General features: G+C 45.2%; 1 pseudogene; it reads left to right on the forward strand.

The window, feature by feature from the left end:
* The first annotated feature begins 34,824 nt into the window (after positions 1-34,824).
* LOC123050696 (protein YIF1B-like) lies at positions 34,825-36,548 on the forward strand (annotated as a pseudogene).
* The last annotated feature ends 107,631 nt before the right edge of the window (positions 36,549-144,179 follow it).

Genomic DNA, 144,179 nt, shown 5'->3' on the forward strand with positions numbered 1-144,179 from the left:
GAATATTGGGGTATTTATAGAGCAAAGAGGCGGTTTGGGGGGCACCCGAGGTGGGCACAACCCACCAGGGTGCTTCTCTAGCCCATTGGGTGTCTTCTGGTCCATAAAAATTCCACAAAAACTTTCGCTGCATTTGGACTCCGTTTGGTATTGATATTCTGCGATGTAAAAAACAGGCAAAAAACAGCAACTGGCACTTGGCACTATGTCAATAGGCTAGTAGCAAAAAATGATATAGAATGACTATAAAATGATTATAAAACATCCAAGAATGATAATATAATCGCATGGAACAATAAAAAATTATACATACGTTGGAGACGTAGCAGACGCGGATGGACCGCTGGGTCCTACTTGGCGACATGGCAGTCACGGGGTGGCTCCCCGAGCCTTGGATGTTGCCGCTGTAAAATAGTAGGAAAATGCTTATACACAGGAGCTTAGTAGTAGCGCTGTAAAATAGTAAACGCTACTACTAATTAGCAGTAGCGCTTTTCCTGGCAGGCGCTACTAGTAACTCTATAGTAGTAGCGCTGGAAAACAAAAACACGCTACTACTATGTGGGACTAGACGAGGCCACCGACGGTAGCTGGAGATGTAGCGCTGCACAGAATCCAGCACTACTACTAACTGTTTAGTAGTAGCGCTTTATTTTACTGCGCCGCTACTGCTAATGGGCCCCACTTAGTAGTAGCACTTTTCCTGGAAAGCGCTACTACTAAGTACCGTAGTAGCAGCGCGTTTTGGTAAGCAACACTATTGCTGCTTGCGGCTGGTGTGCCACCTTTTCACCCCCTCCCCCTCCTCTCCCCCACTTTGCCCTCTGTCCCCCTCCTTTCGCCTCTCCACTCTCCACCATTGTTGCTCTTCTTCTCTCTTCCTCCTACCTCTCTTCTCTCCTCATTAATGTCCCCCCCCACCATAACTCTCCTCCATAAATGGCCTCTCTCACATCTCTCTCTTTCTCCTACCTCTCTTCTCTCCCCATTAATGCCCCCTCCACCATAATTTCCTCTCCATTAGTTAGCTAGCTAGATTCACCTCTCCTCCCCAAAAACTAGATCTAGCTAGCTATTTAGCCATCCACGTGCTCTCTCGATCGCGGTCTCTCATCATCCAATTAACCACGTGCTCTCTCGATTAGTCTGTCTCGGGAGATGGAGAGATTTGTGCGAGTGACATGCCCTCGAGTTGCTTATGTTTTACCAAAATGTCGGTTTATTTCTGTTTCGGTGAATTTCGAGCAAACTCAATATGTCCTATTTTTAGGCAAGGTCATGCCAAAATTTTATATGACTTTGAAGCATGCATGCATTATTTATTTTATAACCCTTTTGCTTGTTATACCATGCAGTCGGTCATGAAGGTGAGTGGATGGAACGTGGAGCGGTACATGCAATCCACGGTGATGGACATGTATGCAAATAATCGGACTAGGATTAGATGTCCGTGTGCAAGATGCAAAGAAGAAGTCCTTTTGGACCCTTTTGATCGTGGCACTTTGAAGGCGCACCTGCTGATGAATGGTTTTATGGATGGCTATACTCGGTGGATAAGTGAAGAAGATGATGATGAGGAGGGCGTCCACATGGCAGGGAATAACGACATGGCGACGGGGCTAGACGAAGAGATGACCGATCGACACGAAGACGATGGCGCCGGACATGGCGGCGGGAAGAGTCCGAAAATGACGGCGGCGGAGAAGACTCCGTAGATGGCGAAGAAGAGTCCGGACATGGTGGACAAGAGGCGGCGGTCATGCCGCAGTCTTTGGTGCTACTAAGTGCAGTCGTGCAGGACCCTCATGTTCGAGACCTCGTTCGCAAGAGTACGACTAGAGAGAGAGCTGCTTCTAGAGAGGAGGCCAAGCTGGCGCAACTTAAAGTAGACTCGAAGACTCCATTGTATGACGGTTGCGATCCTGAGGTGACTCGATTGAGTTTCACGCTCGAACTTCTAAAGACGAAGGCCAAAAACAAATGGATAGACAAAAGCCTCGATGAGCATTTGAAGTATCTACATAATAAAGTTCTTCCCGCGGGGAACCTGTGTCCTACTAGTGTCGAGGAGGCCAAGAAAATCGTTTGCCCTTTTGATTTGCCGCACATTAGGTACCACACATGCATTAACGATTGCATCATTTATCGGGGGGAGCACGCGGAAAAAACCAGCTGTCCAGTGTGCAATGCATCTCGATACAAGAAGGTAGGAAAGAAAGCTCCTCAGAAAGTTGTATGGTACTTTCCGATCACTCCCCGTCTGTAGCGGTATTTTGTAGATCCTAAGGAAGCAAAGCTCATGCGCTGGCACGCGGAGAGGAAGAAGCCCGATGATGGAGATGATCCGAAGCTGAGACACCTCGTAGATGGTAGCCAGTGGAGAGCATTCAACACTGTACATGGATTTGCTGCAGAAGATCCAAGGAACATCGTGCTTGGTGCGAGTACCGATGGCATGAATCCGTTTGGAAACCAGAACACCAACCACAACACATGGCCCGTGTTTGTATGGATGTACAACCTCCCCCCATGGAAGTGCATGAAGACAAAGTACATACACATGAGCATGCTGATTCAAGGGCCAAAACAACCGGGAAATAGTATTAACCAGTATATGGGGCTTCTGCAAGAGGATCTAGACACGTTATGGAAAACACCGGCATGGACATGGGATGCCAGCAAAGGAGAGTATTTCCATATGAGAGCCGCGCTGATGACGATGGTGCACGACTATCTTGGTTACGGGTACACCTCAGGCGGGTGTGCCACGAATACTGCGGATGCACGAGGTGCATGGATGATACAACGTCTCAGCAGCTTACGTCAACGAAAGATGGCGGGTCCGGGAAAATCGTGTACATGGGGCATCATAGATGGCTCGAGAAGGATGACCCGTGGAGAAAGCATGGAGATCTGTTCAATGGGTTGGCTGAGCTTCGAGGACCTCCGCGTAAGAGGAGTGGCGCCAAAATCGACAAGCTGTTGAGAAACTGGGAACAATGCCCCGCGCCGGGAAAGATCAAAAAGGCATCAGAGCCGCTGCTGAAGGTATTGAAAATGAGGTCTGTTTTCTGGGACTTGGAGTACTGGCCCAATCACGACACACCTCATTGCCTTGATAAAATGCATATCACGAAGAATGTCCTCAAGAGCTTGCTTGGCACACTGATGAACATGCCGGACAAGACCAAGGATGGGCCGAAGGCAAGTAAAGACTTGGAAGATTTGAAGATCAGGAAAGATCTCCACCATAAGTGCGAAGGAGATCGATCATTTCATCAAGTTCCTTATGGGAATCAAAGTCAGTTCCAGTTACTGAGGGAAGATAAGCATATTTCTAGACCCCAAGAAGAAAAGGTTCAGCGGGATGAAGTCTCATGACTGTCACGTGATGATGACGTAGATACTCCTGGTTGCCATTAGAGGGATAATGGAGAAGCACGTCCGTGACACGCTTACTGGTCTCTGCAACTTCTTCGACGTTATCTCTCGAAAGTCCATAAGTGTGAAGCAGCTCCGAAGGCTATAGGAAGAGATCGTTGTCATACTATGTGAGCTTGAGATGTACTTCCCACCCGCGTTCTTTGACGTCATGGTGCATCTGTGTGTCCACATCATGGACGACATCATCGACCTCGGCCCGACATTCCTTCACAGCATGATGCCGTTCGAGAGGATGAATGGGGTCATCAAAGGATTCGTTCGTAACATGTCCCGTCCTGAAGGGAACATCGTCCAGGGGTATCTGACGCATGAGTGCGTCTCCTTTTGCGAGAATCATATAGGCATCAGAGACCCTGTTGTTGGTTTGCCCGTCAAGAAGCACGATGGGAAGCTCGATGGAGATGGTCACAACAACGGCCGAAGGGAATTGCACGTGGACTACTCGGATTGACGGAACGACTTTGACAAGGCTAACTTAGTAGTGCTACAACATCTCTATGTGGTAGATGATTATGTGGCACAGCACAAAGAAAGCATTGCAAAGAAGTACCGTGATAAAGGGATGCTCAAGACGGACGACGAAGTTACTATAGAGCACAACGCCACTTTCTTGCGTTAGTTCAAAGAGCAAGTTCTTGAAAATCCCCCAGAAGAGGGCAGTGCGGACGGATTGCTCATACACGCCTTAGCACATGGCCCCACACCCAAGCTCGCAACCCATCACTCCTACGATATCAATGGGTACACGTTCTACATGGAGGCCAAATACATGGACAGTGATTACCAGAACTCCGGGGTGACAATTGAATGCGTGACCGACGCCAACGGCACAACTGAAAGATTCTACGGAAGGGTCGAAGAGATCTGAGAGCTTGACTATGCTGGAATGAACGATGCGACGATGTTTCGTGTCAGATGGGCCAAGGACATCGTAAGAGAAAACAAGTATTTCACCACAATGTCTATACCCGACGCGAAGAGCACTCCCGTGAATGTTAACGTCATCGCCAAAAATGAGCCATGGGTACACGCTAAGCACGTAACACAATGCTTCTTCATAACCGACCCGGCCAATCCCAGCCTTGTTGTCGTGAGGAGATCCAAAAGGTGCATCGTCGGAATGGATGGAGTCGCCAACGAGGAAGACTACGACCAATACGGCAACCCGATGAGGGAAGATGACGACGACGATGAAGCATACGTGAAAAGAAGAATCAATCTACATTACCTAAGAAAGATCGTACTCCATGGTTTCTGAAAAGTCACAAGGAGGGGCTCAATTATTCGGCAACGAACAAGAAAGGGAAGAAGCTCAATGTGAAACGTCATCGACGTAGCTGATCAGAAGCCATCATTTATATATAAGTACCTATTTTGTGTACACACTTAAGTAATCGTTATCGGTCAACTGACATGTTACCACCACATGCATGGTTCCAGTGATATTCGCGCAGTGTGGGAGAGGGAGACGCCGTCGTCGGGAGAAAAACAAAAAAACAAAAACAAAAGGGAGCAATACAAAAGAAAAAGAAAAGTAAACTAAAAAGAAAAGGAAAATAATAAAAAAATAAAACTAAAAACTAGAAAAGGAAAATAATAAAAGAAAAGAAAACTAAAAACTAGAAAAGGAAAATAAAAAAAAGAAAAGAAAAATAGTAGTAGCGCTTGTCTGTGGACCAGCGCTATAGCTAAGTATTTTAGAATTAAAAAAATAATAATTGGAAAAGATAGCAATAGCGCTGCTTTGTAAACAAGCGCTATAGCTAAGTTAGCTATAGCGCTTGTTTCCAAACCAGTGCTACCGCTATTTTGAGTTAACCCCCGCGCGGGCTCAAAATTTCACCAAGTCTCATTCCCCCCCATCTCACTCGCCCCTACGCCCGCCGTCGACGCCCTCGACCTCGCCGCCGCCAGCCGTCGCCCTGCACCCGCCCTCGACCTCGCCAGCCGTCGCCCCTGTGGCCACCCTTGACCTCGCCGGCCGTCGCCCCTGCGCCCGCCCTCGACCTCGCCGACCATCGCCCCTGCGCCCGCCGTCGACCTAGCTGCCTCCGCCCTCGACCTCGACGCCGCCGCCCCTCTCCACCGCCCCGTAAGCCTCTCCCTCTCCTCTCCCCTGCCCTCCTCTCTCTCTCTCTCTCTCTCTCTTTCTCTCTCTCTCTGCTCTCTCTCTCTCTAATTTGAATTTAGCCTACCTAAGTGTTGGATGTATGAACCCTAGCTAGGAGATGTAGCAGAGAGAGAGGGAGAGAGCAATTTGGTTTAGGACAATTTAGCAAATTTAGTTTAGGGCGATTTTGTTTAGGGCAATTTATTTTAGGGCAATTTAGTTTCGGGCAATTTAGTTTAGGGTATATAAAATAGCTATAAATAAAAAACAGTAGCACATTGGTTTTTGTAGGTATAAAACACAGTAGCTACAATTTATAAAAAACAGTAGCTAATTAGTTTTTGTAGCTATTTAAATTAGCTATAAAAAATAGTAGCAAAAATTTATAAAAAACAGTAGCTAATTAGGGCAGTAGCAAATATATCTAGGGCAAATTTGTTTAGGGCAGTAGCTAATGTAATAGCTAATTAATTAGGGTCAGTAGCAGAGAGAGAGAGAGGGAGAGAGAGAGATCATTTAGGAAAAAATAGTAGCAAATAAAAACTAAAAAACAGTAGAAAATAAAAACTAGTAGCTAATAAAACCCTAGATGATGTTTTAGAAGCATATAGCCTATACAATGTTGCTGTTTTTAACACTTGGTTAATTTGCTAAGTCCTGGAAATCTGACATATGATTTTGCCATGTTCTCTTGAGATAGCATCAAATCTGTTATATGAACTTGTGCCAATTGTCTGAAAATATCCAAGTGGCCTATGTTTTGCCGGAATGTTGATTCATTTCCGTTCCGGCAAATTCAGGCGCTCCATATGTCCACTTTTTAGCAAAGGTCATGCCGAAAATTTCTGTGATTTTCGGCATGACTTGTGCTAGAAACTAGGACATATGGAGTACCCGGGATTTGCCGGAAGGGGAATCAATCAACATTTCAACCAAATATAGGCCCCTTTTTTCTCTTCATTATATCTTTTATTTACAATTGTTGAATAGGAAACATGTCTACCGACGCCGAAGTCGTGGGTTCTGCTCGCCTCGCAGACCCCATGGAGGTAGCAAATCACTATTTCGATTACCTGGACGAACACCAGATGGGGTTGCATGGTGGCGGCAGTGGCACCAACCCCGACATCGGCACCAGCACTGGCACCGGGACCGACACCACCCCCGAGACCGGCAACGATGCTGTCGTAGCCGGTAAAGCACCGAAGAAGAAGAGGACACGAAGACCAAACGAGCTTGGCATGAGATAAATTGTAGTCACGGAGATGCACCCCAAGAAGTTAGAGCGAACGGCGCCGGAGGAAGCGTGCTCTTGCTGGGGCAGTCAACTTGGATGCATCCTTAGGAAAACTGCCAACATTAACGATGAGAGGTTGAAGCAGATACCACATATGGAGCGCATGCTCCTAAAGAAGTTGCACAATAGGTTCTTGTTCCCCGGCCGAGATGAAGGCAAACATAAAGAGCCGTGGGACGACGTCGCCATGACAAAGATAAATGACAAGGTGATGGTGACATTCACCAACGACTTGTCCTCCTGGAAAGTTCGTGTGAAAAAAGCGATTGCGAAGAATGAACCGTGGTCCAAGATTCATGCTGATAATCCGTCAATAACGGAAGAGGACTTTGCAAAATTCAAGGACAATTGCGGTAAAGAAGAAGTCAAGGCAAGGTCGGAGAAAATGAAGGCGCTCCAGGCCAGGAACACACCTCCCCACCGCCTCGGAAGCCGTGGTTATGAGGGGAAGAGGCATGTATGGGCCATGGAGGACGCCGAACGTGAAACTCACGGAATCCCAGACCCCTTGGCGGAGTTCACCGACCCGCTGGAGCATGACTGGATCAGGGGCCGGTACAAGTGGGACAAAGTCAAAAAGATCTTTTACACGGACCCGAACACAACGGAGTTCATGAGACTTCTGTTAATTGTTATATTAACACATTATCATATTAGCTTCCAATCAATTCGACTTCAAGTTTTTTCACATTAGTAAACCATCGACATTCCTTTTGCAGAAAGAGCAGCACCAAAAGGCAGCCAAAAGCGACGAGTCGTCATGGTCGTTGGCGAGGCCCAAGTGGGACACCCCATTCAACCGGGCCCTAAACATACTGAAAAAGGTCCTGGTGGACAAGCCGCCATCCTATGGACGTGTGCACGGCGTCGCAGATGGCGCCTCATGGAAGATGTGCTACCGCGAGGAGCCAGAGGAAAGAAGGAAGAGATGGTCGGTCGTCACTCAGCAGACCATCGACGAGAAGGTCGCGATTGCGGTCAATAAGACCAAAGCCGAGACCAAAGAAGAGTTGGTCAGGCTTGTCAATGTAGCGGTTACTGACGCGGTACAATACTTGATTCTGGCAATTTTCGATTGGTCGAAGAACAATCCAAATGCACGGCCGGAGGACTGTCCCCTTCCCAGCTTTGTCGGGAGCAATTCGACGAACACCACAGCACCGGCACGTGCTCAAGCAACCGCAAAAGGTCCCGTTTCTATCCATAGCAGCCCGACCTCTGTCTCTTGCATGCTCGGCGGGCCTTCATCGCTCGCTGAGCTCGACGCCCTCACGGTAATTACGCGTCATACCATTTTCACCAGCATGTCTATAGTCTTCCGTTTCAGTTGCCTTTCGGATGTTTGACTTCGCAGACATGTCTCCTTCGTAGGCCGACGACACCCCGTGCACCCTACTCTGCGGCATCAAGGGCCAGAAGGTGGCCGTGGGAAAGGCAATGATCGTGAAGCCGAAGGACCGCATGTTCCACAACCGAGAGATGCCCGATGGCGTCTTCAAGGTTAACATGGCCAGTGTCTTAGCGGGCTTCGAGGATTTGCCTCCTCCGGTACCAGTCGATGACGATGAGACCCCTAAGATGATTGGCGAATGCAAGAGCTGGTTCTTGCCTTGGCCGAAGTCTCTTCTTCATCTCGAGGCGCCCAGTATCACGTCAATGCCACCTTCTCAAGAAGGTGTGAACACCACCCCACCTACCAAATTACCTGCACCTGTCGTGGCGGGTGATAGCGGACGACGTGAGGGAGAGCCTCCATTAGTGCCAGATCATGTCGCCCCCGCTGTCGAAGAAGCAAATGTTGATGATGACATGGAGGATGATGATGATGACCCAGACAAGTATTTCAATACCGCCTATGATGATGGAGGATTGATGGCTCAGGACAAAGAAGACTCAGGCTATGAGCGTGGAGATGATGACTTGATGCTGCCTGATTTGCCGGAGCCGGAACGTCCTAAGGTGGAATGCAAAAAGTCTCTCTTCAAGCGATCCTCGCAGGAGACGCCTCCAGATGCCGCCTGTACCTAGAACCCCCCGAGGGCCGTCCACTGATTAGCCCAACGACACTGGGGGTGGTGGTTAGGGAAGGTATGCTGGGCTCACTACCGCCACCCGCCAAGAAGCAAAGGAGGAGACCGGACACGAAAGGCCCTAAAGGCGCCAGAGCTGCTTCAAGAAGCCAGCCACCTCTGAAGCCCCAGGTGGTAGACAGAATACCTGTCGAAGGTGCGAAGCGTTTCCATGTCGCCGGCGAACCGATCCTACATGCGAAAGAGCTAGAGCACATATTGAACAATGATCTAAAGAGACTCCATGAAGATGTGTTGGCCAAAGAGAAAATCCTTCTCATCTCGGAAAAACCAGGATACCAGCTTACGTGGCTCAGGTGCCGGGTGGGAAGTTGTACGTCGAGAGATGGCCCGCGAATAAGTTCATCCTGCGATTTGACTACATCTACGACATGTTCCACATGACCAAGCTGGATTTCCAGTTCATCCACATGTATGCGCTGTATCTCAACTACTTCATCAGGATCGAGAACATAAAATATATCTGCGTCGCGGACCCGTTCTATATGCATGAGAGCTTCTTGGCAGTTTGCAAAGAGCATCGTGACTATGCGAGCAAGTACCTCGGCGACTTCATGATCACTAATAAGGACAAGGGAGCGATTCTCTTGCCTTATCATCCCACGTAAGTCATCCGCACATATCCTTTCATAAGTGTTAATCATTACTTTGCAAGCATGGAGGCTAATTTGAGGTGCACTTAATTTGCGCCGGGGGGGGGGGGGGCGCCATCCTCATCGTTCTGTACCCGGAATACTCCCATGCTATGTACTTGGACTCATCGAAGAACCTCAGGAAAAAGGATTACAAGCACATAAGAGTGTTCTAGATAGTGCCCTGTTAACCTTCAGCCTGTTTGGTGAATATATCAAGGTGAAAAAGTACAGGAATCGCGGGTTGGCTTTCAGTCGTAAGACCGACTTCTGTTGCATCCAGCAACCACACACCAATATGGATGATGGATTCTACCTCATGCATCACCTGCTCGAGTACAGAAGGGAAAATCAACGCCTTCGCATGTCAGCTACTACCAACAATGCCGAGATTGTCAGCTGGGCCACAAGCATAGGAAAGACACCGGATCATCGAATCAGAGCTGAGTTTTATCATGTACAGTGTGAACTTGCCCAAGTGATCATGAAGCAGGTCCTCGAACCAACATGGATGTTCTACCATGGGCCAATCACGCGGGAAGATGTCCGAGCACTGCTACTCGCTTAACGTCTGTACCTGAAGCCTTTCAAGAAGCTCGGGTGCTTCCTCCCTGACTATGAAGATTGGACCGCCGACATGGAGGACTGATTGTCGATGACAATGTGTCACTACTGTCTTTCTATGGAAAAACTTTGAATTTATGCACGGCGAAACTATGTGATGTAACTAAACCGTGGTTTTGAACTAGCGTAGATCGCTCTAGTTAATTAGTTTGGGTATGAGGAACTTCGTCATTTATGTTTACTATTGGTTGCCTGTATTTTGCTAATTATGCCGCTTTGTTTTCTTAAGTACATTAGTTTCATATTATTGTTCAATTCATCAACTCACGATGCAGGTACATAGATCAGAGATGGCAAAGGACTACTATGCCGTGTACGTTGGGAGGGTTCCATGAGTCTATGACCACTGGCCAACCACTCAGGCCCAGGTGCATAGGTACCCGGGTGCTAGCCATAGAGGGTTCGACACCAGAGCGGAAGCGGAAAGTAGTTACTTGAGGTGGACACTCCAGCATGAGCAGGGGCGGGACCGCCGGTACTACATAGTCGAGCTCTTGCTCATGCTGATCGCTCTTCTCTTCTACATCATGGTTTAGATAGAGAAGATGAAACTTGTGTGTGTGCCATGACCATGCAGTTGCACTTATTCGAGACATGGCATGATCGCACTTGTGTATCGCTATTTTTGAGATGTGATGATATTTGTGTTGAATGATGATGATGATGATGGTATGACGAGACTACTGTATGTCTATGATATGTGAGAATAGTGTATGTTTAGTATGATGTGATGAAACTATTGTATAGAGCCTGTATAAATACATCACAAATACGTAGAGGGGGTGCAAATCTGTGAAAGCAGGAATATTAGTAGTAGCGCTGGAAAGCACCTACTAGAACCACTGGCTTCGCAGCAGCGCTTCATCTGAACAAGCTCTACAGATAGTTATCAGTAGCGCTGGTCCGGGAAGCGCTACTGCTAACAATACTTACCAGTAGCGCTGCCCATACTAGCGCTACTGCTACAACTTAGCTGTAGCGCGGTAGCAGTAGCGCTAGACCCAGCGCTACTGCTATGCATATTTCGAGCGCTACTGCTATGCATATTTCAAGCGCTACTACTAGGGTTTTCCCTAATAGTGAATACCTTTGCCTTACTCTCGTGCAATGACAAGTGAATAAACACTCAAAGTGAGAATAACACATCTATCATGGAAAATATAGGCCACCCCTCACTGCCTCGTGAGCGGTACGAACATACAAAAGAGAAGTTTATTTTGAAAATTAGAGATGGCACATACAAATTTGCTTAGAACGGCAAAAGAATACCACATATAGGTAGGTATAGTGGACTCATGTGGCAAAACTGGGTTTAAGGATTTTGGATGCACAAGTAGTGATCATACTTAGTGCAAAATGAAGGCTAGCAAAAGACCGAGAAGCGACCAACGAAGAAACAAAAAATCTCATAAGAGAGTATTAAGCATAATTAACATCGAATAATGCACCACAAGTAAGATATAATTTCATTGCATGACTATTGACTTTCGTGCTTGCATAGGGAATCACAAACCTTAACGCTAATATTATTACTAAAGCATAATTACTCATCAACATGACTCACATATCACATCATCATATCTCAAAACTATTACAAGGAATCAAGTTTATTTTGTCCAATGATCTTCATGAAAGTTTTTATTATATCCTTCTTGGATATCTATCACTTTGGAACTAATTTCCATGTGTTGCTTTTGATAAGCTCAAACAAATATAAGTGAATATCATGAGCATAATATTTCTTTCTCTCAAATTAATTTAAATGAAGCAAGAGAGAATTTCTTCAAAAAAATTAATAACTCTCAAACAAATCTAAGTGAAGCAAGATAACATTTCTTCAAAAATACTTAAGGACACCGTGCTCAAAAAGATATAAGTGAAGCACTAGAACGATTCCATAGCTCATAAAGATTTAAGTGAAGCATAGAGAGCAATTCTAACAAGTCATGGCATAATTTTGGCTCTCTCAAATAGGTGTGTCCAGCAAGGATTCATGACTTATAAAAAAAGCAAAACAAGCAAAGGCTCATATCATACAAGATGCTCCAAGCAAAACTCATAGTATGTGACGAATAAAAATAGAGCTTCGAGTAAAATACCGATGGTCGTTAGAAGAAAGAGGGGACGCCACTTGGGCATCCCCAAGCTTAGTTGCTTGATTCTCTTTGGATAATAGCTTGGGATGCCATGGTCATCCCCAAGCTTAGGCTCTTCTTACTCCTTATTCCTTCATCCATCGAATCATCACCCAAAACTTGAAAACTTCAATCACACAAAACTCAACAAAACCTTCGTGAGAACTTAGGACAACCTTCGTTAGTATCAGAAAGCAAATCACTACTATAAGTACTATATCAAACCAATTCATATTTTATTCTTGAATTATATATACTTTATTCAAACTTTTATATGGCAAAAACTCATCAAATAAAACCATAGAATCATCAAAACAAGCACACAACGCAAAGAAAACAGAATCTGTCGAAAACAGAACAGTCTGTAGCAATCTGAAAACTTCGAATACTTCTGTACCTCTAAAATTTCTGAAAACTTAGGACAATCTAGGAAATTTTTATATCAATCTTGTGTAAAACATTCAGAGAAAAAGCACGTTTGTGTGATTTTTGAAAATTATTTTTCTGAACGCAAAAGTTTCTAATTTTCAACAAGATCAAATCAACTATCACCCAAGAAGATCCTAAAGGCTTAGCTTGGCACAAACACTAATTAAAATTGAAAAAACACAATCATAACAGTAGCATAATTGTGTAAACACTCAACAACAGAAAGAAAAACGTAAAAATAAATTTTATTCATTGGGTTGCCTCCCAACAAGCGTTATTGTTTTACACCCTTAGCTAGGCATAAGGCAAGGATCTAAGTATTGTCATCTGTGTTTCTAGATCCATAAGATGCCCTTATGATTGATTCATATGGAGGCCTAATTCTTGTTCTAGGGAAGTGTAACATACCCTTCCTTAGTGGAAATTGAAACTTAATATTGCCTTCTTTCATATCAATCACGGCACCAATAGTACGTAAAAACGGTCTACCAAGAATAATTGGACAAGACGGATTGCAATCAATATCAAGAACAATAAAATCTATGGGCACGTAATTCGTATTTGCAAGAATAAGAACATCATTAATTCTTCCCATAGGCTTTTTAATAGTAGAATCCGCCAAGTGCAAATTCAAAGAACATTCTTCAAGATCGGTAAGACCAAGCACATCACATAAAGATTTCGGAATTGTAGAAACACTAGCACCCAAGTCACATAAAGAAAAACACTCAAATTTTTTAATCTTGACATTGATAGTAGGTTCCCACTCATCATGTAGTTTTCTAGGAATTGAAACTTCTAATTCCAACTTTTCTTCCAAAGCTTTCATCGTAGCATCAACAATATGTTTGGTAAAACCTTTATTTTGTTAATAAGCATGGGGTGAATTAATCATGGATTGCAACAAATAAATACAACCAATCAAAGAGCAACTATCATAATAAAAGTCTTTGAAATCCAAAAGAGTGGGCACATCACTAGTTAAAGTCTTGACCTCTTCAAACCCACTTTTATCAATTTTCTCAACAAGATTTTCACCCTTGGAATTATCGGGACACCTTCTAACTAAAGTTGACTCTTCTCCAGTCCCCTTTTCATCAATCTAATTTTTCCTTAACAAGGAATCAACAGAAGAAACACCAATTGTTTTAAGATCTTCATCACTTTTATGAAAATAATCACCAGAAAATGCTTTTTCTAAAAATTCTCTTCTAGCTCTAAGCATAACGGTTCTTTTCTTACTTTCATCCATAGAAACATAAAGAGCTTTAATTGATTCTTCTACCTTAGGCACAAAAACTTTCAACTTGAGATTTTCTACATCATGAGAAATTCTATCAATGCTTCTAGATATATCGTCAACCTTATTCAGCTTTTCCTCTATTGTAGCATTGAATTTTTTTGGCGTATTGATAAATTCTTTAATATTATTCTCAAGATCAGAGGTGTTACTATTATTATTATAAGAAGGATTACCATATGAATTACCATAATTATTAGAGGATTTACTAGGAAAAGGCCTAGAATTAAAATTTCCTCTATAAGCATTGTTATCGAAATGGTTTCGCGAGATAAAATTCACATCTATGGCATCACTATTTTGCTCAATCCAAGTAGACAAAGGCACATAATTAAAATCAATAGGAGCACTTTTATTGGCAACCAATTTCATAAGAGCATCAACTTTTTCACTCAAAGAAGAAATTTCTTCAACCGAATTAACTTTTTTACTAGTAGGAGCTCTTTCGGTATGCCATTGTGAATAATTTGCCATAATATTATCAAGCAATTTGGTAGCTTCACCCAAATTAATTTCCATAAAAGTACCACCCGCGGCGGAATCTAAAAGATTTCTAGAAACAAAATTCAATCCCGCATAATTTTTTTGTAAAGATTTAACCCATGAGTTGGGCAATTCCTTAGCATCAATTTCATCCTTTCCCAAGATTGTGCAACATGCTCATGTTCAAGTTGCTTGAAATTCATGATCTGGGTTCTAAGGGAAATAATTTCTGTGGGCGGAAAATACTTAGTGATAAAAGCATCTTTGCACTTATTCCAAGAATCGATACTATTGCGAGGCAATGAAGAAAACCAAAATTTTGCATGATCTCGCAAAGAAAACGGGAATAATTTCAACTTCACAATATCATTGTCCACATCTTTTTTCTTTTGCATATTGCATAATTCTACGAATGTGTTAAGATGGGAGGCGACATCCTCATTAGGAGTACCGAAAAATTGATCTTTCATAACAAGATCCAGCAAAGCGGTATTGATACCACAAGAGTCCGCACTAGAGGCGGGAGGAGCAATCAGAGTGCCAATAAAATCATTGTTGTTGGTATTTGATAAATCACACAACTTGGTGTTCACTTGAGTCATTGTGACTACGCGACAAGATTGCACTCAAAAATAGATCTGACAAAAAAACGACGAATGAAAAAGAGGCCGAATAAAACGGCAAATTTTTGTGAAGTGGGGGAGAGGAAAACGAGAGGTAAATGGCAAATAATGTAAATTGCAAGGAGATAAGGTTTGTGATTAGGGACCTGGTAGATGTTGATGATGTCTCCCCGGCGACGGCGCCAGAAATTCCTTTTGATGTTGGCTTGAACTACGTCGGTATTTCCCCAAAGAGGAAGGGATGATGCAACACAACAACGGTAGGTATTTCCCTCAGTGACGAGACCAAGGTTATCGAACCAGTAGGAGAACCATGCAACACTACGTGAACAACACCTGCACACAAATAACAAATACTCGCAACCCGACGTGTTAAAGGGGTTGTCAATCCCTTTCGGGTAACGGCGCCTAGAGATAGGCAAAGAGTTACATGGATAAAAAGATAGATCTGATCATAACCTCAAAGTTCATCGGATCCCAACAAACGCACCGCAAAAAGAGTTACATCATATGGATCTCCAAGATATCGTTGTATTGAGAATCAAACGAGAGAGAGGAAGCCATCTAGCTACTAACTACGGATCCGTATGTCTACAAAGAACTACTCACGGATCATCGGAGAAGCACCAATGGACCTCTTTCTCATTCTAGTGATGCCGACCACAAACCGGATTATCTCATAAACCTAATCGCATGGCCATGCTTATCTTGGTCGGATCACACGAGGGTCCCATAGTATATATCTCCTGATCGGAGGGGCAAATTCCATCTTGCTTAACCATGTCTCGCAGCATGGGTCTGGACAAGCCCGAAACCTACCATTGTAACTACCCAGTCACGGAGTAGCATTTGGTTTGCCCAAAGCAAGTCTGTCACCATCCCGAGTACATGCGCTAGCTCAGGTCTTAGGATATATAACGTATGTTGTACTAGAGACTCAGTGATAACATATCGCCGCGTCTCATAGTTGGGTCTGTCCGACTCGGACCTTATCTCAAGTCAGATCCGACTACGTGAAATCCGACCAGATCCTTCCGAGTCCATATTATCCGGTTAGCATCCAATGCTCCATGGCTAGTGAGACCAAGCCATCGACCGTGTCATATGCTAGTCTAGTCGGCTGCGCGTCCACACAGCCCTTTCGACTAGGGATCTTTTAGGACAGTCATCATATAATGCATAGTCCCAGAAACAAGTCACGTACTTATTGATACACATTATTGATAATGTCCAAGGACTATCTTTATTCATAAACACATAGGAAATATCATCATACATGATTGCCTCTAGGGCATATCTCTAACATTTTATGGGGGTTTTAACAATTGAGTTACCAATGTGAGTAATATCCATACCGGTTCCACTTGCCGTGTGCACTTGGTCACCTCCGCGGTACCTTTCTCGCATCGTTAACTTGTCGAGTTCCCCCGTGATGTGCTCGGTGGCTCCAGAATCTGCATACCAATTTGTATCAATCCCGTAGGAGTTGGTGATGAGGTTGGCCTTCTTCTTTTCTTCGTGATCCTCCTCATAGAGATGCCAGCAGGCCCTTGCACCGCCGGCATGGCATTTGTAGCAGATTTGGCATTCGGGATAATCTCCCTGATGTTGTTGTTGTTGCTGTTGTGGTGGTTGTCGTTGACGTTGTCGATAGCCGCCGCCACCGCCGCCGCGAGCAGGAGAGTGAGAGGGGCGATCACCACGACCGCGCCCAAGGTTCCCTTGCCCACGGCCTCCTCTGGTGTGAGTTTGCCCACACCCTATGTACATAGCGTTGGCAGAAGAGCGAAAACCAGTTGGCCCATCGCCGAACATCTCCATCCTCCGATCAAACGCGGAGATCTTGGAGAAGAGATCATCAACAGTAATTGAATTCTTGATAGCGCCGACCGCAACAATGATGGGATCATAGTCCCAATCAAGCCCTACGAGGATGTAGTCCCCCATCTCCAGGTCAGACAACGAATGACCGGCCGCAGCTAGCTCGTCACCGAGGCTCTTCATCTCGGCGATGAAGATGTTGCTTGACATGTTGCCCTTTTTGTGTTGGCGATGGCGATTCTTAGATTTGTGATCCTAGATTGTGAGTGCGAAGCGAACAACGTAGTGAGGGCAGTCGAGAGATCAAAGGTGCTTTCGTTTGTCTCAATCTAACGGCACACACATACGTAGTACTTTCTAGTACTCGGATGTATGTACTTGAAAGTACTAAAACTTGCGGGGCCGGTACTAATGACATTGTGGGGACACCTTTTAATCTAGGGGCATTTTATTCATAGGAAAAATTTGCACGCCCCTCTCGTCCAATGCAAAACCGCCGCCCCTCTCGTCCAGTGCAACCGCGGCCGCAACTTTGCCCTTCTCCCCTTCCACATCCACCCCCCTCTCCCATCCATGCAAGAACCTCGATGGAGCAGTAGATCGAACAGATCTCCGGCGGCGAGAACGCCGACTTCGTGGAGACCGCCGGGGCCAGAATGCTGACTTCGTGGACATCACCGGCGGCGACCAGGTCAAGACGGCCAGGTTGACGGAGATCCGTTCTTGGTTTCACAACACATGGCAGATGAACTGGACGGCAATGGCCACTTTCAAGGAAATGACAAGGAGGGAGAAGGCAAAGCTCCCCCCCCGCCCGCACAACCGGTGCACAAGGTCAAGATCCTCCTCTGGGCGATGGAGCAGGCTGATTCCGACAACCCGTGGGTCAGGCGGAGGTGGTGGGCGTTCAGATCCAGGGTAGAGCATCCACTGGATCAGGAACCTACGGTGCACGAGGTGCCGTTGCAGATTGTGGAGCCTCCAACCGAGTCGGAGTCTCCAAAGCGCAAGAGGAGGAGGATAGTGGTCGTGACCTCGCTTCCCCGCCGTTCTCCATGCTTCCCTCGCCGCTCTCCTCGTTTAAACGGCGGCGGTGCAGTTGTTTAGAGTAAGCTTCCACACTCCTAATCTTCCTACTGCTCGTGCTTACAGTCGTGGTGGTAGTGATGATAATAGTTCAGTGAGGGAATGCTAGATGCCATTTTATTCTCAATAAATTGTATGAAGATTTCAGTACATGCTGCCTGGGGGCTGGATTATGATGTATACGAACCCTAGGCTAAATTTGTATGGTTGTAGTGGTAGAATTTGATGTTCACCTCCACTTCTGCTCCAATCCATAGCCTCTGGATGGCAGCGTAATTAGTTGCAAAGAATAAATTATGTTTGAGTATTGCGAGTTCAGTAGACAGTGCTACACTGAGGGTACACACTGGAAAATTTCATAACTGGAAGTTTAGTAGACAGTTGAAGATTCTGAAATATTTCAGTACAAACCGGTTCACACTGAAAGATTTGAGTAGTGCAATTTCAATACACACGGGTAGACATTGAAATATTTCAATACACACGGTTAGACACTGAAATATTTCAGTACTGCAGTTTCAGTACACGCACGCAACACTGAAATATTTCAGTGCTGCAGTTTCAGTACACGCACGTAGCCACTGAAATATTTCAGTTCTGCAGTTTCAGTACAAGCACGTAGCCACTGAAATATTTCAGTGGTGCACTTTCAGTACATGCACGTACCCACCGAAATTGGTGCACTTTAAGTACACGCACGTATCAACTGAAATATTTCAGTGGGGCAGTTTCAGTACATACACACGTAGCCACTGAAATATTTCAGTAGTGCACTTTCAGTAGAGAGATGTAGACACTAAAATATTTCAGTAGTGCCCTGTTGCTGATCTTGCATTAAAATATTTAGGGCTTCCTAATGGCTAAAAAAACTAGAAATATTTACTAAAATAATTTTTGTACGGATGTTGGCTTACTCATGTTGCCGTGCTGTACAACCTTTTACTTCACTTCGTGTAAGTGCTTCTTGCATGTGCTATGGCCTACATGCTATTTACTCTCATCACAGCAGTGATTTTGCATCTTGCAAAGGTCTTATTAATTCAACATTGACTTCTATGAACTTTGTATTCAAATTGGTATCCTACAGTTGTTGTGACTGATTTCCTTGGCATCTTCAAATTACCGTACTGTCAGTTTTCCAATAACAACTGTATTCAATCTGAAATTTTTAGTTACTTATATGCTACAGGTGGAAGCATGGATAGGTAGCTGAAGATGTTGGGCCTCAAAATAAAAGTCCCTTGCTCAACCTCAACATCAGAAGTTGTTTTGCATTTCTAGTTGTCTCAGTATTTCATGTGATGTATTTGAATACCAGATGTTGTTATGCATTAGAAGTTTTCACCCAGATAATCTTAGTACCTGCAGTCTGTGATTTGTGTTGTCTGTTTTGTATTCTATTGTTTTTGCATGTGTGTGGGATCAAAATCTAATACGGTTCTGATTCCTGTTTTCATGGCCTTGATGCTAAGTTAAGTACATGTTGGTCACAGTGATCAGAGGGAAGGGTGGCGCTGGTGGGAAATATTTTAGGGTTTTATCGTCGTGAAAACCCTAGAAAATCAATAAAACGTCGAAAATCAATGGAACTAGTCATGGATGCTTCTCATGTTGGTACAAGGGTGTAGAAAGAATTTAGGTCCATTTGAAGCATGTCGATAAAAACCCGTCCTTCCAGACGGACCCTTACCTCCTACCCGAACAGCCGCCGGTGAAGGAGGTGAATTTTTGGCCATCTTAACAATGACACCAAATTTTCCAGCGAGTGAGCATGGCCACCCTAGTGGATCCACAATGTGCGCTTGTTGCGTCACCTCATAGAAGTATTTTAAGCATTTTATCTTTGCGAAAATCTTAGAAAATCCCTACAAATTCCGACAACCTTACCAAACTAGTCATGCTTCCTTCTCATGTTGATACAAAAATGTAGAATTTTTTTGGGTCCATTTACATCATGTCCGGCAAGTTTGTTTGTACGTGCTCTGCGTGTGTGTGAATGACATGTGGGATTGACATGTTAAAACCCCATAGGCAAAAAAGTGTGATTAATAAACTGCCCGAAGGAGTTTCGAACCAGGGGCATTAGTATGTGATCGGGAGGGTGTAAGCGCTGGACTGATGATGCATTTTTCAGCATGCATCATGTTTGAATTCAAATGAAATTTGAATTGGGGATGTCCAAACCCTAGCACCAATTAATTTAAACAGGATCAACCTAAAATAATTTTCAATGATTCCAAAGTGCCCTTAAAAAATGTTCATGATTTATGGTAAGTGATGGAAAGCTCCTCCATAAATATTACACATTTTTCCCTGGCACTTGTGGACTTTGAGTTAAGTCCTAACATATTTGAATTGGGGTTATAAATTCCTATAAATATATTTATAACTCCAATAATTTTTAAAAACAATGTGGGGCTTTGGATTAGTTCATATTACACCCACAAAAATTTCCAGAAGTAACTAAAATGATTTAGTGCTGGAACTAAATCAAAACAAACAGATCAAAAATAGAAAACAAAAAAAAATAAGAAGAGAGAGAGAGAGAGAAGACCCACCTGCGGCCCAGCTACTATGCAGCCCACCTGGCCTCGCACTACTGGCCCAGCCCACTAGGTGCCCACCGCCTTCAACCTCCTGCCATTGGGCGGGAGGGCGTGTGGCCGCCGTGCCCGCACACACGCGCGCCACCTCCTGCTTGGTTGTCCCCTCCCCGACCCCCTGGACGAGGACATGCACCCCCTGGCTCACTCTCGACTCTTCCCGCGCCCATCCCCCTCCTCTGTCTCTCTTCCTAGTTCTCCCCATAATGCACCCGAGAACACCGACGAGCACCACCGCGGACACCGACCTCCTGTCATCACCAGCCCCTCCCCGAGCTCGTCGAGGCCCCCATTCATCTCGCTGTGAGCTCCGCCGTGTTCCCCCTCTCTCCATTTGCTCGCCCACATGCCGTAGTGCCGTTCCCCACAATCACCGAAGCTCGCCGCCATTGCGCTTCGTCGCCACCGTGGCTAGAGCGGATGTCGCTTGAAGGCGAGCACACCACCGTGCTCAGCGCATCCTCACGTGCCCGTAGCAACCACCGCCCGTCCTGTCGCTTGCCACAACGCCGTGCCCGTGTGTGCCCGAGCTCCGGCAGCCGCCAAGCTCGACACCGCGCTCGATTCCGCCACCCAGCCGCTGACTCCGGTCCCGTTGGATGCAGAAGAGCGCCAGCTACGCGTAGAGCCTCTCTGCCGCTCGTTTGGTCACCGGACGGGAAAACCCGACGCCCTCGAGCCGCCGGTGGGTTTGACCCTGTTGACTAGAGTTTGACTCCCCTGGGTCACAGACATGTGGGGCCAGCCCCTGACTAACCCTAGGTTAGGCTTAATTAGTGTTATTTAACAATGTTAATTAGACTATATGCTGACATGTGGGGCCCGCGCTGATTACTACCGAATTAGGATTAGCATTAACCCGAAACACTCTATTAAATAGATGTGTCACTGACCAGTGGACCCCACTGGTCAGGTTTGACAAGAAACGGTTCTGTTGACTCGCTGACATCATGGTGACGCAGTGCTGACGCAAGAACTCATTTTCTGGATTTAGTTTAAATTAGAATAACCAGGAAATTCCAAAAAATGTTTTAAACTTCTAAAAATCATAGAAATTTAACTGTAACTCCAAATGAAATAGTTTGTGGCAATTCCACGCATGTTTGAGCAACTTATGGCTTTTGATCAGGTCAAATCAATTAAATGACATTTGAATAATCACATATGGAGTTTGAATTTGAATCTTGTATTCAAACCAACACCATTTAAATTGTTACTAGCTGCATTAGCCCAAATCACAGCATATTGCCATGTCATGATCATGCATCATATTGTTGCATTGCATTGATTGTGTTTCTTCTCTGTTTGCCGGTGTTGTTCCCCCTCAGTAGACGTTGTTCCGACGATGAGTTCGATGACACCGATGAAGAGCTATACTATCTTTAGAAGTTCCAGGCAAGAAAAGCCCCTTTGAGCATTCTGATACAAGCCCACTCTCTCGCTCTTGCTCTCTTTTACTGCATTAGGACAACAACGTTTCAACTGTATGAGTAGGAGTTGTTTGAGCCATGATGTGCCTACTAATTCATGCGTTGTTTGTTATGCCTGCTATGCTTAGAGTTGTGTCAGGTCTAATTCATCTAGGATGGATTGGAATGTTGATGAGCATGTCCTACTGTTGAGAGCTAAGTGTGTGAACACGGTTTGGTAAAGGTAGCGATGGGAGGCCATGTAGGAGTATATGGTGGGTTGTCTCATTGAAACCGTCCTCAGGAACTGAGTTCTGTGTTTGTGATCCAAGAACAACTACTACCCTGCATTGGGACCGAAACCCATGGACCCTCTCGGCTTATTGATCGCCTTGTCCTCTGTCCAGGAGCTGCAAGTAGTTTCTGGTGTTTGTAGTATGCTGGAGGCCGTGCGCAGCGCTGACCCAAGGGGTGGGCTGTGATGCGGTAGGCACGTGGCACGGTGTATCGAGAAGCCCGTTTGGTGCCTCGGGAATCCTGCACACATCATTCGGGGCTGTAGTGGAAACCTCGGCTGGACTCCCTGCGGATGGAACCTGAATAGGCGATAAACCTGGACTTGGGACTTGTGTGGTTAGTCAGGTCGTGACCGACACCCTCGCTGGGCTTCCGCTTGAAGGTTGCCGAGTACATGTCGTGTAAACGGCGATAAATGGTGAGAGCGTGTGTGAAGAAGTACTCCCCTACAAGGCTAACATGATCTATTCGAATAGCCACGTCCGTGGTAATGGACTACTGGGTTCCTTGTGCAGTTCATAGACAAGTGAAAGTGGATACTCTAAAATGCGCAAGATAAGCATGAGTGCTATGGATGGCCTTCTCGTAGGGAGACGGGAGCGGATACATAGTGGTGTATTGATATGGTGAATATGTGGACTTGTGTGCGCCACCTCAAAAGAGTTACCAGCAGTCGTAGTATAGGATAGCCACTAAGTCAAAGCTGGCTTGCTGCAGTTAAACTCCACCACCCCTTCGTTGATACTGATGCATATGTAGCTAATTCTTATGTAAGTCTTGCGGGGTACATTTGTACTCACGTTTGCTTAATTTATGTTTTTGTAAAGATACTTCAGTCTTACTAGTAGTTCCGCGCGAACTTCGACGTTTAGCTTGTTACCTCAGCTACGATCTTGTACCCTTTGGAGGGTCTTGCAGATAGACATGCTTACTAGCCTTCTCTCTTTTCAGATGTCTGTACTCACACATGTTTATGCTTCCGCGTGTGCTTGTTGCTTGTATGACTTGAATGCCGGGTCATCAGAACCATGTTTGTAATATCTGGCTCCTCGGAGCCTATTTAATAAATAATTTGAGTCGAAGAGTTTTGTTGTGATGCCATGTTGTATTTGCACATATCGAGCATATTGTGTGTGTTATTGAAATGCTTGGTATGTGTGGGATCCGACAATCTAGTTGTTTATTCTTGGTAGCCTCTCTTATGGGGAAATGTCTCCTAGTGCTTCCATTGAGCCATGGTAGCTTGCTACTGCTCCGGAACACATGGGATGATCGACATGTGTCCTTCTTTGCTCCTGTGTCTGTCCCTTCGGGGAAATGTCATGCGGTGTTTTACTGGAGTCCTTGTAGCTTGCTACGACTCGGTTGCACACGTTGTTGATTGACACGTGCATTGCTGGGTCATGTATGCCTGTCCCTGTAAGTTAGTGCCACATTGGGTTTACGACTAGTCATGTCGGCCCGGGTTCTCTATCATAAGGATGCTAGCGACACTATCATATACGTGAGCCAAAAGGCGCAAACGGTCCCAGGCCAGGTCAGGTGGCACCCGTGGGGATACCGTGCGTGAGGCCGCAAAGTGATATGATGTGTTACATGCTAGATCGGCGTGATTTAGGATCAGGGTCCTGACAGCAGTTTGAACGGCGGCGCGGGGAAAACCTCACAAGGTGCACAACGCCATGACCCCACGCGTCCTCACAGTGGAAGGCCCTGGTAGGTGAGACAAATCGTCCCCCTCGGCCCCTTGGTAACTCCAAGAGGCAGCAACATTGCTTTTCTTCCCCAAATCGGCTACAAAACCCTCGTCCTCTCCCACTCCAGCCATACCACCTCGTCCTCTCCCAAACCCTCCTGCCTTTCTCACCACTCCACTCCTCCCTTCGTACACCTCCCTCCTCCCTTCGTCAACCGCCGATGAAGCGCGGGCGTGAAAATGCGGCGGACGAGCCGGAGGCAACCATTGGAGCAGAGCAGTCTGCTGCCGTGGCTGCCGCCACGGTTGCAGCGGCTGAGTCCGCCGTAGCGGCGACGGCTGGCGGTGCAGCAACTGCTGTGCCTCCTCCCACTGCCATCGCAGCCGTCGAGCTACCCGTCGGCGAGCCTATGCAGGAGTAGGGGGGGAAGATCTCGACGAGGTGAAGGCAAGGCTAAAGCGCAAGCTCTGGGACAAAATCGAGGAGGAGTTCTATGCGGCGAATAAGATAGACGAGTTTGCTGTGGATCCCAGGAAGGGCAGCGACTTCGACGAGCTGTCTGAGGTACTACTCTATTTTTGTCAGATTTATTTTTCCTTTAAGTACTCTGTTTTTTCATAGCATTGGGGTTTTTCTTGTTAAGTAGATGAGCATCAATTTCATATGGGCGTGCTAGTTGTAGGGATCTAGCATAGATTTTCTTGCATCCTAGATGGTGGTTTTTGAATCTGATTCATTTTCTTCACGTATTGATGAGGTATTTCTACTCATGTACTGGCCCAGCCATAATGTTTGCGTACATGTAATCTGAGCAAATATGAGTTCCTTGTAATTTAACACACATTAGTTTTATCATTCATTCAACATAATGTACTTATGCCATTAATTTCTATCTTGCATTTTGGCCTCTGGTTTTTATTTGAGAATAAAATATATCGCTAAGTAGATGAGCATCAGTTTCATATGGGCGTGCTAGTTGTACGTATGTTGGATTGTAGGGATCTAGCATAGATTTTCTTGTTGGATGGTGGTTTTTGAATCTGATTCATTTTCTGATTCGAATAGACAGAAGAAAAAAAACCACTATTATAGCTAAAACAGAGGTTCATTATCTGATTCCATCACGGCATGCTTTATTGATTGAGTAAGCAAACTTACATCGTTCACAAGAGATACATGTATGAAAGAAGTGGGGTAATCAATCCAAATACAAGATAGATGATTCTCATAGCTATTTATCTCATGTGCGACACCATTGGCTTCCCGAGGACAGTGAGAAAATGCGACAGTTCCTATCTCCACAACTAGATCAAAATAATCAGCAATAATACGTGATCCTTTGTGCCACCATGTGTTACCTCCAGTAAAAGCTTGAACAACTTGTAAGCAATCCCATTCTGAAATAATTTGATGATAGCCTATAGATGCTACCAAAGATAGGCCTTCTTTCATTGCCACCACCTCCATCAAGCAGGCAGATGATGCATTTGGAATATAATGGCAATGTACTAAATTGACACAGAGTTGCCATATTGATCTCTTAAAACAGCACCCGTCAACCCATCTCCTTCTTAACTATGATATGATGCATCTACATTCAGTTTAAATTGGGAAGAATCTTGTTTTGACCACTTGATTATTTCTTTGACACCCCTGTTTTGCATGACGACATTTCCTTTTCTGGAAATTGGTCTGCCTTGTTGCATGAGGATAGAACCAATACCTTGACCTGATGCATCTATTTAAAAGGTAAATGGTAGGGTCTAATCAGGCAAAGCCCTAACAGGAGCAGTGACCAGACAATTCTTCAATGTTGTGAAGGCCTCAATTTGTGCATCTGACCACTGGAATGAATCTTTTTTTAGACAGTCATGAAGTGGCCTAGAATTGATCCCATAATTCTTGACAAATCTTCTTTTTCTACAGACATACCAAGAAAACTCCTCAACTGAGTGATAGTCCTAGGTGCTGGCCATTCTTTGATGGAAACTATTTTCTGGGGGTCTGTAGATAGACCCTATCCTTAGATAACATGCCCTAAATACTCCACTTGAGGGACATGAAAAATGCATTTGCTAATCTTAGCATATATTTGTAAAACTAAAATTCAATTTCTGATTCCAATAAATAGAACAAAAAACCCCTTGTTTTGAATGACAACATTTCCTTTTCTAAGTTAAGTTCCTCCAAAGTATTTTCCTCACCGGTATCATCAAAGTCACAAGATAAGGGATAAGGATAGTAGCCCATAGCTCCTTTATCAATTTCCTTCTAAAACTTATCAGGGTTTAACAATGTTGGTGAAGTAGTATTGCTGCCCTCAGAAAGAATAATTGTTTCTTGATTCCAGTAGATAGAAAAAACCCCCCTTGTGTGTAACATGGAGGAGTATAATGAAGCCATTTTTTTGATTCCAATCAGAATTACACCCGTAACAAGTATCAAGTATCATTAAAGCAAGCCACATAATGAATTGTTTCATGTTTTAATTATGTACTTCTTGTGCACTAATCTATCAATGCAACTATTCCACTGTCCATATTTATGCATGTCAATTTATTTGTCTCAATTATGTATGTGCATATACGACTTATTTCCAGCAAATAGATAGTTATCATGTTACACATATGTACTTTTCAAACATTCTAATTAAGAGCAATATAGCAGAATAGATTGGCTGAGTTCTTCTTTGTGTACTAATTCACAAGAGGATGACGAGGATGTGGGGTATGACATGGAAGGCGGGCACGCCAAGAGCCGGTACACCCTGAGGCATCTGATTGCTGGCAAATTCAAGTACCATTTCTATGGCAAGATTGGCTGCCCGTTTGTGGCAAGGCGGTCGATGGCGGCATGGATGGCTTGATCCAGCATGCGTTCGCCACTGGCAACTCCTACAGTAGGAAGCATAATGCCAGTACTCTGGCTAAACATGCGTCCTACGGACGCTTCCTCAAGATTATCAAAGTTAATGAGCCCTACTACATCCCGTCACGCCGCCACTGTACAAGGGAGAAAAGTGATGTGCTCCTAGACTGCTGCTGCTGCCCTAGGACCACCGTGTCCTTTTATATATGTTATCTATGTTCGTTGGATGACTCTAAAACTTATGGTCTACTAGTCATCAACCCGTGCACTTGCACGGCCTAGCTATTATCAGGATACACAATAATTAACAAAAGTCGATTAACATCTAAAATGTAGGAGGATAAATTACAGATATCATACACTTGTACAAATGCAAAGTTATTAAAAATGATAAAAAAACACAAAAGACATGTATTATAGGATTCATTTTTGTATAGAGTGCATCCTTTTCCCATCAATCTATTGTGGAGAAATTTCTGTATGTGGACTTTGAATTTACCTTTTTTATCATGAACATGCTTCCTATTTCTACGTTTCTTTTTTCGTACTTGAAGCAAACAGGTACATGGTTATTTGGTTCATCTCAATCTAGATAATGTGCAATTATTTTAATCATGAGAACTGAGAATGTATATATGTAGATTCAACGCAAGCGATATAGTATCCATAATACATGAAAATAGTACCTCAAAATAAAATCTTTAAAATCTAATGGATCTTGTTGGGAAATGTCCCTATTTGAAATACTCAACGTTCTACTTTTCCAACCCTACCACAAAAAGCAACGACATTCCAACTGCCACACAAAAAGCAATGCTATTCCTTTAGTTATATTTCCTGATGGGTTTAAGTTCATATTATATTTTCCGATGAGTGACTGTTATGCATATTTTCCGTCTTGTGTACAAATTAGGTTATTTCCCGTATTAAATTAATGACCTTGGCTGGGATAATATCTAGGAGCCATTAGGGAGAGATTTTATGTACTTTTGTGTCTAATTTATTTTATTTTTAGTGAATCTTCTTTTTGTACGTGGACGTTTTTTAGTCAGTCATAGATTTTCTAATGTGAGGCTCGTGGACTCTATATTTGTACGTGCCTTTTTTTATTCTTCAAGCAGACATGTACGTGCTTTTGACATTGGTCGAAGGAGGAAAGTGTGGCATCATCTTAACTGCGGCCTACCTCGTCCACGCCAGCTACATTTCATTTCGGCTACTGCATGGACTCCGATGGATTCAAGGTACAGCAAGTTTTGTGGGATCAGGGTGGTGTGAGCCTTTCAAGTCTTATACATCCTTCGGGGGGGGGGCCTACCTTGGCCACAACTACTGCTTCGACCTCGTCGAAATCTGCCCCGGCTTCGGCTACCACCGTGACTACGACCGCTTCTTCAAGCTCGTTCAAGTCCACCTCAACAATGGTTACTACTGCGACAACTACCATGGCGACCCCAACATGATTGATGATCTTCAAGCACCGTGGGATCCTGGCGAGCTCTCCAGGACAGCGGCTTGGGGGCAAGCCGCATTTCAAGGAGGGGGGGGGGGGGGATGTTAGGAGCCCTCCTAACCGGTGCACATACTTGGGCTGGCCTGTGGACAGCATATGTGCTGGGCTGGGCTGTGCACACGTTGAAGCGTTGTTGGCTGTAAGTAAGTGGAGAGGAGGCAACGAGGAGGGTATCCACTAGATCAGAACGGCGGCGGCGGCAAGAACCCTATTCCCCTTTCCTTGTTCTTCGATTCGTGTATCCCAGCTTGTAATCGCAACTCGAGTGAATTCCTGAGACAATAGATCGATCCACTTCGCTGTTCCTAACAGAATTCAAGTGGGTCCGGCCGGCCAGCAGCGAGTGGGACCCGATGATACTCACCACGTCGGCGCAAAATTAGGATCTGAACGAACCAACAGACTCTGTTCATGGCCAGGGAAAAATTAGGATCCAAGATCTCGTTAGGTTGCTTATCATCTTCACGGGGTGTGTTAAACATATTAGGGTTTGGAACAATGCTCGATACCCTTGGTGGGTACGGCTGTCATATATTTATAAGAGGGAACCGTACACCCTTCCTCAATCTTAACTATGTCATGAAACACTCAGAAGGTTAAGATTGCGTCGACATCCTTCAAAAGAAGGCAAGGGCAAAGGTTTAGTGAAGATATCAGCAAGCTGATCCTTAGAAGAAACAAACTTGATCTGAAGAAGCTTCTTAGCAACGCGTTCCCTGACAAAATGATAGTCAACTTCGATGTGCTTCGTTCGGGCATGAAATACCGGATTGGATGAAAGATATCTGGCACCGATGTTGTCACACCAAAGGACAGGCGACGGAGTGGGAGAGACCTTCAACTCTCGAAGTAATGACTGCACCCATATGATCTCAGCTGTGGCATTAGCAACTGCTTTGTACTCAGCTTCAGTACTACTCCGGGACACTGTAGCTTGCTTGCGAGCTTGCCAGCCGATCAAGTTAGGTCCAAAGAACACAACATGTCCCCCCGTGGATCGCCGATCATCAGGACAACCAGCCCAATCGGCATCAGAAAATGCCGAGATCAGTCCAGAAGACGCAGGCCGAAGATAGAGACCATACGAACCGGTGTGACGAACATAGCGCAAGATGTGCTTAACAGCAGACCAGTGAGGTCCACGGGGTGCATGAAGGTACTGGCACACACGGTTGACCGCAAAAGATATGTCTGGTCGAGTAACGAGCAAGTACTGCAGCCCACCAACAATACTGCGATACTCCGTAGCATCCTCAGGAGAGAGCAAGTCACCATCAAGAGCTGTGAGCTTGTCTGTGGCAGACATAGGAGTCATGGCAATCTTGCACTGCAACATACCAGCACGACGTAGAAGATCCTGAGAGTACTTCCTCTGAGAAAGGGTCAGACCACCATCAGAATGAAGCACCTCCAAACCCAGGAAATAATGGAGTCTCCCAAGATCCTTAACAGCAAACTCAGCACCAAGAGAGGACACAAGCCGGTCCGTAGCAACAGCAGATGAACTGACAAGAATGATATCATCAACGTAGACCAGAATGTACATAGTCACCTCAGGTCGCTGAAGAATAAACAGAGACGTATCCGCTGTAGAAGGCACAAAACCATGCGCACGAAGAGCAGCTCCAAGACGTGCATGCCACGCACGAGGGGCCTGCTTCAACCCATAGAGAGCCTTGACAAGACGACACAAATGATGTGGCTGATCAGGATCAACAAACCCTGGCGGCTGACGCATATAGACCTCTTCTTCCAGAACTCCATGGAGAAAAGCATTCTGAACGTCAAGTTGTCGAAGCGACCATCCTCGAGTAACAGCCAAGGAAAGATGAACACGAATAGTAGTTGGTTTAATAACAGGACTGAACGTGTCTTCATAATCAATGCCATACCGTTGTTTGAATCCCTTTGCAACCAGGCGTGCCTTATACCTCTCAATGGAGCCATCAGCATGTTTCTTCACCTTGAATACCCATTTAGAGTCAATGATATTGACACCAGATGGAGGTGAAACCAGACGCCAAGTGTTGTTCTGCTGAAGAGCATGGATCTCCTGCTCCATAGCAGCACGCCAGTGTGGAATGCGAAGCGCTGCCTGAAAGTGTCGTGGTTCAGTCGTAGGATCTGCCTCAGCACGCGCCACGCATGCTGCAAGCCATGCAACAGTCCCGTCAGTACGCTTCTTCGGTTGGAAGATGCCACTCTTGCTGCGAGTATGAGGGCGCAGGACGACAGGCGGAGGTGGCGATGGAGCTGTCACCACAGGAGAGTTACTGTCCAAGAGCGGCGAAGAGGACGCGCCTGCAGGTGAGTCAACAAGTGCGGCTGGCGGCACAGTCAAGGGCAGCACCTGGCCTGGAGGTGTCGACGAAGAATGGCCAGGAGTGGGTGGTGACGAGGAACCAGGCAACACGAGCGCACCGGGCGACAGGAGCGCACCAGCGAGCCCACGTGCACGGGACATGCATGTGTCCTCGATCGGCGAGGCCACCGGCCCAGGGGATCGAGCCGCGGGGTCAGCTGACCCAGGCGACTGCGGGGCCGCAAGCCCAGGCGACGAGGCCACCGGGGCAGCCAGCCCAGGCGACGCGGGCATGCCAGCGGATCCACGTGCATGGGGCATGCACGTGTGATCAACATCGGCGGAAGCCGTTGTATCAGCGGGTGCAGCCGGCGTAGCAATAACTGGAGTAGGCAGCGCACCGTCATCATCAAGCAGCTCCAGTCGGGCACCTCGTCCAGCACCTGCACCGTGGTTAGGCAACAACAGAGGAGAGTATGCAGCATCTACAAACTGATCAGGCAACACTGGAAACGAGTGCAACTCGGTGACGGGAGTGTCAGTGGGCGACGTGAGCGTGGAAAAAGGGAAGACAGTCTCATCAAACACAACATCACGAGAAATGTAAACCCGATTTGATGGAACATGGAGACACTCGTAACCTTTGTGGAGAGGACTGTATCCGAGGAACACACATTTTTTCGACCGATACTCAAGTTTATGCTTATTGTACGGGCGAAGATGTGGCCAACACGCACAACCGAACACTTTGAGGAAGGAGTAATCTGGAGTTTCATGAAGCAACACTTCTAGAGGGGACTTCATGTGAAGGAGTCGTGTGGGAATCCTGTTTATCAGAAAACAAGCAGTAACAAAGGCATCGCTCCAGAACCGAAACGGGACAGAGGCATGTGCAAGAAGTGTTAGCCCAGTTTCAACTATATGACGGTGCTTACGCTCAGCTGCACCGTTCTGCTGATGTGTATGAGGACCAGACACATGATGTGAGATACCAAGCTTCTGAAAGAAGGTGTTAAGATTACGGTATTCACCTCCCCAATCAGACTGAACATGAATAATTTTGTGCTTGAGTAACCGTTCAACATGTGCTTGGAATTGCATGAAAACATGAAACACATCAGATTTGCGCTTAAGAAGATAAAGCCAAGTAAAGCGACTGAAAGCATCTATGAAACTGACATAATAGTTGTGCCCACTAACAGAGGTTTGGGCATAGCCCCACACATCGGAAAACACAAGTTCAAGAGGAGCCTTGACAACCCGACTTGATACAGAGAAGGGCAACTGATGACTCTTGCCTTGTTGACAAGCATCACAAACTAGAAACTCCTTATTACTAGACTCAACGGGAAGACGATGACGATGAAGCACATGGCGCACAATGGGAGTGGCAGGGTGGCCAAGGCGAGAATGCCACTGCGACGACGACACCCGCACGCCACTGAACACTTGAGACACTCGTGGCACATCAAGCACTCGTGGCACATCAAGCGCATATAAGCCGTCGCGAGCTCGACCACTAAGAAGAACGTCCCTCGTGTCCCGGTCCTTAACAAAAAAATGAAAAGGGTGAAACTCAACAAACACATTGTTGTCAAGAGTTAATTTAGGAACCGAGAGTAAACTACGTGTGACTGAAGGAACGCGAAGGACATCAAGGAGACGCAAGGTTTTAGTGGTGCGGGAAAGAAGAGATGCCTGACCAATATGTGAGATGGGCATACCTGATCCATTGGCAGTGCGAACCTGATCATGACCGGTGTAGGGCTGTCGAGTGGCCAACTTGTCAAGCTGGCTCGTCAAATGGTCCGTGGCGCCTGTGTCCATGTACCAGGCAGGATCCACAGAGTATGAAGGAGTGAATCCGGGCTCCTGTGTGGCAAGAGCAGCTTGCTTCTCGTTACCCTTCCCATTGTTCCCGATGCCAAGGAAATCACGTTTAAACCGACGATGACACCGAGACGCCAAGTGCCCCTCAATACCGCAAAGCTGACACTCGACACCACCACCACACGCCTCGCAGTGAAGTCGCTTGCGACCAGCCGTTGGAGGAGCGGGAGCGGGCGGACGGGGCTGGTTGCCCGAGGGCGGCGGCGGTTTCTGCTTGGCACCACGGGCACCTCCGCGAAGAGCAGCGTTCGCAGAAGGGCCCTCCGTGTAGACTCCGACAGAGCGACGAGCAGCGAGCCGCTGTTCCGTGTTAAGGAGGCGGGCATAGAGGTCACGGGGTGGCATCGGCGTGTCACGCCCGTTGACGTTTTCAACAAGAGAGTCATAATCCTCGTCCAGTCCATTAAGAATGAATGAAGTAAACTCCTCATCACGGAGCAGCTTCCCAATGGAGGACAGTGTATCTGCCAAGCTTTTGACTTTGTTGAAGAAAGCAGTGACAGAGAGATCATTCTTCTTGACCTCACCCAGCTGGTTGCGAATAGCAAACGAACGTGCGAGCGACTGGGAGGAGAAGCTGGAGTCAAGCGTGGTCCATGCATCCCTCGACGTGGCGGCAAAGACGACCATGCCAGCCACGGATGGAGTGAGCGACGATTGAATAGCACCCAGGATGGCTTGATCTTGAGCAGTCCACCGACGATGAGCAGGGTTGGGGACCATGACAGAGCCACCATGGGACGAGGGTACCGGAACCATAGCCGGAGGGCACAGCAGGGAGCCATCAACATATCCTTCAAGGTAGTGGCTGCGCATCAGCGGCAACACTTGAGCGCGCCACAGGAGATAGTTATCAGCAGAAAGCTTCACCGTCACTAGATGGGCGAAGTGAAAAGGCCCTGGTTCGGCCATCGGCGCGGAGAGCGGCAGATCAGGCGGCGGACCAGGCGGCAGGACAGCACTATATGGGATTAGTGCATCGGCCGATGGTTGTTGATGATGGCCATAAGCTGCTGAGGAGTGCGCACCATACGGGAGCGCAGGAGGAGCGGCGTACATCTGGGCAGCGGCGTAGGACGTCGGGGTGGGAGCAGCATACGCTGCATACGACGCAGCCGACGGCGCGAGGTAGGGCGCCGGGTACGGGCCGCCGTACGGCGCCTGGATGGGAGCGCCATAGGGCCCCGAGGCCAGCGGCGCATCGTGGTACGGGGCCGGGGCTCGAGGACCACCGTAGGCCGGCTGCCCATTGGCGCCGTAGGAGGCCGGTGGTGGAGGCACGCCCCGCGACTGGATCGGGGTGGCCGCGATCGGAAGCGCAGCAGGCGACCGAGGCGGCGGCAGCATGGCGGGCGATCGCTGTGGCACGGGAGGTTGTGATCCCGACGCAGTAGATCGGGCCCAGGCAAGTGGAGGCGACGCCAGGAATGGCGACTCCATCGCCAGAGTGGAGAGAGGCGGCGCGGCGGCGGGGGCCGGCGCGATGGCAGCAGAGGAGGCGGAAGCGTGACGTGGATCGAACGCGTCGTCTGATACCATGTTAAACATATTAGGGTTTGGAACAATGCTCGATACCCTTGGTGGGTACGGCTGTCATATATTTATAAGAGGGAACCGTACAAATACAAGTTGTGTTACAATACGTATATCTAATATATACTTAGTCTAACAGGGTGTTTTTTTTTCTTCTCCCGGTTGACTGTACATGTATGGCTGATCTTGGACTATGATATGTTGGTCTGCTTATTCCTGCCGATAAAAGACGGGTCAGTGTATTGATAAAAACTTGGGAAGCTGGTTTGGATGCGCTTGTCCTCAGGTAGTCGACCAGGGCTAAATGTTTTTGCCGATAAAAAATCTTATTCCTTTTTCTGCACAGGCTCGTCGCCTGTCGTTTGATGACAGTTACTGATGGTGCGTGTAGAATTAGATATTCAGAGAATGCTTGTGTATTTAGCGGCAGAGGCATTACTACTCAAACTGACATATAAGCATCATGGTTCCGAGTTTGCATATCCTGTAAATTTTAGAAAATTACTAACTGTTTGCTATTTGTGCATCCTAGTCTCATGTACTACTCCTCTGTTGAACAGCTTGCTTCCCTACCCTAAATTACTATCCTTATTGTACTAGTGGAATTTTCCTCTCGCCATAAAGGAGGATATGCCTTTACACCATCATTAAACAAACAAGTGAACTTCGAATTCTAATAGCAGAGCACATATACCAGATGACTTTCTCTGTTATCTTCACAACTTTTATCTTGTTTAAACCACGCTGTAGAATGATTAAAATGCCAAGTTGAGCTATTTTGTACTAATGTATATGCTGTTCAAAATTTGGTCCACGAATCAGTTGTGTGGTATGCCTAGTGGTTAGTAAATGAACTTACCACCCTAGCAGTATGCAAGACAACCTCTGTTTCCATCCGTCATGTGTACCTGATAGTTTTCACCTTCTTCTATGCTAATGCTGTGTTCACAGTTTGTCTCTTTTCTGTGACCACCATGCACGTGAGTATCTTATTATCAATTGACACATCAATTATCTTTACCTCCGCTTCTTCTTTGCAGCCATGTATGATAACTACAGAAATCCTCATCCTCCTGGGATGCAGATCCCCCCACCAAATCCACAGCCTGGCCCATACGACAATCCATTGTACGGCGCAAGCTCAGGTCTGATTAAGACTGGGTTAGGAGTGTATGGGGAGAAGTTCCTCGGCTCCAGTTCAGAGTTCATGCAGAGCAATGTAAGGAGCCTCCAAAGAACCTCGACCCCCCAGGGTGTTTCGTATCTCTCACAAACTATCTCTAAATTATTTATTGGCTGTACTCTTGCAGATCAGTAGATATTTCTCCAATCCACAGTACTACTTCCATGTGAATGATCAGTATGTCAGGAACAAGTTGAAAGTCATACTGTTCCCGTTCCTTCATAGGGTATGTTTCGTTGTCTCTCCCATCTACGCTGGATATAGTTCTGGTTCTTCTATCTATCTGGTGTACTAAGGTAAAAATATTTGCATTGCCTTCTCAGGGGCACTGGACTCGGATAAGTGAACCTGTGGGTGGCCGGTTGTCGTACAAACCTCCAATGTATGATATAAATGCGCCAGATTTGTACATCCCTTTCATGGCGTTTGGTAGCTTCATTATCCTCGCGGGCTTCACATTAGGCTTCATGGGAAAGTGAGTTTTCCCTTCTTCCTTTTTAACTTTCATCCACAAAACAGTGAGACATCAAACCCAGCGTTCCTAAAGCACTAGGTATCCATGCAGGTTCACTCCAGAAGCTATCAATCTCCAGTTCACAAGAGGACTAATCGGATGGGGCCTATAGATCGTGTTCCTGAAGGGGCTCCTCTACTCAATGGGCGGGGGCGAGGTGCCGCTGCTTTACCTGGTTGCCTACAGCGGGGTATCTGTTCGCTGGGCTATCCCTGGCCATCGTCGCCCGGCTCCTATGGTCCTACTCGTACTACGTGATGATGCCGTGGATGAGCATGTGCATGGGGATCTTCCTGGTGAGGACGATGAAGCGGGTGATCTTCACAGAGATGCGGGGCAGCGAGAGGCACTCGACGCGTCAGCACTACTTCCTGCTCTTCATGGCCATCGTGCAGTTCCCCCTCTTCTTCTGGCTCGGTAGCATAGGCGCATGAGATGGATAGTCTTCTCTCTGGTGTTCCCCTTGTAATTTTGCCACCAGAGGAAAGTTACCTGTGAAGCTTAGTTGCGTTCAGTAGCTTGTGCAGGCTCTCTGAGCACATCACATATGTTATATTGACAGGGTTTTGTGCTTGGTTTTGTAAATTTGTGAATTTTGCCATTAGTCACTCTCTTGTAGGATATTTGTTGAATAATCGCAAGTATATACATTATTACTTTTGTTATATATATTCAGGAGTGTATGTTTCTTTCAATTTTGTTTCTCAGTATAATCATATTGTTTGTGTTAAATATGTTTCTTTGTTTATGTTGTTGGATCTATCATAATTCATTCATCCTACTTAACTTTCTATTTTATGATGTTTGGTAACAATACAAGGAATTACACCGCGGTCATTTGGTAGAGTGTTTCATAAAATTAACCAAATAAGAATATTATTGCTGTTATATACTCCCCAGTTCCTAAATGTAAGTCTTTCTAGAGATTTCAATAAGAGACTACATACGGAGCAAAATGAGTGAACCTACACTCAAAAATATGACTATATACATTCGTATGTAGTCTGTATTAAAATCTCTAAAAAGACTTGTATTTAGGAATGGAGGGAGTACATATGTTCTTAGTATTTTGTTTACTCCCCCATTCATTCTTCCTGGTTTTGTTTGAATTTTAGGTCAAGTTTGCATATTCATACTTAGAAAGCAGTCAGTTTGAGTGGCTGTCATTTGTTACTAAGAGTGATAATTACACCAAAATCACAAGCAAAACCATTGGTTTGGAGGGAACATAGAGACAAACAGATACCCAGAGTTCATTTCTCAAGCACAAACCAAACATTATTATGGATTTCACAGTATTTAGTTGTACATTCCGACAACCATTTCTCAGAATGTAGTAGAAACTTCAAAGGGAGCGCCATATTAAACAGTGCAAAGGTACAATGATGCGACAAGAGCAAGAAGAAAATTTGGCATCTCAGAAGCCTGGCCACAAGCAAATCCACTGTCAAACTTGCTGTATTACAACTAGAGACTCCTTTCGTCATTGTCACAAATATTGGCAAGGCCATCTTGGTTATAATGACTCCAGGGTGATCTCTGAAGACACATCAGAGATTGTATCAACGAAGAAGACCACGAACGAACCCGCCAGTCACAGAGATCATCAACTGACAGAACAAAGCATCAATTAGCAACAAAAACATTGACGTTCACTCCTGACTTCACAGGTTGCAACGAACATCGCAATTGACAATTTCAAATAATCTTTGCAAATTAAGATATAAACAGTGTGATTCCATTAAAATGGAAACATAAGAAACAAGATAATATACCTATCATATTTCCTTTTACTATGTAACACATTAAAAACAGTGAACAGTTGGGATAGCTGTAATAGGTTTAGGACCTAGGTGAAATGCATCTTTCCTCAGATATAAGACTTGAAAACAGACTTAATGATGAGATGTAAAAACATTAAGACATGAAGGCCAATAATGTTAATGACAAGGACCAATCTAGTGACTGCATAAAAGTTTAGTACTACACTGTAAACATGAATGCAACAGCAAACATATTGAATCATATAAAGATGACAATTAGGTATCATAGCATAGCAATGAAAGAAACCTCGCAAATTGCCAGTGAAAACTAAATAACTATCTGATCCACCACTTCTAGGTAGACTGACCACTCAAATGATAAAACAATAAAACATGGGTAGGCATGCCCACTTTATATATAATGTAAACTGTATTTTCAGTATCCATACTAACTTCATAAGGTAGCAACAAAAAGAAAACTATCCCATTAGCCGTACGTTCAGCAGAATCAGTAATAAGTGTTTGTTTAATAGTCACAATTTCCTACTTCATACTTACTAGAACAAAGTGAAATCCAAATCAAAACCAACTTTGCTCTAAATGGATGCATAATTTTCTGTTTACTATGCAATATTGAACATGAGTAAAAAAATAGCAGCAAAAATTACCTCATTACCCATACTAAGTTCATGCGAAATGAAGCAAAATCAGTGACTTGCGGATTTTTAATACATTATCCACATCGAAACCAAAGTGACATCTCATGATTTCATACCTAATGAACCATCCAAACAGTTTTCTACTGCTCATTTTGACCATGCCCCCCGCTATATCTCTAAAAGAATCTTCAACAGAAACTACACCCAATTAAATTCTTAACGAAGAGAAGATATCAAAGCACATACTTAATTTCAGGCAGCACGTGCATGTGATGTTCTAACTAGGGTATGTGCAGGGACATGATAAGGGATTGAACTGCTCGGTAGATGTATCAGGGAGTTCAATCAGTCAGTCTTCAGGCCCATAACTGGGCAAAGAAGAACAGAAAGAGAGGCTTACTGCACAAAATGAATTTGCTAGTACTGGTCGAAACACAAAACGAGTTTTGCAAGTACTGGTCGAAGCAACACTATGCTACGCATCAAAGAAAATCCTAGGCCAATCTGAGCACATGCTGAGGAGAGGGTACAGATGATGGTGTCCAGAGAGTAAGCAACAAACATGCATATTAGCGACCATACTGGACAACTGTATGTACACTGCTAAACATGGAAAGAGCTAGACTGTCTCAACCATATGAAACATGCATTGTAGTTCAAGAGAAACAAATAGCTCAATGTGTGCATACCTGACCGCTGAGCGAGAGCGCCATTTAAGGCAGCTCATGTGCAACTTGTCTTTGCGCCACAAGATGACAAGGCCAACCAGGGCAGCCACAACAACCGCACCCCAGAGGGTGTTGGTCTCCTTGGCTTGGTCGTACAGGCATGACATGTGCTTCTTCAGCCAGCACTGTCCTGAGGCGCATCAGTTTTGTCCAGGGAATCATCGTCATGAGCAGCGAATGCTCAGCCGCATTGCCCATCATCTCAGCCTCGTGCACCGACAGGTTCTTCCCCTCGTCATAGTACCGGACTGCCTCGGAGCCATCATCGTAGCTCCCACCCATGTCCTGAGTTATTCACCCAAAACCACCACACTTAGAGTTAGAGTAACAACTTCATACCACATTCAAGGCAGGCCAAAAAAGGAAGTTCACGAATTTGTTAAAACTTACGTCTATCAGGAACTCATAAACTAAATTTATTCTACTCACCTACCTTCACATACATAATACTACCTTGTCCTGCCCATCGTATAATCCATGAAGAAGAGACAGTCAAGGCACTCACACATTGACAAGTTTTAATTGTTAGGTTAAAGTTGTTCTACCAATTGTTACCAAGATCCAATTTGTCCATAACTACAGACACGGGTTTCTGAAAAAATTATCCTTACAGGGGCACCACTGACTCATTATAGGTATGCGTACACGTTCGACCTTTTCTTCTTGCCACAACCCGTTATGGGCCTGCCCTAAGGCAACACTGGAAGATCCGTGATGACTCAACACTCTATGTATGCCTATGCGTTTGCTAATTAGTTCATTCTTTCCCACACTTTAGTTAATCATTTCCCACACTTTACTTTTCTATGTATGCCTATGCGATTTGCTAATTAGTTAATCCTTTCCCACACATTAGTTAATCCTTTCCCACACTTTACTTTTCTATGTATGCCTATGTGTTTGCTAATTAGTTAAGCCTTCCCCACACTTTAGTTAATCCTTTCCCATGTTGGGAATCGTTGCATATAAAACAAAACAAAATTCTACGCGCACGCAATGATCTATCCATGGAGATGCATAGCAACGAAGGGGAGAGTGTGTCTACGTACCGTCGTAGACCGTAAGCGGAAGCGTTTAACAACGCGGTTGATGTAGTCGAACTTCTTCTAGCTCTGACCGATCAAGTACCGAACGTACGGCACCTCCGAGTTCTGCACACGTTCAGCTCGGTGACGTCCCTCGCCTTCTTGATACAGCAAGACGTCGAGGTAGTAGATGAGTTCCGTCAGCACGACGATGTGGTGACAGTGATGGTGATGTGATCTCCACAGGGCTTCGCCTAAGCACTACGAAAATATGACCGGAGGTGTAAACGGTGGACGGGGACGCCGCACACAGCTAGGCAATTGTCTGGTCTGTGCTAGGGGCGCCCCTCCCCCCGCCCCCACATATATATAGGTGGGAGGGGGAGGGGAGAGGCCAGGAGGCGCCCCAAATAGGGCTGAATCCTAATTAGGCTCCTCCCTAGCCGCCCCCCCCCCCCCTGCCATATATATCCGAGGGGGAGGGAAAGAGGGGGAGGGGGAAGGAAGTGGGAATCCTATTCCCTCTCTCCCCTTTCCTCCTTCCCCTTTCCTTCTCCACCTTAGCCGGCCCATATGGGGGGCACACCAGCCCCTTGTGGCTGGTGCGTTTCCCCTCTTGGCCCATAAGGCCCATATCTTTTGTCGGGGGTGCCCGGAACCCCTTCCGGTGACCCGATATGTACCCAGTACCCTTCGGAACACTTCCGGTGTCCGAATACCATCATCCTATATATCAAACTTTACCTCTCGACCATTTCGAGACTCCTCGTCATGTCCGTGATCTCATCCGGGACTCCGAACAACATTCGGTCACCAAATCACATAACTCATATAATATTATATCGTCATCGAACGTTAAGCGTGCGGACCCTACGGGTTCGAGAACTATGTAGACATGAGCGACACACCTCTTCGGTCAATAACCAATAGCGGAACCTGGATGCTCATATTGGCTCCTACATATTCTACGAAGATTTTTATCGGTCAAACCGTTATGACAACATAGGTAATTCCCTTTGTCCATCGGTATGTTACTTGCCGGAGATTCGATCGTTGGTATCTTCATACCTAGTTCAATCTCGTTACCTGCAAGTCTCTTTACTCGTTCTGTAATACATCACCTCGTGACTAACTCCTTAGTCGTTTGCTTGCAAGCTTATGATGTGTATTACCGAGACGGCCCACAGATACCTCTCCGATACTCGGAGTGACAAATCCTAATCTCGATCTATGCCAACTCAACAAACACCTTCGGAGATACCTGTAGAGCATCTTTATAATCACCAAATTACGTTGTGATGTTTGATAGCACACAAGGCATTCCTCCAGTATGCGGGAGTTGCATAATCTCATAGTCGAAGGAATATGTATTTGACATGAAGAAAGCAATAGCAATAAAACTGAACGATCATTATGCTAAGCTAACGGGTGGGTCTTGTCCATCACGTCATTCTCCTAATGATGTGATCCCGTTATCAAATGACAACACATGTCCATGGTTAGGAAACCATAACCCTCTTTGATCAACGAGCTAGTCAAGTAGAGGCTCACTAGGGACACGGTGTTTGTTTATGTATTCACACATGTATTTAGGTTTCCGATCAATACATTTCTAGCATGAATAATAAACCTTTATCATGTATAAGGAAATATAATATAACAGCTTTATTATTGCCTCTAGGGCATATTTCCTTTATCATGTTTTGCTCGTGGAAGAGGCTTAGTCAACGGGTCTGCTACATTCAGATCCGTATGTATCTTGCAAATTTCTATGTCTCCATCCTTGACTTGTTCACGAATGGAGTTGAAGCGTCTCTTGATGTGTTTGGTTCTCTTGTGAAACCTGGATTCCTTCGCCAAGGCAATTTCTCCAGTGTTGTCACAAAAGATTTTCATTGGACCCGATGCACTAGGTATTACACCCAGATCGGATATGAACTCCTTCATCCAGACTCCTTCATTTGTTGCTTCCGAAGCAGCTATGTACTCCGCTTCACACGTAGATCCCACCACGACGCTCTTCTTGGAACTGCACCAACTGACAGCTCCACCATTCAATAGAAATATGTATCCGGTTTGTGACTTAGAATCATCCGGATCAGTGACAAAGCTAGCATCGACGTAACCATTTACGACGAGTTCTTTGTCACCTTCATAAACGAGAAACATATCCTTAGTCCTTTTCGGGTACTTCAGGATGTTCTTGACCGTTGTCAGTAATCCACTCCTGGATTACTTTGGAACCTCCCTGCCAAACTTATAGCAAGGCACACATCAGGTCTGGTACAAAGCATAGCATACATGATAGAACCTATGGCTGAGGCATTGGGAATGACTTTCATTTTCTCTCTATCTTCTAGAGTGGTCGGGCTTTGAGTCTAACTCAACTTCACACCTTATAACACAGGCAAGTACCCTTTCTTTGACTGATCCATTTTGAACTTCTTCAAAACTTTATCAAGGTATGTGCTTTGTGAAAGTCCTATTAAGCGTCTCGATCTATCCCTATTGATCTTGATGCCTAATATATAAGCAGCTTCACCGAGGTCTTTCGTTGAAAAAATCTTATTCAAGTATCTTTTTATGTCATCCAGAAATTCTATACCATTTCCAATCAACAATATGTCATCCACATATAATATTAGAAATGCTACAGAGCTCCCACTCACTTTCTTGCAAATACAGGCTTCACCGAAACTCTGTATAAAACCATATGCTTTGATCACCTCATCAAAGCATATATTCCAACTCCGAGATGCTTGCACCAGTCCATAGATGGATCGCTAGAGCTTGCACACTTTGTTAGCACCTTTAGGATCGACAAAACCTTCTGGTTGCATCATATACAATTCTTCTTTAAGAAATCTATTAAGGAACGCAGTTTTGACGTCCTTTTGCCAGATTTCATAATCATAAAATGCGGCAATTGCTAACATGATTCAGACGGACTTAAACATTGCTACGGGTGAGAAAGTCTCATCGTAGTCAACCTCTTGAACTCGTCGAAAACCTTTTGCGACAAGGCGAGCTTTGTAGACAGTAACATTACCATCAACGTCAGTCTTCTTCTTGAAGATCCATTTATTCTCTATGGCTTGCCGATCATCGGGCAAGTCCACACTTTGTTATGTCGGAATCTGGGCTCATCATAGCTTCTTCATAGTTCGTAGGTTCACCATGGTCTAATAACATGACTTCCAGAACAGGATTGCCATACCACTCTGGTGCGGATCGTACTCTGGTTGACCTACGAGGTTCAGTAGCAACTTGATCTGAAGTTTCATGATCATTATCATTTGCTTCCTCTCTAGTTGGTGTAGGCATCATGGGAACGGATTTCTCAGATGTGCTACTTTCCAATTCGAGAGAAGGTACAATTACCTCATCAAGTTCTACTTTCCTCCCACTCACTTCTTTCGAGAGAAACTCCTTCTTTAGACAGGTTCCATTCTTGGAGACAAAGATCTTTCCTTCGGATCTGTTGTAGAAGGTGTACCCAATTGTTTCCTTAGGGTATCCTATGAAGACGCACTTTTCCGATTTGGATTCGAGCTTATCAGGCTGAAGCCTTTTGACATAAGTGTCGCAACCCCAAATTTTAAGAAACGACAGCTTAGGTTTCTTGCCAAACCACAGTTCATATGGTGTCGTCTCAACGGATTTAGATGGTGCCCTATTTAACGTGAATGCGGCTGTCTCTAATGCATAACCCCAAAATGATAGTGGTAAATCGGTAAAAGACATCATAGAACTCACCATATCCAATAAAGTGCGGTTACGACGTTCGGACACACCATTACGCTGTGGTGTTCCGGGTGGCATGAGTTGTCAAACTATTCCACATTGTTTTAAATGAAGGCCAATCTCGTAACTCAAATATTCGCCTCCGCGATCAGATAGTAGAAATTTTATTTTCTTGTTATGATGATTCTCCACTTCATTCTGAAATTCTTTAAACTTTTCAAATGTTTCAGACTTGTGTTTCATTAAGTAGATATACCCATATCTGCTCAAATCATCTGTGAAGGTCAGAAAATAACTATACCCGCCGCGTGCCTGAACACTCATCGGACCACATACATCGGTATGTATTATTTCTAATAAGTCATTGGCTCACTCCATTGTTCCAGAGAACGGAGTTTTAGTCATCTTTTCCATGAGACATGATTCGCAAGTATCAAATGATTCATAATCAAGTGATTCCAAAAGCCCATCTGCATGGAGTTTCTTCATGCGCTTTACACCAATATGACCTAAACGGCAGTGCCACAAATATGTTGCATTATCATTATCAACTTTGCATCTTTTGGCAACAATATTATGAATATGTCTATCACTACAATCGAGATTCAACAAGAATAGACCACTCTTCAAGGGTGCATGACCATAAAAGATATTATTCATATAAATAGAACAACCATTATTCTCTGACTTAAATGAATAACCGTATCTCAATAAACAAGATCCAGATATAATGTTCAGGCTCAACGCGGGCACCAAATAATAATTATTCAGGCCTAAAACTTATCTCGAAGGTAGATGTAGAGGTAGCGTGTCGACGGCGATCACATCGACCTTGGAACCATTTCCGACGCGCATCGTCACCTCGTCCTTAGCCAATCTATGTTTAATTTGTAGCTCCTGTTTCTAGTTACAAATATGAGCAACCAAACCCGTATCAAATACCCAGGCGCTACTACGAGCATTAGTAAGGTACACATCAATAAAATGTATATCAAATATACCTTTATTCACTTTGCCATCCTTCTTATCCGCCAAATACTTGGGGCAGTTCCGCTTCCAGTGACTAGTCCCTTTGCAGTAGAAGCACTCAGTTTTAGGCTTGGGTCCAGCTTTGGGCTTCTTCCCGGGAGTGGCAACTTGCTTGCCATTCTTCTTGAAGTTCCCTTTCTTTCCCTTTCCTTTTTTGTTGAAACTAGTTGTCTTGTTAACCATCAACACTTGATGCTCCTTCTTGATTTCTACCTCCGCGGCCTTAAGGACTGCGAAGAGCTCAAGAATTGTTTTGTTCATCCCTTGCATATTATAGTTCATCATGAAGCCTTTGTAGCTTGGTGGCAGTGATTGAAGAACTATGTCAATGACACAATCAACTGGAAGATCAACTCCCAGCTGAGTCAAGTGATTATAATACCCAGACATTTTGAGTATGTGTTCACTGACAGAACTATTCTCCTCCATCTTGCGGCTATAGAACTTGTTGGAGACTTCATATCTCTCAACCCAGGCATTTTCTTGAAATATTAACTTCAACTCTTGAAACATATCATATGCTCCATGGCGTTTAAAACGTCTTTGAAGTCTCAGTTCTAAGCCGTAAAGCATGGCACACTAAACTATAGAGTAGTCAACAGACTGCGTTTGCCACACGTTCACAACGTCTAGATTAGCGGGAGGGGGTGAGACGTCCATTTTGCATCATGTTTACCTACTGTTATTTATGATGTTTTTATCTATAATAATGCTTTTTGGAGTACATACAAAGAGGGAGGATTCCGACAGCTGGAAATCTAGACCTGGAAAAGCTACGTCAGGCTACCTATTCTGCACAACTCCAAATGAGCTGAAACTTCACGAGGAATTTTTATGGAATAAATAAGAAATACTGGAGCAAATAACTACCGGATGGGGGCCACCTGGTGAGCACAAGACACCAGGGCGCGCCTGGCCCCCCAAGCGCGCCCTGGTGGGTTGTGCTCAGCCCAGCCCACCTCTGGTGCCCCTCTTCTGGTATATAAGTCATTTTGACCTAGAAAAAATAAGGAGAGGACTTCCGGGATGAAACGCCACCGTCTCGAGGCGGAACTTGGGCAGGAGCACTTTTGCCCTCCGGCGGAGCGATTCTGCCGGGGGAAGTTCCCTCCCGGAGGGGGAAATCATCGTCATCATCATCACCAACAACTCTCCTATCTTGGGGAGGGCAATCTCCATCAACATCTTCAACAGCACCATCTACTCTCAAACCCTAGTTCATCTCGTGTGTTCAATCTTTGTATCAAAACTATAGATTGGTACTTGTGGGTGACTAGTAGTGTTGATTACATCTTGTAGTTGATTACTATATGGTTTATTTGGTGGAAGATTATATGTTCAGATCCAATTTGCTATTTAATACCCCTCTGATCTTGAACATGATTATCATTTGTGAGTAGTTACTTTTGTTCTTGAGGTCATGGGAGAAATCTTGTTGTAAGTAATCATGTAAACTTGATATGTGTTCGATATTTTGATAGTATGTATGTTGTGATTCCCTTAGTGGTGGCATGTCAACATAGACTACATGAAACTTCACCATATTTGGGCCTAAGGGAATGCACTGTGGATTAGTTATTAGATGATGGGTTGTGAGAGTGACAGAAGCTTAAACCCAAGTTTATGCGCTATTCCGTAAGGGACCGATTGGATCCAAAAGTTTAATGCTATGGTTAGAATTTATTCTTAATACTTTTCTCGTAGTTGCGGATGCTTGCGACGGGGTTAATCATAAGTAGGAGGTTTGTTCAAGTAAGAACAGCACCTAAGCACCGATCCACCCATATATCAAATTATCAATGTAGCGAACACAAATAGAATCAACATGATAAAAGTGACTAGATGAAATTCCCGTGTACCCTCAAGAACACTTTGCTTATTATAAGAGACCGTTTTGGCCTGTCCTTTGCCTCAAAAGGATTGGGCTACCTTGCTGCACTTTTGTTACTATTATCATTACTTGCTCGTTACAAATTATCTTGCTATCAAACTACTCTGTTACTTACAATTTCAGCACTTGCAGACATTACCTTGCTGAAAACCACTTGTCATTTCCTTCTGCTCCTCGTTAGGTTCGACACTCTTACTTATCAAAAAGGCTACAATTGATCCCATATACTTGTGGGTCATCATGGCTTTTTTCTGGCGCCGTTGCCGGGGAGTGAAGCGCTCTAGGTAAGTGGAAATTGGTAAGGAAAAATTATTACTACGTGCTGAAATTTATTGTCGCTTGTTACTATGGAGAACAATCCTTTGAGGGGTTTATTCGGGGTATCTTCACCTCAACCGGAACCACAATTAGTTGCCCCTCAACCTGCTGCACCTACTGAATATTTAATATGAAATTCCTTTGGGTATGATAGAACAACTGCTAGCTAATCCTTATGCAGGAGATGGAACCAAACATCCTGATATGCACTTGATATATGTGGAAGAAATTTGTGGATTATTTAAGCTTGCAGGTTTACCCGGAGATGAAACTAAGAAGAAGGTTTTCCCTTTATTTTGAAGGGAAAAGCATTGGCATGGTATAGGCACTACAAAAAAAGTACACTTCCATGATGATACAATAACCCTTTAACAGCCCGGACCAATGGGGATTTTCCACGTGTAAAATTCTCAATGGCCAGAGTAACCACGTGTCGGCTCACCATTGGGACAGATGTCATCCACTCATTGGACCGAAGGCGCCTATGATTCATCGACACGTGGCGCGGCCCAACAGAGGCCAATTCCAGTGAAAAGGCTGGCCCGTTTGACTTGGTCAAAAGGTAGACGGTCAGCCCATGGAAAGCCTGTTAATGGCCTGTTCGAATAGAGCCCATCTATAGCCCGCTAACTCACGGCTTACCAGAATTTGGCCCAGTAGCGTCATCTGGGCCGTCCAATATGATACCAGCCCGTTGTAACTTCCGGCCCATGTGCGGCCCATGATGTCTTTCGGCCCATAGGAGGCCCTTTGTAACTCTGGGCCCATTAAAGGCCCGAGATGAAACTGGCCCATAATGAACAGTGTATCGCTTTATACCCATTAACGGCCCATTATTCCGCCGGCCGTTTCCAGCCCATGTTAAGTTTCGGCCTTCTAAGGGCCCATTTATTCTTGGGCTCATTTCTAGAATTCGGTTAGTTACGGTCCGTTACTGGCCTGTTCCGTTTGTGGGCCAAATTCAGCCCGTGGTTACATTTGGCCCATTTGTGGCCCGTAAACCCGTTGGGCTGTTTTCATAGCGTTATCAAATACGGCCTATTAACTGTCCGTTATGGTCCACGAATAGTACGGCCCATGTTTGGCGAAATGATTATACGCCTCGTAGAAGGCCCCTGGATCCTACGGCCCGTAGAAGGCCCATGGATCATACGGCCCGTAGAAGGCCCATGAATCCTACGGCCCGTAGAAGGCCCATGGATCATATGGCCCGTAGAAGGCCCATGGATCCTACGGCCCGTAGAAGGCCCATGGATCCTATGGCCCGCAGGAGGCCCATGGTTACAACAGTCCGTGTGCTTCCATGGTTATTGTGGCCTAGTTACCAAAAAAAGGTTATGTGGCCACTAGAAAAACGCGGAAAAAGAACTGCATCGACTACAAGCAAACAACTAAAAAGGACAATAAGGAAATAAATAAGCAAGCAACTAACGCTAGGCTATTACGGCTATTACACATATTACATCCACTGGGCATCAAAGTTCGCCACCAGTGCAAATATAGGGAACAAAGCAGCATATTACATACACTTGCCGTCTAAATTGGTCACCAGTGTAAATAAACGCGGCAGCAAAACAAGTCCATAACTGAAACAACTTCAGAAGAGCTCAAGAAACGTTATCCTGGGTATCCACCATGCTAGCAATAAGCTTAGCAAGCTTATTAGCTTTGTCCTGTTTGGCGCTAAAATCCTCCAACGCTTGCTGTTGCACCAGAAAGTATGCATCTGAATGCTCCAGGGACTTCCGCAGTCCTTCCGCTGCTTGTCACAGCACAGCTGATTGATGTCTTTCAGCCTGTAGTTGAGACTCAAGAAACCAAACTGATTCAGACAATGAGTTTGAATAGCTTGTGTCAGCGATAGTGGCTAGTAACTCGAACACTAAACCAAGATAGGACTTTGGGGTTGTCTCTCTGTCTTCAAGATAGTTTTCCTTAGCTGTTTTATCAGCTTTGTTGGAGACTAACAAGGATGTCTCACTATCCTAAACCTTATCTACATTACTTCCTTTACCATTGCTTAATAAGGCACTCTTCCCCAATATTCAGTCAGCATTCTAAAAGAAGAAACAAGCAGACACATAACAGGTTTAGCATGTACTTGTATATGAAACTCATTTCGGTGAACCAGTTCATTAGTAAGGTGGACAAGATTAAACTACCAAGTCTTCTCTTGCCAAGTAGTACATTATAAAAGCATCAAACAAACATATATCTATGTCCTATGGTCACTTCATTGTCTTGCCAAATCAGAATAGAGACACGGTTCAAATCATATCAGTTCAAGAGAAAGTAGCACTGAAAGAATACAAAGCATGGGAAACTACACGGCACAACAAGATTTCAGATGGGTACCATGGGTCTACATGTACAACAACACTATTTGCTCTGTTGTGATGCTAGTAATGTGCGTGATATGAGAAGTCAACTGTATACACAATTGAAATTGAGATCAACAGAGCTATTTATAAGAGCAAACCTGTTAAAGAAACATGAGTAAACATACCTGTTGTGCCATTGGAGTTTCGATTGGATCCTTCAATTTAAAAATAAGTTTGTATGAGTAAATACAGTGATACAAGAGCAAAGCAGTATGCACGATAGTGAAGGAAATATGCCCTAGAGGCAATAATAAAGTTATTATTTATTTCCTTAAATTCATGATAAATGTTTATTATTCATGCTAGAATTGTATTAACCAGAAACATAGATCATGTGTGAATACATAGACAAACAGAGTGTCCCTAGTATGCCTCTACTTGACTAGCTCGTTTATCAAAGATGGTTATGTTTCCTAGCCATAGACATGTGTTGTCATTTGATGAACGAGATCACATCATTAGGAGAATGATGTGATGGACTAGACCCATCTGTTAGCTTAGCATTATGATCGTTACTATTTTATTGCTACTGCTTTCTTCATGACTTATACATGTTCCTCAGACTATGAGATCGTGCAACTCCCGAATATTCGAAAGAACACTTTGTGTGCAATCAAACGTCACAACGTAACTGGGTGATTATAAAGATGCTCTACGGGTGTTTCCGAAGGTGTTTGTTGGGTTGGCATATATCGAGATTAGGATTTGTCACTCCGTGTTTTGAAGAGGTATCTCTGGGCCCTCTCGGTAATACTCATCACTCCAAGCCTTGCAAGCAATGTAAATAATGAGTTAGTTGCGGGATGAAGTATTACGGAACGAGTAAAGAGACTTGCCGGTAACGAGATTGAACTAGGTATAAGGATACCGACGATCGAATCTCGGGCAAGTAACATACCGATGACAAAGGGAACAACGTATGTTGTTATGCGGTTTGACTGATAAAGATCTTCGTAGAATATGTAGGAGCCAATATGAGCATCTAGGTTCCGCTATTTTTTATTGACCGGAGATTGTCTCAGGTCATGTCTACATAGTTCTCGAACCCGTAGGGTCCACACACTTAACGTTCAATGACGATTTGTATTAAAGAGTTATGTGATTTTATGACCGAAGATTGTTCGGAGTCCCGGATGAGACCGTGGACATGACGAGGAGTCTCGAAATGGTCGAGATATAAAGATTGATATATTGGAAGGCTATATTCGGACATCGGAAAGGTTCCGAGTGATTCGGGTATTTTTCGGAGCACCGGGGAGATACGGGAATACGGGGAAAGAAGTATTGGGCCTCATGGGCCAATTGGTGGAAGAGAGGAGGCAGGGCAAGGCAGGGCGCGCGGCCCCCCTAGCCCAAACCGAATTGGACTAGGGGCCGGGCTCCCTTTCCTTTCTCTCCTTCTTTCTTCCCTCCTTCCCTTTGGTGGACTCCTACTAGGACTTGGAGTCCTAGTAGGACTCCACACTTGGCGCGCCCATAGGGGCCGGCCGGCCTCCCCTCCTCTCCTCCTTTATATATTGAGGCAAGGGGCACCCCGTAGACACACAAGTTGATTTCTTAGCCGTGTGTAGTGCCCCCTTCCACAGATACACACCTCGGTCATATCGTCGTAGTGCTTAGGCGAAGCCCTGCGTCGGTAACTTCATCATCACCGTCGCCACGCCGTCGTGCTGACAAAACTCTCCCTCGACCTCAACTGGATCAAGAGTTCGTGGGACGTCATCGAGCTGAACGTGTGCTGAACTCGGAGGTGCCGTGCGTTCGGTACTTGGATCGGTCGGATTGTGAAAACGTATGACTACATCAACCGCGTTGTCATAACGCTTCCGCTATCGGTCTACGAGGGTACGTAGACAACACTCTGCCCGCTCGTTGCTATGCATCACCATGATAGATCTTGCGTGTCCGTAGGAATTTTTTTGAAATTACTGCGTTCCCCAACAGTGGCTTCCGAGCCAGGTCTATGCGTAGATGTTATATGCACGAGTAGAACACAAAGGTGTTGTGGGCGTGGGTGTATACATATTGCTTGCCGTTACTAGTTGTTACTTGGTTCAGCGGTATTGTGATATGAAGCGGCCCGGACCGACATTACGCGTACGCTTACGCGAGACTGGTTTCACCGCTGCGAGCACTCGTTGCTTAAAGGTGACTAGCGGGTGTCTGTCTCTCTCACTTTAGTTGAACCGGTTTCAATGAAGAGGGTTCTTTTAGAAGATCAAAAGGCAATCACTACACCACGTTGTGGTTTTGCGTAAGTAAGAATCGGTTCTTCTAAACCCGTAGCAGCCACGTAAAACATGCAACAACAAAGTAGAGGACGTCTAACTTGGTTTTGTAGGGTATGTTGTGATGTGATATGGTCAAGATGTGATGAGATATAAATTGTTGTATGAGATGATCATGTTTTTCATAAAGTTATTGGCAACTGGCAGAAGCCTTATGGTTGTCTCTTTATTGCATAAGATGCAAGCACCATATAATTGCTTTACTTTATCGCTATGCGATAGCAATAGTTGCAAAAGCAATAGTTGGCGGGACGACCATGTGACGACACATTGATAAAGATCAAGATGATGGAGATCATGGTGTCATGCCGGTGACGATGGAGATTATGATGATGTTTCGGTGATGGAGATCATGAGCACAAGATGATGATGGCCATATCATGTCACATATTTTTTGATTGCACGTGATGTTTATCTTATTTATGCATCTTATTTTGCTTAGTACGTCAGTAGCATTATAAGATGATATGTCACCAAATTTCAAGGTATAAGTGTTCTCCCTGAGTATGCACTGTTGCTAAAGTTCTTCGTGCTGAGACACCACGTGATGATCGGGTGTGATAAGCTCTACGTTCACATACAACGGGTGCAAGCCAGTTTTGCACACGCAGAATACTCGAGGTTAAACTTGACGAGCCTAGCATATGCAGATATGGCCTCGTAACACGGAGACCGAAAGGTCGAGCGTGAATCATATAGTAGATATGATCAACATAGAGATGTTCACCATTGATACAACTCCATCTCACATCATGATCGGACATGGTTTAGTTGATTTGGATCACGTGATCATTTAGATGACTAGAGGGATGTCTATCTAAGTGGGATTTCTTAAGTAATATAATTAACTGAACTTTAATTTATCATGAACTTAGTCTTGGTAGTATTTGCAAATTATGTTGTAGATCAATAGCTCGCGATATAGCTCCTCGTTTATTTTTGATATGTTCCTAGAGAAAATTATGTTGAAAGATGATAGTAGCAATAATGCGGACTTAGTCCGTGATCTGAGGATTATCCTCACTGCTGCACAGAAGTATTATGTCCTTGATGTACCACTAGGTGACAGACCTATTGCAGGAGCAGATGCAGACGTTATGAACGTTTGACAAAGCTCGGTATGCTGACTACTTGATAGTTTAGTGCACCATGCTTTATGGCTTAGAACCGGGACTTCAAAAATGTTTTGAACGACACGGAGCATATGAGATGTTCCAAGAGCTGAAATTGGTATTTCAAACTCATGCCCATGTCGAGAGGTATTGGACCTTTCACAAGTACTTTGCCTACAAGATGGAGGAGAATAGCTCAACTAGTGAGCATGTGCTCAGAATGTCTGAGTACTACAATCACTTGAATCAAGTGGGAGTTAATCTTCCAGATAAGATAGTGATTGACAGAGTTCTCTAGTCACTATCACCAAGTTACTTGAACTTCGTGATGAACTATAATATGAAAGGGATGACGAAAGTAATTCCCAAGCTCTTAGCGATGCTGAAATCAGCGAAGGTAGAAATCAAGAAAGAGCATAAGGATTTGATGGTTAACAAGAGCACTAGTTTCAAGAAAAGGGATAGAAAGGGAACTTCAAGAAGAATAGCAAGCAAGTTGCTGCTCCCATGAAGAACCCAAAGCTAGACCCAAGCCTGGAACTGAGTGCTTCTACTGCAAAGGATATGGTCACTGGATGTGGATCTACCCTAGATACTTGGTGGATAAGAAGGATGGCGAAGTGAACAAAAGTATATTTGATATACATGTTATTGATGTGTGCTTTACTAGTGTTTATAGCAACCCCTTATTATTTGATACTGGTCTATTTGCTAAGAGTAGTAACTCGAAACGGGAGTTGCAGAATGAACAGAGAGTAGTTAAGGATGAAGTGACGATGTATGTTGGAAGTGGTTCCAAGATTCATATGATCACCATCGCATACTCCCTCTACCTTCGGGATTAGTGTTGGGCCTAAATACATGTTATTTGGTGTTTGCGTTGAGCATGAATATGATTAGATCATGTTCGTTGCAATACGGTTATTTATTTAAGTCAGAGAATAAATGTTGTTCTATTTACTTGAATAAAACATTCTATGGTCATACACCCAATGTGAATGGTTTATTGAATCTCGATCGTGTGATACACATATTCATAATATTGATGCCAAAAGATGCAAAGTTAATAATGATAGTGCAACATATTTGTGGCACTGCCGTTTAGGTCATATTGGTGTAAAGTGCATGCAGAAACTCCATGCTAATGGACTTTTGGAATCACTTGATTATGAATCATTTGATGCTTGCGAACCATGCCTCATGGGCAAGATGACTAGAACACCGTTCTTCGGAACAATGGAGCAAGCTACTGACTTATTGGAAATAATACATACTGATGTATGCGGTCCAATGAGTGTTGAGGCTCGCGGCAGGTATCATTATTTTCTGAACTTCACAGATGATTTGAGCAGATATGGGTATATCTAGTTGATGAAACACAAGTCTGAAACATTTGAAAAGTTCAAAGAATTTCAGAGTGAAGTGGAGAATCTTCGTAACAAGAAAATAGAAGTTACTACGATATGATCGCAGAGGTAAAATATTTGAGTTACGAGTTTGGCCTTCAGTTAAAACAATGTGAAATAGTTTCACTACTCACGCCACCTGGAACACCACAGTGTAATGGTGTGTCCGAACGTCGTGACCGTACTTTATTAGATATGGTGCGATCTATGATGTCTCTTACCAATCTACCACTATCGTTTTGGGGTTATGCATTAGAGACAGCTGCATTCACGTTAAATAGGGCACCATCTAAATCCATTGAGATGACACCATGGTTTGGCAAGAAACCTCAGCTGTCGTTTCTTAAAATTTGGGACTGCGATGCTTATGTGCAAAAGTTTCAACTTGATAAGCTCGAACCCAAATCGGAGAAGCCTTCATAGGATACCCAAAAGAAACTATTGGGTACACCTTCTATCACAGATCCGAAGGCAAGATTTTTGTTGCTAAAATGGATCCTTTCTAGAGAGGGAGTTTTCTCTCGAAAGAAGTGAGTGGGAGGAAAGTAGAACTTGATGAGGTAATTGTACCTTCTCCCGAATTGGAAAATAGTTCATCACAAAAATCAGTCCCAGTGATGCCTACGCCAATTGGTGAGGAAGCAAATGATGATGATCATGAAACTTCTGATCAAGTTACTACCGGAACTCGTAGATCAACCAGAGTACGGTCCGCACCAGAGTGGTATGGTAATCCGATTCTAGAAGTCATGTTACTAGACCATGACGAACCTACGAACTATGAGGAAGCGATGATGGGCCCAGATTCCGCAAAATGGCTTGAGGCCATGAAATCTGAGATAGGATCCATGTATGAGAACAAAGTATGGACTTTGGTGGACTTGCCCAATGATCGGCAAGCCATTGAGAATAAATGGATCTTCAAGAGGAAGATTGACGTTAATAGTAGTGTTACTACCTACAAAGCTCGAATTGTCGAAAAAGGTTTTTGACAAGTTCAAAGTGTGGACTACAATGGGATTTTCTCACTAGTATCGATGCTTAAGTCTGTCCGAATCATGTTAGCAATTGCCGCATTTTTGAAATCTGGCAAATGGATGTCAAAAAACTACATTCCTTAATTGGATTTCTTAAAGAAGAGTTGTATATGATGCAACCAAAAGTTTTGTCGATCCTAAAGGTGCTAACAAAGTGTGCGAACTCCAGCGATCCATCTCTGGACTGGTGCAAGCATCTCGGAGTTGGAATATACGCTTTGATGAGTTGATCAAAGCATATCATTTTATACAGACTTGCGGTAAAGCCTGTATTTACAAGAAAGTGAGTGGGAGCACTACAACCTTTCTGATAAGTATATGTGAATGACATATTGCTGATCGGAAATGATGTAGAATTTTTTTGGAAAGCATAAAGGAGTGTTTGAAAGGAGTTTTTTTTTCAAAAGAAAGACCTCGGTGAAGCTACTTACATATTGGGCATCAAGATCTATACAGATAGATCAAGACGCTTGATAAGACTTTCGATGAGTACATACCTTGCTAAGATTTTGAAGGAGTTCAGAATGGATCAGTCAAAGAAAGAGTTCTTGCCTGTGTTACAAGGTGCGAAGTTGAGTAAGACTCAAAACACGACCACGACAGAAGATAGAGAGAGAATGAAAGGCATTCCCTATGCCTCAGTCATAGGTTCTATAAAGTGTGCCATGCTGTGTACCAGACCTATTGTATACCTTGCTATGTTTTTGGCAAAGGAGTACAATAGTGATCTAGGAGTAGATCACTGGACAGCGGTCAAAGTTATCCTTAGTTACCTAAGAGGACTAAGGAAATATTTCTCGGTTATGGAGGTGATAAAGAGTTCGTCGTAAAGAGTTATGTCGATGCAAGCTTTGACACTGATCTAGATGACTCTAAGTCTCAATCTAGATGCATATTGAAAGTGGGAGCAATTAGCTAGAGTAGCTCCGTGCAGAGCATTGTTGACATAGAAATTTGCAAAATACATACGGATCTGAATATGACAGACCCGTTAACTAAACTTCTCTCGTAAGCAAAACATGATCACACCTTAGTACTCTTTGGGAGTTAATCACATAGCGATGTGAACTAGATTATTGACTCTAGTAAACCCTTTGGGTGTTGGTCACATGGCGATGTGAACTATGGGTGTTAATCACATAGGTGATGTGAACTTTTCGTGTTAAATCACATGGCGATGTGAACTAGATTATTGACTCTAGTGCAAGTGGGAGACTGAAGGAAATATGCCCTAGAGGCAATAATAAAGTTATTATTTATTTCCTTAAATTCATTATAAATGTTTATTATTCATGCTAGAATTGTATTAACCGGAAATATAGTACATGTGTGAATACATAGACAAACAAGGTGTCCCTAGTATGCCTCTACTTGACTAGCTCGTTTATCAAAGATGGTTATGTTTCCTAGTCATAGACATGTGTTGTCATTTGATGAACGAGATCACATCATTAGGAGAATGATGTGATGGACTAGACCCATTTGTTAGCTTAGCATTATGATCATTACTGTTTTATTGCTACTTCTTTCTTCATGACTTATACATGTTCCTCCGACTATGAGATTGTGCAACTCCCGAATATCCGGAAGAACACTTTGTGTGCAATCAAACATCACAACGTAACTGGGTGATTATAAAGATGCTCTACAGGTGTTTCCGAAGGTGTTTGTTGGGTTGGCATATATAGAGATTAGGATTTGTCACTCCGTGTTTCGAAGAGGTATCTCTGGGCCCTCTCGGTAATACTCATCACTCCAAGCCTTGCAAGCAATGTAAATAATGAGTTAGTTGCGGGATGAAGTATTACGGAACGAGTAAAGAGACTTGCCGGTAACGAGATTGAACTAGGTATAAGGATACCGACGATCGAATCTCGAGCAAGTAACATACCGATGACAAAGAGAACAATGTATGTTGTTATGCGGTTTGACCGATAAAGATCTTCGTAGAATATGTAGGAGCCAATATGAGCATCCAGGTTCCGCTATTGGTTATTGACCGGAGATTGTCTCAGGTCATGTCTACATAGTTCTCGAACCCGTAGGGTCCGCACGCTTAACTTTCAATGACGGTTTGTATTAAAGAGTTATGTAATTTGATGACCGAAGATTGTTCAGAGTCCCGGATGAGACCGTGGACATGACGAGGAGTCTCGAAATGGGCGAGACGTAAAGATCGATATATTGGAAGGCTATATTCGGACATCGTAAAGGTTCCGAGTGATTCAGATATTTTTCGAAGCACCGGGGAGATACGGGAATACGGGGAAAGAAGTATTGGGCCTCATGGGCCAAGTGGTGGAAGAGAGGAGGCAGGGCAAGGCAGGGCGCCCCCCCCCCCCTAGCCCAAACCGAATTGGACTGGGGGGCCGGCCCCTCTTTCCTTTCTCTCCTCCCTCTCCTTCCTTCTTCCCTCCTTCCCTTTGGTGGACTCCTACTAGGACTTGGAGTCCTAGTAGGACTCCACACTTGGCGCGCCCATAGGGGCCGGCCGGCCTCCCCTCCTCTCCTCCTTTATATACTGAGGCAAGGGGCACCCCATAGACACACAAGTTGATTTCTTAGCCGTGTGCAGTGCCCCCTTCCACAGATACACACCTCGGTCATATCGTCGTAGTGCTTAGGCGAAGCCCAGTGCCGGTAACTTCATCATCACCGTCGCCACACCGTCGTGCTGACGGAACTCTCCCTCGACCTCAACTGGATCAAGAGTTCATGGGACGTCATCGAGCTGAACGTGTGCTGATCTCGGAGGTGCCGTGCGTTCGGTACTTGGATCGGTCGGATCGTGAAGACGTACGACTACATCAACCGCGTTGTCATAACGCTTCCGCTATCGGTCTACGAGGGTACATAGACAACACTCTGCCCGCTCGTTGCTATGCATCACCGTGATAGATCTTGCATGTCCGTAGGAATTTTTTTGAAATTACTGCGTTCCCCAACAGATAGCAATGGAATCTTAAATGAGAACAGTTGTTCTTCAGTTTTAAGCACTTGTTCTACATGAACAGAGTACAGTAAGACGCAAACATATAGTACTTAAAAAAATGAGCTCATATACCTTACCACATTCTTGGTTCTGGACCAGTACAGAACAAGGCATTCCCAGGCATCGTCCAGTAAATGTGTCTCTGGAGAATGTAAGGGAATTCTATGAGTTTCTTTGCCAGTGAAGTACGTTTTCTTCAGGTAATTCCGATACTGCCACCAAGCATTCTTGAAGATAGCAGAGGTATTAGCATAGGTTACCTCATCCTGAGTTTCCAAATCGGTCCTTCTCTATAGAGAAAAATGGGAAAATTTATTGTATTATAACCATCATGGAGGTAGAATGTATGGGGCAAAGCAAAGTAATTGCCATGAATAACATTACTTACACATAACTCCTGGACAAACACCTGCAACTGGCATTTTCCTTCATCTTCAGTATAATATTTCCATGATGGGAAGACACACACATAGGATTTAACAACATCAAATGCGATAGATGCTAAACTATGAATGGCTGGTTGTGCCTCCTCCACGGGAATAGGTGTACTAACTGGTGGAGTTGGGGTCCGCCGTGGTAGTACTGGCACTTTGGTCACTAGAGCTGCCTTACTAGCTGCTCTTGCTTGGGAGCTCTATGGTGGAGATGGTGTTGTGTCAACAGGAACTGGGTTACTATCTGCTGGGGTTGGGGTTAGATTGGGTGAAGCTGGTTCTCTGTCCATCGCAGTAGGGGTACAATCTGCGAGAGTCTGGGTTATGTGTGGTAGGGCTGGTTCTCGTGCATGTACAACCAGGGTGCTATCTCCACCAAGAGGTAGCACTGTTTTATTTGAAGACCGTGTTTTTACTCCGCTAGATACTGCCATCACCCGCTCCAATTCAAATGGCTGATAAACAGGAAACATAGTTTAATGTACAGACATCGTACGAGAGATAGATGCAATAGATAGTGTGGAAAAAAGAGGGCATGAAATAGTTGACATGTATATTGTTTAACTAAAACGGATAGCATGACACAATTTCACATATATGATGTCTATCTAAACTAGATAGCATAGCATAACATAATTCAAAGATATGATGACTAACTAAACAGGATCGCATGACATAATTCACATACATGTTATCTAAGTAATAAGGATCGCATGATTTAATTCACATATGTGATTTATATGCTAAGCAGAGGGTATTCGCATATATGATGTCTGAACTAAGAACATGGTGTTGAATATTATGTATATGATGTCTAAACTATGCAATGCAAGACACCATATGCATGATATGAGCAGTATAACCGTGCCAAGTTAGAGCATACACCTCAGTGGGGGGATAAGACTGGTCATCTATCTCTGATTCCATCTATGAGGAGCTATCGGGACCCAGCAAGAGATCTGCTTCGACAGGTAGCACTGTCTGCTCTGAAGGCCTTGTTTTCACTCCAGATTCACAGGAAGAGTAGTTTAATGTACAAACATTGTCGACAAATGGAAATGTACTGAAGAAAAGGATGGGCAAGATATCATTCAAATATATGATGCCTGGTTAAACAGGATGGCATTGCTCATTTCACATATATTATGGCTAGCTAAAAGACATAAGACTGCATAATTCCTATATATGATATAGAAACTAAACGGGTGGCATTACAGAACATGTCTAAACTAAGCAGATGACATATATGATGTCGAAAGTAGGCACTGCAAGGCAATATATGCATGATATGACTAACATCATCATGCCAAGTTAGAGCAAACACCTTGGGGGGTAAATAGGAGTGGTCAGCTGCGTCTGAATCAGCCTCAGAACAGATATCTTCCTCTGGATTACAATCTCGAGAGGGGGGAGGGTTTTGCATTGAACCCACCATGGAGCGATGTCTGCATGACATTGTATTGCCGCGCAAAACTCTTCTCTTTTTCTCTACATGTTCAGCATGACTGTGTACAATATCTGACATGCATACGAAAAAAATATAGTGAGATTATGTAAGGAGAGCATGCAGAAATCTAGAGTGATGGTAACAACCAGTGGATGGATCCAAAAATAATGATAGCAGGCTGATGACTGCTTTAATTTAATAAAAAGACAGATGATGATTGCTTTACTATTTGTTTCCCACCCAAGATGAACAACATAGGCATACCCTAGGTGAACCAGATATTAGACAGAGATACTATTCATTGCTGCCTCGATATGTGCCCCACAACTAATTTAGAACTCAAGTTTGAAAATTAATTTGGACCTGACTTGGAGTCTAAGAGGTGAACAGGACAATAAAGTAGCAGGTAATATTAAGCAATGCATAACATAAGCAGAAACAAAAGAGTGCGACCTCTCTTGTGGACCCGTGTACTCCTCAGGTTCATCTACTGAGTCGATGATGGTGATGTCGTTGTGGTGGGTGCCGGCGGCAGGGAAGGAGATCTGAGGCGGCGAAAGACGGTCAGGAGTCGTGATGTCTGGTTTGGTGGATGCTTCTATCGATGGAGCAGCTCAGGTGAGGTGGACGACGTCGTGGCAGGAGCAGGACAAACCACAGAAAGTTTTCTTTGACACCTACCTGTAACTGAAGTAATTCTATAAGGGCTCCTTTGGCTTGCATGATTCTAAAAATGCAAGGATAGAGAAAAACACCGGAATAGGATAGGAATGCACATGGGAAACAGAGCATTTGTAAACACAGGATTTCGGTCAACTTGGGTGTTTGGTTCACAGGAATTGGAAGAGCAAAGGAATGCAAAGAAACATGGCCAAATTAAAGTGAAACCATGTGAAAGCGTGTACAGTTAGAATGTTATTCTGCCACTAATGCACTTGGTCTTGTTTTCATGCATAGGATTTTGAAAAGTAGGTCCAGGTGGATGTTTTGCTCCATTCCTTTCAACAAAATTCATGGATAATTGAATAGTAGAGTACCAAAGGAAAATTTCCTATTGCTATGTTTTTCCTTTGAACAAAAATATCCCTAATGGATCGACATGAATGTAGAGTAATAAGTGATGCGACAAGTGTACAACCTCTTTGCCGTAGCCATGTCGACCTCGGCATCATTGGGTTGGTCGCTGAAGAATTTGAGGCAGAGGTGGCTGTCGGAGGTGTGGAGGAAGATCTGAGGAATCTGTAGATGGCGTCCAGGGCACTGCTCTGTTGTGATGGATAGTTCCGTCGTTGGAGCAGCTCCAGCGTGCCGTAAGACGTCGAGGCTGAAGCAATACAAGACAGACATCATTAATCTCAAGTGGGATTCTAATAGCATCTCCAATAGATGATGTAAAATACATTACCAAAAAGTGATAGATGTAAAATTTACATCACCAAAAAACACCTGACTACAACAGATGAGGTAAAAACTATTGACTCTGAACTTAACTGTCGAAACTGAAATTTACGGTGGAATCTGAATGTTACTGTTGAAACTGAACGCAGTGGTAGCAGAGAGGCACATCACATGTAGTATAGGGAGGGCCTGCAGTTCATCTTCAACCTGCACCCCCCTGAGCCGCCAGCCACCAGCGGCTGAACCGCCGGCCCCCCGCGCCGCCTCGCCGCCCCGAAACCACTCCCCACCGCCGGTCCGCCGCCGCCCCGGCCAGCCCTCTAGCCCCCCCCCCCTCCGCGCCGAGATTTTTCTTTGGCGATCCCCACGGCACCGCCCCACCACCACCCCCTCCCCCACCGTCGGCGACCACTGCCCCCCCCACCGCCGGCGACCACCGCCCCCACCCTGAACCCTAAGATAGATAGTGGGGTACCTCTCTGGCGAGCCCCCCTCCCTGCTGGGGGTGGTTCTTCCTTAACTCCGGCGAGCCCCCCACCCCCTGAAAATTGACTGACCCAATAGTCGATTCAGTCGACTGAAGTGTAGCTAAATCGGAGCAAAGCAGCAGCACGAGCGAGGGGGAGAGCAGCAGCAGCAGCGCGAGCGAGCGAGTGAGCGAGAGCCGGAGCAGCAGCAGCAGATCTAGCTGGAACGGATGCCGCCGCCGAAGGGGCCTCGCACTGGGGGAGAGCCGCCGTGGAGATGTCGCCCGCGGTGCCAGCTTCGAGGTAAGTTGAGTTAAGGAGAAGGTACGATGCGATGAGTGTACAACCTCTTTGGTGGTGCCGAGTAGGCCTCGGCTTCATCCGAGGAGTCGATGAGGATGCTGCGGTTCCGGTGGAGCTGGTTAAGGTGGCGCTGTGGTGATGGAGCAGCCGCGATAGACTAGGCGATCGTCAGAGCAGCTCCTTGGAGATGGAGGACGGGGCGGCTGAACCGGCGGGACAACGAGATGGACGATGGATCCTCATCCGGGGAGGTGGATGAGGGATGTCGAGCTGTTGCGGTGGATGACGTCATCGGGGAAGAGGCTCCGGCTGGGCAGCGGTGAGGTGGCGGACGGAGGAGGGTGGGGTTTCGCAGCTGGAGCAGAGAGCTTATGGCGGCCTGGGATTTCGACTGGCGAAAAGGAGGCGATGGGAGGGGGGAACCATGACTTAGGGACGCGCTTGTCCAAAATGTAGGGTATGTTACAAAAGTTACCCCACCGATTTGAACGAGCGGCCCTTTCGGCTCAGGGTTAGAAGGGGGATTTCACGTGTCGAGATTTGGCAACTGGAGGGAATTTTCGGGCGCGTTGTACTTTCGGGATAGCAAGGCGCGGGTTTTAGGAGAACGATATCTGAATTTTCGGGATATAACAAGGCGCGGGTTGAATTTTAGGGACAAACCTAACGTGTAATATTGTACTCGTACGTACCAAATCAATTCGCACTTCCCTCAACGAAAAAACGAAAAAAATAAAACTATTCACACCACACAAAGAGAGAGTCTTGTCCCGTTTTACTATACAAATGCTATTCAAAGCTATGAATCCATGTTATGTCCAATTAAATTTTTTCACTGGCTGTATAATGCATGTAACCTACTCATACCAACATTTTAGTGCATTCCAAATGTCTATACTACCGCTGCAATTCGAACAAAATTTGAATTCATTTCTCTATTTGAATAAGAATCTACAATCATGAGTGTTGCCAACTTCAACCATCATTCGTGTATTACCTTAACAACACACCACGTGATTACTATAGAGATAGATATGAACTATGTGTACTATATGAACTCGAATTCAATTTTTTGAATACACTTGATGTTGATTCCAAATAATAGTACATTTGATGTACTAACTAGATATTCATAATCTAAACCATGTTCCATACGTACACCGTGTTTATCACACAAAGTATAGTGCCCCGCCCCCTACATTATGACAAGTATTTAGCCATGAGCTGCAAAAGCCACACATTATTCCAAATTATAATCAATGTTCTACATTATGATATCTTCTTCAAATATCCGTATCCACTTTTTTGTAATGAATTATGATCTCTGTTCGTCTTTTACACCTTCACGATCCTCTTCTCTTTGTAGCTAGCTAGCGCTAACTTTCTATCGTGCATGCACACGCTCGCCCCCCCTCTCACCCAACCTCAGTGTCCCCTCCATCGCGCACATTCGTTGTTTCTCTTTAGGTCGTTCACCCACGGTGTGTGTAGGCCCCCCGGCTCCTTCTTTCCGACACACATCGGTCGATATACCTCTCTAGGCAAGTGTGCCTACCACAAACACACACTTCCCCTCTTCTCTTCTCACCGTCCATGCCCCCCTATGTTCAATACGGTTCCACGCAGGTGCACACTCCCGCCCCTCTTTTCATTGATCTCATACTCGCACACTCCTCCCCCCTTGACATAGTAGGCCTCTCGCACCACCTCCTAGCCGCACCCCTCTCTCCCTATCCGTCTCTCTATCCTTATTTGCTTCTAACACATGCATGCATGTATACGTACCGATCTCCCTATATATAGCTAGGTCGACTATAATTCTTTTTCCCCATGAACCGACAGACTTACCACACTAGTTATGTCTCTCCCTTTCTCGGACACACGACGGTTGATCTTCCTATGTAGTTACATCTGCTTACCACAACCATATTGTACCCCCTCATCATCCTTGCATACCTCCCGACCCGTCTCTCACATGCACGTGCATAAATAGGCAGACATCCCCGGCCCTCTCTTATTGATATTGCACTCGTACCCTCCGTTTGTCTAGCAGGCCTCTCCCACCATTTGTGAGAAGCAACTCCACCACCAATCCTTCGACACTCTACCTTTGCCTTTCTCCCAACCTTATTCCTCTGCTACACATATGCATGGATGCCGATCGATCTCCCTCAATACATAGCTAGGTCTCTCTCCTTCTCCACACATATACTAGTCGATCTACCTCTCTATAGTTAGGTCTCTGCCCCCTCCCCCCCCCCCCACACACACACCGATAGTCGAACGTTGTAGGTAGGTATCCATGCCACAGAGAAAAAATGCACCTCTGCCCTCTCAAATTCCAGTAGGCCAGCCGCCCTATATCTTTGGCATGGGCAAACACAAATTCGATGGCGCTCTTTATGGATCGCGCAGCCACACACTTCATCCATGTTTTTGATTCTATCAATATCTCACGCCGATGATCCCTCCACTCTCTTCTCGTGGATCACTCCCTCTATATATGATATATACATGACTCTGTTTCACACACATTGCATATGTTACGTTTTTTTGTTTGATATATCATCGACACATTGCCTCTGTTTCGCACAAACCATCTCTCTCATACCCACCCACGTTCGTACCTGCTCCTAAAGAAGAGGTGCACGCATGACGCACGTACTCACGTCTCGTTCCCGGCCACACCTGCGCGGGTACATGGTGGAGTTCATTTCTATATGAAAAGGCAGCCCACGTGATAATTTGATGCGTGTAGCGGTTGTTTACTCGAAGGAGGGTCGTGTACCACGCATAGACGGAACAAAGTTTGACTTGACGCATTAGTATTAAATAAAGTTATATTCCTCAATGGGGCACGTACGGAATATAAAACGATTGTCGTCGGGAAAAAAGAAAAATCCGCTCCACTATATACAATGGAGCCTGCCTGCCGGGGTTTGTCTCTCGTCACACTATCTCACACAAGGCGGCGGTGGCCTCTCTCTCTCACTGTTGGTCACAGATCCGGCCGCATCCCGTCCGCCGGCGGAAAGGGAGGATGTGCATCGCTTCTCCGTTCGACGGCGTTGAGGCAGCATGTCCCGATTTGCGGTACCCGCCGTTCTCTCTGATCAAGGTCCGGCGCGGTAGGGCCTTCGCCACTTGCTCACTGCCGCAGTATGGGCAGATCCCGGCCACCGGTGCCCTCCTAGTTACATCCCGACGGCCCTCGGGTACAGCTTCCTCCAGTCTTGCTCCACTGCCCATCTTCCCACGTTGTTGCATGTGGAAAATCCTGCATGTGGATCTTCTTTAGTTGTTTGGTTAAAACATACCTCGGCCGGCGTACTTTCCATCTTGCAATCTCGTCCTCAAACCGTTTTTGATAAACCACCATGCTGCTATCTTTCCCTTATTACATGGAATATGTTTCTTTTTTGTCGGTGTATGTGTCTTCAACTCGTGTTATTGGGCAGTAATTGTTTCCTTTCTACCTCCTTTTGCAAACAGGGCTATCCATTTCACCTCGTTGCTATTGCGACCTTTTGGTGAACTGCACATATCACTTTTTTAAGAGTGTTTTGTGCAGTTCCGCCAAAATCTCACACGGGCAACGTTTTTACATTTCTGTGGGACTGCAGAAAGCGAGATTGGTTTTGCTATCCTCCTCATCCAACTTCGTGCGTAATCTTCTCCAACAAGTAGTTAGTCCTAAAGAGAGATCGCAGAGGTGATCGGCTTCTATTTGTGTGTGTTATGTTTCATCATCTAGTTCCACTATTATTGTAATCATACTGACTGGATATCTTTGCAAGGAAGGATGGTCAGCTTGATTTTAGTGGAGCTGCACAAAATGATCGGATTGTGATGTCCTCCATACACCTCTTTTTTGGCTACAGAGCTAGGTGAAACTAGCTGCCAACCAATGAGCAATGTGCCCAGGAAATGGAGCCATGCCTATGAACAGCATCGATCAATTATCTATTTTTCTTTATTTGTACACCTTCTCACAACTTTGTCTTCAGTTGTGATGTGAATATTGGCGCTGATTTGCGAACCTTTGAGATGCATTAGCAGCCATCGTAGTTTCATTTGTATTTGATGGAATGTTGTAACGAGACAATCTTGAGGCAAGAAGACACATGAATCCTAAGTTGAAACCTTTTTTTCCTGCGGGAATCAAAGTTGAAACCTTCATAGAATCACAGTACAATTTCATTAAAATTATGCGTACATATAAACAAATCCTGAAGGATTGATAGCAATGCGAGAAACAATTCAACTTTGTTTCACTGACATGTGGGCCATCCTTCATCCGGATCCACCTGCCATGCAGCAATATTGAGTGCACAACTATAGGGAAAGATTCACCCCGGTCGTTGTGCCGCAGTAGTAATGACTAGTGAGCAGTCAAATCACAGAGCCCCACCTTCGCCACAGTAAGTTGCTCGGACGAAGCATCCATCATTTCTCTGTTCGTTGAATCCGCTGGTACTCCCATATTCCCAGAGTAATAAATTGCTCGGGCAAAGTAACCATCACTTCATCTTTCCCATAGTAAGTACTACCTCCTTTTTTTATTCTAGAAACAACCACCCGCGAATATTGGACGGTAGCAGCACAACAACTGAATCAAAAATCGAAACCAACCAATGAACTACTACTAATGGTGAGCTTTTGCTAGTATCATGTACTCCATCTGTCCATGTATATAGGGCTTAATGCGTTTTCCGAGACTAACTTTGGCCCTGTTTGGATCCACTGGTTAGAGTTAGTTTGAACTAGTTTGGGCTCAAATAGGCCTAAAGTATCCAAACATGAGGGTTAAATTGGAGCAAGTTGCACCAAACCCACCCAAAAAAACTATCCCACCCAAGAGGTGCTAATTGGAGATAGTTCTCATTGGGCCCACTGAAAAATCACTTTTCTCTCTCTATCCCGCCAGCCAAGTGGTGCTAAGACTAGTCACAATGGGTAGTAACATAGACTAGTAACATGCATATGTTACTAGTCTATGTTACTACCTCTATAGTGGATAGTAACATATGTGTGGTAACATGCAACACTTCATTTATTAGATTATAGACTCATCTTGCCTTGATATGTGTGATGTTACTCAGAGCAAGTACAATAGTGGGCTTATAGCGTGCTTACATGGCAATTTTGCCTATGCGGAGGAGAGAGACATGGAAAAGCAAGGAGAGTGGGCTCTCATGCAAGAGCCTGGCTATATGCGTGCTCCAAGGTAGATGCAATAAATGCGAGGAAAGAGATAGAGAGAAGAATGAGAAAAAGTACTAATCTTATAGCCAACCTTATAGCTAACCTTGTTGTATGAGTGACTATATGTGTTGGCTATAGATGATATGGCAACACCTTATAGCCAACAGTTGGCTGTATTATTAACCATGCTCTCATACTACTAGTACTATGTTACCACTTTCCTCTCTTTCTTCATTTATTGCTTGCCACATCATCTATTTTATCTAGATACGTGTGATGTTACTACCTATGTTACTCCCACTGTGGGTAGTCTAATTGGAGCTAGTTATCGTGGGGCCCACTGAAAAATCACTTTTCTCTCTCCATCAAGTGCATTTATTGTCAATCTTACCCTGTCATCCAAAGACCTCTTTGCCGTACAGTTAGTTCAGGGTTAGTCATGAGTTAGTCTAACCTCTAGCTAAGGTAGAGTATCCAAACAGGAGCAGTATAGGACATGCAAGTTGCTCAAAGCATACCATGAAATTCATACGTGAAAGGATCTTTTTTTTAAACGGAACGTGAAAGGATCTTCGAATGATATTATTTTCAAATTATATAAAATCTTATCAATAGTCAAAGGCAACCTCAAAGAATACATTAGGCCCTATATAATATCTTATCAATAGTCAAAACCAAGTGTTACTACTACACCAAACAAGTTCAAAATGAGAAACTGGACCCACTCACGGCACGGCATGCCTGTCTCGTTTGGTCCGTCGGTCAAAGCGCTTCCTCTTCTTGGCATAACAATAGAGTACAGTGATTTTTTTAGAATGCTCTTGGCATGTCGCTAACATGTGATGAGCTAACAGACCTCAATAGTAGACGGCAAAAACGCCAGCCCGCCGCACTTTGAGAGAGACGAGGAGCGAGAAGCGATACGGGCTGGTGGATTACTAGAGCTAGGTGTCGCACGGAGGCCAAGAAATATGGTGATAGCGTGGGTTGGCCATGTATGATGTAACTACACTGGGCTGACGTGTTTCGTACTCTTCCGGTCTACTGTGGAGATGATTGGTTGATTTTATATCGCTGAATAATATAAAATATTATGAGTGCAGACGCTCCACCGCGAGTTTCCTTGCTCCTTCTCGGTCGTCGGGAATCTATGTTCTTCCACTCTCTTTTTTGACGTGAGCTTTGTTCATCCTTTTGCCAACACGCGGGACATCTAGCATCAAGGTGCACGTGTCATGCAAGAAAATGGAGATAATCAGATAAGCAGTGCACTTCGATGGCACCTACTGTGAGTAGGTGACCTCGCGCTTGGCTCTTCGCCTCTTCCGGAAGTCGAACAATAATGATGGTACTACAGTAGTACTTCTGGCAATCTGACACTAAATGAACCGCTTCACGTCCACCGCTTGTAAGCAAAAGTTTCTCCTCGTGCTGCGAGCCACCGCGCATGCATTGGCGAGGGAGAAGGCGTAGTAAGCAAGCTTCTCGTCGTTCTGCGAGTTGACGGGACACATCAAAGTTATTTAGTATGTACTCTCTCCAAAAAAGGGTTGACCATGTCATGGCTACTATCCCGTGCTCCGTCGTTGAGTACGTGCACTATTCAGATGCCATCGAGGAGAAAAAATATTGCGTAGTAGGTGCCATCGAAGTGCACGACTCACTTACGCACTGCTTATCTGATTATCTCCATTTTCTTGCATGACACGTGCACCTTGAAGCTAGATGTCTTGCGTGTTGGCAAAAGGATGAACAAAGCTCACGTCAAAAAGAGTGGAAGAACATAGATTCCTGACGACCGAGAAGGAGCAAGGAACCTCGTGGTAGAGCGTCTGCAAGGAACCTAGCACGTTTTCCCCTGTTTTTTGCCGCCTGGCCACCTATAGAACCGCCTCGCGCTGGCCAATTCCTCTCCAAACACCTAGGGAGGCGGTTGAACCAAACAAGTCTACTCCCTCCGTCCAGGTGAATAAGTCATCTTTAGTTGTGCACCATGACCAATAAGGAGGGAAAAACAAGAGAACTTAATGTTTATTTGTTAATTAATAGCATTGCATGCAATGAACTAACCACTGCATGTCGTTTTTGGTAGTCTCGAGTCTTGAAAACATGCACGCCCACATCTTTTATTGGTTGATATGTCAATAAACAAGAAACGAGGTGGGAGTTAATGCACCGCGCCTAAGTGTTTTGGGATTATTTGGTTTTCGTAAAGTGACTTATACACCTGGACGGAGGGAGTACTCTCTTCGTAGGAACTTAAAACGCAGGAATAGGAAATTTATGAGGGGGTGTCTCCAACAGTGTTCCTCGGCTCGCACCTAGCATCACGGTGGTCGAACATGGAGTCATTCATCTGGTACACGTGGCATCTCAGATCTGGATACAAGGTGACGTACACCATTAAGGTCCACGGTCAAGGGGGTCAGGGCGGACGCGACCTCTCACTGCGTCCGCCATTTGAAGCGGCGCACCGGCCCAGGGCGTCGTCCGCTGCACTCCCAGCTGTACCCGCCTCCTCGCCGCATTCAAAAACCGACATTTAAACCCGCGTGGAATGCGAGAAACCAACTCCGGCCACACACGTCCGTTCAGGAGCAGGACACCAGCTAAGCTCCTCCTTCCACCATTTTGTCCACTCTTTCGGCGGCATTCGACGAGCAGGAAGAGCAGTTCTCCGGAATAAAGGCCGTCTGGGTGGCCCGCCGAGCCCGGCAGTTACGAGCGACGTAGCTCGCTGCTCCACCTACCTCGCCTAGCCCGTCGGAGGCAGTTGTCGCACTAAGCCAGCGCGTGGTTCCACAGCTAGCCACTCCAATACAGCTCGACGAAGAGTGCCGACTTGCTCCACGCCGACTTGTCGGGGAGCATGGGCATCGTCGCTGCCCTCGACGCTGCCACATCGTACAGCGCCTCCAGTGTCTGTGACTGCGCCATCCACCGTCGACGTGCGCGTAGCCGCGACATGCAGGCAGAGAAAGAAGCCGCCGTGGATGTCGACGAGGTGATGCGGCTACACGGATGTCGACGAGGTGACGGCCAGCACGTCCCCGCCCGCCGCCACCATCGAGGAGAAGTAGAACACGGGAGGCCGCCACCGATTGTATCCCATGAAGGCCACCGCCGAGGCGACGCCGGCGAATACAGCAGGTGTCTTGCACGATTCTTCTTCTGCCGGATGCTGGAGGAGGACAAAGAGATCGGGCGGCAACCATTTAGATTAGGTATATTAATTCTACCAGGCTGGTTGTAATGGGAGTATCATAAGTAGTATCATGCATGCCAACTAGTAGGCAAATTTGATGAGGTGGCGTAGAATCAAATGAAGAAAGAGAGGGTTGAGTATCATATTATGATACTGTATGGAATTAAGTTACTCCCACTATGGTTAGTCTTAGGCCTTGTTCGGTTCAACCTCCTCCCAAGGGGTTTGGAGAGGAATGAAGGGGAATTTGGCTTGTACATGATTTAATCCCCCACAATCCCTGTTAATCTATGTATATTGTGGGCATGTTATTTGACCCCTCATTTTGCCGCGCTATGACCAGTGTGAGTGCCTGCATGCAATACATCATCCTCTAATTTGGTGGATGCCAGGCCGGCCCGAAAAGGAGCTATAACTTTTTTTCAAGTTAAAAAATGTTACCGATGAGGAGCCATAATTAAGTTGCTGACGTCTCTTATTTTCTTTCGAATGGGCAATAAGCTGGAGAGCTGGAGAGTGTCTCTAATGGGTTGCCTCTAGTGTTAAGGCCCTCCAGTACGAAACACGGGCAGCCGACTGGGCCGATACAAAAGCCTATCCATCTTAAAGCCCATTTGTTTTTTTTTTGCGAGGAGAAGCCTGTATTTCTTGAAGAGGGGGCGATCCCAGAAAAACCCTCCTTCCTCCTCGCTTCCACTTATACTGCAGCTCACTGGACTCTCCCGCTTCCGTCGCCCCCCAATTCCCCCCGCTCCCCATCTTCCTCACTCGTACAGAAAACCCCCGCTCACCTTCTGTCTCACTCGTACAGAAAACGCCTGCTCCTCTTCTTCCACTCCTACAAAAAAACCCAGCCCTCCTTCTTCCCCACTCGCACTGCCACTAGGCTCTTCTTTGGCTACTCTGCTCAAACCCGTGAGCTCGGCGCGACGCCCGCAAGGAAAATGGAGTCGGTTGGGCCCAGCGCCAAGAAGATGAGGCTCCTGCCAGCGGCGACGCCGGTTGTAGGTCACACACCCGGCAGCGCGGGGAGAAGCGCCCCCCCCCCCCCACCCGGATCTGAGGAACCCGTAGAATCTCCGGTGGACCGCATCAGCGATCTCCCAGACGACATTCTTGGGGAGATCATCTCGCTTCTCCCCACCAAGGATTGTGCCGCACACAAGTCCTCTCAACTCGATGGCGCCCAATATGGCGCACCGCACCCCTCAATCTCGACTGTTGTCCGATTTATGTCCTTCCTGAATTTGATCTCCTCAGAGCCATCGTCCCCTATCACCCGCAGGGCCCCGTTCGACGCCTTTGCATCCCGACACGCTCCCTGCTGTCCATACCCGGCAGGGTGGTGATACGTCTCCAACGTATCTACTTTTCCTAATGTTTTTCCTCTTGTTTTGGACTCTAATTTGCATGATTTGAATGAAACTAACACCGGACTGACGTTGTTTTCAGCAGAACTACCATGGTGTTGTTTTTGTGCAGAAATAAAAGTTCTCGGAATGGAACGAAACTTTGCGAGGATTTTTTATGGAAAATAAGAGAATATCTAGAGCCAAGAACCACCGGAGGGGGGCACCTAGGTGGGCACAACCCACCAGGGCGCCCGCCCCCCCTCCTGGCGCGCCCAGGTGGGTTGTCCTCACCTGGTGGCCCCGCAGACGCCAACCATGATACTATAAAATCACAATTTTCGGAGAAAAAAATCGGGGAGAAAGAATTATCGCGTTTCACGAGACGGAGTCACCGCCACCTTCTGTTCTTCATCGGGAACCCATATCTGGAGCCCGTTCGAGGCTCTGGAGAGGGGGATCCTCGATCTTCGTCATCACCAACCTATCTCCATCGCCAATTCCATGATGCTCCCCACCGGGAGTGAGTAATTCCTTCGTAGGTGTAGCACCCAAGATGCGATTCTATCCCAATCACGTGATGAACTCATGATCGGGGCACAATCGCATTTCGAGCGCATAGCAAGGTGGATATCATTACAACATACCATGTACTGAATAGATGAGAATACAAGATAAAGGCTTACACTCGCCACAAGCTACAACATGAATACAACAATTCATCAATACACAGCAATCATCATACAGAAGAGCAGGATCCGACTACGGATGAAATCAAACGAAAAAGAAGAACGACATCCACCCTGCTAGCCCAGGCTCCCTCGACCCAGAACCCTATCCCTTGATCGAAGAAGAAGAAGAACTCCAAAAGCAATCGAGCATCGATCACCTGTACCTGCAACTGGTGTTGTAGTAATCTGTCAGCCACAAGGAATCAGCAATCCCATTACCATGGGTATCAAGACTAGCAAAGCTTAATGGGTATGCAATGGATAAGTGGTGAGGTTGCAGCAAGCGACTAAGCATATATGGTGGCTAACTTACGAGTACAAGAATAAGATGAGAAACTACGCAAACGGTCGCAAACTAGTGATGATCAATAAGTGATCCTGAACTACTTACGTTCGAACATAACCCAACCGTGTTCTCTTCCCGAACCTCATCGAAAAGAGACCATCACGGTTGCGCGCGCGGTTGGTGTATTTTAAATTGAATCTGGTGTCAAGTTCTCTACAACGGATATTAACAAATTCCCATCTGCCTCATAACCGCGGGCACGGCTTTCGAAAGATTAATCCCTGCAGGGGTGTCCCAACTTAGCCCATGACAAGCTCACGATCCGCGGAGACAATCCTCCATCTCGGAATACCCGATCAAACTCGGGATCCCGGTGCACAAGACATTTCTACAATGGTAAAACAAAACCAGCAAGACCTCCCGACGTGTCGACACCCTGATAGGAGCCGCGCGTATCTCGTCTCAGGCCACAATCGGATGAGCAATACGTACGACAACCAAAAACCCTAGGTGAAGGGGTGGCACCGCAAGTGGCTCTATTTTTGGACCAACACTCATGAGGAGCATTGGCCCGGGGGGTTGATTGAGAGTCCTCGGGTGCTAGCCGGTCCCTATGCAAGTTTTAGTTATTATTAGGCAAATGGTAAAACCAATGTTGGGCCTTGCTGGAAGAGTTTTATTCAAAGCGAACTGTCAAGAGGGGCACATAAACCCTCATCGTGTCAGGGAAGCAAAATCAAAGAACATAACACCGATATGACGGAAACTAAGGCGGCAAGAGTGGAACAAAACACCGAGCATAAGGCCAAGCCTTCCACCCTTTACCAAGTATATATGTGCATTAATTAAATAAGAGATATTGTGATATCCCAAGATATCCATGTCCCAACAAGGAACAAACTGCAACTGCACCTGCAACTAGCAACGCTATAAGAGGGGCTGAGCAAAGCGGTAACATAGCCAAACAACGGTTTGCTAGGAAGGGTAAAAAGGTCAGAGGCTGTCATGGCAACATGGGACGCTTGATAAACTAGTGGTAGGTAGAGTGACACAGCGATAGCATCGAGACAACTAGCATAGCAAAGATAGTAGTGAGGTCCAGGGTAACGGTCATGTTGCCTGAAATCCCGCTAGGGAGAAGATCGAATCCATGAAGTGACGAACCAACATAGTCGAACGGATCCTCACAACCGCAATGTTACCGGAACTATCAAGAAGAAGCACCACCGGAAAGAAGCAAACAACATGGTAAACCAACAAGCATAAACATGGCATGATGCACAATCAAGCATGAGGCATGTCCGATTTAATGATTCATGGCATGACAAAGCAATGTGCAACAAACAATACTACAAAATTAGGTGGAGTTCAATATGCAACGGGTTGCATATTGACGAAACACCACATTCAAGTTATTTAGTTCACTCTCGGTTATGTAACCAACAATATTAAATTTTGTTAAACATGGCAAGAGGTGAAGCATAAGTAACTACACATTTAGGCATTTTAAATGAGGCCGGAACATCAAACAACAATTCTGGAAAATCCCCATATGCATATTTCGAATTTGGTACTGTTCTGCCCTAAATCATATTTTAAAGTTTTTAAACATCAAAATAAAGTGCATCAAGTTAATCTATGCATTTTTCTACCCCATTTACATATAAAGTTTATCTAATTCAGAGTTACAGTTGTTTAGTTATGAAATAAATCATTTAGCATGATATTCATGCAAATCAAAAGCAAACAACAATTTAAGCATTTTAAATGTTGTTATCATGATGCGGATGACATATTCATGGTTGGATGCAATTTTAATAAAATGTTGGTATAATATGATAGGAGGCATTTGTCGCCATGGTGGAAGAAAAATGGTGCCACGGTGGCGAAACGGAAATGGTGCCACGGCGGTGAATATGAAAATGATGCCACGGCGGCAAAAATGGAAAGGATGCCATGGCAACATTCCGATGATCCGACAACTCATTGAGATACCGGTGCAAAAGAACAAGTGCGCGAATGTGCTAAGCAACAGGGAGTGATCCCGGTAACCGGGTGTCCCACGTATCGGCAACATGGCAAACGAGGAACGCGCAAATGACAATTCAGACGGTGCAAACACGAACATCTCATACAACACACATGCATTCGTTCACGGGCGTCGTCTCGGGGTTATACCTTCGAATCGTGCCTCTTCGAGGCGGTCGAGTTCGTAGAGGGAAGTAGTGGTTCACGAGTCAACGAGGAAGTAGTCGTTCATGTTCGAGGAGCGGTAGTGGTACACGATCGTCGAGGAACTTGACGAATCCACAGTCGACGGTAGTAGTCGTAAACGTTTCGTAGTCATACACAATCCGTAGATGTTCATGTCATCGGTGTCGTGGTACTTGGGGTCTTCGGACTTGCCGGTCCCGTTCTTGCGACGGTAGTCGTTCACGTTCGTTTGGAGAGGTACTTGATTACTCCAACGTCTTCGGGGCGACGGTAGTGGTACACACGAAGCTAGTCGGGCTTGACGGATCCAAGGCTCCGGGCGTCGTGGTACTTGCGGTATTGCGACGGTGGTGGTACAAGGTCGTAGTGGTACTATACGTCAGTCGTCGTGGTACTTGTCGGTCCATGAAATCGATCTCAGTGGTCTTGTAGGTTCCACAACGACGGTAGTCGTACACGTATAGGAGAGGAACTTGGCGTATTCATGTACTTGGCATTCTGGTGTGGTTGTCGTTCTCGGGATCGGGGTCCTCGTGCACATGACGACCCCGGAAGAGGAACTTGGCACCCGCGGTGGTTGTGACCACAGTCTTGATGTCAACGGCGCTAGGCAGCTGTGGCTTGCACAACAGGCGCACCTGCCAGGAGGCAACCACACCGGCCATGACTTGGGTGTGGCCACAGGATGATGGGGAAACAGGCGAGGCGCGCGAGCATAGGAGGACGCAGCCATGGGGAGGCCGGAGGCGTGGCAGGAGAGGTCGCCAGCGGTCAGAAGTGGCCGTCGGGCGCGCAAGCACGACGAGCAGGGGCGCCCTCGAGTCGTGCAGAAGAGGAGGCCGGAGCAAGGCAAGGAGGGTGATGGGGATGGAGCAGAGGCACGACTGGACTGTAGCGGCAGCAGGGCGACGAAGGATGAAGTAGCCGGCGTCAGCCTTGGCGTGAAGCAGGGGAGGAGGAGCTCCTGCCCGGGGAGGTGCGGCGAGGGGAACCGCATGGAGGCGCGGAGGAAGGCGGCGGCGGCGGCGAATCGGGTCGGAGGCGAGCGAGGAGTAGAGGGACGGCGCGAGGGAGGCAAGGGGGGGAACGAAGAGGAGGAGGAGGCGTGGTCGCGCACGGGGTGGCCCTCCTGTGGGTGGCGGCACGCGTGGGAGATCGAGAGGGAAGGAGGAGATCGAGTGGAGGGAGATGGGGATCGGGAGCGATGCCTGGCATCGATGTGCGGGTGACGGCGCTGGAGGAAGATGAGGATCGAGGGGGTGAGGGAGGTCGGGCTAGGGTTAAGTGGGCCGCGGTGGATGGTTGGGCCGGCCTGGAGCAAATGGGCTGGCCTCGCTGGGCTGCTCTATCTCTCTCCTCTTATTTTCTAAAAACAGAAAAAGCAATAGAGAGAAGAAAAGGAATAAGGGGTTAGGGAAAGAATTTGAGCATGCCGATAATTTTCCCGGGCCCATAAAAATGAGTTCGTCCCAAGAAAATAGAAGGGTACATGACTGAAAGTTTAAATTCAAACCCATTTGATTTAAATTCAAATGGTTTGAATAGGAGGTGGGGGTTTGGCAGGTCCAAAAATGTTCGGATTTTTGGTGGAGCTTGGATAAATGATGAAAGAATTATCGACAAAGTTTGGGGACTAAACTTGAAGCGGAAAAGGAATGTGATTATTTTGCAAGTGTGTTACGGTTAATTCCAAACTAATGGAATATTTTATTATAGCTCCTTAATAATATTGGGAGACTTTGCTATGTTTTAAAGATAATTTCACAATGTGAATTTCCCTCGATTTAAATAGATCAATGATCTATGCAATTTTATTTAGTTAAAACAAAAGCTAAAGAGATGAAGCATGATGACATGATGCAATGCGAATGATGCAATGATGAAAATGCAACAAGCAAAAATAAAACACACGGCGAGTCTCAGAATCCATGGAAGGCATCTGGAGCGCCGGTCTTGGGGCGTTAGAGTAGGCTCGCTGGTCGGTGAGGAGTTGGATGAGATTCATCATGTAATCAAGTTAGTTTAGTCAGGGCTTGATCCCTAGTATCCATTATGTTCTGAGATTGATGTTGCTATGACTTTGCCATGCTTAATGCTTGTCACTTTGGGCCCGCGTGCCATGATTTCAGATCTGAACCGTTTATGTTATCACCATTATATCTATGTTTTATATCCAATCTTACAAGTTATAGTCACCTACTACATGTTATGATCCGGCAACCCCGAAGTGACAATAGTCGGGACCACTCCCGGTGATGACTGTAGTTTGAGGAGTTCATGTATTCACCATGTGTTAATGCTTTGTTCCGGTTCTCTATTAAAAGGAGGCTTTAATATCCCTTAGTTTCCAATAGGACCCCGCTGCCACGGGAGGGTGGGACAAAAGATGTCATGCAAGTTCTTTCCATAAGCACGTATGACTATTTACGGAATACATGCCTACATTACATTGATGAACTACAGCTAGTGCCGTATCGCCCTAGGTTATGGCTGTCTCATGATGAATATCATCAAACAAATCACCGATCCAATGCCTACGAATTTCCTACATATTGTTTCTGCTAAGTTACTACTCCTATCATTACTGTTGCACTTGCTACAAAAATATTGCTATCACTGTTACTATTACTGTTGCTGTTGTCACTACTATCAAAACTATCATATTACCGTGCTACTGATTATCTTGCTACAGATAATTAATCTCCAGGGGTGGTTGAATTGACAACTCAACTGCTAATAATTACAAATATTCTTTGGCTCCCCTTGTGTCGAATCTATAAATTTGGGTTGAATACTCTACCCTCGAAAATTGTTGCGATCCCCTATACTTGTGGGTTATCAGGTGGACGCTTGGTTGACATCTCGTGAATTCGAAAAACTCCAGCAGTTTGAGTTATACCATTACGACGATAGTTCCATACCATGAACCGAACACCAAGAATTTTTCCCCCCACCACCATTGTCCAGCTCGTGGTTTTCCTCCTCTCTCCACACCGCCACCTTCGCCCAATGCCATCTACCAGATGATCTGGTACAAATGCTTCGACGCCCACTGCTAAAAAAACTTCCTCTTGTGGAGGTTTATCTGTCAGAGGCCTCACTGCACAGCATGATCCACTCGAGTTGCCCTGCCCTGGAGCGCGTGCTGATTATTTTGGGAGTAGAAATCCCTATCAGTTGTCTCCAAATAAAGTCGCATCACCTTAAAAGCATTGGAATATGTTTTCAAGGACAGCAGCTCATCATCGAAGATGCCCCTTCACTTCAAAGGTTGGTCCTTCATTATTGTTATAAACCTTGGCAAATAACTGTCATCTCTGCGCCCAAACTGGAGATCTTGGGTGTAATTCATGATCCGTTTAATGATCACAAGAAGTTGGTGTTTGGCTCATCACCTTTTCAGGTACCGTATATTATCATCTACACATTTGTAATCATAAGCTGCATTTTTCATTTGTGCGCATAAGTTTTATATCATCTTGGAATACACTTTGGGTACTAATATTATGTTATATGCTCAATGAAGAGTTCGACCATGGATAGCCTATCAATGCTGCTGGATTCTGTCAAGATCTCATATATCGGAATGTTTAGTTATGATATGAACATAATTATTAGCTTGCTGCGATTCTTTCGATCTCTAGAGAATTTATATATAAAGGTGATGATTTCATGCACATTGATAGACCGTATATATTGTACTAGAATTAACCGTTCAGCTGTTGCTCTTTCGACGTACTCTTTTTTCAGACCTTAACTATTTTCAATCTTCATGTCTACTTAGGCACTAACACATGGAGAAAAACGTATAACCAATCGGTAGCGTAATAAGCACCAGGATTTTCTCGGTTCTTATGACATCCGTTTGAGGACAATAACGATGGAAGGATATGCATCCAACCAGGCAACAAAAGCTTTGTCACATTCTTCCTATTGAATGTAAGGTTAGTATTGTCCATGAGGCTTATGTTTTTCAGCAAGAGATTTCTCATGGACGGACATGTTGAACAGCAAAAATAGAAGTTTCAGATGGACAAATGGGCTTCTGAACGTGCTCGGCTTCTATTTACATCAACTTGTAGTCATCCTCCAATAATTTTTTTGCACAGGATGTCGATTTTATGGATCAGACCGATCCATTTGTTTGTGACCGCGAAAAAGAGTGGTTGGGTTAGATTGTATTGCCATGTTCAATCTGGGTTTTTGTCTAAATTTGATGAACAATTAATTCTTGGGCTTTTTGTACTATTTGTAAGCTTGAGTTACACGTTGTTGCCCTCGTACTCCCCTCCGCCTGCCACTACATTGCCGCACCTTCCACGGCTCCTGTTCGTTCCCGTCCGAAGCCTCGCGTCGTTCTCCGCCTTGGTTCGCTCGCTGTGCCAGCCGCCGTCTGGCATTGTCAACATGGTCAACAACCGAGAGGAATCAGGAGATGACTATACGTGGAGAGGATGACAGTAGGACCCACCAGGGTCATTGCATTACGCAAGCAGGTGCCTCATTATTACAAGCCAAAAAAATACTTCCTCGTAATTGTTTGACAACTAGGTCCCACGCCATTGTCAATGTAGTCAATAAATGAGAAAATTACACAACGAGCGGATAACACCAGGGACGTAGCAGCTCGCCCAGTTGTTTTTTAGTTTTAGAGACGGAGCTCAACTGCGCACTGTGCGGGGGCTGTGGCCCGTCTAGCCCACGCTTACGCTTTTATTTAAGCACATGATGAGCCAAGTTGATATCTTTTTTCTTTCTGAAAATGGCTAGCCCAGTTCTTTTTTTGGAGAATACCCAACCGAGGCCTACTTGCATTTCTCAGCCCTACTGGCTGCAAATCTTTCAAGACGAGGAGGGATGTAAGTAGTAACAAATAGGCTTCCCCAGAAAATGGGCTATAAGTTGTAAGAAATGGGCTATAAATTTTTAAACCAAAGCCAACCGGCAATTACATTAAAATATCGCTTTTTCTGGATTTCTCTACTCTTATAAAAAGCAGAGTTGGTGACGATGGTGTGCCTGCAATCCTTCAATATAGGCCGTCCGATCTATATCTAACGAATAGGAAGGAAACTATGACTATTTACCTGCACTCCTCTCCACATTTGCAGATACGGCCTTACCTCGTGCATCCTTTTCTCCCACAAGATAAACTACTCATACAAATGCATCTTCATGTTCTATGCAACGCACGGGCACCTTGCTAGTAAATATTTTAAATTTCATTCATTTTTTTGCGGAGAATGTTTTTTGAATTTTATTTTGATATATTTTTTTAAAAATTATTTTTAACGTGACTCGAAATTTCGTGATTAAAAGAGTTCGGAACCCACCGAAATATGCAAAATTTCATTGAATTTTTTAACAGTGCCTAGAATATATGGTCTGTAATGCTAATAAAAATAATATGGCCTTCAAAATATCCTTAAGAATTAGCAAATGGACTGTAAATTATTGAAAATAATGGCTAATGGGTTGTATGCTGTTTTCCCCGGATTTGGAGGCTGACTTCTAGGCCTACTAGGTTGATGATGACGCTGTCCTAAAAAAAATTGACGCGTACGCAAGGCTTTTTCAAATTTAGTCAACACAGAGCAGTGACTGTTGGATGTCCATCCAATGGCCGCCGTGCTTCTTCAATCTCTGATCTTCCTGCTCCAGCCGCCCAAACCAGCACCGGTGGGACTGCATGCTCCCTCCTCCCGTGGCCGGCTGTGCTGCCGCCAAGCCATCCCGCTACCCACCAGGACATCTTGGTATTTTCCGACGACGTGAGCCTCACCCTGCAGCCGACCAGTCAGCGCTCGTATTCCCCTCAGCGTGGGCATCCACTGACGCGTCTTCCCCGGCTCCGTGTCGTCCCCTTCCTAGGCCTCGCCGTCGTCCACCGCCCTGGTGCTCTCGACGCAGCGTGGTCAACGTGGTCAACAAAAGACATCCACGAAAGTGGATTGTACGTGGAGAGGCTGACAGCTGGGTCCACGGCCGCACACAAGGAAATGCCTCCTTATTACGTGCATAATAATGATTCCTCCACCTGACAGCTGGGACCCACCGGAAGGGCCTCTGTATTTCGTGAAAAAAACATTCTCCCCGCTAACAGCTCGGACCCACTAGCTATATCTTCGCACGCAAGGAAGTGCCTCCTTATCCTCCCTGACAGTCGGGACCCACCTGGTCGAAGCGTACGTAGCGTTGTCATTCTGGTCATGAACGTGTACGTACATACTGGTCGATCGGTCTGTCTGCAGGCTGCAGCGATGAACCGTGGCCGAGTAAGGAAGGGCATGTGTCGTAGTAGAGGCGCGCACGTAGCATATCACGCAGTCCCGTTAATATTGTGTACACGTACGTACAGCCAGGGTGCAAGAAAGTAAAAACGGCCACATACATACATACGGGCGGGGTCTCGAACGCCTACTCATGTATACGTACGGCCAGGGCTCGTGTACATGGCTGGGTCAGAACGAAGAAACTGCGTCGTCGTGTTCATCAGGAGGCAACGGAACGCGTGGTGTTCATCGGGAGCCAACCGGCTTGGACAGAACAGCCGATCGAAACGAGGCCTGCCGTACCGCGGAACGGAGGAAACGGCCTTGTGTTCGACCGCCTACGGTCGAAACAGGATCCTATTCACCGGGAGGGGTGTGGCGTACCGCAAAACGGAGGAAACAGACTTCTCTTCGACCTCCTATGGTCGAAATGGGGTCCTGTTGATTGGGAGGGGTGTGGCGTACCTCAAAATGGAGGAAACGGACTTGTGTTGGAGCGCTACGGTCGAAACGGGGGTCCTGTTCATCGGGAGGGGTGTGGCGTACCATAAAACGGGACTCCACGGGCTACTGTTCATCTCCACTGTCGACCTCCTCCAGCCTCCACGGGCTACTGTTCATCCACCGTCGACCTCCTCCAGCCTCCACCTGCGACTGTTCATCCACGGGCTCCTGTTCATCCAGCCTCCACCGCTCCTCCACCGGCTACTGTTCAACCAGCCCTCTCCACGGGGTCCTGTTCATCTAGCCCTCCACGGGGTCCTGTTCATCCAGCCCTCCACGGGGTTCTGTTCATCCACCCTTCCACGGGCTACTGTTCATCTAGCCCTCCACGGGGTCCTGTTCATCCAGCCCTCCACGGGGTTCTGTTCATCCAGCCCTCCACGGGGTCCTGTTCATCCACCCCCAACCGGCTCGATCGATCGGGGTCCTGTTCATCCAGCGGCAACGGCCTCTACTACCACGGGGTCCTATGCATCCAACCCCCACCGGGAACTGTTCATCCAACCCCCCAACAACGCTCATTGTTCATCCAGAGGCAGTAGGTTCGATCGGCTTCAGTTAGCAGCAGTAGCGAAGGAATCGCTCGATCGTGTTTAGCTAACAGCTAGATCGATCGCTCGGGTTCAGTAACGCGCAGCCTGCAGGCAATCGCTCGGGTTCAGTAGGAGCGAATGCCTCGCTCGGGTTCAGTTAGAGCCCAACGCCTCGCACCCACGCGCGTATGTGTATGAGAGAAACGTTCATCGCTCGTCCCCGACCACCCACCATAACCGGGAACTCCCCGATATTTTCCTCGCCCTCGCTTCTACCACGGTTTTTTCTGTCATGGACAGCCCAAAGAATGTCATGCAGCTACGTCTTCGGCCCGTCCAGGATGAAAAGCCCATTTTATGTCATGATTTTTTGTCATAGAAGTAGGAGCCCACCACATCTATGATGATACCGGGTTTTGTCACAATTATCGTCATAGAAGTGTCATAAGCATGACATGAAAAAAATTCATTCGGCCCAAAATGTCACGTATGTGTCTTTTTTTGTAGTGAGGCTATGCGATGATATTGGGTCTTGGAAATGGAATCGATTGAAATTGGAGTTTCACCAAAAAAATTATCCTATGCATCTAGTTCATCGTGATCGGAATTATATATATAACTTTTGGCCTCGTCAAGGAGAAAGTATTGCTCTAGCTTGGGGGAGGCTTAAGTCAATGTTATATTCATGCCCCAATCATGAGCTCTCAAGGGAAATGATTATTCAAAATTTTTATGCTCATCTTTCTCATAATGATCGATCCATGCTCGATACTTCTTGTACTGGTTCTTTTATGAAGAAGACTGCTGAATTCCGGTGGGATCTTTTAGAAAGCATTAAACGCAACTCTGAAGATTGGGAACTCGACGGAGGTAAAGAGTCGGGTATTAAGCTTAAGTTTGATTGTGTTAAATCTTTTATGAATACCGATGCTTTTCAAAAGTTTAGCACTAGATATGGACTAGACTCTGAGATAGTAGCTTCCTTTTGTGAATCTTTTGCTACTCATGTTGATCTCCCTAAGGAGAAGTGGTTTAAATATCGCCCACCTATTAAAGAAGAAATTAAAGAACCAGTGATAGCTAAAGATGGAACTATTATTTATAATGTTGATCCAGTTGTTCCTACTGCTTATATCAAGAAACCACATTTCCCTGTTAGGATAAAGGAACATGCTAAAGTTTCAACTGCGGTCAACAAAAGTTATATTAGAACACCTAAACCAGCTGAACAAATCAAGGTAGAACCTAGTGTTGCTATGGTTAAGGATCTCTTGGTCGATAATATAGATGGGCATGTTATTTACTTCTGCGATGAAGCTGCTAGAATTGCTAAACTCGATGAAAAAGATAAACATAGACCCGTTGTTGGCATGCCTGTTGTCTCAGTTAAGATAGGAGATCACTATTATCATGGTTTATGTGACATAGGTGCTAGCGTGAGTGCTATTCCTTTTACTTTATATCAAGAAATTATGAATGACATAGCACCCGCTGAAATAGAAGACATTGCTGTTATTAGTTTAAACTAGCTAATAGAGATACTATATCACCAATTGGGATTGTTAGAGATGTTCAAGTCTTGTGTGGGAAAATAAAATACCCTACTGATTTTCTTGTTCTTGGTTCCCCACAATATGACGTTTGTCCCATTATATTTGGTAGACCTTTCTTGAACACTGTCAATGCTAAAATAGATTGTGAGAAACAAACGGTCTGTGTTAGCTTTGGTGATGAGTCTCATGAGTTTAATTTTTCCAAGTTTAGTAGAAAACCTCATAAAAAGAATTGCCTAGTAAGGATGAAATCATTGGTCTTGCTTCTATTGTTGCACCTCTCACTGATCCTTTAGAACAATATCTGTTAGACCATGAAAATGAATTACATATGCATGAAATAAATGAAATAGATAAGATTTTCTTTGAACAACGTCCTCTGCTTAAACACAACTTGCCTACTGAAACTCTAGGAGGTCCTCCTCCACCTAAAGGTGATCTTGTGTTTGAACTAAAACAGTTACCTGACACTTTGAAATATGCTTATCTTGATGAGAAGAAGATATATCTTGTTATTATTAGTGCTAACCTTTCAGAACATGAAGAAGAAAGATTATTGAAAGTTCTAAGGAAGCACCGATGTAACGCCCCGAGACCGATGCTCTAGTTGCCTTCCATTTATTTTAGTTGTTGCCGTGTGTTATTCGTGTTTGTTGCATTATCATAATTATTTTGCATATTTCATTCCTCCTTATCATATTTTGCTTCTTGCTTCATGATCATCATTGTTTGCATTGCATTGTGCCTCTTGTCATTTTGCATTTCATAATAATCACCATGTGCATTGCATTCTTCATGATGTTGTCTTGCTCTATTCATGTCGCATGTATCAACCCCTTTCCTATCTCTCTCAAACCTAACCATGCATCATCACCTCTCCCTTCCTTCTTCTTTCATGTTTTTGCAAGTGACTTTATTCCCTCCTCCATTAATGTTCATCTTTTCCCTACAAATATTAGACCATGCCTACACCCTCTCTGTCAAGTTTCATCCTTTTTGGAGTTGTTTTCGTTGGGTTCAAAAATGGGGCAAGTTTGAATATTATTCAAACCTGTTTTATTTTTCTACCTCTAAAAATGCCCAAACCAATTTTATTAACTAGTGCATAATTCTAGGAGCTTGGGGATATTTTCATATCTCACATACTCCTCTCCTATCTCCCTGGGCTTTTCTTGCTATTTTTCTCCTTGAAAAATAGATTAAAGAAAGTTAATAGCAGAGAGGAAAGAAGGATAGAGAGAAGCCCAGCTGGCAACTTGGGCCTCCTAGCAGGCCGGCCCACCTAACCCCCCTCCTAAACCCTAGCTGCCAGGAGCCTGATCCCTCCCTCTCTCTCGATCTCACCCTCTCCCTCTCGTCTCCCCTCACGCCGCCAGTACCCGTGCCCGATCCCCTCCTCCTCTCGATCCTCCACGCGCCCCGCGCTCCTCCCGAGCTCCTCCCACCAGCCGAACCCGCCGCCGCTCCTCGTCCCCGACGACCACGACCCCGCCGGCCGGAGCCCCGTCGAACCCTAGGGGGTCATCGTCCCTCGCCGCCGCAGCGCCATGGCCGTCGCCCGCTGAAGCCCCCTCGGCGCTTATCCGCCTCGCCTGGAGCTCCAAGTCCGCCGGCCGCCGAAGCCGCTGCCGGCTGCCGCCCCGCCTCCATGCGGTTACCCTCGCCGCACCTCCCGGAGCTCGAGCTCGACCCCGTCCGCTGCTTCGCCCGCATGACCCCGCTGCTGCCTACTTCGCTCCATCGAGAAGTGCCCCCACCGGAGTTCCTCGTCGCTGGGAACTACCTCCCCGACCCTCGGACTGCCCGGATCCGCAGCGCCCGCTAGTCCCCTTCCTCGCACCCAAGCTCTCCTGCTCGCGAGGACCTCCGTCCCCATGGCGCTGCCCTGCCTCCGTCGCCCGTCGACCCCCCTCTGCTTCACCCGATCCATGGCCCCATGCACTTGTTGCTGCCGCCTCGAGGCCCTTGTGTTGTTTCATGTTGGACCGTCAAGACCGCCAAGATCGGACACGTCAAGTACCCTTTGGATGCGCCAAGTTCGACGACGTCGCATAAGTTTCTTCTTGAACGTGTACGACTCCGCGGATTCGCCAAGTTCCACGACGCCTGGAGCCCTCGGATACGTCATGTCCACTACCGTCGACCCTCGAAGACCCTGTGGACGTCAAGTCCTTCGCTGTGACCCCAAACATCTACGGAAACTCGTGCAACTATGAACATGACCGACTACCGCCGCAAGAATGAGACCGGCAGGTTCGATGGCCCCAAGTACTACGATATCCCCGAAGGGATTCAAATCCGCCAAGTTCCTCTTCGAACCGTGTACCACTACTTCCACTTCCGTCGCCGAGGACCGATAGTACGACTACTTCCCACGACGACCCGTGAACGACTACTTCCCTCGACGTTTTTCAACCGCCCCGAAATGCACCCTTGGAAGGTATAACCGCCGAGAACGACCGCCCGTGGACGAATGCATATGTTGTATGAAATGCTCGTGTTTGCGCCGTGTGCGATTGCTCTTTGCATGGTTCCCGTTGGTCGTGGTAGCGACACGTGGGAACCCGGCAATCGGGAGCACCCCACCATCCTTGCATGACTCGTTCGCACCCACTTCCTTTTGCACCGGTATCTCTGCGAGTTGTCGGAACCGGAATGTTGCCGTGGCATCATTTCCATTTTCGCCGTCGTGGTATCATTTCCTTTTTTGCCGCCGTGGCACCCTTTTTCCTTCCGCCGTGGCGACAAATGCCTGATATCATATTAGACCAATATTTTTTCTTAAAATTGCATCCAACCATGAATATATCATTCACATCATGATCACAACATTTAAAATGTTTAATATTGTTGTCCGCATTAATTTGCTTAAATAACTTGTTAAAATGATTTATTTCATAACTAAATAACCGTAGCTCCGAATTTAATAAACTTTTATGTGAATGGGGTAGAAAAATGCATAGATTAACTTGATGCACTTTATTTTGCTGTTTAACAACATTTAAATATGATTTAGGGGAGAACAGTACCAAATTCGAAATATGCGTATGGGGATTTTTCGGAATTGTTGTTTCTTGTTCTGGCCTCATTTAAACTTGCCTAAATGTGTAGTTTACTTGGGCTTCACCTCTTGCCATGTTAACCAACATTTAATATTGTTGTGTAGCATAAACGAGAGCGAACTAATAATTTGAATGTGGTGTTTCGTCAATATGCAACTCGTTGCATATTGAGCTCCACTTAATTTGTAGTATTGTTTGTTGCACATTTCTTTGCCATGCATCATTAAACCGGACATGCATCATACTTGTTTGTGCATCATGCCATGTTTATGTTATGTTTGTTTACCATGTTGTTTGCTTCTTTCCGAGTGTGCTTCTCCTCGATAGTTCCTGTTTTTTTGCGATCGTGAGGATTCGTTCGACTACGCTTGGTTCGTCTACGTGGCTTCATCTTCTTCATGGACTCGTTCTTCTTCCTAGCGAGATTTCAGGCAAGATGACCGTTACCCTGGATCTCACTACTATCTTTGCTATGCTAGTTGTCTCGATGCTACCGCTATGTCGCGCTACCCACCACTTGTTTATCAAGCCTCCCAAATTGCCATGAAACAACCTCTAACCTTTTTCACCCTTCCTAGCAAACCGTTGTTTGGCTATGTTACCGCTTTGCTCAACCCCTCTCATAGCGTTGCTAGTTGTAGGTGCAGTTGCAGTTTGTTCCATGTTGGGACATGGATATCGTGGGATATCACAATATATCTTATTTAATCAATGCACATATATACTTGGTAAAGGGTGGAAGGCTTGGCCTTATGCTCGGTGTTTTGTTCCACTCTTGACGCCCTAGTTTCCGTCATATCGGTGTTATGTTCCTTGATTTTGCTTCCCTAACATGATGAGGGGTTATGGGACCCTCTTGACAGTTCGCTTTGAATAAAACTCTTCCAGCAAGGCCCAACATTGGTTTTAACATTTTCCATAATAATATTGAACTAAATAATTAATTGGCATCGGGCGTCATGAACCCGAGGTTCCTTATTCTACATACAGGGGGGCCAATGCTGATGGTATTGGTCCCAAACTAGAGTCATGTGCAGCTTCCCCCGGGGAAACTCGGGTCTCAGTTGTTGTACGCTGTGCTCATCCGGTCGTGGCCTGAGACGAGATACGCGCGGCTACTATCAGGGTGTCGACACGCCGGGAGGTCTTGCTGGTTTTGTTTTACCATTGTCGAAATGTCTTGTGCACCGGGACCCCGAGTTCTATCGGATGTCCCGAGATGGAGGATTGTCTCCGCGGATCGTGAGCTTGTCATGGGCTAAGTTGGGACACCCCTGCAGGGTTTAATCTTTCGAAAGTTGTGCCCGCGGTTATGTGGCAGATGGGAATTTTTAATACCCGGTTGTAGAAAACTTGACACCAGATTCGAATTAAAATACACCACCCGCGTGTGTAACCATGACAGTCTCTTTTCGACGGGGTTCGGGAAGAGAACACGGCGGGGTTATGTTTGACTCGTAAGTAGTTCAGGAGCACTTAGTGATCATTACTAGCTTGCGGCCATTTGCGTAGTTTCTCATCTTATTCTTGTACTCATAAGTTAGCCAGCATACAGTGCTTAGTCGCTTGCTGCAACCTCACCACTTATCCTTTCCATACCCATTAAGCTTTGCTAGTCTTGATATCCATGGTAATGGGATTGATGAGTCCTCGTGGCTCACAGATTACTACAACAACAGTTGCAGGTGCAGGTTATGCGATGATCATGACGTGAGAGCGATGTTTACTTGTTTTGGAGTTCTTCTTCTTCTTCGTCGATCTTGGGTTAGGTTCCTGGTCGGCAGCCTGGGCTAGTAGGTGGATATTGTTTGAGTTTCTGTTTGTGATTCATTCATAGCCGAATCTTGTTCTCATGTATGATGTATTTTTGTATTCTTGTGGCATTCTATGTCATTATATGTATCCCCAACTATTATGTAATGGTACGATGTAATGATACCCACCTTGCAAAAGCGTCTCCAATATGCGCTTCTATCCTTGGTGGGACCTTCGAGTTCCTTTAGGATAGGGTCGCATATTGGGCGTGACAAGTTGGTATCAGAGCCTCGACCGACCATAGGAGCCCCCTTGATTGATCATAGTTTGGCCGTTGTCGAGTCTAGAAGAAAACTTTTTTTCCCAGAGTCTAGTTATATCGGAGAGTAGGAATTCTTTTTACTTCTCAGCCCCTTCGTCGCACTGGTGAGAAATCATGACGTAGGTGTTTTGAACTACTCCTCTTTCCCCTTCAAATTCTTATTTAGGATCACACAATTAGTTTCGGTTCGTTGCGATGTCAGCTCTTTTCATTCGGTGCTCTCTCTTCAGATGATTCGACCCTCTTTGTCTTCTACAAGATCAGTCCTCAGTTCTTTCTCAACCGACGTTGTTTCCACATCCGGAGTTGTCTTTCTTTTTTTCCCACCCGCCCACCCTTTTTCTTCTCGGAGCCGGAGTCCGTAATCGAGTATCCATCCTACTCGTGTGAAGCCTTTGCATTCTTTCTTCAATCAATTCAACCGGTGCTTTCTCTTTTCAAGTGATTTGTCAGTTCCCCGGTCCAAGTTGCCTTTGTTTTTCCCGCGCTCCCGCCCCTTTTCTTCCCGGAGTCTGAGCCTCTATTCGAGCATCAAATTTCTTTCGTGTGGAGCCCCTTCAGTCTTCAATCAATTGTCTCAACCGGTGAATTCTCGTCTAGTTAATCCTTGATCGTCTCATTTTTCTGGTGGATCCAATTCAAGTTTTTCGTTGTTGATCATACTTCTTTTCCTCGACTCAAGTGTTTCCTCTTGCTCATTCGCCTCTTGCCATTTTTATCATTCCAGGGTGATGAAGACATCTCAGAAGATTCGAGCTTGTGTTGAAATTAATTCGAGGTTGTCACCTCATTCGAGCCTTTCAATCGTTCCGGTGCCTTATTTCTCATTCAAACAATCCTTTCCAATGGTGTTTTCTTTTCAGTGGGCCCTAACCCACAGGTCTTTTCCCAGGATCTTACCTGACTCTTCTAATTTTCCGGAGTTATTCTCAAATTCTTTTCGAAGTTTGACATAAGAATGAATTTCATCAGTCAAATGCTTTTCCAAGATCGATTTCAAATTATTTTCATTAATGGCTCAACCTCTTCGTTTTTCATTCTCCCGGAGTATCTCAACAATTTTGGTGGTGTTCCTTGTCGTCATTCTCAACATTTGAAGACCGAAGAACAGTTTTCCTCTAAATCTTGATCGTTCTCTCAGAGATTCGTGGTGCTAGCTTGTTGCGATCCTATTATTTGTTCTGATCGTCAAGAATTCTTTTCATATCCATTCCAAGCAGTTCAGGAGTATTTTATTTTGGATTCTACGGAGGCCATCCTTTTTGGAAGAATTATTCATTTTCAGTTTTCTTCTCTCGCCCTCTAATTCTTCCGGTGCATCATTCAAGTACTCTTTTTGTCAGCTCATGGTATCTTCGTTCACTTGTATCTAAATTTCTATTCATTCGTTTTCTAAATTCTTCCCGGCGATTCATTCTCTTTTCTTCGTTCAATTTCAATTCTTATGGTGGGTCCATTCAAGATTCATTTTTCCTTTGTCATCATATCAATTCACTCGTTATTTCCAATCCTACCGGTGGTTCAGGAAGACCTTCCCAAGTTTGCGCTTTATCTCTCTTTAATCATTTTCAACGCAAATAAGTAGTATGCAAATCCATTGCTTCTCATCAATTTAATTGATGGAGGATAAGCATAACATAATTCTTATTCTTCTTTCGTCAAGTTGATTAATCCCTTCCTTTAGAGTTTGCTCATGATGAACAAATTCTAATCCCAAGTGTTTTCATCTTTTCTTTTCTGGAGTTCAAAGTTTTCTTGGCCATCTCGTTGGAACCTCCTTCTAAATCACTACAAGGCTTAAATCTTATTCTTTTCATCCTTCATTTCTATCTCATCATCCTTTTGTTACCAGAGTTCTTCATGGTGGTTCGTCAAGGATTTAACTCATTCTCTTTCAGAATTTAATTCATTCTTCAAGTCCGTCAAGATTCTTGTTGGAGGAGCGCAAGTATCTTTTCTTCTTGCGTCTCGAAGTGCAAATAATTCTCCGTATTCTTTTGAAGTGGAGTTTTGCATTTCTTCGTTCTTCTTAGCTATTCAATCTTTTCCACTTGTGGTCGGTTATCACCTCATAATTTTGAGATGTTTTCCATAAGTCCACAACAAGTTTATTCTTTTGTTGTTGAATTTCTCAACAACTCCATTCAATCCTTCCTTCTAAGGATGCTTTCAATTTCATTCGTGGTAGGAGTTGTCAACTTCTTCCCCTTTCTTTTCATTCCACTCTTTCCATTCCTTGAGTTTTTGATTCTCGTCGTAATCATCATTCCTCTTTTATCTACCAGAGTGATCTCGACTCTTTTTACTTTATCTCTTGCGTTCTTGTTTCACCTCATCCTCTTTCTCTTCCGTCTCGTTCCTAAGATCTCGGGACGAGATCTCTTGTTAGTGGAGGAGAGTTGTAACGCCCCAAGACCGATGCTCCAGTTGCCTTCCATTTATTTTAGTTGTTGCCTTGTGTTTATTGTGTTTGTTGCATTATCATAATTATTTTGCATATTTCATTCCTCCTTATCATATTTTGCTTCTTGCTTCATGATCATCATTGTTTGCATTGCATTGTGCCTCTTGTCATTTTGCATTTCATCATAATCACCATGTGCATTGCATTCTTCATGATGTTGTCTTGCTCTATTCATGTCGTATGTATCAACCCCTTTCCTATCTCTCTCAAACCTAACCATGCATCATCACCTCTCCCTTCCTTCTTCTTTCATGTTTTTGCAAGTGACTTTATTCCCTCCTCCATTAATGTTCATCTTTTCCCTACAAATATTAGACCATGCCTACACCCTCTCTGTCAAGTTTCGTCCTTTTTGGAGTTGTTTTGGTTGGGTTCAAAAATGGGGCAAGTTTGAATATTATTCAAACCTGTTTTATTTTTCTACCTCTAAAAATGCCCAAACCAATTTTATTAACTAGTGCATAATTCTAGGAGCTTGGGGATATTTTCATATCTCTCATACTCCTCTCCTATCTCCCTGGGCTTTTCTTGCTATTTTTCTCCTTGAAAAATAGATTAAAGAAAAGTTAATAGCAGAGAGGAAGAGAAGGATAGAGAGAAGCCCAGCTCGCCACTTGGGCCTCCCAGCAGGCCGGCCCACCTAACCCCCCTCCTAAACCCTAGCCGCCAGGAGCCCGATCCCTCCCTCTCTCTCGATCTCACCCTCTCCCTCTCATCTCCCCTCGCGCCGCAAATACCCGTGCCCGATCCCCTCCCTCCTCTCGATCCTCCTCGCGCCCCACGCTCCTCCCACCAGCCGACCCCGCCGCCGCTCCTCGTCCCTGACGACCGCAACCTCGCCGGCCGGAGCCCCGCCAGACCCTAGGGGGTCATCGTCCCTCGCCGCCGCAGCGCGATGGCCGCCGCCCGCTGAAGCCCCCTCAGTGCTTCTCTGCCTCGCCTGGAGCTCCGAGTCCGCCGGCCGCCGGAGCCGCTGCCAGCTACCGCCCCTCCTCCACGCGGTTCCCCTCGCCGCACCTCCCGGAGCACGAGCTCGACCCCGTCCTCTGCTTTGCCCGCACGATCCCGCTGCTGCCTACTTCGCTCCATCGAGCAGTGCCACCGCCGGAGTTCCTCATCGCCGGGAACTGCCTCCCCAACCATCGGACTGCACGGATCCGCCACGCCCGCTGGTCCCCTTCCTCGCACCCAAGCTCTCCTGCTCGCGAGCACCTCCGTTCCCATGGCGCTGCCCTGCCTCCGTCGCCCGCCGATCCCCCTCTGCTTCGCCTGATCCGTCGCCCCATGCACTTGCTACTGCTGCCTCGAGGCCCTTGTGTTGTTTCGTGTTGGACCGTCAAGACCGCCAAGATCGGACCCGTCAAGTACCCTTTGGATGCGCCAAGTTCCACGACGTCGCATAAGTTTCTTCTTGAACGTGTACCACTCCGCGGATTCGCCAAGTTCCACGACGCCTGGAGCCCTCGGATACGTCATGTCCACTACCGTCGATCCTCGAAGACCCCGTGGACGTCAAGTCCCTCGCCGTTCCGAACATCTACGGAAACTTGTGTGACTATGAACGTGACCGACTACCGCCGCAAGAACGAGACCGGCAGGTTCGAAGGCCCCAAGTACCACGATATCCCTGAAGGGATTCAAATCCGCCAAGTTCCTCTTCGAACCGTTTACCACTACTTCCACTTCCGTCGCCGAGGACCGATAGTACGACTACTTCCCACGACGACCTGTGAATGACTACTTCCCTCGACGCTTTTCAACCGCCCCGAAATGCACCCTTGGAAGGTAAGAACGACCGCCCGTGGACGAATGCATATGTTGTATGAAATGCTCGTGTTTGCGCCATGTGCGATTGCTCTTTGCATGTTCCCCGTTGGTCGTGGTAGCGACACGTGGGAACCCGGCAATCGGGAGCACCCCACCATCCTTGCATGACTCGTTCGCACCCACTTCCTTTTGCACCGGTATCTCTACGAGTTGTCGGAACCGGAATGTTGTCGTGGCATCATTTTCATTTTCGCCGCCGTGCCACCCTTTTATGCCTCATATCATATTATACCAACATTTTTACTTAAAATTGCATCCAACCATGAATATATCATTCGCATCATGATAACAACATTTAAAATGTTTAATATTGTTGTCCGCATTAATTTGCTTAAATAACTTGTTAAAATGATTTATTTCATAACTAAATAACCGTAGCTCTGAATTTAATAAACTTTATATGTAAATGGGGTAGAAAAATGCATAGATTAACATGATGCACTTTATTTTGCTGTTTAATAACATTTAAATATGATTTAGGGCAGAACAGTACCAAATTCGAAATATGCATATGGAGATTTTCCGGAATTGTTGTTTCTTGTTCCGGCCTCATTTAAACTTGCCAAAATGTGTAGTTTACTTGGGCTTCACCTCTTGCCATGTTAACCAACATTTAATATAATTGTGTAGCATAAACGAGAGCGAACTAATAATTTGAATGTGGTGTTTCGTCAATATGCAACTCGTTGCATATTAAGCTCCACTTAATTTGTAGTATTGTTTGTTGCACATTGCTTTGCCATGCCTCATTAAACCGGACATGCATCATACTTGTTTGTGCATCATGCCATGTTTATGTGATGTTTGTTTACCATGTTGTTTGCTTCTTTCCGGGTGTGCTTCTCCTCGATAGTTCCTGTGTCGTTGCGAACGTGAGGATTCGTTCGACTACGCTTGGTTCGTCTATGTGGCTTCATCTTCTTCATGGACTCATTATTCTTCCTAGCGGGATTTCAGGCAAGATGACCGTTACCCTGGATCTCACTACTATCTTTGCTATGCTAGTTGTCTCGATGCTACCGGGGGGCCAGTGCTGATGGTGTTGGTCCCAAACTAGAGTCGTGTGCGGCTTCCCCCGGGGAAACTCGGGTCTCAGTTGATGTATGCTGTGCTCATTCGGTCGTGGCCTGAGATGAGATACACGTGGCTACTATCAGGGTGTCGACACGCCGGGAGGTCTTGCTGGTTTTGTTTTACCATTGTCAAAATGTCTTGTGCACCGGAACCCCGAGTTTGATCGGATGTCCTGAGATGGAGGATTGTCTTCGCGCATCATGAGCTTGTCATGGGTTAAGTTGGGACACCCGTGCAGGGTTTAATCTTTCGAAAGTCGTGCCCGTGGTTATGTGGCAGATTGGAATTTTTTATATCCGGTTGTAGAAAACTTGACCCCAGATTCGAATTAAAATACACCAACCGCGTTGTAACCGTGACGGTCTCTTTTCGACGGGGTTCGGGAAGAGAACACAGTGGGGTTATGTTTGACTCGTAAGTAGTTCAGGATCACTTAGTGATCATTACTAGCTTGCGGCCTTTTGCGTAGTTTGTCATCTTATTCTTGTACTCGTAAGTTAGCCAGCATATAGTGCTTAGTCGCTTGCTGCAACCTCACCACTTATCCTTTCCATACCCATTTAGCTCTGCTAGTCTTGATATCCATGGTAATGGGATTGCTGAGTCCTCGTGGCTCACAGATTACTACAACAACAGTTGCAGGTGCAGGTTATGCGATGATCATGACGTGAGAGCGATGTTTACTTGTTTTGGAGTTCTTATTCTTCTTCTTCATCGATCTTGGGTTAGGTTCCTGGTCTACAGCCTGGGCTAGCAGGGTGGATATTGTTTGAGTTTTTGTTTGTGATTCATCCGTAGCCGGATGTTGGTCTCATGTATGATGTATTGTTGTATTCTTGTGGCATTGTATGTCATTGTATGTATCCCCAACTATTATGTAATGGTACGATGTAATGATACCCACCTTGCAAAAGCGTCTCCAATATGCGCTTCTATCCTTGGTGGGACCTTCGAGTTCCTTTAGAATAGGGTCGCATATTGGGCGTGACAACCGAGCTGCTATTGGATATACTCTTGATGATTTAAAGGGCATTAGTCCCACTCTATGACAGCCCAAGATTAATATGGAACTTGATGCTAAACCCATTGTTGATCACCAACGTCAGTTAAATCCGAAGATGAAGGAAGTTGTAAGAATGGAAATACTAAAACTTCTGGAAGCAGGTATAATCTATCCTATAGCTGACAGTACATGGGCAAGTCCTGTTCATTGTGTCCCTAAGAAAGGAGGTATTACTGTTGTTCCTAATGATAAGAATGAACTTATTCCACGGAGAATAGTTACAGGCTATAGAATGGTAATTGATTTTAGAAAATTAAACAAAGCAACTAGAAAAGGTCCATACCATCTGCCTTTTATTGTTCAAATGCTAGAAAGACTATCTAAGCACACACATTTTTGCTTCCTTGATAGATATTCTGGTTTTTCACAAATACCTATTTCCCAACCTGATCAAGAAAAGACCACTTTTACTTGACCTTTTGGAACTTATGCTTATAGATGTATGCCTTTTTGTTTATGCAATGCACCTACTACCTTTCAAAGATGTATGACTACTATATTCTCTGACTTTTTTGAAAAGATTGTTGAGCTTTTCATGGATGACTTAGCAATCTTGATCGAGTTTTGTAGAGAAGTGAGCAAACAAATCTTGTCTTGAATTGGGAGAAGTGCCACTTTATGGTTAACGAAGGTATTGTTTTGGGTCATAAAATTTCTGAAAAGGTATTGAGGTGGACAAATCTAAGGTTGATGCAATTGAGAAAATGCCATGTCCTAAAGATATCAAAGGTATTCATAGTTTCCTTGGTCATGCTGGTTTCTATAGTAAATTTATCAAAGACTTCTCCAAAATTTCTAGGCCTCTTACAAACCTTTTGCAAAAGGATATTCCTTTTGTTTTTGATGATGATTGTTTAGAAGCCTTCGAAACACTCAAGAAAGCCTTAATTTCTGCACCTATTGTTCAACCACCTGATTGGAACTTGCCTTTTGAAATTACGTGTGATGCTAGTGATTATGCTGTTGGTGTTGTTCTAGGACAAAGAGTTGATAAGAAACTGAATGTTATTCATTCTGCTAGTAAAACTCTAGGCAGTGCTCAAAGAAATTATGCTACTACTGAAAAAGAATTCTTAGCAGTGGTGTTTGCTTGTAATAAATTCAAATCTTACATTGTTGATTCTAAAGTTATTATTCACACCGATCATGCTGCTATAAAATATCTTATGGAAAAGAAAGATGCTAAACCTAGACTTATTAGGTGGGTTCTCTTGTTACAAGAGTTTGATTTGCATATCACTAATAGGAAAGGAGAGGAGAACCCCATAGCTGATAACTTGTCTAGGCTTGAAAATATTCTTGATGACCCACTTCCTATTGATGATAGTTTCCTTGATGAACAGTTAGTTGCAATAAATGTTTCTCATAACACCCCTTGGTATGCTGACTATGCTAATTACATTGTTGCTAAATATATACCACCTTGTTTCACATACCAACAAAAGAAAAAATTCTTCTATGATTTAAGACATTACTTTTGGGATGACCCACATCTTTATAAAGGAGTAGACGGTATTATTAGAGGTTGTGTACCTGAGCATGAACACGGACAAATCCTACGGAAATGTCACTCCAAAGCTTATGGAGGGCATCATGCGGGAGACATAACTTCTTATAAGGTATTGCAATCTGGGTTTTATTGGCCTACTGTCTTCAAGGATGCTCGTAAGTTTGTTTTATCTTGTGATGAATGTCAAAGAATAGGTAATATCGGTAAGCATCAAGAATGCCTATGAATTATTCACTCGCTGTTGAACCATTTGATATTTGGGGATTCGATTACATGGGACATTTTCCTTCCTCTAATGGGTAGACTCATATTTTGGTTGTTGTTGATTATGTTACTAAGTGGGTAGAAGTTGCCCCAACTAGCAGTGTTGATCACAACACCTCTATTAAAATGCTTAAGGAAGTTATTTTCCCAATGTTTGGAGTCCCTAGATATTTGATGACTAGTGGTGGTTCACACTTTATTCATGGTGCTTTCCGTAAAATGCTTGCCAAGTATGATGTTAACCATAGAATTGCATCACCCTATCATCCTCATGTAGGGGAACGCGACAGAAAATAAATTTTTTTGGTATAGCGTGCACGCCCAGGACCACTATGGAGACTGCATACAAGGTTTGATCTGATCCGTATCGACTCGAAGCACAGCGGAAGAAGAGTCGGTGGAGATCGTCGGTGCAGATCCCCGCAGCTAGGATTTACAACCTCCAACCGCGAGGATGTACTCCCTCTCCGGACAGCCCTTCGGGAGGTGGTCGGACAGTCCCCAGGACGATGTCGCGGACAGCCCTTCGGGAGGACCCTCGAAACTCGGACGGTAACTCGGACAGCCCTTCGGGAGGACACTCGAACAGCCCCTCAGGCAAAAGATCAAAAATACAATCTCTCTATGGGGTTGCACACATACGGTGTCAGCTATTCGGCAGGGCTTCACTGTCCAGAACTAGTTCCTGCCGGAACCCAGACAGCCTTTCGGCTCTACGAAACAATTTCGCTGGGAGGGAGAGAGAAGCCAGACAAGTCATGGCATGTGTATGAGAGCAAGGGATGAATAAATGGCAGCCCTCACCTCCTCTAGAAACCCAAGGGGTAGGGTGGTTTTACAAGAAAACCCAAAACCCACATGAAATGGAGTCCTTCCCAAGGACCTAAAGAGTGAAACCAAGGGACAAGTGGGACCCCATGGATGAGCTGCACCCATGAACGTCCCACCCCTTGTGGGGCCCCCCAAAAAGAGGTTCCCACCCTACCGTGTCATCCCTAGATCTTTTGGAAAGATCCCCTTTAGATATTTTCCCAAAAAGCAATCAATCAGTGCTTTTCACTATTCACAAAGATATTTTTCAGCGTTCGTTCGAACTGAAAATATTTATGTGGGCTTAGAACATTTCTAGTACCCACTAAAATAATTTTCAACGCGTTCCGGAACAATTCCGGTTTAGTGATTTTCATCTGCAAAAACCATCTTAAGTGGTTCAGGCAGCTCCGGAGCATTTCCAGTTTTTATCCCGAAAAATTCCAGAAAGTTTCCAGAATGACTCTGGCACCCTCCAAGAATTATTAGGCATGTGCCGAAACCAATTTGACTTAATAGTATATCCCGAAACAACTTTTCGGTTTCATCGAAACTCATCCGATGACCTCTCTCTGCGGAACTTTTTCGCTGTCCGAAACCTTTCTGGTGTCCGACACTTTTTCGGTGATTTTCTCTCAGACTCCCTGTCTAGTATTCAGCAGATAGATGACCCTTAAGCGTGTGACCCTATAGGTTCGATGAAGTATAGACATGACCCGGAACACCTTCCGATCAATGAACAACATCAGAGTCGTGGACACCCATATTGACCCCTCTACCCACACGAATAAATATTCGAGTGAACCTCCAGTTGCAGTGAGCTATTCCTGTTGCTTCGTGATATGTCACAAACACCCGAGGTGAGATTTATTGCATCCCCATGGACGAACAATTTGTCCACCATGCAAGTTACCTCGTTACCGGTTTTGTTCTCTTTTCTCATTTTCGTGTTCCGGCATCCCAGTGATCAAATCACAAGGTGTCTGGCCAGATGATTATGGACACCGTAACACTGAGAGGGCCCGAGAATATCTCTCCATCGTCGGAGGGGCAAATCCCAATCTTGAGTTATCTTTTTACTTGCCATACTTTTCCGTGAACCCATAAGCCGCCGTATTAGCCACCCAGTTACGGATGACGTTTAACAAACCCCAAAGTTCACGAAGCAAGCAAGAAGGAACTCGATACTCTCATGGTCTAAGGAATTATGAAAACATTAACTATCTCTGTGATATTAACCATAAACTTGTGACAAAAAGAATCTCATAGCTTAACATCAATTTGGGTCGATTCAACACAAGTGTTCTACCAACCTCGTGCCCTCAAAATTACCAACATAGACATGCCCATGATCAGGAAAACATGATCATCATGCAATACATGAGCCAGTCTTAGAGGCAAGACTAGGAATACATTTTACCGTTTAGTACACCACACGTGCACATGAGTTTCCCTCCGAGCCTCGTGGATATTGCAGACTCGAGAATCATTGCAGTTATAGCATGGAAGCTAAACATTCATTACAAACTTTGGAGGTACAAAATAACTATTATTACTACCTCTAGGGCATATCTCCTACAGACTCCCACTTGCACTAGAGTCATAATCCAGTTACATGGCTTCCCTAACACCAATGGCTTTCCGGTGCTGCTCATGCTTTGCTCGTGGTAGAGGCTTTGTCATCGGGTCTGACACGTTCAGATCCGTGTGAACTTCAGATCCGTGTGAACTTTGCGTACTTTCACTAAACCTTCTTCGACATGATTTCGAATGAGTTTATATTTGCTTTCAATATGTCTTGTCTTATGGTGCGAACTTGGCTCCCTTGCCTGAGCCACGGCGCCACTATTATCACAATAGATCTCCACAGGGTCTTGGGCACTAGGAACCACACAAAGGTCTTCAAGAAATTCTTTGATCCATACTGCCTCCTTGGAGGCTTCTAAAGCAGCAACATATTCCACCTCTGTCATAGAATCCGCCACAGTCTTTTGTTTGGAACTTTTCCAATCTACTGCACCACTGTTCAATATGAAAACATAGCCAGATTGAGATTTGAAGTCATCTGGGTCAGTCATGAAGCCTGCATCAGTGTAACCACTTACAATGAGCTCTTCATCACCTCGGCACACAAGGAGTAAATCCTTGGTCCTTTTGAGGTACTTAAGAATACCCTTTACGGCCCAGTGTTCCAATCCTGGATCACTTTGGTACCGGCTGCTCACACTTAGCGCATAGCAAACATCCGGTCTTGTACATAGCATGGCATACATAATAGAACCAACTGCCGAGGCATATGGAACATCATTCATTTGCACTCGCTCATCGAGAGTCCGAGGACACTGATTCTTGCAAAGCACTGTGCCAGGTGACATGGGGAGAAGGCCCTTCTTGGAGTTCTCCATGTTGAACCTTTTCAACACCTTGTCAATGTAAATGCTTTGGCTAAGCGCTATCAGGCGTTTTGATCTCTCTCTATAGATTCTGATGCCCAATACATATGCCGCTTCGTCTTAGTCTTTCATTGAAAAACTTTTCTTCAATGAGTCTTTTATTTTGCTAAGGAAATTCACGTCATTTCCAATCAATAATATGTCATCCACATACAAGATTAGAAATGCTTTTGCGCTCCCACTAAACTTCTTGTAAACATAAGACTCTTCGTCATTCCTGATGAAGCCAAATTCTTTGACCACCTCATCAAAACGAATGTTCCATCTCCTTGACGCTTGCTTCAGACCATAAATGGCTTTCTGAATTTTGCATACCTTTCCAGCATCCTTATGAATGACAAAACCTTCTGGTTGTATCATGTATACATCCTCTTTGAGGTTTCCATTTAGGAAAGCCGTTTTGACATCCATCTGCCATATTTCATAATCGAAATAAGCAGCAATTGCTAGTAATATCCGAACAGACCTAAGCATAGCTACGGGGGAGAAAGTCTCGTCGTAGTCCACTCCTGGAACTTGTGTGAACCCTTTCGCGACAAGTCTAGCTTTGTGGATATTAATGTTACCATCCGCGTCTGTCTTCCTTTTGAAAATCCATTTACAACCAATCGGCTTTACGCCTTCTGGAAGTTCTTCCAAGTTCCAAACTTGGTTTTCGTACATGGATTCCATTTTGGATTTCATGGCCTTGTGCCATTCCTTTGAGCTAGGCCCCACCATCGCTTCCTTGTAGTGCGCAGGTTCATCGTCTTCAAGAATGAAGATTTCATTATGAAACCACTCAGGTGGCTGGATAGCCTGCCTGATCTGCGCGGTTCAGTTACAACATTTTCTGAAGTCTCCGCATCATATGCGACAACTTCCGGCTCAGTTGCAGGGATAATTAGCGGAATTTCTTCTGGTTCCTTAGCCATATCAACAGTTGCTGAAGATTCACTAATCTCATCAAGTTGTACTGTCCTCCCACTTAATTCTTTGGCAAGAAACTCTTTCTCGAGAAATTGTCCATTTATTGCAACAAACACTTTGTTATCGGACGGGTGGTAGAAGGAATACCCAATTGTTTCCTTGGCATAACCTACAAAGTAACATTTGTCTGATTTGGGATCAAGTTTGGTAGGTTGTAAACGTTTTACGTATACCTCACAACCCAAAATCCTCAGATGCGACAAACCGGGTTTCTTCCCATTCCATAACTCGTATGGTGTCGTCTCTACTGATTTAGACGGTGCTCTGTTAAGTGTGTGAGCGGCAGTTTCCAGTGCGTGACCCCAAAGAGATATTAGAAGATTTGTAAGAGACATCATCGACCTTACCATGTCAAACAAGGTTCGGTTACATCGTTCGGATACTCCATTTCTCTGTGGAGTTCCGGGAGGCATAAGTTGTGAAACGATTCCACGGTCACTTAGATGTTGGCCAAACTCATGACTAAGATATTCACCTCCGCGATCAGACCGCAGAAACTTAATCTTTTTGTTACGATGATTTTCTACCTCATTCTGAAATTCTTTGAACTTTTCAAAGGTTTCCGACTTATGCTTCATTAAGTAGATATAGCCATACCTACTCAAATCATCAGTAAAAGTCACGAAGTAGAAATACCCACCCCGTGCGCCTGTGTTCATTGGACCACATACATCACTATGTATTATTTCCAATAATTCACTCGCCCGTTCAGGATGACCCGTGAACGGCGTCTTGGTCATTTTCCCCATAAGGCAAGCTTCACATGTGTCAAATGATTCAAAATCAGAGGACGGTAAAACTCCATCTTTATGGAGTCTTTGCATGCGTTTCTTTCCGATGTGGCCAAGTCGACAGTGCCACATGAAAGTGGTGGTCGTATCAGCCTTCTTAAGGCGTTTAGCATTCACGTTAAAGACATCATTTCCACATTCAAGGTTTAGAATGAAAAGGCCCCCAACAATGGGTGCAAATTCATAAAACATATCCTTACAATAAAGTGAACAACCATTGTTCTCAGACTTGTACGAATACCCATCATGTACTAAACATGATCCAGAGATAATGTTTCCACACAATAGTGGAAAAAAATAACAGTTACTTAGTTCCAAAATAAATCCTGAAGGGAGACGTAGAGGCATAATGCCAATGGCTTGAGCGGCGATCCCAGCGCCGTTTCCGACACGCATCACGACTTCATTCTTTGCCAGCTTGAGCACCTTTTGAAGCCCCTTTATCGAGTTGCAAATGTGAGCAACCGATCCAGTATCAAATACCCAAGACTTAGAGTTTTCGCTAGCAAGCAAAACGTCAATGACATTAACTTGTATAACAATTATACCTTTTCCGGTTTTCCCGGTCTTCTTATCTTCCAGATTCTTCTTGCAGTTTCTCTTCCACTGTCTTGTGCCCTTGAAGTAGAAGCACTCAGTTTCATTCTTGGCTCCGCCCTTAGAGTTGCTTTGGGAGCCGGTCTTACCGGCGCCCTTGCCCTTCTTTGGCTTGCCTTTCTTTGTGAAACTGGCAGTTTTATTCACAAGCAACACTTGCTTGCGATTTTTCCGCAGTCCTCCATCTGTAGTTTTCAACATGGCGAGCACCCCTTCCGGTGTCTTCTCCATCCCTGTCATGTTGTAGTTCATGACAAAACTGTCGTAAGACAGGGGGAGTGAAGAAAGCAACATGTCCATCATATGGCCAGGTGGAAGTGGAAATTCCAGGGCTTTAAGCCTTTCAGAATAGCCAATCATTTTGACCACGTGTTCGCCAACTGAACTAGCCTCAGCCATCTTGCATTCCATCAAAGCCTTCATGATATCAAATCGTTTAGACTTTGCAGTTTCCTTGTACAAAGCATCCAATTCCCGGATTATATCACGGGGTTTATGGAATTCAAAATGTTTTTGGAGCCCTGCACTCATGCAAGCTAGCATGAGGCACTGCACTAAGTTGTGATCATCATCCTTAGTGGCACAGACATTTTGTTCATCTTCCGGGGCCTCTGCCGCCGGTTTAGCTGGAAGAGCAGTTTCAAGCACGTACAATTTCTTAGCGCTCCTGAGGACAATCCTCAGGTTACGGACCCAGTCCGCATAGTTGTTTCCAGTCGTAGCTAACTTCTCTTTCTCTAACATCGAGCCTAAGTTGAACGCGGTGTTGTGAGCCATTTGATCTACAACGGAAAACACAAGTTTCACTTAGACTTTGTTTATAATGAAATTTTCAGTAGTGAATAAACAGTTTTATTCTAAAGTGTGCTCCCACTCAAAATAATATCTCTCATAATTGATTGTGAGTGATTCAAGATCCGTATTTCCATTCGATGTCATTGACGGGTTCATCACTGATGACATTAATTTCAATCGGTAGGCCAACTTGCCGATCACATCTCTATGTGATTCTTGTTCATCTTTCGATTGGCGTGTTCCGAGATCAGGACTCTCCTACCTGAACGTCAAAGATAACCAAGTGATCTTGCTGCGAGGTCTGACCTCACCCGCCTCATTCCTCTCGATTCGTTCATGCTCATGTGTACATGGCGCACCTCGAAAAGATACGAATTTCAGACGGTGCTACACTTGGGTGAACACTAACTACTTTGATATTTTAAGTGAGAGATCACCCTAATAAAAGCGACTACCGCGCAATCAAGAAGGGTGCATCATAAGGGATAAATATCTCAGGCAATTCATAATTAGCATGATAAGGTATAGCCCTTTCTGACGGAGAAGTATTTCATTTCTTCGTCTTTGGCATTTGCATCGGTGTTCACCTTCGCGAAGATAGCCACCACCTTGTCGATGCACCAGATAATATTGCTATCTCTATAGCTAATAAAATAAGTGCATTACTAAAGGTTGACACGCAGGTCATTAAGGTGACAATCATATGGCTCCAGCTATCATGCTAAATCATGACACGCAGGTCATGTTAATTTACATCATATAGTCATCTCATACATAATCAAATTGAATATGAGCTTGCTATACCACATCACAGGCCATCCTGCAAAACCAAGTTAGACACCTCTAATCGGTTTATGCAAAAATTTATTTTACGTGGCTTCTAAGGTTTTGACTTAAACCGCAGCTACCAACGTTTATCATCAAGTATGATTATTCAAGTCGCTAGATTAACTTTGCGGGGTGTATGAAGCAAGAGATAATAAAATCTCGAACCCCATACTAAACTTCGTCATACGCATGACCCCCGTGCGGATCATATCTGCATTACCCTTTTGTCTGCGCAATTTCATCTTTCTCTCAACTATGGTGGAACCCAAAGAACTGATAGCACTTCGTTGATCAATCAGGATCGCGGATTGCCAGAACTTTGTGAAATTCCATCATGCCATTTCAAGATCAAAAATACGCAAATTCTAGGGAAGCAACAAGAATATCGGGTAACAGATTTCATCTGCCACCCAGATAAATAATTTTCAGCAATAGATCACATCTAATCCAAAATTATATTATGCAATACCCATACATCTCCATGTATTCTAGATCGTAACCTGCATCTACGCATAGCATGGCTCTTGATGCCACTTTAGGGGAACGCGACAGAAAACAAAAATTTCCGGTATAGCGAGAACACCCAGGACCACTATGGAGACTGCATACAAGGTTTGATCTGATCCGTACCGACTCGAAGCGCAGCGCAAGAAGAGTCGGTGGAGATCGTCGATGCAGATCCCCGCAGCTAGGATTTACAACCTCCCAACCGCGAGGATGTACTCCCTCTCCGGACAGCCCTTCGGGAGGCGGTCGGACAGTCCCCCGGACGATGTCGCGGACAGCCCTTCGGGAGGACCCTCGAAACTCGGACGGTAGCTCGGACAACCCCTCAGGAGGACACTCGAACAGCCCCCCGGGCGAATGATCGAAAATACAATCTCTCTATGGGGTTACACACATACGGTGCCAGCTATTCGGCAGGGCTTCGCCGTCCAGAACTAGTTCCTGCCGGAACCCAGACAGCCTTTCGGCTCTACAAAACTATTTTGCTGGGAGGGAGAGAGAAGCCAGACAAGTCATGGCATGTGTATGAGAGCAAGGGATGAATAAATGGTAGCCGTCACCTCCTCAATAATAGGAAACCCAGGGGGTAGGGTGGTTTTACAAGAAAACCCAAAACCCACATGAAATGGAGTCCTTCCCAAGGACCTAAAGAGTGAAACCAAGGGACAAGTGGGGTCCCATGGATGAGCTGCACCCATGAACATCCCACCCCTTGTGGGGCCCCAAAAAAGAGGTTCCCACCCTTCCATGTCATCCCTAGATCTTTTGGAAAGATCCCCTTTAGATATTTTCCCAAAAAGCAACCAATCAGTGCTTTTCACTATTCACGACGACATTTTTCAGCGTCCGTTCGAACTGAAAATATTTATGTGAGCTTAGAACATTTCCAGTACCCACTAAAATAATTTTCAACGCGTTCCGGAACAATTCCGGTTTAGTGATTCTGATCTGCGAAAAGCATCTGAAGTGGTTCCGGCAGCTCCGGAGCATTTCTAGCTTTTATCCCAGAAAATTCCAGAAAGTTTCCAGAATGACTCTAGCACCTCCAAGAATTATCAGGCATGTGCTGAAACCAATTTGACTTAATAGTATATCCCGAAACAACTTTTCGCACTACAAGAAATATGTCAACTTATGACCTTCTGTCAGTGACCCTGGAAGAAATGGTCGTAAATCTATGACCATTTGAGACCAATTGGTCGTAAGCTGTTCGAAGGGCTCCAAACCCTAAACTATAACGACCATTTTGGCCAGAAAGGTCGTAATTTCCTTACACGAAATGGTCATAAAGGGGACAGCACTAATCCGCTGCCTTATTTCTAGCTGATAATGACCAATATAGATGGTCATAACCTTCTAATTTGCGGTGGATTCCTATGACTAGGCGCCACCTCATCAGTTTTGCCTATGTGTCATGTCCATGTGTCAATTTTTGCCCTAGGTTGTGAAGCAACCTATATTTCTGTCAGTCGCAAAATTCCGAAAAAATTCTCATAAATTCTTTGGATCATATCTTTGTCAAATATGTCAAAAACCTTCCTCGCCTAGTTAAAATATAATTCAACAATATTCATTTTCCTATTCTGTTCAGAACAGCACTTTGTGAAGGAAGTGCTATTTTTATATTCTTGATTGCCCTCAAAAATTTTGGGCACTCTTTCCTATCCAAATCATTGCCTCATGACAAAATTCAGCTCCATTTGCCTAGTAAATGTTCCTCAGCAAATTTCCAAAGTTTTTGTTCAGCTAGAAGCTTTGTGAAGGAAGTACTAGCTATGCACATCCAAATGGCATGAAATTTATACAGTGCCTTCATATGCCCAAATTATCACCCTCCTCCAAATTGCAGCTCAATCAAGTCATCTATGTGAGCCCAGCTTCAATTTTTATTTTCTGTCCAGATTGGCACATTGCAAAGCAAGTGCTATCTGTACCACTCCTATTGCCCTCAAACTTTTTGGTCAATCTTCCATACCCAAATAATTTCCACATGCCAATATTCAGCTCTATTTTCTGAGTAAATCTTCCTCGGCAAATTTCCAAAGTTTCTATTCACCTAGAAGCTTTGTGAAGGAAGTACTAGATAGGCATATCGTAATGAGTGGAATTTTTGCCACATATTCTATATGCCAATTTCATAGCTCTACACAAAAGTTTTGCTCTATCTAATAATACATGTGAGCTCACCATCCAATCTTTGTTTCTGGTAATATTTTCAATTTGTGAAGCAACTACATTTTATATTGCTTTATAATTCCTGGAAATTTACCAGGACATTACCCTGACTATAGAAACCCCCTACACCAAATTTCAGCATAATCCAATCATCTATGTAAGCCCAGCCTCAATTTCTATTTTTTGTCCAAATTGGCACATTGCAAAGCAAGTGCTATCTAGACACCTCCTATTGTCCTCAAACTTTTTGTGCCATCTTACATATACAAATCATTGCCACATTCCAATATTCAGCTCCATTTGCCTATTAAATCTTCCTCAGCAAATTTCTAAAGTTTCTATCCAGAGAGAAGCTTTGTGAAGGAAGTACAAACTACGATTATCCAAATGGTATAAACTTTTTACAGTGCTTTACTATGCCCAAATTACCATACTCCACAAAATTTCAGCTCAATCCACTTATCCATTTGAGCCCAGCTTCAACATCCATATTTCTGCCCGATGTGGTACTTTGCAAAGCAAGTGCCATCCAAACTCCTCCATTTGAGCTGAAAATTTGCCAAGACAGTCTCCCTAGTAGATGATCATCCTCAGCCAAAACTCAGGCCCATTTCCTTGTGCATTTCCCGTACCGCTAATCAAACACTTGGCTGCTAATTCATGTTTGACCATAGTTCGGTCTCCTCGTGAGATTCTTCTGTTTTTATTTTCTTCCTAGCATCTACATGGGGAGTGCCCAACCCACTAGAAATTCCTAGGACGCCCAGAACGCAAGGCAACGCCACGGTCACGTGGTGGCCACGCGGCGGTCATGCGAGTTTACGCGCTCTGGAGTTGGGGCCCTCGGCCACCGTCCAAACCTCGACGTATTGTCACGACCGGTTTTTCGGGATATTAATTCTCCAGAAAATGGCCGTTGTGCTCACCAGCCCCAGGATTACTGTTAGCTGATGAGGCACCAACTTGATACAAGAAAATCCAAGCAAGTACAAAAATATGTAGTACAAGGCCATTGTGGCCTATGAGTACAACACTTGGTTTCTAATGGTTGATGGCGGAAGCGGTTTGTGGTTCATCTGCGTCTATGGGACTCCATTTCCCACAAGAACAGCTGACCAGGATAACTCCTATCTTCGTGAGGCTGCTGACAACACTGCGTAAGCTCCGGGGCCGTCGTCGTAACACTCTTCTCCGCGCAAGAAATCTGGCCAAGACAATAGCCAGGGACAAGCCAGTGAGTACGTTTGAATGTACTCGCAAACGTCAAGAACACGGGTATAATATATCAAGGGAAGAATCATGTTCCGGAAATATTCTATGATCATAACGTCAGTCACGAGATAAACAGAAATATTCATGATGCACGCATGTGGGTAATAATAACCAAAAATAAAATACTGGGTGCCAAACGAGGGTCTGAATGACTCCTCGAGAGGAAACTGCAAGAATAATAATGCCGCAGTCGGGCGTCGGGGCGACACCACATAAAGGGCTTATAACAGAAAATAAGAGACAGTGCGTGCCATAGTCGGGAGTCTAGGTGACACCACTTAAAGGGCTTATAACAGAAAATAAAAGACAGTGCGTGCCACAGTCGGGCGTCTAGGCGACACCACGTAAAGGGCTTATAAATAAAAGAAATAACAAGCATGCCACAGTCGAGCGTCTGAGCGACACCACATAAAGGGCTTATAGAATAATAGTAATGGGTATCCAGGAGGTAGATCCATCCCAGGGATTCTCGAAAATATAATTAAAGTAAATGGTTAGTCCACAATAATAATGATCATAATCCACATATGTCACAGTTCATAATCAAGGTTCTGGTTTAACAGTTTTTCCTTCGAAGACCGACACTAAGACCGACACTTGACCTATCCCAGACTGTAGTCCTTAACCATGGACACGGCTATTCGAATAGATGTATGATCTCTGCAGAGGGTGTACTCTTTACCCACGGGTAACGGATTTCTTTAGTCCATCGGGACTAATTCCGTCTACGGTCTTTTGATTGAAAACACGCCTGACCTGCACACACCAGCTTAACTTACCGGTGTCTGGAATCACCCACAACACCTGTCAAGCGAAACTCTAAGTGGGGAGGCTACAACCTCGACGTAGCATGGGATCACAAAATTTATACCGCGCGCAAACTAGGGGAGCTACCCCTTCGGCTACAACCGAAACACCCATGCCCCCGGACCGGATGACTGGCTTTAATCCATGGCCATGGGACCCTCATCCCGGCCTCTCTGTACGGTGTGTGCTAGAAAGGGGTTGACAACTTACCGAACTGTACCCTACCTAAGGCAGGGATGAGTGGTAGTACCAGGCAAGTATGGGGGTTACTGGAAAAGACTCGATCTAAGGCCGGCTCAGGAGGTTCAAGTGTTCCCTGCATGATTAGCATAACAAAAGTAGTTCCATTAACAGGTAGACTCATCACTCGTCAAGCCTCACCATGCCATACCGGACATACTCGTCCCGACGAGATACTAGGGATAAGCCCGTGTCTACCCAAGACCACGACTTTCCCGGCTTCCACCCGGTATGCAAGGGAAGCTTACGAGGATGAATACCATCACCAACATATCCATTTATCACAGCAAAGAAAACTCCACTATGCACTCATGCATATGATTTCCATCGTCACATAAAATAAAGTATGTCCCATGACAAAAGGTGCTCTAACCATATCCAAAACACCGCACAAAATATTATGCCAGAGTTCAGAAATGCTTGCCTTCAAGTGTATGCATGTGGGGGTGCACTTTTGAAGGTTGCCTTTTCTCCAAAAATCCTATTTTGAGAAATATTCAAATAACACATATTTCAAAGACAGTACAAAAAGTTGTCTCAAATATTTTTAAAATAAATCTTAAAATAAACTAGATGAAATTTGAGAGAGGTAGGAAAAAGAATCAACTCATTTGGAGTTTTATTTTAAAAGTTATAGCCAGTCAAAGATCAGTCAAAGTTCTGTTTTAATAAAATCAGAAAAAGGAAAACGCTGCGGGGAAAATACGCTTTCAAAGCAGAGGTGACGTACTCCGGATTTTGCGCTTTCACTCAAGAGAGAGAACGGCCGCGCGGGTCACTGACAGTGGGGCCAAGGGGCCCACTGGTCAGGTTTGACCGTTCTTCCTCTCCGTCCTCTCTCTCAACCCGAACGGGGCGGGGCTCCGGCGATCGCCGGCGACGAACGGCAGCTCCTCAAGGGCATCTGAGGGTAGGGATGGGTTGGCCAGACCGAGGCGGTCCTCTCGGTGGGCGTTAGGCAGGTGGGGACGGAGGAGGTCACCGGCGGCGAGCTCCGCGGCGGAGGGGGCTACGGTGGTGAAGTGATCACTACTAGAAAAAGGCTTACTAGTGGCGCACCAGTTTTGCCTACTAATGGCGCACTACTGGTGCGCCACTAGCATCACACCACTAGTAATTTTTACTAATGGCGCACCGCTGGTGCGCCATTAGTATCTGGTACTCTAATGGCGCACCAGGCAGTGCGCCATTAGTATAGGCCCCGGTGCGCCATTAGTATGCCTCCCAGTGGGCATGTGCTTTGCCATACTAATGGCGCACTGGTGGGTGATGCGCCATTAGTATCCTTTGGCATACTAATGGCGCACGTCTGGGTGATGCGCCATTAGTATGTATATTAGGGATTTTTTTTCTTTTCTGATATTTGCACAGATTACAAAATATATTATTGGACAGAATATAAAGAGCACCACACAACAACAGCAGATTCATCGAATACAATAGAAGATTAGTCTCCGAATACAATTCATCATATTAGTCTCCGAAATCAAAAGACCGAACAAAGATAGAACATTACAAGTCTCGAGACCGCGAGTAGCGAGTTTGTCGAAATTAATACTAATCCTAACAAGTCCTACTAATCATCATCATACAACTTCTACTCGTTATTAATAACAAGTCATACGATCATCATCCTGATAGTCATCGAACCAACCCTACTTAATTGTTCTTAGCACATGATCATCAGTATTAGGCAGGACCTAAAATACCCTATTTAAGGTAAAATAGCATAAAACAATATAGACCCTGACTCTCCATTATGGAGAATGGAGATCATCCCGTCTCCAATTCTTGCGCGGCGCTTCCTTTTGCTTCCAAGAACCTCCTTACGACTGTCCATACATTTTTTCCATTCTCTGATTAGCATGTCTCCACTTCTTCTAGAAATCCGGTATGGACAGTTGAGATTTGTAGGATGACCTGGATATAAGTTCAAAATTTGAAGGCTGCCATTCTGATACATCAAATGAGGCACACAATCCTCTGGGATTCTCTGTTGAAAAACATAGTAATAACTTCATAGTTAGCAATGATGTACTAGTTTTAGAAGTATGCAAAAGATGCACGGATGTCGTAATAGTAAAAAATCTTACCAGGGTATCTCCATGGTAGTTACCGTAGTTCAACACGTGCACTAGTGGCACGTATTGACCATAATGTTGAGGAGTTTGATTGTAGATATTGTAATTCTCAAGATCAGTACAAAATCTGACCAGATGATTTTTCTCCTGATAAGTTAACTCGGAGCCATCGGTGTAGTGGGTTTTGTCTACCATTTTCCGCACATTTTTTGAACAATCAAAATAAGCTGTCAATGGAAATAAGTTGTCAACTATTTTGAAATAAACAATATAGATTAGTTAATAATTAACTATGTTTGAGAAACTCACATAGCGGTAGAACTGGAGGCGTATCAACAAGGACCCAAATGTCCATATTGTCTTGGTCGATGCCAGGATCACCAAGATCCATGGTGACAAGCATACCCTCATCAAAACCATACATCTTGCAAAATGCTTCCCAATTTTTGCAACCAAAATGGGTTACGCTCTCAGCATTATATAGATTTACTTCAAAATCCACATCATGATGTGTCCTTAGGTGAATTTTCTTCGTTTCAAAATTTTCATGATCTTCAAAATCCATCCTCTCCAAGACATAGCGTCTTGCATGGCATGGGATAAACTATAATCGAATTGTAAAAGATGAAATTACACGTTGGAATAGTTGAAGTCATGCTTAATTATGAAAAAAACACTTGTCGTCGTTGCGTACCGTTTCAACTTCGAAGGTCTCCTCGAGCTTCATGCTGAAGCGCCGATCATCGTCCAGGTGAGGCCTGTCGCACAGACCTCGACCGTCGTGGCACCAGTCGCACTCCCCCAAGAGACTTTCGTCGTCCGATGACGACATTTCCTATGTTCATAATTCAAAACTACATCATCTCTGTTGGGTCCAATAAGATAATCCACAGTGTGGTGAAAACACGCCCTTCGAACTGGTTTGAGCAATTGGTGAATGGAGATGGTCTATGATTTTCAGTAGTAAGAAGTGAAGTGGTAATTTTGAGAGCTAATGGTTAGGATGAGTGGTTCCTCTTTCCTGTTTAGCTTTACAATAGAATATTGTTAGTCATGCACACTTGTGCATTTTCAGCCAGGCCTAGTGGAGTTGGCCTAAAAACATTTCTTTCTTTAAGCCTGCTACATCCATCTCAAGTATTTATGGTCAAGGGTTAGCAGGGCCATCCAAATAGAATATGTTGGGGTTTGTCGACGCCGAGGCACCCTAAAAGCCTAAGCTTTCATCATTTAGGTTTTTATCGACACCGAGGCACCCTAAATGCCAAGGTTTTATCCTTTAGGGTTTGTCGACGCTGAGGCACCCTAAATGCTAAGTTAAGTTTTCATCATTTAGGGTTTATCGATGCCGTGGGACCCTAGGTTGACTGATATATATGGGTATCTTCTAATAATACACCCTATCAAGAAAAGGGAAGGAGAATTCTAAGTTGGGCCTAATCACTTGGCTCTATTGCCACCTATGGTTTAATGCAGCAAGAATAAAGGGGCAGTTGATCCTACTTAATTAAGTACTAAGATACCCCGGCCCATGCATTAGTCGCAAGTGCCCCATATGTCCTATTTTTAGCAAAGTCATGCTAAAATTCATGGAAAATTTCAGCATGACCTTTTCTAAAAATAGGACATATGGAGTACCCGAATTTTCCGGAACGGAAGTCAATCGACATTTCGGCAAACTCAAGGGCCTCTCAGGGTACAGCAGCAGCATCACAAGTTGACAAAATTCCCAAGTAGTACATTTCTGCAAGTAGAAGCACAAGCACCACTCAAGGGCTAGTAGTAAAGCATTGATGTATATAGCAGCAGTAGTAAATTAGATTGTACCACTCATGGTACATTTCTGCAAGTAGAAACACAAGCACCACTCAGAGCAATGGAGAGGAAAATCTAACAATAACTTAACTTAAACCAAAGAAAGACCAAGCAAACTATTGCAAGTACAGTACACTAACTACTTCACTAAACACAAATTCTAATGTTCTCCATGAAGTTAATTGTGCAGCACAACTCCACGAAGTGTCCCAAACCGATGCCACAAATGCAGCAAATCTGAGAGGCTGCATTTGAAACTTTTTTGAGTGAGGGTCTTGTTTGAATGGAGCTACATGAATTTTGTCTGGTGTTTTCTGCTTGATATATTTTTGAGTGAGGGTCTTGTTTGAATGAATCTGTTTTCTGCTTGATATATTTTTAGTAAGTGGTGTTTGCCACCTTGTGCAACAGTGCAAGCCATGTTTGTCACTCCTCGAAGGTTTTGTCTGGTGTTAAATGCTATGTTGCTGAGTGTCTTGGCAGGTCTTGGCAGGGACCTCGAAGGTTTGTCACTCCTCGAAGGTTTTGTCTCTAAATCACACTTCTACTTTTTATTATTACTCAAACAATAATTAATTATCTGGAGGTTATTCATGCCAAACATGGCCAGGACCTAAAGAGTAACAGATTTCATGGGCAGCAAAGCTTGCTCCCTTTAAACTAACAACATCACTGCTTTCAACAAACAAACTGTCAAGCTGGAACATAAACTAACAAATTGATGTGGGCATTATAGGTTCTGATTTGGACCAAGTGAAGCTCTGTAAATATTGCCTATACTCCTTATGATAATGAGAAATGAGACTTGCTTGAGATACAATATGAATCTACTTTTCAGAACTGGAGATACCATATGAAAGTGCTGAACTTGAACTTGAAAGGCGGGATGGGCGCGTCGGGGGCGCGCTCGCCGGCTGCTGCAGGGGCTGGAGGAGGCCCTCGCTCGTCGGAGGGAGGAGGAGAGGAAAGGAGCGGGCGGCGCGCGCTCGGCCGATCCCGTTCGGGGGGCGCGGGGGTGGCGGGGGTGGAGTCCCGCGGGGGTCGGGGCGGCGGCGTCGAGGCAGCGCAAGACCACAGCGGCGGCAGCGTCGCCAACGGCGTGCAGGCGCGGTGGAAGGAGGGGGCGGAGCAGGGGGGCGGCGGCGTACAGTTGGGGTCGAGGAGTGGGGGATCTGGCGAGCGAGGGAGGGAGGGAGGCGACAGTGCGAGGGGAACAAGTATAAAAATTCGCGCACCTTCCCCTGGTGCGCCATAAGTACGTCGATTCTAATGGCGCACCTCCCCCTGGTGCGCCATTAGAATTTTGTTTTACTTACTAGCCCGACTGGTCAGGTTATATCCCACCTAACCCTATCTCCATCAGAACACGCCCACTAGCCCGACTGGTCAACACGCAGCACACACACTAGGAGGTCCTGGGTTCGATTCCCAGGCTCCCCAATTTTTTTATGCATTTAAAATGCTGTTTGATATTTATTTGTGTTTAAATATGTTCAAACTTGTTTAAATCATAACAGTAATTTTTTTTATAAAAACAGTAATAATTTTTATAAAAAATGCATTTAAAATGTTGTTTGATATTTATTTGTGTTTAAATATGTTGAAACTTGTTTAAATCATAACAGTAATATTTTTTTATAAAAACAGTAAGAATTTTTATAAAAACAGGGTGCGGGGGGTGCTCGGCGGCGGTGGAGCGGGGGAGGGTGCGGTGGGTCGTCGGGGGTTGCGGGGGGTGCTCTGTCCTTGTCGTTACCGGTGTAGGATTCCATCGTTACCCCCGGAGTTCTGATAACCATCGCTCTTCATGTCCTTGTCCTCGGTGTAGAATGTGTAGCTGTTGAATGCGAGGCGGAGGTTGCAGCGCGCGCGGGCGAGGGCGAGGTTGGTGTCGGCCCTGCGGCGCTGCTCCGGCGAGAGTGGGGTGGGGTCGGAGGGGAGGATGGGGAGAGGGAGGCGGCAGGGGCGCGGATTGGGAGCGGACGGAGAGGAACTGGCGCGGGGGAGAGGGACGAAGGGGAACTGGCGAGGGAGAGGGAGGAATTAGCTATAGCATTCATTTGTGACGGTGGAGCAGGCCGGAGAGGGTGCAGGGGGTCGTCGGCGGCGGTGGAGCGGGCCGGGGCGGGTGCGGTGGGTTATCGGCGGCGGTGGAGCTAGGGTGCGGTGGGTCGTCGGCGGCGGTGGAGCGGGGGAGGGTGCGGTGGGTCGTCGGCGGCGGCGGTGGAGCAGGGAAGGGTGCGGTGGGTCGTCGGCGGCGGTGGAGCGGGGAGGGTGCGGGGGGTCGGCGGCGGCGCCCGGTGGAGCGGGCTAGAGGGTGCGGGGGGTGCTCGGCGGCGAGGGGGGCCGGATCTGGCGAGGTGGGATAGCGATCGAGATGGAGGGGGATCGAGATCAAGTGTCCAGGAAATATACACTAATGGCGCACGGGGAGCAGTGCGCCATTACTAGCTTAAACTAGTAATGACGCACTGCACCAGGTGCGCCATTAGTAGTTTTGCGAAAAAGTAAAAAAATAAAAAATATATTTTAGTGGCGCACTATGTTGCTGGTAACTAGTAATGGCGCACTATGTCCTGGTGCGCCATTAGTATGTCTGGAATAATAAAAAAAATTGTTACTAATGGCGCACCGTTTGTCTGGTGCGCCATTAGTGTCTTTCACACTAATGGCGCACCACATGTCTGGTGCGCCATTAGTGGCCATTCCATCTATAGCCCTTTTCCTAGTAGTGGATATTTGGGTTCCGGTGGTCCTTGGTCGAGCCTGAGGTGCTGGGCAGCTCTGCAAGACCATGGGGAGGCGTCTGGTGATGCTGGATGGACGGGAGAGGGCCTAGCTGCAATGTAATGCACTGGATTGCGGCGGCGACCGAACTTGCCGGAGGCAGGGAGGAAAGCTTCTTTCGGTCAATTTGCGGCGAGGGGAGCACTAGTGGGGAGGCCTGGGGTTGCTTGAGTGCTCGGAGGGGCTCGGGGTCCCCTTATATAGGCGCGACGGGGCTGGCTCCGCGGCGGGGATAAGATCGATGACGAGTCGCCGTTGCTGTAGTTGCAGGGCATCGTGGCGGCGACGAAAGCGTGCCGACGAGCAAGTGGATGAGCACGGGCTGTACCCCGAGGCAGCTGGCGCGCGCGGGTGGCTTGGGCGGTGCCGACCACGGCAGAGCCCGGTGCCGACGCCGGCGTGCCGCCAAGGCGGCGCTGTAGGGCGCCAGGGAGAGCTTGGAGGGTACTGGTGAGAGGGCGAGTGCATGGCGTGGTTCGGCAGGCGAGCAGGGGCCAGAGACGGGACGCGTCGGGGGTGGCAGTGCGGCGCGGCGGCTTAGTGCGCGCGCGTGCAAAACGTGCGCTCTGGGCGCGCCCAGAGCACGCACGGCACCTACTCGACGAAATGCCAGGGCGGTCTAGAGCGCGAGGGTGGAGCTGGCAAATAACAGGACTAGAATAGGGGCAACTAGGAGTTCAGTGGACAAGGTTGTTGGGTCATTGGAGCAAGTTCACAGGGCAAACTAGAAAACATGCCTCAAGCTGACTGTGCACACCAAGTGTTCGACAGAATGCCAAGTGCACTTAGGCAACTCTTGGAGTGGCCAAAGTCTCCAGATCAGGGTCTCTTTAGATGCAGGAGATGGTGGTAAGATCACTTGGGCAAAACCAGAAACTTGTTAGTGCAAGTTTTGCAAAACCTCCAGTTTTGGACAGAAAGAAAAAGGGTTTAAAGCTTGCACTTAAAAACCTCTAATGAGTCCACTCTCCTGGACTTAAGGGTTTTGAAGGGAGGGCTACAAGTAGGAAAAAGCTCAGGGTTACTAGAGCAAAGAAAAATAAGGTTGCAGTACAAAATCACCAAATTGGACCAGAATGCAAAAGAGGTTGATCCACTCAAATTTTTCAAAGAACATCACTGGGTTTTTGCATGAAGATGAATTGTATGCATCCACTGACATCTCCAAACACTTGAAGAATTTTTAAAGAAATATTTAAATGGGTTGTAGTGCAAAAGTGCCTACTGGACCAGATTGGAAAAGTTGGTGTAGAGCTCAAAATCTCCAATGGCCAAAAGGTATTTTTGCATAAAAGTGATGTGGGAACATCACATGACATCCCCAAATTTTGGTGGAAATTTTAAATGCATTTGTCAAGTGGTTGTAGTGCAAAACAGGCTCCAATGCAAAAGAAATCCTTTTAAATGAATAAAGCTCTGAGAACACAATTCTTGCAAATTTTAAAACCACTGATAAAGAATTTGTTTTATCATAGAGGGTATTCAAGTCCAACAATACTCTTTGAAGGTTTTTCCACTTGAAGTAAAAATTCACAATAACAAAAGGGTAAATCTTGACAAATGGAAAAGTTTTATTTCCTGGCAACATTTTAATAAATAAAACAAGGCCAAAATTTTGGGGTGTCACAACACTACCCCCCTTAAGAAAAATCTCGTCGTCGAGATTTGTTAAAAGCTGTTTTGAACAAGAACTGTTTTGAAATGAATTTGTTTCTATCAAAGAAATCCTTCAATTGCACAAAAACAAAATGGCTACAGTGAGAGGGCAATAAGTGGTGTAAAACCACAGTGTGTTACACTGGCGTAGTGTGGAAAAATCCACGGTTAGGGAAAATGAGATATTTCTACGCAGATACAGTAATTTAGAATAAATTCTAAATTACCAAAATACGCTGGTTGCACCCGAGAGCCCAGTGCTCTCTCTGGCTGACAGGTGGGCCCAGGGCCCACTGTCGGCCTCTTCTCCTACCTCCGGTTCTCTCTTCTCTCTCGCGCGCTCTCCCGCGCTTCCTCCACCGGCGATGCCTAGCTCGTAGGGCATCGAGGCCGTACCGTGGTAGTGCGTGGCGTGCTAGCTGCCGGTGCAGCGTGCACTCACCTCGCGGGCCACGGCGCTGTCGGCACTGCTCGCGGACTCGCCTCCGAACACCGGCGGTCGAGCGACGAGTGGCGCTGGTGGACCTCGCCCATCGTACACCGATCTCGGGCTATAAAACGATCGCGGTGCTCCTCTCTTCTTCCTCACACCTGGCCTCGTTCCTACTCCTCCTTCTTTCTCCTCCATTGTTGCTAGCAGGAGCTCGAGCCGAGGCTCTAATGGCGGAGGCAATGCCGGACTGGTATGTGGTCCTGGTGTGTGGAGGCTTGGCGGTGCTGCTGGGGTTCTCCGTGCTCCTGTGCGCGATTATCCTGGATGATCGTCGTGATGCTGCCGCTCGAGTGTTAGCTCTTCGCGGTGGCGGCGATCACGTGGATTAGGCGCGGCCTTGGGGCGGACTGCCGTCGGTGTGCTGGGGCAGCTCGCGCTCGAATGAACACTCACAAATCTCTCTTACTGAGACTGTGGTGTCCTCGAGTGTGGTTAGATAGGCGCAAAAAATGTGCTCAAGGATTTGCAATAGTGCTCGAGGTCGAGTGGTGGCTGCTGAGAGTTTGCTGTTACGATGTTGCGCGAATAAAAATCTATGTCGTGAAAAAATATACACGGCAGTGACTCGGGGAAAGAAATCTCCTCGAAAACAGGTTGCGAGAGAAAAAAAAATAATTAAAACAAAACTAACAGCAGTAAAAGTGCTCACAAAACAGGAACTAAAGAAAATCGGATCCGTCGCACAAATTTTTTTACGAACATGCTGCAACAAATAAATACAAGTCCTGGGACAATAAATACATCGGAGGCGTTTACAAGGAAAATGGCAAAAAGACAGGGTCCTGAGAAAATGCCTCTGGCACTGGGGCACACTCCTCTTCTATCGGGGGAAGCGGGTTGACCAGCCAATGAATGCGCCCTTCTTAGTCAGGCCTCAGGGGTCTGCCAATAGCGATCCGAGGATTTAAATCAGCGAGGCTCTGGAGATAACCCATTATCCACTGAGTTAAACGCTCTTGAGCGATAACGTACTGGGCAAGGTTGGCCAGTACTGGATCTCTCTCAATGCGCCCACCGGGAAAAGATGCAACTTCTCCGGGTGCTGCACGACTCAGAAAATAATAGTATCCTCGCTCGCTGGCATAGGGTACTGCGAATCGAAGACGAGTGAGCGCCTCGTACGCAGCAGCTTCTATAGCCATATGCGGAGTCGGCATGGATTTCCCCACGAAGGAGACTTCCGTTGGGTCTTGGTTTGGGTACGCGGGAGGGATGTGCACCACTGCCCAATATTTCGAGGTGGAAGGTGTGATCCTCGATTTGAGCAACTCGTACTGGGGTGGACGGGTGGCACTCATAGTACTGCAGGTAAAGTCCCACAATAATTTGACAAAACTGCCCGGGGTTGCGTCTGGGGTTCTCAGATAAATACTGGGGGTCGACATGGCAAGGAATGGCTGTGAGTGCTGCGCACAAAGGTGAGGGGTGCTCGGCAAGGTCACGAAGTGGCCTTTATATAGCACCGGGGCTGGGTTATCTACCGGGGTGAAGGGTAACTGGCTGTCGATCCTGTACTCGGGTCAAGGCCACAGATATACACATCACATAAATGTGACGCATTACTGTGGGTGCTGTCGGGGTTGGTCTTGGTAGTTGCGCCCGAAATCTAAAAATGCATCTGTACGGTAACGTACACATGCATAGCTACTACTCCAACAATAAGGGCGCTCAAGCAGACAGCATGTAATAAAAGCGATACAAGACCACACCACCACAAAGCGTAGGAAAACTAAGGCTCGATACAACTCGAGCGACTTAGTCTACTTCGTTAATGTCTAAGTGAGCTGGCCTTGCGGACGCCGATGCTTCTCCACGGTTCTCACCGTCGGGATTTGCTGGCTGAGGCTGAGGGGCTGCAGGGTCGGGGAAATGGTGTTGACCATCGCGGGGGTTGTTGGCCACAATCCCGTTGGAATGGGTTCCCAAAAGGCGACGAAGCGCTTCTGGGGTCACCAAAGCACTCTGGTTGAGGGCTGGCGCAGACCTCAAGGGATCGATCGGGTGTCCGAACAGCACGACTGGGTTGTCGGCGTCGGGCTCCGCTTCTCTTCTCGCCGGGGCTCGGCGAACCAGTTCTCCACGAGCTGCGATCAGATCAAGGGTGACCTGATCGAACAGTTGCTCTAGTGCGCTTACATAGCGCACCAGATGTAACAGCGCAGGATCTGTCTCGTGGTCTCCGTTGGCAACCTGGGGCGGCCTACCATACCCGTCACGACTGGGGTAGTAGTAGAACGAGCGACAGTTAACTCTGGGCGACAAGTGACGGAGCTGAACTATAGCTTCTCGGGCTGCCAGTTGGATGGCTTGTGGCTCAAAGGAAGTTGTCCTTCCAGTGAACCTGTAGGGGCGTTCTGGCGACAGACCCCTACCGTAGATGTGCACAGTGGCCCAGTACTGACGGCTCTCACCGTACATGGGTCCCTGGTACACAACATACTCAGGAGGCTCCTCTAACGCATAGGCACGGCGGGTGAGGTTTGCGAGCACGGTCACAAAACCTCCAAGGTTGGTCGCTGTGGTCTCATTGTGAACAATGGGACCAGGCATCGTGCCTTGGTTTGGGGGAAAGAGGCTGTGCTGTGCTGTGTTGAGGCTAGCGTGCCCTTTTTATAGGGAAAGGGGACGGAGTCTTCCCCCGCACGCTTGTGATAGAGACTGGTTGGGTGTCGGTCACTGGCGCGTGATCGATGGGCTAGGCTGATAGGTTGGGCACCGTCCGCCGAAAAGGGCGTCGGGTCACTTTGGGGCTATCTTACGCGAGAAGCTTGGCCGGGACGAGGTTAAGGTCTGATGGTTTGGTTGACCTAGGTTTATTGACCTGGCTAAGATAGGATTAGCCAATGGTCAGCCTGGCTCTGATACCAAGTCTGTCACGACCGGTTTTTCGGGATATTAATTCTCCAGAAAATGGCCGTTGTGCTCACCAGCCCCAGTATTACTGTTAGCTGATGAGGCACCAACTTGATACAAGAAAATCCAAGCAAGTACAAAAATATGTAGTACAAGGCCATTGTGGCCTATGAGTACAACACTTGGTTTCTAATGGTTGATGGCGGAAGCGGTTTGTGGTTCATCTGCGTCTATGGGACTCCATTTCCCACAAGAACAGCTGACCAGGATAACTCCTATCTTCGTGAGGCTGCTGACAACACTGCGTAAGCTCCGGGGCCGTCGTCATAACACTCTTCTCCGCGCAAGAAATCTGGCCAAGACAATAGCCAGGGACAAGCCAGTGAGTACGTTTGAATGTACTCGCAAACGTCAAGAACACGGGTATAATATATCAAGGGAAGAATCATGTTCCGGAAATATTCTATGATCATAACGTCAGTCACGAGATAAACAGAAATATTCATGATGCACGCATGTGGGTAATAATAACCAAAAATAAAATACTGGGTGCCAAACGAGGGTTTGAATGACTCCTCGAGAGGAAACAGCAAGAATAATAATGCCGCAGTCGGGCGTCGGGGCGACACCACATAAAGGGCTTATAACAGAAAATAAGAGACAGTGCGTGCCACAGTCGGGCGTCTAGGCGACACCACTTAAAGGGCTTATAACAGAAAATAAAAGACAGTGCGTGCCACAGTCGGGCGTCTAGGCGACACCACATAAAGGGCTTATAAATAAAAGAAATAACAAGCATGCCACAGTCGGGCGTCTGAGCGACACCACATAAAGGGCTTATAGAATAATAGTAATGGGTATCCAGGAGGTAGAACCAGCCCAGGGATTCTCGAAAATATAATTAAAGTAAATGGTTAGTCCACAATAATAATGATCATAATCCACATATGTCACAGTTCATAATCAAGGTTCTGGTTTAACAGTTTTTCCTCCGAAGACCGACACTAAGACCGACACTTGACCTATCCCAGACTGTAGTCCTTAACCATGGACACGGCTATTCGAATAGATGTATGATCTCTGCAGAGGGTGTACTCTTTACCCACGGGTAACGGATTTCTTTAGTCCATCGGGACTAATTCCGTCTACGGTCTTTTGATTGAAAACACGCCTGACCTGCACACACCAGCTTAACTTACCGGTGTCTGGAATCACCCACAACACCTGTCAAGCGAAACTCTAAGTGGGGAGGCTACAACCTCGACGTAGCATGGGATCACAAAATTTATACCGCGCGCAAACTAGGGGAGCTACCCCTTCGGCTACAACCGAAACACCCATGCCCCCGGACCGGATGACTGGCTTTAATCCATGGCCATGGGACCCTCATCCCGGCCTCTCTGTACGGTGTGTGCTAGAAAGGGGTTGACAACTTACCGAACTGTACCCTACCTAAGGCAGGGATGAGTGGTAGTACCAGGCAAGTATGGGGGTTACTGGAAAAGACTCGATCTAAGGCCGGCTCAGGAGGTTCAAGTGTTCCCTGCATGATTAGCATAACAAAAGTAGTTCCATTAACAGGTAGACTCATCACTCGTCAAGCCTCACCATGCCATACCGGACATACTCGTCCCGACGAGATACTAGGGATAAGCCCGTGTCTACCCAAGACCACGACTTTCCCGGCTTCCACCCGGTATGCAAGGGAAGCTTACGAGGATGAATACCATCACCAACATATCCATTTATCACAGCAAAGAAAACTCCACTATGCACTCATGCATATGATTTCCATCGTCACATAAAATAAAGTATGTCCCATGACAAAAGGTGCTCTAACCATATCCAAAACACCGCACAAAATATTATGCCAGAGTTCAGAAATGCTTGCCTTCAAGTGTATGCATGTGGGGGTGCACTTTTGAAGGTTGCCTTTTCTCCAAAAATCCTATTTTGAGAAATATTCAAATAACACATATTTCAAAGACAGTACAAAAAGTTGTCTCAAATATTTTTAAAATAAATCTTAAAATAAACTAGATGAAATTTAAGAGAGGTAGGAAAAAGAATCAACTCATTTGGAGTTTTATTTTAAAAGTTATAGCCAGTCAAAGATCAGTCAAAGTTCTGTTTTAATAAAATCAGAAAAAGGAAAACGCTGCGGGGAAAATACGCTTTCAAAGCAGAGGTGACGTACTCCGGATTTTGCGCTTTCACTCAACAGAGAGAACGGCCGCGCGGGTCACTGACAGTGGGTCCAAGGGGCCCACTGGTCAGGTTTGACCGTTCTTCCTCTCCGTCCTCTCTCTCAACCCGAACGGGGCGGGGCTCCGGCGATCGCCGGCGACGAACGGCGGCTCCTCGAGGGCATCTGAGGGTAGGGATGGGTTGGCCAGACCGAGGCGGTCCTCTCGGTGGGCGTTAGGCAGGTGGGGACGGAGGAGGTCACCGGCGGCGAGCTCCGCGGCGGAGGGGGCTACGGTGGTGAAGTGATCACTACTAGAAAAAGGCTTACTAGTGGCGCACCAGTTTTGCCTACTAATGGCGCACTACTGGTGCGCCACTAGCATCACACCACTAGTAATTTTTACTAATGGCGCACCGCTGGTGCGCCATTAGTATCTGGTACTCTAATGGCGCACCAGGCAGTGCGCCATTAGTATAGGCCCCGGTGCGCCATTAGTATGCCTCCCAGTGGGCATGTGCTTTGCCATACTAATGGCGCACTGGTGGGTGATGCGCCATTAGTATCCTTTGGCATACTAATGGCGCACGTCTGGGTGATGCGCCATTAGTATGTATATTAGGGATTTTTTTTTCTTTTCTGATATTTGCACAGATTACAAAATATATTATTGGACAGAATATAAAGAGCACCACACAACAACAGCAGATTCATCGAATACAATAGAAGATTAGTCTCCGAATACAATTCATCATATTAGTCTCCGAAATCAAAAGACCGAACAAAGATAGAACATTACAAGTCTCGAGACCGCGAGTAGCGAGTTTGTCGAAATTAATACTAATCCTAACAAGTCCTACTAATCATCATCATACAACTTCTACTCGTTATTAATAACAAGTCATACGATCATCATCCTGATAGTCATCGAACCAACCCTACTTAATTGTTCTTAGCACATGATCATCAGTATTAGGCAGGACCTAAAATACCCTATTTAAGGTAAAATAGCATAAAACAATATAGACCCTGACTCTCCATTATGGAGAATGGAGATCATCCCGTCTCCAATTCTTGCGCGGCGCTTCCTTTTGCTTCCAAGAACCTCCTTACGACTGTCCATACATTTTTTCCATTCTCTGATTAGCATGTCTCCACTTCTTCTAGAAATCCGGTATGGACAGTTGAGATTTGTAGGATGACCTGGATATAAGTTCAAAATTTGAAGGCTGCCATTCTGATACATCAAATGAGGCACACAATCCTCTGGGATTCTCTGTTGAAAAACATAGTAATAACTTCATAGTTAGCAATGATGTACTAGTTTTAGAAGTATGCAAAAGATGCACGGATGTCGTAATAGTAAAAAATCTTACCAGGGTATCTCCATGGTAGTTACCGTAGTTCAACACGTGCACTAGTGGCACGTATTGACCATAATGTTGAGGAGTTTGATTGTAGATATTGTAATTCTCAAGATCAGTACAAAATCTGACCAGATGATTTTTCTCCTGATAAGTTAACTCGGAGCCATCGGTGTAGTGGGTTTTGTCTACCATTTTCCGCACATTTTTTGAACAATCAAAATAAGCTGTCAATGGAAATAAGTTGTCAACTATTTTGAAATAAACAATATAGATTAGTTAATAATTAACTATGTTTGAGAAACTCACATAGCGGTAGAACTGGAGGCGTATCAACAAGGACCCAAATGTCCATATTGTCTTGGTCGATGCCAGGATCACCAAGATCCATGGTGACAAGCATACCCTCATCAAAACCATACATCTTGCAAAATGCTTCCCAATTTTTGCAACCAAAATGGGTTACGCTCTCAGCATTATATAGATTTACTTCAAAATCCACATCATGATGTGTCCTTAGGTGAATTTTCTTCGTTTCAAAATTTTCATGATCTTCAAAATCCATCCTCTCCAAGACATAGCGTCTTGCATGGCATGGGATAAACTATAATCGAATTGTAAAAGATGAAATTACACGTTGGAATAGTTGAAGTCATGCTTAATTATGAAAAAAACACTTGTCGTCGTTGCGTACCGTTTCAACTTCGAAGGTCTCCTCGAGCTTAATGCTGAAGCGCCGATCATCGTCCAGGTGAGGCCTGTCGCACAGACCTCGACCGTCGTGGCACCAGTCGCACTCCCCCGAGAGACTTTCGTCGTCCGATGACGACATTTCCTATGTTCATAATTCAAAACTACATCATCTCTGTTGGGTCCAATAAGATAATCCACAGTGTGGTGAAAACACGCCCTTCGAACTGGTTTGAGCAATTGGTGAATGGAGATGGTCTATGATTTTCAGTAGTAAGAAGTGAAGTGGTAATTTTGAGGGCCAATGGTTAGGATGAGTGGTTCCTCTTTCCTGTTTAGCTTTACAATAGAATATTGTTAGTCATGCACACTTGTGCATTTTCAGCCAGGCCTAGTGGAGTTGGCCTAAAAACATTTCTTTCTTTAAGCCTGCTACATCCATCTCAAGTATTTATGGTCAAGGGTTAGCAGGGCCATCCAAATAGAATATGTTGGGGTTTGTCGACGCCGAGGCACCCTAAAAGCCTAAGCTTTCATCATTTAGGTTTTTATCGACACCGAGGCACCCTAAAAGCCAAGGTTTTATCCTTTAGGGTTTGTCGACGCTGAGGCACCCTAAATGCTAAGTTAAGTTTTCATCATTTAGGGTTTATCGATGCTGTGGGACCCTAGGTTGACTGATATATATGGGTATCTTCTAATAATACACCCTATCAAGAAAAGGGAAGGAGAATTCTAAGTTGGGCCTAATCACTTGGCTCTATTGCCACCTATGGTTTAATGCAGCAAGAATAAAGGGGCAGTTGATCCTACTTAATTAAGTACTAAGATACCCCGGCCCATGCATTAGTCGCAAGTGCCCCATATGTCCTATTTTTAGCAAAGTCATGCTAAAATTCACGGAAAATTTCAGCATGACCTTTTCTGAAAATAGGACATATGGAGTACCCGAATTTGCCGGAACGGAAGTCAATCGACATTTCGGCAAACTCAAGGGCCTCTCAGGGTACAGCAGCAGCATCACAAGTTGACAAAATTCCCAAGTAGTACATTTCTGCAAGTAGAAGCACAAGCACCACTCAAGGGCTAGTAGTAAAGCATTGATGTATATAGCAGCAGTAGTAAATTAGATTGTACCACTCATGGTACATTTCTGCAAGTAGAAACACAAGCACCACTCAGAGCAATGGAGAGGAAAATCTAACAATAACTTAACTTAAACCAAAGAAAGACCAAGCAAACTATTGCAAGTACAGTACACTAACTACTTCACTAAACACAAATTCTAATGTTCTCCATGAAGTTAATTGTGCAGCACAACTCCACGAAGTGTCCCAAACCGATGCCACAAATGCAGCAAATCTGAGAGGCTGCATTTGAAACTTTTTTGAGTGAGGGTCTTGTTTGAATGGAGCTACATGAATTTTGTCTAGTGTTTTCTGCTTGATATATTTTTGAGTGAGGGTCTTGTTTGAATGAATCTGTTTTCTGCTTGATATATTTTTAGTAAGTGGTGTTTGCCACCTTGTGCAACAGTGCAAGCCATGTTTGTCACTCCTCGAAGGTTTTGTCTGGTGTTAAATGCTATGTTGCTGAGTGTCTTGGCAGGTCTTGGCAGGGACCTCGAAGGTTTGTCACTCCTCGAAGGTTTTGTCTCTAAATCACACTTCTACTTTTTATTATTACTCAAACAATAATTAATTATCTGGAGGTTATTCATGCTAAACATGGCCAGGACCTAAAGAGTAACAGATTTCATGGGCAGCAAAGCTTGCTCCCTTTAAACTAACAACATCACTGCTTTCAACAAACAAACTGTCAAGCTGGAACATAAACTAACAAATTGATGTGGGCATTATAGGTTCTGATTTGGACCAAGTGAAGCTCTGTAAATATTGCCTATACTCCTTATGATAATGAGAAATGAGACTTGCTTGAGATACAATATGAATCTACTTTTCAGAACTGGAGATACCATATGAAAGTGCTGAACTTGAACTTGAAAGGCGGGATGGGCGCGTCGGGGTCGCGCTCGCCGGCTGCTGCAGGGGCTGGAGGAGGCCCTCGCTCGTCGGAGGGAGGAGGAGAGGAAAGGAGCGGGCGGCGCGCGCTCGGCCGATCCCGTTCGGGGGCCGCGGGGTGGCGGGGGTGGAGTCCCGCGGGGGTCGGGGCGGCGGCGTCGAGGCAGCGCAAGACCACAGCGGCGGCAGCGTTGCCAACGGCGTGCAGGCGCGGTGGAAGGAGGGGCGGAGCAGGGGGGCGGCGGCGTACAGTTGGGGTCGAGGAGTGGGGGATCTGGCGAGCGAGGGAGGGAGGGAGGCGACAGTGCGAGGGGAACAAGTATAAAAATTCGCGCACCTTCCCCTGGTGCGCCATAAGTACGTCGATTCTAATGGCGCACCTCCCCCTGGTGCGCCATTAGAATTTTGTTTTACTTACTAGCCCGACTGGTCAGGTTATATCCCACCTAACCCTATCTCCATCAGAACACGCCCACTAGCCCGACTGGTCAACACGCAGCACACACACTAGGAGGTCCTGGGTTCGATTCCCAGGCTCCCCAATTTTTTTATGCATTTAAAATGCTGTTTGATATTTATTTGTGTTTAAATATGTTCAAACTTGTTTAAATCATAACAGTAATATTTTTTTATAAAAACAGTAATAATTTTTATAAAAATGCATTTAAAATGTTGTTTGATATTTATTTGTGTTTAAATATGTTGAAACTTGTTTAAATCATAACAGTAATATTTTTTTATAAAAACAGTAAGAATTTTTATAAAAACAGGGTGCGGGGGGTGCTCGGCGGCGGTGGAGCGGGGGAGGGTGCGGTGGGTCGTCGGGGGTTGCGGGGGGTGCTCTGTCCTTGTCGTTACCGGTGTAGGATTCCATCATTACCCCGGAGTTCTGATAACCATCGCTCTTCATTTGGAGTTTTATTTTAAAAGTTATAGCCAGTCAAAGATCAGTCAAAGTTCTGTTTTAATAAAATCAGAAAAAGGAAAACGCTGCGGGGAAAATACGCTTTCAAAGCAGAGGTGACGTACTCCGGATTCTGCGCTTTCACTCAACAGAGAGAACGGCCGCGCGGGTCACTGACAGTGGGTCCAAGGGGCCCACTGGTCAGGTTTGACCGTTCTTCCTCTCCCTCCTCTCTCTCAGCCCGAATGGGGTGGGGCTCCGGCGATCGCCGGCGACGAACGGCGGCTCCTCGAGGGCATCTAAGGGCAGGGATGGGTTGGCCAGACCGAGGCGGTCCTCTCGGTGGGCGTTAGGCAGGAGGGGACGGAGGAGGTCACCGGCGGCGAGCTCCGCGGCGGAGGGGGCTACGGTGGTGAAGTGATATTTGGGTTCCGGTGGTCCTTGGTCGAGCCTGAGGTACTGGGAAGCTCTGCAAGACCATGGGGAGGCGTCTGGTGATGCTGGATGGACGGGAGAGGGCCTAGCTGCAATGTAATGCACTGGATTGCGGCGGCGACCGAACTTGCCGGAGGCAGGGAAGAAAGCTTCTTTCGGTCAATTTGCGGCGAGGGGAGCACTAGTGGGGAGGCCTGGGGTTGCTTGAGTGCTCGGAGGGGCTCGGGGTCCCCTTATATAGGCGCGACGGGGCTGGCTCCGCGGCGGGGATAAGATCGACGACGAGTCGCCGTTGCTGTAGTTGCAGGGCATCGTGGCGGCGACGAAAGCGTGCCGACGAGCAAGTGGATGAGCACGGGCTGTACCCCGGGGCAGCTGGTGCGCGCGGGTGGCTTGGGCGGTGCCGACCACGGCAGAGCCCGCTGCCGACGCCGGCGTGCCGCCAAGGCGGCGCTGTAGGGCGCCAGGGAGAGCTTGGAGGGTACTGGTGAGAGGGCGAGTGCATGGCGTGGTTCGGCAGGCGAGCAGGGGTCAGAGACGGGACGCGTCGGGGGTGGTAGTGCGGCGCGGCGGCTTAGTGCGCGCGCGTGCAAAACGTGCGCTCTGGGCGCGCCCAGAGCACGCACGGCACCTGCTCGACGAAATGCCAGGGCGGTCTAGAACGCGAGGGTGGAGCTGGCAAATAACAGGACTAGGATAGGGGCAACTAGGAGTTCAGTGGACAAGGTTGCTGGGTCATTGGAGCAAGTTCACAGTGCAAACTAGAAAACATGCCTCAAGCTGACTGTGCACACCAAGTGTTCGACAGAATGCCAAGTGCACTTAGGCAACTCTTGGAGTGGCCAAAGTCTCCAGATCAGGGTCTCTTTAGATGCAGGAGATGGTGGTAAGATCACTTGGGCAAAACCATAAACTTGTTAGTGCAAGTTTTGCAAAACTCCAGTTTTGGACAGAAAGAAAAAGGGTTTAAAGCTTGCACTTACAAACCTCTAATGAGTCCACCCTCCTGGACTTAAGGTTTTTGAAGGGAGGGCTACAAGTAGGAAAAAGCTCAGGGTTACTAGAGCAAAGAAAAATAAGGTTGCAGTACAAATCACCAAATTGGACCAGAATGCAAAAGAGGTTGATCCACTCAAATTTTTCAAAGAACATCACTGGGTTTTTGCTTGAAGATGAATTGTATGCATCCACTGACATCTCCAAACACTTGGAAGAATTTTTAAAGAAATATTTAAATGGGTTGTAGTGCAAAAGTGCCTACTGGACCAAATTGGAAAAGTTGGTGTAGAGCTCAAAATCTCCAATGGCCAAAAGGTATTTTTGCATAAAAGTGATGTGGGACCTTCACATGACATCCCCAAATTTTGGTGGAAATTTTAAATGCATTTGTCAAGTGGTTGTAGTGCAAAACAGTCTCCCAATGCAAAAGAAATCCTTTTAGAAGAATAAAGCTCTGAGAACACAATTCTTGCAAATTTAAAACCACTGATAAAGAATTTGTTTTATCATAGAGAGTATTCAAGTCCAACAATACTCTTTGAAGGTTTTTCCACTTGAAGTAAAAATTCACAATAACAAAAGGGTAAATCTTGACAAATGGAAAAGTTTTATTTCCTGGCAACATTTTAATAAATAAAACAAGGCCAAAATTTTGGGGTGTCACACGTATCGCCACCAACCCATGTATTTCTGATTAAATAGATACTTACGTAACTAGAAATGATTTTTGGAAAAAATAAAGAGCAAACTATAAGGAAGATGCAGTTCAAATTTGACCCGCTTCCTACTGAATCGGCGGAAATTTGTCTTTTTCACTAGAGGAGGATAAAAAGCTTTGGACACCCAACCATTTTGTCAACTGTGCATTAAATATGGCCTAGTATTTTAGAAATTGATTTGGTACAAATTTGCAACAAATATATGGTAGGTCCTTCACAAAAAGAACTCATTTTGGGCACTCGGAAAATGGAAAATGATTTTTTTGTCCAAAGAAAATGAAAACTTCCTTACGCGACATTGTTTGCCATTCCAATATGCACCCTTGTGCACAATATGCGATCATTTGAACAAACTATGCCATGAATGTGGCCATAAGATTGATCATTTGGCTTGAAAGCCATGCACCTCCACACATGATAACTCTTTTCTGAGAACACTTTTTTAAAACAATTGTCGTATTACAAGTTTATTATTTTTCCTGGTAACTTGGCCACATATAATGACACAATGCGAAGGTTTTCCAATTTTTTGATTTTTTTGAATTTTTTATGCCCGTTTCAAAATGCGGTCAAAACGGCGGACTTGACCGTTCATAGCTAGTGGTTGAATCTTGGAAAACTTTTGGTGTTTCTCCAATTAAATAGATACTTATGTACCTAGAAATGATTTTTGGAAAAAATAAAGAGCAAACTATGAGGCAGCTGCAGTTCAAATTTTACCCGCTTCCAACTGAATCGGCGGAAATTTGTCTTTTTCACCATAGGTGTATAATAAATTTTGACAACCAACAATTTTGTCAATTGTGCATTATATATGGCCTAGTATTTTATAAAAATGACCCGGTCCCATTTTGCAACAAATATATGGTAGGTCCTTCGCAAAAAAACTCATTTTGGGCACTCGAAAAATGGAACATGAATTTTTCATCCAAAGAACATTAAAACTTCCTAAGGCAACATTGTATTTCATTCCAATACGCACCCTTGTGCACAATATTAGATCATTTAAACAAACTATGCCATGAATGTGGCCATAAGATTGAGCATTTGGGTTGAAAGCCATAAATCTTCACCCATGACAGCTCATTTCTGAGAACACTTTTCTAAAATAATTGTCATATTACAAGTTTATTATTATTCCCGGTAACTTGGTCACATATAATGACACAATGCGAAGGTTTTCCAATTTTTTGATTTTTTTTATTCTTTTATGCATGTTTCAAACTGCGGTCAAAACGGTGGGAATGACCGTTCCTAGCTAGTGGTTAAATCTTGGAATTTTTTTGTTGTTTCTCTGATTAAATAGATACTTAAGTACCTAAAAATGATTTTTGCAAAAAAACAAACAAACTATGAGGCAGCTGCAGTTCAAATTTTACCCGGTTCCAGCTGAATCGGCAAAAATTTGTCTTTTTCACGAGAGGTGGATCAAAACTTTCGACACCCAACCATTTGGTCAATTGTACATTAAATATGTCCTAGTATTTTAGAAAATTTCTATCATACAATTTTGCAACAAATATATGCTAGGTCCTTCACACAAAAAAACTCATTTTGGGCACTCGAAAAATGGAAAATGAATTTTCCGTCCAAAGAAAATGAAAACTTCCTTAGGCAACATTGTTCGCCGTTCCAATACGCACCCTTGTGCACAATATTAGATCATTTAAAAAAATTATGCCATGAATGTGGCCATAAGATTGAGCATTTGGGTTGAAAGCCATGAATCTTGACACATGATAGCTCATTTCTAAGAACACTTTTCTAAATTAATTGTCATATTACAAGTTTATTATTTTTCCCGGTAACTTGGTCACATATAATGACACAATGCGAAGGTTTTCCAATTTTTTGATTTTTTTGAATTTTTTATGCACGTTTCAAACTGCGGGTAAAACAGCGGGAATGACCGTTCCTAGCTAGTGGTTAAATCATGGAATTTTTTTGGTGTTTCTCTGATTAAATAGATACTTAAGTACCTAAAAATGATTTTTGGAAAAAAAATAAAGAGCAAACTATGAGGCAGCTGCAGTTCAAATTTTACCCGCTTCTAGCTGAATCGGCGGAAATTTGTCTTTTTCACGAGAGGTGGATCAAAACTTTTGACACCCAACCATTTGGTCAATTGTGCATTATGTATGGCCTATTATTTTATAAAAATGATTTGGTCCAATATTGCAACAAATATATGGTAGGTCCTTCACAAAAAAACTCATTTTGGGCACTCGAAAAATGAAAAATGAATTTTTAGTCAACCACGACCAATTTTTTAGTCAACTACGACCTATTTAGAAGGTCATAACATCGTTCGCGTGTACTGTATTTTGATTGGTCCGTTGGCGCTTCACGCGGATCGTGCATGGAACACCGTCGGATGCTCGCGGATCCAACAGTAGTCCTCACCCCAAGCCCACCTAAGCCGAAACCCTCATCCCCATCGCTCAAACCCTAACTCCTATCCCCTCTCATCCTCTCCTATCCTGATTCAGATCGTCCCTCCCTTTCGCCGCCGCCACCTCCCACAGCCCCAACCCAGCGACCCCGGCCCCGAACTCAGCAACCTCCACCATGTCCATGGCGACCACCGCCCTCCTCCGGTCGCGCCGCTGCCGCCGCATCCCCGGCTCCTCACCCCGAGCTCCAGCAAGCCCGCCCTCCCCGCGCCCTCGACAGCGGTCGCCGCGCCCTGCGGCTCGCGAGGTCCGCCGGCGACGAGCTTGCAGACCAGACGGTCTACAACAGCGTGTACGGGCCATGGTTCGTGGATGACGCGGATGTGCGCGAGGTGTTGCTGTACCGGGCCGGGCTGGTCACGGCCGCCGCGTCCGTCCTGGTGGCCACCTCGGGGGCGTTCCTGCCCGAGGGGAACACGGTCAGCGACGCCGTCCGGCAGGGCGCCGACCTCTTCTATGCCGCCGGGGCCGGGGGGCTCACTCCCCCCTCCGCGCGCAGTTCACCGTCCCGGATCTCCGTCCCGGCACGCTCGACTCCCTGCTCGCGCTCAGCGACGACCTCGTCAAGGTACTTCCTTGCCTTCCATCCCGATCTTGTCTCCCACCCCTCTTCTTGCCCCCGGCCTGATCCGGCCTCTGGCTGCAGTCCAACATCTTCATCGAGGGTGTCTCCCACAAGATCCGCCGGCAAATCGAGGACCTGGAGCGCGCTGGAGGGGTCGAGCCCGGCACCCTCACCGTCGACGGCGTCCCCGTCGACAGCTACCTCACCAGGTCTGTCTCTGCCCTTGCCTATGCCACTGCTTACATTCTTTATTCCTCACACCCTCCACTGCTTGCGTACCCTGGCTGTGCCGGATGGATGCAGGTTCGTGTGGGACGAGGGCAAGTACCCCGTCAACGCCCCGCTCAAGGAGACCGTCGCCACCATCCAGTCCCAGGTCGCCAAGATCGAGGATGACATGAAGGTAACTAACTCTGCTTCTCTCTCTCTCTCTCTCTTCATTACTCCAGTTCCTTTCCACACTGACCAAATCACGCATGGATGACAGTAAAATTTTGGAAGATTGGCAGCAACTTAACACTACATTTGCTAGGCCAGCTGGGTACTGTATTTTGGACAGTGTTGTTTAACACTTTAATAGTTACATTCGGTCCTCGGCACTGAATTGGTAGATTTTGGATGTAGCTTACTTCCTGTTTGTCTTGGTCTGTTTGGTTCCGACTAGCTACCTATTGCGCAGCTAGTTTCATGAGTATTTAGTCTTCTGTCCCCTTTTCTGGTACTAATTTGCCACATAATGTTCATGATGCATCATATCTCCTGTCGAAGTACTTTCCTGTGATGCTTTGTTTTGGGGTCAGTCAGTAGTACTCTGAACAAGAGCATAAACATATATGATTGTGTTATATAGTTTTTGCACGGTGTTGGATATACCTCTCTTTTTATGTTTCATCATTACCAATATGCCGATTGCTTGCTTGTTGTGTTCCGTAGGATCTGTATAAATTGTTAAACATTGATATTTTTATACGTATTATTCAAAAGTTCTAACTGCTGTGATTTGTTGGTAGTATGTTGTTCGATTATCAAACCTTTGAAGTTAATTTTGATCATATGTGCATATGTGTGATATATCTAGGTTCAGCTTTGACGCTCCATCAGCAACCAGTTGTTCAATTAAGTCTGTTTGTTACAGTTTGCTTGTCCTTGGGATCTATATGCATGCCATTTGTGTTTCAGACTTTCACATTCATTCATTCTCTGATTGTTCTAGGAGTCCTCATTCATTTGATGCGGTGCTCCATGGACGCGATGGCCGCTTCATCCCCTGCCCCGGCGCCATGGAGTGGCTAGAGCTGGCCGTGGACAACGACGCCCAGCGACAAGGGACGGCCTGGCTTGCCACCCCGAAGCCCTAACAAGGCGGATGAGGAAGCAGGAGGGGTACTCATACCGTCGCCCCTCATGTGGACGCGCCGGACCTCAAGGCCAGGCCAGGCCTACTGCTGCTGCTGGGTAGAGTCCGGCCACGCTGCTGCTAGGTATGATTCCCACCTCCTCCGAACCCCCTTGTACTGCAGGCCTTCATGTGCATGTGTGGAGTCCTGTTTGTTTTGTATCCACTGTCTGCCATCATATGCCATATCTTCCAAGTAGATTAGCACAGGATCAGTGGTTTTTAGCAATTTTCTCATGCCCATGTGTGGGGTGGTAAACAGAGGAGGACGCACTAGTAACTGCACAACTCTGAAATGCTATTGATTACTCATTGTTACACCATGCATGCACCTACAGCTACAGGGATTTGTCCTGGTTACTGAATGATGTGCGTTTTTCTTCAGTTTGATTGAAAAAGTGTCCCCCTTTTGTGCATGCATACATCTGCCCACTAAGCCACCAAACATGTTGTAAGGTTTAATCTGTCAATGGTGTGACTCTGTGTTTACATGGTATCCTGGTAGAATTATTATGTTTGGCTCTCTACTCTAGTAGTGCTGCCTGTAGAGGCCACCGTGATTTTGTTATACACATGATGATGCAAGTATGGACTGCTATTTGTTTCATATGTAGTTATGTACTGCCATCATATAAATGCCTGCCATGTTCTTCATCTCCCCTCCCTCTGATTCCTCCTGCCTGCGTTTTGTTTTGTGTCTCAGATCTGTAGAAGCTGCCGCCGCCACCGCTGCCGCTGTTGCAGGTGGAACAGGAAGAAGCCCTCATGGCTGCTACACATCCGAAGTGGTGAGCGCCACCCCATTTTTTTGGTACTGTGAAGTGTTAGTTGGTACTGTGAAGTGTTTGTTGATGGTTGATTAGTCTGTTAACGCAAGTATTCTTACATACTGTGAATATATACTCCAATCCTATTTTTTGTGTGAAAAATGTACTAGTTATCTGCAATACAAGCTAGACATGAACCAGCTCTTGCTACTAAAGGAACATAGTATAAATTTAGACCTCGTGTGTGATGCTATAAATTCAGACATTTACTATTGTTCATTTACCTTTGTGATTTGAGAAGTTGATGCCATATTTAAGGTTTTGGAGATGTACTACTGTTTATTTACTTATGTGATTAGCACCCCAATCCCAGGGTCCTCTATTTGGAGCAGCAAATCAAAGCTTGTTTGGTGAAGTTTGTTTTATACACTTACTTTTGTAACATCAACAAATAAAATCAGTTGTTTGCATCAGATTGGATCATTCTCACTTATTAGTTGAGTTCTAAGTATGTAGTATCTTTAGTTCTCTTGTTATATTATAGTCAGAATTATACCGTGTGACTGAATCATGTGTTATTTAGTTGGCTGAGTAGTATCTTTAGTTTTCTGATGATTGTTCAACTCTCAATTCTGAATAAATAAGTAGCTGACCCTATTGGTTCTTTCTTTCTTCAGGGCAGCGACTTGATGGGCATGCTGCTGTTTTGCTCTGCTTGATAGTTCCAATCAGATCATTGTCAACACTATCATCATCAGGTCTTGATTCCCTTTATTCTCTCCTGCCTTGTGATGTTAGTCCGTGTGGGCTTACTAGTATTGTTAGATGCTGTCAGTTCAATGGATGGTCATGGTAGTAGAATAGTACAGTACTTTTCTTCAGGTGAATGTGTTACATTGTCGTTCATTGCATGACATGCACTTGTACCAATATACCATGCTGGTACCTGTAGGTTAGTATTGTTGGTGCCTAACATGAGCTTGAATGTCATAGTGGAAGTGTAGAACAACAATTTAACGTGTTGCTATCAAGTTGTTGGAATGTTTGCTATGCCTTGCTTAGTGTTTAATGAACTGAAGCATTTGGGCATCTACGTATAATTGTCTCGATATTTTTTATTGGCAATAATTTAACTCCCAATATATCTCACTAATAGTTTATGTACATCAGGATCTAATGTTGTTGAGGATGCTGGTGCTGTGACAGAAGATCAAGGAAGCCTCGAGATGCGGACCACAGTTTTAGTTGATGTTGCTAGTTTGCCGCCATGTTTTGAATATTTGATGTTGTTGATGTTGCTAGTTTGCCACCGTGTATATGATGTTGGACATGCAAACATGTATGTGATGTTGTGAATATTTGAGCAAATGATTTTGTATTTAATAATTTAATCGATAATTATTTATTGTTTTCTGTTGAAATGTGTAAAATTGAAATCTGTGAATGAAAAAGACTGAACACATTGTATTGGACCAAGTAATATTTCGGGTCTAAAAAGGCTGTGGCCCAAACAATAGTGGACTGGAATGTTGTGCATTTATGAAAAACAAGAACAAAAGGCTTAATGAAATGGAATGCAAAATGGCCTAGGCCCAGAAAATAAAAAGGCTAAATTGTAGGGCTTGGCCCATATAGCTGACCAAAATTAATAAGAAAAAATATATAAAAAGGCTGAATTGTTGGGCTCGGCCCATCTAAAACACCAAACTGGACCGAGCCGATTCTAATTTACGACCTTTTCAATTGGTCGCAATTTTGCCGCGTCAGCTTGCCATGTCGGATCCGACATGGCCTGGGCAGACAGCTAGTGACCAAAGCAAAAGGTCATTGAACCCATGACCTTTTGTTTTGGTCATAAACGTCCACGACCTTCTCACAGAGAAGGTCATAAATTTTAGTTTACGATGGCCAGCTTTTAACCATCTGTTTTGGGTCACAAACAGGTCACAAGTGGAAAGCAATGACCATTCAGTGACTAATAGTGATGGTCGCAAGTTGACATATTTCTTGTAGTGTCGGTTTCACCGAAACTCATCCGATGACCTCTCTCTGCGGAACTTTTTCGCTGTCCAAAACCTTTCTGGTGTCTGAAAATTTTTCGGTGATTTTCTCTCAGACTCCCTGTCTAGTATTCTGCAGATGGATGACCCTTAAGCGTGTGACCCTATAGGTTCGGTGAAGTATAGACATGACCCGGAACCCCTTCCGATCAATGATCAACATCGGAGCCGTGGACACCCATATTGATCCCTATACCCACACGAATAAATATTCGAGTGAACCTCCAGTTGCAGTGAGCTATTCCTGTTACTTCGCGATATGTCACAAACACCCGAGGTGAGATTTATTGCATCCCCATGGACAAACAATTTGTCCACCATGCAAGTTACCTCGCTACCGGTTTTGTTCTCTTTTCTCGTTTCCGTGTTCCGGCATCCAAGTGATCAAATCACAAGGTGTCTGGCCAGATGATTATGGACACCGTAACACCGAGAGGGACCAAGAATATCTCTCCATCGTCGGAGGAGAAAATCCCAATCTTGAGCTATCTTGTTACTTGCCATACTTTTCCATGAACCCGTAAGCCGCCGTAATAGCCACCCAGTTACGGATGACGTTTAACAAACCCCAAAGTTCATGAAGCAAGCACAAAGGAACTCGATACTCTCATGGTCTAAGGAATTATGCAAACATTAACTATCTCTAATATTAACCATAAACTTGTGACGAAAAGAATCTCATAGCTTAACATCAATTTGGGTCGATTCAACACAAGTGTTCTACCAACATCGTGCCCTCAAAATTGCCAGCATAGACATGCCCATGATCAGGAAAACAGGATCATCATGCAATACATGAGCCAGTCTTAGAGGCAAGACTAGGAATACATTTTTACCGTTTAGTACACCACACATGCATATGAGTTTCCCTCCGAGCCTCGTGGATATTGCAGACTCGAGAATCATTGCAGTTATAGCATGGAAGCTAAACATTCATTACAAACTTTGGAGATACAAAATAACTATTATTACTGCCTCTAGGGCATATCTCTTACACCTCAGTCTAGTGGTCAAGTTGAACTTAGATTACGCACTAGGTCCCGGGAGAATTGGTCTAAGAAATTAGATTACGCACTTTGGGCTTATAGAACAGCATATAAAAATCCTATGGGTATGTCTCCTTATAAAATGGTTTATGAAAAAGCTTGTCATTTGCCTCTTGAGTTAGAACATAAAGCTTATTGGGCAATTAAAGAACTCAACTATGATTTCAAACTTGCTAGTGAAAAGAGGCTAATTGACATTAGCTCATTAGATGAATGGAGAACCCAAGCTTATGAAAATGCCAAGTTATTTAAAGAAAAAGTTAAAAGATGGCATGATAAAAGAATCCAAAAGCGTGAGTTCAAAGTTGGAGAATATGTTCTTTTGTACATCTCTCGTTTCAGATTCTTTGCAGGAAAACTTCTCTCCAAATGGGAAGGACCCTATGTTATCGAGGAGGTTTATCAATCTGGAGCTATCAAAATAAACAATGCCGAAGGTACTAACCCGAAGGTTGTTAATGGGCAACGAATAAAGCATTATATCTCAGGTACGCCCATTAATGTTGAAAGCAATATTATCCAAACTATGACACCGGAAGAACATATAAAAGAAACCTTCTGGAACACTCCAGAATCGTGAAAAAGAGGAGGTACATGATACGGTAAGTAAACGGACTCCAAAAAATCTGCGAAAATATTTTTTGTCCATTTTGGAATATAACGAAAATTAGGAAAATAAGAAACTACCAGGAAGGTGAACCTGGTGGGCACAAGACACCAGGGCACGTCTGGCTTGCCAGGGCTCGCCCAGGTGGGTTGTGCCCACCTCGGGTACCTTCCGGACTCCGTTTGCTTGTTTCCCAAGATAAAAAATCTTTATATACCCCCCGAACCTATTGACCTCCGTATCGCAGAGAAATCTTCTGTTTTCTTTTCTTGTTGTTTTCCTGACAGATCCGAAAATATGTCATCCCAAGACTCGGAGGGTGAGAGCTATGTTGTTGATTATATCACAAACCCCAAGTCTTATGGGGATGTGGAGCACTATAGCTGGACTTCGGAGGAAGAGGAATACTATGATCCTAAAGGGAAGGATGAGACAAGCTCGGATGAGGAGGATGTCCCATTGCCTTAACTTGGGGACATGCACGTGGAATTCCAGAAGTCAAGCCTCCCCAACAAGGCAAAGAAGCCTAAGATTCAGTTTATACCCTTTCGTCTTTTGCAGGAAAACAAGCAAGATTTATGCAAAAAAGTATTGGAGCTTGAGCAGGAGATCGGTGAACTAAAGGAGGAAAATTCCATCCTCAAGCGTAAGCTAAGGAAGAAGGACAAGATCGTTACTACTTCATCACCACCACCTCCTTCCTCATCACCAAAAGAAAATTGAGTATCGGGTATGGGCACTCCCCTTGGCTTGAGCCAAGCTTGGGGAGGTGCCCCGGTATCGTATCACCTCCACTATCCTTTGCCTTTACTTATCTTAGTTCGATCCATAGTTATCTTTTGCTTTAGATGAATAAAAGTTTAGTTCTTAGTGATCTATCTTTGTAATCATGTGCGAGATATATAATAAAGTTTAGTTTGAGTTTTGCTTTCTTTACTTTCATGTTCAAATAAAAAGAAAGGAAATAAATGAAAAAGATCATATGCTAATCCTATGGTAAGTAATGACATCACATAAAGAAAAAGTGTAAGTAGAAAATTTTATTGGAGATTGACAAACATAGCATTTCTCAATGATGCAATTCATGAAAGAATTAATAAGGGAAGAGAAGATTCACATGCAAATACACCATCTCGGAAATCTTTTGTGATTGTGAGCCCCCATCAAATTATTATATGCCAAGATTGTTGACGTTGGACAAGGAAGACAACATAATGATTTATGTTTGTTCATATTCACATAGAAGTTATATTGTCGTAGATCCTCTAACATGTGGTGTTTGCCCACCATCTTTGCTAGCCAAAAATTCTGCACCAAGTACAGATACTACTTGTGCATCCAAAAACCCTTGAACCCAAATCTTATTTTCAAGAGTCCATCATACCTACCTAAGGATTGAGTAAGATCCTTCAAGTAAGTTGTCATCGGTGCAAAAAGGCAATAAAAATTGCTTCTAAAGTGTGAGATCATTTCGTGTAAGAGAAAATTGAGCGTTGTATGAACTTGTGATGGCAAAGAATAAAAGTGACAGACTGCATAATAAAGGTTGCCATCATAAAGGGCAATATAACATGACGTTCTTTTGCACTAAGGGGTTGAGCATACAAACAAAAAGCGCATGTCGACCTCTGATTCCCTCTGCGAAGGTCCTATCTTTTACTTTTATGTATTTACTTTCATGCAAGAGTCAAAGTTTTCTCTCTATTCCTTTTTATTTTTCTCTTTTGGCAAGCATCATGTGGTGAGGAAAGATCTAGGCAAATATACCCAGTTGGATATGAGTAGCATGATTTATTATTGTTGACATCACCCTCGAGGTGAGTATGTTGGGAGGCGAAATTATAAGCCCCTATCTTCCTATGTATCCGGTTGAAACGTTTTGCTCATGTGTATGCGGTGAGTGTTAGCAATCATAGAAGACTATATGATGGTTGAGTATGTGGACTTGCCTAAAGGCTCCGATACATGACCCTTCCTGAAAAGATGATGAATTGTAGTTGCAAAGTTGACTGAGAACATAGTTTGTTGGTTTCCAATAGAGTTTAGGCTTTATACTTCGATGTTGTGATGAATTGTTACTTATTCATGAGAATTCTATGATAAAAGTTCTATAATAAAAGTTTTATGTTTAAGGTTGTTGCTGTATAATAATTGACATGATATGCTTCTATGTCCGTATCTTGTTTTTATCGACACCTCTCTCTCTCTCTAAGCATGTGGACATGTTTTTTGATTTCGGTTTTCGCTTGAGGACAAGCGAGGTCTAAGCTTGGGGGAGTTGATACGTCCATTTTGCATCAAGTTTACCTACTGTTATTTATGATGTTTTTATCTATAATAATGCTTTTTGGAGTAATTCTAATTCCTTTTCTCTCATAATATGCAAGGTACATACAAAGAGGGAGAATTCCGGCAGGTGGAAATCTGGACCTGGAAAAGCTACGTCAGGCTACCTATTCTGCACAACTCCAAATGAGCTGAAACTTCACGAGGAATTTTTATGGAATAAACAAGAAATACTGGAGCAAATAACTACCGGAGGGGGGCTACCTGGTGAGCACAAGACACCAGGACGCGCCTGCCCCCCAGGCGCGCCTTGGTGGGTTGTACTCAGCCCAGCCCACCTCCGGTGCCCCTCTTCTGGTATATAATTCATTTTTACCTAGAAAAATATAAGGAGAGGACTTTCGGGACGAAGCGCCGCCGTCTCGAGGCGGAACTTGGGCAGGAGCACTTTTGCCCTCCGACGGAGCGATTCCGCCGGGGGAACTTCCCTCCCGGAGGGGCACTAGTAGAAAACAGGGCATAGGTCACAGGGCAGTTTTCACATTAGCCCCGGTTCAGTCACGAACCGGGAGCCATGGGGGCATTCGTCCCGGTTCGTGAGCCCAGGGGGCCGGCCGGGGCCTCGTGGGCATTGGTCCCGGTTCGTATGGAACCATTTGTCCCGGTTCGAGCCACGAACCGGGACTAATGGTCCTCGCTCCTGGCCCACAACCATTTGTCCCGGTTCTTGGCATGAACCGGGACAGAAGGCCCGGATTTAGTACCGGTTCATGCCACGAACCGGGACCAATGAGGTGCCTATATATACCCCTCGCCCGCGACCAGAGCACTCCAGTGCTCTGTTTTTCTCTGGCCGGCGAGGGGAGGGCTTTGTGGTGCTCTAGCTCACCTCCTATGCACATGAGGTGTTCGATGAAATGCCCGAGCCACACTAGTTAAGCTTTGTCCTCTCGAAGCTCGACCTCAAAGCTCAATTTTCCTCGAGATTTGTCTAGGTTTAGCGGCCCGTCACGTCCCATTCCCATCTTCACCGCCGTCGACCGCCCGCGCCGATCTCATCGCCGGCACCACCGTGGTGAGCCTCTTGTTCTTATCTTCTTTTTGAAAGAAAAAATTCTTACTTTAGATAGATACTTGTCTAATTTTCTTACTATTTTATTCCTTCTTATTACATAGTGCGATGGTTTTGGTATCCGCCCCCGTCGGCCCTCATCCTGTCTATGATTCGGATGTGGTATATATTATCTTTTTATAACTATTTGATTCATTTACTGTTTATGACAAATATACCGACCAGCGTGACATAGATTTTATTTATCTAGGAGGTTGTTGAACCGGAAATTCTAACCGACCCTATTGTCGAGAGGTTAAATTTAGTTGAAGAAGAAAACAATTACTTGAAGGAAAAAATAAAAAAATTGAGGAGGAGAAGATGATATTGGAGTTGCATGTTGCGGATGTCGTCGATGATCACAAGATCAAGATGGATGCAATGCGCTTGAAGATTAGAAAGATTAGAAAATATGCCATTCATACCGAGGCTTGGTATCATTATGCCGTTGGATCAATTGTTACCTTGGTTGCGATTATGATCGCATTTGTTTTTGCATTGAAATGTTTTACATAGTTTCAATGTATGGTTTAATTAATTAGATGCTCTGGAGAGCTATATATATGTTGTTAGATGAGAACTATGTATGTACTTTGGTTCTAATGTGATGATGAACTTCTATTAATTTGGTCACTTAATTATCTATTCATGATGTTCTGTAATGGTTTTTGACACACTTAATTATATATAATGCACGCAGATGAACCGGCAATGGATGTACGGTGACAGACACACCTCCGAGTACATTAAAGGCGTGCATAATTTTCTCGAAGTGGCTGAGGCAAACAAGCAGAATGGTTTTATGTGTTGTCCATGCCCTACATGTGGGAATACGAAGTCTTACTCTGACCGAAAAATCCTTCACGCCCACCTGCTTTACAAGGGTTTCATGCCACACTATAATGTTTGGACGAGGCACGGAGAAATGGGGGTTATGATGGAAGACGGCGAAGAAGAAGAGGACGATGACAATGTGCCCCCTGAATACGGTGATGCTGCAACGGGGGAAGCTGCTGATGATCAAGAGGAACCAGACGAAGTGCCCAATGATGCTACAAGGGGGGAAGCTGCTGAAGATCAAGAGGAACCAGTGCCCGATGATGATGATCTCCGCCGGGTCATTGTCGATGCAAGGACGCAATGC

Source organism: Triticum aestivum, chromosome 2D, assembly GCF_018294505.1.
Source record: "Triticum aestivum cultivar Chinese Spring chromosome 2D, IWGSC CS RefSeq v2.1, whole genome shotgun sequence".
NCBI classification, from domain to species: domain Eukaryota; kingdom Viridiplantae; phylum Streptophyta; class Magnoliopsida; order Poales; family Poaceae; genus Triticum; species Triticum aestivum.